The sequence below is a fragment of the Lampetra planeri genome, chromosome 36 (assembly GCF_965212315.1).
Source record: "Lampetra planeri chromosome 36, kcLamPlan1.2.h2, whole genome shotgun sequence".
Lineage (NCBI taxonomy): Eukaryota > Metazoa > Chordata > Hyperoartia > Petromyzontiformes > Petromyzontidae > Lampetra > Lampetra planeri.
In genome coordinates, this window is record NC_136142.1 from 10,541,988 (window position 1) to 10,686,166 (window position 144,179).

General features: G+C 51.8%; 1 protein-coding gene across 4 annotated transcripts; it reads right to left on the reverse strand.

Moving 5' to 3' along the window:
* Positions 1-39,132: 39,132 nt before the first annotated feature.
* LOC144730802 (E3 ubiquitin-protein ligase MIB2-like) lies at positions 39,133-97,008 on the reverse strand. 4 transcript variants are annotated; one of them, XR_013587852.1, is made up of 20 exons: positions 96,739-97,007; positions 92,626-92,947; positions 84,978-85,149; positions 76,430-76,536; positions 73,776-73,970; positions 72,398-72,540; positions 71,757-71,867; positions 69,846-69,950; positions 68,913-69,072; positions 62,117-62,262; positions 58,651-58,799; positions 56,552-56,708; positions 56,072-56,226; positions 54,619-54,745; positions 52,865-53,167; positions 51,915-52,087; positions 45,572-45,903; positions 45,075-45,140; positions 41,435-44,121; positions 39,133-41,315 (listed from the first exon to the last, which is right to left on the reverse strand). XR_013587852.1 is itself a non-coding variant. In XM_078611564.1 (19 exons), exons 2-19 carry the CDS (start codon positions 92,846-92,848, stop codon positions 43,748-43,750), a joined length of 3,126 nt encoding a protein of 1,041 aa, XP_078467690.1. In that variant the 5' UTR covers positions 92,849-92,947; positions 96,739-97,008; the 3' UTR covers positions 39,133-43,747. The 4 variants fall into 4 exon arrangements, 3 of the variants coding, with proteins under 3 accessions (XP_078467690.1, XP_078467688.1, XP_078467689.1); XM_078611564.1 differs by having other exon boundaries at positions 39,133-44,121; positions 68,913-69,000; positions 96,739-97,008; XM_078611562.1 differs by having other exon boundaries at positions 39,133-44,121.
* Between the last annotated feature and the right edge of the window lie 47,171 nt (positions 97,009-144,179).

Below are 144,179 nucleotides of genomic sequence, written 5' to 3' on the forward strand. Positions count from 1 at the left end.
CATCATACTTCAAGGCGTCCAGCAAGGTCTTGATGATGGTGTAATCCTCTTTGACGTGCACCGAGTGAGCCAGGGGAAGAGACGGGTACTTGTTACCATTATGGAGCAGCACGGCTTTGAGGCTCCTGGATGAGCTGTCAATGAAGAGGTGCCACTCATTCTGGTTACAGGCGATTTCGATTGCCTCGAACAGACTGGTCACATTGTGGCAGAAGCAGAGCCCATCTTGACGAGTGAAGTTGCAAAAGGTTGGTGACGCTTCCTCTGATCTGCGACTTGCACCCTTTTATCCAATAAGTTCCACTGCTTGAGCCTAGACGTCAAAAGCTCGGCATTGGACTTGGTGAGACCAATATCTCTGATCAAGTCGTTGAGGTCTTTTTGGTTTGGATAGTATGGGTTTCTCTCCTCAGCTCCACCTCTGAAATTGTCATCTGGATCTACATCTTCCTCGCTCTCTGACTTGCTGCTCTCTTCTAAAGACGGCTGCTCTTTCTCCGGAGGAGTGGGTATGGGGAGCAGTGTGGAACCGGGGCGATGGGTGAAGGTCCGGATATGTGATAGCAGGTGCATTCTTGCCAATCCGACGTTTGGAAGGGTCCACCATGCAGAGGTAGCGGTTGCTTGAGTGGTCAGTGGGTTCCCGCCAAATTCTTGGAATAGTGAACTTCATGGCTCTCTTTTCCACTCTGTACCATCCTACAAAAATACATTTATTTCACCGATGATTAATGTGTAAGAGATTCTCGCAACATTTTTCATATTTGATATTTTTTCTTAAATCACATTGAAAATTGTTAAACATTAAAAAATTTAAAACTTTTACAATTTTTACATTTTTAACAAATTTTATAACATAAAATTTCAGAGTTTTTTTGCATTGCTCGCAGGTGAAATGAGGTGCCTAGGGTTTGTCTTGATCCCCGACAGGCATGCCGAAATATGCCTTGTTGGCCTCATACATCTTAGCAGATGCTTCCACAGAGTACTTTTTCACTCTTGTCTTGATAAATTGGCCGCAGATATAGCAAAATGCGTCTGCCGGATGCTGGCAGACTCTTGATGCCATCTCAGAAAAATGCAGATATGTATCCACTTAGGCTTAGGGCCCCTGTATTTATACTACTATTTATATTACTGGAAAGTTCTAGAATGTTCTAGAAGTTACTCCAAGTTTACTCTGTTATATAGGTCAATTTCAAAATATCAATGTCCTGGTTACAAAAGCAAAGTTTGTGGCGAATAATATCCATTTTCTGTACTTATGAGGCATAAGCAATTACGAAATAACACTACCCATGAACAAAAAATAAATTACACAGTGTATTTATCGAGCACCTTCGCTCAAGGCACATGACGTGAGCTCACATAACGGGGACAGTGTGAGTCTATGGGCAGTGTTGAATCTATTGGCAGTGTGAGTCTATGGGTAGTGAGTGGTGAGTCTATGGGCAATGTGAGTCTATGTGCAATCTTCTTGGTTCTTTCGGTAAAGTCACGTAGAAGGGAAGTAATAAAATAATAAAAATAAAACATAATAAAATTATTCTCACGACGTTTCGGCCACAACGCAAGCAGCCGTCCTCAGGTGAAAACCAGGTCCGTCGAGGCGACAGAGTCTGTCGCCGCGACAGACAGAGTCTGTCGCCTCGACGGACCTGGTTTTCACCTGAGGACGGCTGCTTGCGTTGTGGCCGAAACGTCGTGAGCATAATTTTATTATGTTTTATTGTTATTATTTTATTACTTCCCTTCTACGTGACTTTACCAAAAGAACCAAGAAGATGAATCCCTGCAGTCACGAAAGCTTTAAATCAAAATCTATGTGCAATGTTGAGTCTACGGGCAGTGTTGAGTCTACGGGAAGTGTTGAGTCTATGGACAGTGTTGAGTCTATTGTGCGGTGTTGAGTCTATGGGCAGTGTTGAGTCTATAGGCAGTGTTGAGTCTATGGGCAGTGTTGAGTCTATGGGCAGTGTTGAGTCTATGAGCAGTGTTGAGTCTATAGGCAGTGTTGAGTCTATCGGCAGTGTTGAGTCTGCTCATTGTACAGGGGGGAGTTGATTCCAGTGCATTGCTCACGGTGGATGTTAAAGATGCCCTGATGTCATCGACAAGAGTAGGCCATCGTGTGCCAGCTTCCGCGTCCCAATTTGCAAAATGACATTGTAAATGACTCACAGCTGCCGCACCATCGCGTCTTCCTGGCAGACTGACGCTCAATGTCACGTACGCACGTACGTTTGTATATACAGAGACTCCTCTACTTACAAACACTGGACTTACGAACTTTCAGAGATACGAAAAAACCTGTCCATACCTCCATTTTCTTGTTTGGACCGAGAGTCGTAAGTTCAACCAGATGGCAGTGGTGGTATCTACATCTGCAGAACGTGAAGATCCAGTGGCATCTACAGGAGATTATACAACTTTTAAAGCCATTCCCCATGTTTAGTGTACAAGCAGCACAACACGTTTGGAATCGGCAGGAGTAAAGTTGGACTTACGAACAAATCGACTTATGAACAGTACCTCTTGAATCTAACTCGTTCGTAAGTAAAGGAGTCCCTGTATGTTGAACTCCGTTTGCACCGTACGCAGCCAACCGTGCTAATCACGGTCACAAACGAGGCGCGAATTCTGGCCACTTGAGTTATCTCTCTGTCCCTCACCTGGATACTAAACTACAAACAAAAATCAACTTGAGAACGAGGAAGATCAGAACAGTTGGAGCAAAACGTCGGCCGCACGTTGGTATTGAATGCAGAGGCAAGAAGTCTCGAGCCACCGGTGAGCAGCAGGAGATCAATCGATCAGAATTTCATCCACGCATTGGGCCATGGAAAATAATACTGTTTGTGTAAACGTTGACATTTTTGTCGGGTTTATTTATTATTAAAACATGCATCATCGTCGTCGTCGTCACAATCTTCATCCCTATCATCATCACTATCATCATCACCAAGATCACCATCGTCAGCACCACTACCATTTGCCTGGGTATCATCATCATAATCATCGTCTCTACCATTGTCATACTCATCATCACCACCATCACCACCTTCATGACGCTTGGATCCTAGCTCAGAGACCTAGACACTCTGCTCGTGCCCCAGCAATCATCTCGAGGCTTTCCATGCACGCGGTCAATGGCGCATCCTTGGGATCAGGTGGTCTGACTTCATCACAAAGGTTTACTGTGACATCCCGCGCTGGTCTCCCCTTCCGTAGAGGACCTCGTCATCGTCGTCATCATCGTCATCATCATCGTCATCATCATCGTCATCATAGTCATCATCGTCATCATCATCGTCATCATCATCGTCATCATAGTCATCATCGTCATCATCATCGTCATCATCATCATCGTTATCGTCATCATCTTCATCATCATCATCGTCATCATCATCATTATCGTCATCATCAGTATCATTGTCGTCACCACCGTCACCATCATCTTCATCATCTGACACCGCCGTCTGGCCCGAATCAGGCCCAGACGGCGGTGTCAACAAGCAGTCGTTTCGGCGTCATCTCGGCCTGCGCTTGAGCGTCGAGGTCAGATGTGGAACCAAAGCCGAGCCGACGCCGACTCGCCCATCCAAGGGAGAGGGCCACGCTCACCCCCGGTGATCATTATGGGCCATCGTCGTTGCGCTTGATGATGCGGACGTGAAGCCTGACCAGGGGGAGGCCTGGCGACACGTGGAGTTGACGGCGGTCCCATTGGTTGGCGAAGCGACTCCGATCACCACCTTCATTGCTCTGCCTCTCGGCAGGTGTGGGGGTGTGTACACAGGAATTTCCTGTTTTGATGCTGCGGTTAGTCACGTGACCAGGAAGTTACGATTTAAGATTCCCTCTCAGCCACGCGGCAGGGTGTCAGCCATTACACAGAGTACAAAATGGTGGCACAAAGAGCGTCCCCGTGAAGACATATACAACTGTTCATTGTGGGACTTTAAGAAGCATTGTCTGGAAGTTCGTGTATGTTCTTATAATACTGGGAATGCTGTTATGATATTAGAATGGCCGTTATAATGCTGTAAATGCATTTATAATGCTGTTAAATTGTTATGATAAATATGAGGCCTAGTTAACAACGAAGCCTGCCACTTGCCTTATTGTGAATGTTACTTGTAATTGAATAAGTCGAGTCAGACTTGTACCCATGTAACCTTATTGCGATCTTGAGAGCAAGGATGACGAAATATCTCATCCACAGTTCAGTGTTATGTGTAGTGCTGTACATTTAGGCTGCAGTATGATGATTACACGATGTGCCCTTACTTAACATAGTAGTTTATTCTCTTGTATAGCTATTCAGTACTAATTTAGGTGCCTGGTCCATCCAGGATCTATTGTTGAGTTTCATGTTATCTAAAATAATGTTATGATGCTGTTGTGTTCATTCATTGTATTGATATTTCCAAGTATTAACATATGCTGTATTTGTGCTGTTTTTCCATCAGTTTTACCTCGTTCAATTCATTAAATACGTTTGGAGTCGGATGTTCACCCTGGCTTTGAAGGTTTATTGAATGCGAGGTTATTTACTCGGATAGTGGTGTAACGCAGCGCACAGCGAGGCCGAGACATTCATCATCATCGCCATCACTGCCCTCTCCCTTCCTGCCTCTCTCCGTGATCCCTCCTCGCCCACCACCTCCTCCTCGCTTTGAAGTCTCTTCTTCCAATAATTAGGATCTCGTGCGCACAGCTGTATCCACGCGATGTCGTGTGGGACACGGGGATGTGGACGAGGTGACAGACCGAGACACAGATAGACACAGAGAGAGACAGAGGGGTAGAGACCTGTGGAGACGGGAGACAGGGAGGGAGACAGGCGGGACCAGGCAGAGACACGGAGAGGGACACGAGGACACAGACACGCGTACGCAGGGACACGGGAAAACAAAGGAGGGAGGGAAAGAGAGACACACACGAGAGGGAGCGAGAAATAAAATGAGACGGGGAGACAAGGAGGGGAGGTGGAGAGAGGGAGAGAGACCGGGACGAGGGAGGGAAGCTGAAATTCCGGGGGGGGGGGGGCGGGGGAGTGATGCAGAGACAGAATAGCTTTGGAGATGCGGACGTAGAGTGAGCGAGAGACAGGGAGACACAGGGAGACCGGGAGAGACACGGAGGGAAGGAGCCACAGGGACACAGACAGGGGGGAGAGACAAGAGACACGGAGACAGAGGGAAGTCGACAGGGAGGCTGAGAGACACGGGGAGCTGCACGTGGAGAGGGTGGAGTTAGGGAGGGAGCGGTGGCGGGGGCGCCTGGGAACAGGTGGTGGTGGGACCGAGTTGAGTGGCCGGGGATGAGACGGGCGGTAGAAGTCTCATTTCCTGGGATAATTGAAGGGGGAGGGGGGGTAAGGCTGGATAAGGAGGTGAAGGAAGATACAAATAAGAGAGGTGGCCCAGCGGGTTCACAATGGTCGTCTCGGGAGACGCTGAGACACTGGGACACTGAGACACTGAGACATTGAGACACTGGGACACTGAGACAGTGAGACACTGAGACACTGAGACACTGGGACGCTGGGACGCTGAGACGCTGAGACACTGGGACACTGAGACACTGAGACACTGGGATACTGGGACACTGAGACGCTGAGACACTGGGACACTGGGACACTGAGACACTGGGACACTGGGACACTGAGACACGGGGACACTGAGACCCCGAGACACTGAGACACTGAGACACGGAGACACTGAGACACGGAGACACGGGGACACTGGGACACTGAGACACTGGGACACTGGGACACTGAGACACGGGGACACTGAGGCCCCGAGACACTGAGACACTGAGACACGGAGACACTGAGACACGGGGACACGGGGACACGGGGACACTGAGACACTGAGACATCGAGCCACTGAGACAGTGAGTCACAGAGACAATGAGCCACTGGGACACTGGGACACTGAGACACTGAGACACGGGGACACTGAGACAGTGAGCCACTGAGACACTGAGACACTGGGACACTGAGCCACTGAGACATTGAGACTCTGACACACTGAGACACTGGGACACTGAGACAGGGAGACACTGAGACACTGCACCGCTGAGCCGCAGAGACACGACTCGATGTTCCATTCGCCCGAGTTGTGACCAAAAAAGACGGCGGTGAAACGAAGGACTGCGCTTCACCGTCGGTTGTTTATCCGCTGAGTCTCAAGACTTCATTTTTGAGAAGGGGCCTGCGAGCTGAGACGCGTGACATAGCCGTCTCTCTAACTCCACTGCTGGATGAGGGCCCTCCCTACGCCGCGCGAGTTGCGGGGGGTTATTTCTTGACCAGACTTCCCCACGCAGGTTGCTGAAGGCGAGGAGCATAGACTTGGACCTTGAACTTCTTTCGCACCGTACGTAGCCAACCATACGATGCGGAGGTGGATGGATATTTGGTGCATTGCCCTCCGCCGTCTCGGAGTACAGCACGAACCTCGACACCACCGCTGCCCCAACTGGATGCCAAACACAAACACACGAACATCCATCTCTAGGTGATCCATCAACCCCACCCTCATATCGCCTGGGTGGCTCAGAGGTCTGAGACACTGAGCTGGTACCACGCAGATCGATGGGTTCCAATCAGGGTTCTAGTCGCCAGACTGGAGACCCATAGACTCACATACAGACCCATATACTCACATAGAGACCCATAGACTCACATAGAGACCCATAGACTCACATAGAGACCCATAGACTCACATACAGACCCATATACTCACATAGAGACCCATAGACTCACATAAAGACCCATATACTCACATAGAGACCCATAGACTCACATTGAGACCCATAGACTCACATAGAGACCCATAGACTCACATACAGACCCATATACTCACATAGAGACCCATAGACTCACATAAAGACCCATATACTCACATAGAGACCCATAGACTCACATTGAGACCCATAGACTCACATAGAGACCCATAGACTCACATAGAGACCCATAGACTCACATAGAGACCCATAGACTCACATAGAGACCCATAGACTCACATTGAGACCCATAGACTCACATAGAGATCCATAGACTCACATAGAGACCCATAGACTCACATAGACTGGGTTGTCATTAAACCGGTTTCTCAAAGCACAGACGGTCTCGGCCCGGTCACCAGTGACTGCACAAAAATCACATCACGTAAGATTAGTTTTTTTTATTATATTTCATAAAATTAGTTTATGATTTTTTTTTTCATTTCATTTCCCTACAATCCAACTCTTGGGAATTAAAGATATTGCTTTGACTGTCACATTGGGTTGATGGTTGGTTGATGGTTGTCATGCAGAGTGGCTAGGAGATTGCTGCTCCCCGCTACTGTGTGGTGGGTCAGAGGTCAGGTTAACGAATCTCAGAGGTAGCTCTGTAGCATCGACTTCCACGGGCCATTCTCTAACACTAAGGCCCGTATTCTTAGTCGCGTTTCGGCTCTGGCTCAGTCTCTAGCACTCAGGCTCAGTCTCTAGCACTCAGGCTCAGTATCTAACACTCAGGCTCGGTCTCTAGCACTCAGGCTCAGTCTCTAACACTCAGGCTCAGTCTCTAACACTCAGTCTCAGTCTCTGACACTCAGGCTCAGTCTCTAACACTCAGGCTCAGTCTCTAACACTCAGGCTCAGTCTCTAACACTCAGGCTCGGTCTCTAACACTCAGGCTCGGTCTCTAACACTCAGACTCAGTCTCTAGCTCAGTCTCTAACACTCAGGCTCAGTCTCTAACACTCAGGCTCGGTCTCTAACACTCAGGCTCAGTCTCTGGCTCGGTCTCTAACACTCAGGCTCAGTCTCTAACACTCAGGCTCAGTCTCTAACACTCAGGCTCAGTCTCTGGCTCAGTCTCTAGCACTCAGGCTCAGTCTCTGGCTCAGTCTCTAGCACTCAGGCTCAGTCTCTAACACTCAGGCTCAGTCTCTGGCTCAGGCTCTAACACTCAGGCTCAGTTTCTGGCTCAGTCTCTAGCACTCAGGCTCAGTCTCTAACACTCAGGCTCAGTATCTGGCTCAGTCTATAGCACTCAGGCTCAGTCTCTAACACTCAGGCTCGGTCTCTAACACTCAGGCTCAGTCTCTAACACTCAGGCTCAGTCTCTAACACTCAGGCTCAGGCTCTGGCTCAGTCTCTAACACTCAGGCCCAGTCTCTAATACTCAGGTCCAGTCTCTAACACTCTGGCTCAGTCTCTAGCATTCAGGCTCAGTCTCTAACACTCAGGCTCGGTCTCTAACACTCAGGCTCAGTCTCTAACACTCAGGCTCAGTCTCTGGCTCAGTCTCTAGCACTCAGGCTCAGTCTCTAGCACTCAGGCTCAGTCTCTGGCTCAGTCTCTAGCACTCAGGCTCAGTCTCTAGCACTCAGGCTCAGTCTCTGGCTCAGTCTCTAACACTCAGGCTCAGTCTCTAACACTCAGGCTCAGTCTCTAACACTCAGGCTCAGTCTCTGGCTCAGTCTCTAACACTCAGGCTCAGTCGCTAACACACAGGCTCAGTCTCTAGCACTCAGGCTCAGTCTCTAACACTCAGGCTCAGTCTCTGGCTCAGTCTCTAACACTCAGGCTCAGTCTCTAACACTCAGGCTCAGTCTCTAACACTCAGGCTCAGTCTCTAACACTCAGGCTCAGTCTCTGGCTCAGTCTCTAGCACTCAGGCTCAGTCTCTAGCACTCAGGCTCAGTCTCTGGCTCAGTCTCTAGCACTCAGGCTCAGTCTCTAGCACTCAGGCTCAGTCTCTGGTTCAGTCTCTAACACTCAGGCTCAGTCTCTAACACTCAGGCTCAGTCTCTAACACTCAGGCTCAGTCTCTGGCTCAGTCTCTAACATTCAGGCTCAGTCGCTAACACTCAGGCTCAGTCTCTAGCACTCAGGCTCAGTCTCTAACACTCAGGCTCAGTCTCTGGCTCAGTCTCTAACACTCAGGCCCAGTCTCTAACACTCAGGCTCAGTCTCTAACACTCAGGCTCAGTCTCTGGCTCAGTCTCTAACACTCAGTCTCAGTCTCTAACACTCAGGCTCAGTCTCTAACACTCAGGCTCAGTCTCTAACACTCAGGCTCAGTCTCTGGCTCAGTCTCTAACACTCAGGCTCAGTCTCTAACACTCAGGCTCAGTCTCTAACACTCAGGCTCAGTCTCTGGCTCAGTCTCTAACACTCAGGCTCAATCTCTAACACTCAGGCTCAGTCTCTAACACTCAGGCTCAGGCTCAGTCTCTAACACTCAGGCTCAGTCTCTAATACTCAGGCCCAGTCTCTAACAATCAGGCTCAGGCTCTAACACTCAGGCTCAGTCTCTAACACTCAGGCTCAGTCTCTAACACTCAGGCTCAGGCTCTGGCTCAGTCTCTAACACTCAGGCTCAGTCTCTAACACTCAGGCTCAGTCTCTAACACCCAGGCTCAGTCTCTAACACTCAGGCTCAGTTTCTAACACTCAGGATCAGTCTCTGGCTCAGTCTCTAGCACTCAGGCTCCGCTCTGCTCCGACTTGAGCCGCCCAGTGGCTTCCAAAGACTGCGGTGAGTGAGCGTCTCAGCCGTGGCTTGGGACTCAGGCTCAGTCTCTATTCCTACTTCTATTTTTATGTCACCAGGTATGGCCCCACTGATCTACGTCGCCATCTTTCCGAGGCGACCCCTGGCGATTACAAATGATAGCTCAACGAAGTGGCGAATCATCATCACGTGGACATTTATATCGGCAGCCAAAATACTCTCGAAACGATTCCCTTGTGGCAACCCATGGCTGGGACCATGCTCAGTGAGAGCCAGCTCAAGTTAAGCGCGGCTCATAAGCGGCTCACTTGAACCAGAGCCAAGTGTGAGCCGAGCCCTAGCCAAGAACCACAATGACAGGAGGGCCCGTGAGGGTCGCACTCCTTCTGTGAGATTTCCGAATGGATTCCTCGTCCCATGACCTCTCGCCGAGAGCACAATCGGGACAGAGTTAGGAGGGGAAGGGGGCGGGAGGATAGAAGGGAAGGGGTGAAACAATTAAACAAAGGGATTGGACTTAACACGAATCAGGTTTTCGAAGACAATATTATTATATCTTGATCTGAAGCTTTCGTGACTCCAGGAATCCATACTCTTTTGTTATTTCGGTAAAGTCACGTAGGTATAAAATAAAATAAATCACATCTTCTTGGTTCTTTCGGTAAAGTCACGTAGAAGGGAAGTAATAAAATAATAAAAATAAAACATAATAATTATTATTTATTATTTTATTACTTCCCTTCTACGTGACTTTACCGAAAGAACCAAGAAGATGAATCCCTGCAGTCACGAAAGCTTTAAATCGAAAAATAAATCACGTTTCGGGCGCAACACAAGCGTCCGTAATCAGGTGGGAAAACATGGTCTGCTGCTGAGGCAGACTGTTTTAAAAGGTTTGAAATGGGTGTAGCTCAAGGGTTATAAAGAAGTGGCCGGGGCTAGTGATGTTCATGTGAGAAATGAGCATGTAACTGTAAGCTAGGAGAGCGACCTCCTCGACGAGGGCACGGAAGTGGCTATGTTAATGTGAGAAATCATGTTAATGTAAAATCGAAGAGTGGTGCAATCCAAAGGCATGAGAGCATGAGAGTGCAATGCAAAGGACATGTGAGCATAAGAGATCTAAGAGAGAGGCATAGAGAGACACACACAGTCGGAAATAACAGCTGACGTAGGGCAGGTAGGATGGAAACATCACAGTCAGTTAATACTTTACCTGGTTAATAACGTCCTTCCAATGATTGCTCAGTTTGTACCCATCCTCTCGGTTGAAGGTGTGTCTGTGTTTATATATCTGGATGGCTTCATGAACAAATCTCTGAAGGTAGCCGGTAGGTTTGCAGAGTACCTCCGTCTTGGAAAAATCTATTTTGTGTGAGCCCACAGCATTAAAACGTCGTGATTTATTTTATTTGATACCTACGTGACTTTACCGAAAGAACCAAATATTATTATAATTAATGGTTTTTATTGTTATGAAATGTCTACATGTTTGTCAGAAGTGTTTCCCAACTTACCAGCGAGTGACCTGAAACAGTAGTGGCTCGGTGCGTCGCTAAATGCTCGAACAGCGCGTGGCAATGAAACTGCGATTTGTCTGTGCCTTTGTTTGGTGGTGGAGGGTCTTGCGACATAAATTGGTGGCCATATCATTACGTGCAGGCTTCATGCCCCCCCCCGCCAACTCCACCAAAATTAACCCGTAAATAAATGTATTAATTTAAGGATGATGATGTGAATAACAAAAAAATCGCTGTCTTGCAGATTTAAAAAAACAGATGAAGCCCACTGTGATAAGAGGCTCTTATCCAGAGGCGACCTGGCCACGCGTGATGGTAGCCCACCGTCGGCAGTGGCTGATCTCATCATCGTTGTCATCACCGCACGTGGGAATTAATGGTAGCAGCCAATTTATCTCAACACGCGTTGGTGCTAAATGTGGAGGTGCGCGAAACCGGAGGTGGAATCCCGCAGAACGATCCACGCGACCACTACAGGGAGAGAGAAAGAGAGCACGCGGACTTCAAATATACAACAGCAGGCATCGCCAGGGTCCGGGATCGAACCCACGCTCCTCCTGGCATAGCAGGCAAAGGAGATAAAACCTCCTTGCCACCATGACGCCCCCTGCCTATAGGACTTGGTTCATGATGGTCAACCGCGTGGCTGTCAGGGTCTTCTTATTCCGTTCTGGAGTGGCTGTCCAGCAATGAATTCCCGTCAAGGCGAATTAAAATAATTTCATTTATTCACCTCCTCTTCTGCTTCCTCCCCCGTTCACAGACATCGAAAGACAGCGACGTGCGGTGTAATGTGCATGGCACAGCATGGCAGAAAATAACCCCGCTCATGTATAATAATAATACGAGAGACAATGATCCCCTATATAGCCTTTAACAGACTGTTGGAGCAAGTGCTGTTAACGAGTAGCAGCAGCACACATACACAGTTACGCACATGCATAGATATACACAGTTAAATATACATCCAATTACACGCATACTGCACATACATATGTAAAGGTTCGATAGAGGCGCAAACACTCGTGTGGAGGCAACACTATTTATTTAACACAACTGCAACACAACTACAACACACCCTACACAGAAGGTGGTGACCACCGGCCTACTCTCGCTAACACTCGGGTACTACTTAGCGTGGCCAAGCCAGGAGCGCTTCTGCTTGGCCACAATGAGTAGAGGCTTCTTTCTTCAGAGTCTTCATGAGACGTCTTCATCCCAGGCATCAACAGCCCAGCTCTCTGCGCTGAGCCCGCTTATCAGCCTCTCCGGCGTGGCCGGCCACACCCTGACCACGCCCCCCTTCTCAAACCCACGAGAAGGCTCCACTCCCCGACCACGTGACCCCCAGGGTCCCCCAGGGCCCCTGGCCCCCTCCTGGATCCGGTCACGTGTCCAGCCGGGGTTACTCGGAGTGCCACGGCCTGACACAACCCCCGTGGCCACCCATCAACAGCCTCCATACCGAACAGGCAGTGACGTCACGTGTACAGACCCAACACAGCAGTGACGTCATGTGTGTACAGACCCAACATAGCAGTGACGTCATGTGTACACAGACCCAATACAGTAGTGACGTCATATGTCACTACACATACACTGTAAATACAACACGTGCATAGTAACACATATACATCACTACTACAAGCTATAACCCTGAATCGTCATTCTCACTATATCCCAAGAGTTAACCCGAGTCTACACTCTAAACCGAACCCTAGCGCCAACTCTAACCCCAGCACTACTAAGTCTATCCCCCAACCCTATCAATAGCCCAAACCCCTAAACATAACTCGGGTTCTTTGCGCAGTGTGCTAACCACACGCACCACCACTCCACACGTGTACATATGTAGTGTAGACGAGGTTTGTAGGAGACACGATCTCGCCTGCACACACTCTACAGTCGCTTAGCCTATACACAGCACTAGCCGTCTAACACCGATGGCGCTTATTGAGACAGCCAACAACTATCTAGCAGCACAATATCGCGTGAAGACGGCAGCAACAACGGCGACAAGACGACAGCATCGACGAGATGATCCAATCCCAGAACCGGCAGTCTCGAGCTCCCGCTCTCAGCCCCTTTTATGCTACCAGCGTGGCCTGGCTCTGCCCTGGCCACGCCTCCCTTCTCGAACCCACTGGCAGGTTCCAGGGGCTTCCAAATGGGGTCCTCCACGACCCTTGCCCCAATTCCTCTGCCCTGCGAACACACCCGTGCACACGCTCACCGGCGTGTGTACTGTCAGTCCACCACATTTGCCGCCGTTGGCCACCAGCCGGTGCTATTGCACTACACATATGTACATGCATTCAAAATTCACACATTCGTCAATAATACTGTAGCTTTAAAATAAAAAGTATATACCAGAAGAGGCAATAATATAAGCCACAGAGGTAGGGACATGTGTGTACACAAATAAAGATCCCCCATATAGCCTTAACACACTTTTGGGGCAAGACGTCCGGCACGGCACACGACGGGGTGGGTGACCAGCACCACGTCTGAACGCCTTTATCTCCCCAGTGGCGATGTTTACGCACCGCACCAGGTACTTATTTGAGGCTGAGTCGTTGCACCGACGGCGTCGACCGAGACAGCCAACTACTGTCCGGCCGCGCAATTATTGGGCGAAGGCAGCAGCGACGAAGGCGGCGAAGACGACAGCGACGACGAGATGAGTCCACTCCCAGAACCGGCAGCCCAGAGCTCTTGCTCTCCGCTGCTTTTATTCTACTCAGCGTGGCCTGATTCCGCCCTAGCCGCGCCTCCCTTCTCGAACCCACTAGAGGGTTCCAGGGGCCTCCCTTTTGGGGTCTTCCGTGACCCTTGTCCCAGTTCCTCTGGCCTTCCAGCACACCCGTGTATATGGTCGACGGTGTGTGCGCTAACTGTCCACCGCAGTTGCCGCTGCTGGACAACAGTCAGCGCTGTGTCACTACACTAGTATCAAGATGATGAAAAAAAGGCTTTGCCCTTTCAGGCAATAATACAGGAGGTTTTCAGATGTTCAAATAGTAAATAGACACCTACCTATGGCAAGGCATGAAGTTTGTATCAACCACACATCATGCTTGTGCTAAAACACGTGAACAAACATGCATTGATAAAAATGTACACATTGTCCTTGAAACTGATTGGTTAACACCAGAGACCAGGGGTGAGGGAAGGGAAGAGAAGGGACAACAGAGAAGATGTGAGGCTTTAACAGAGGAATGAAAGGTTAATGAGGACTGATGAATGTACAGGGTTAGTGTTGAGCTATGGTGCAGTGCTGAGTCTATGGGTGGTGTTGAGTCTATGGGCATTGTGAGTCTATAGGCAGTGTTGAGTCTATGGGCAGTACTGAGTCTATGGGCAGTTTGAGTCTATGGGCAGTGTTGAGTTTACGTGCAGTGTGAGTCTACAGGCAGTGTGGGTCTACGGGCAGTGTGAGTTCATGGGCAGTGTTGAGTCTATCGGCAGTTTTGAGTCTGTGGGCAGTGTCGAGTCTATGGGCAGTGTTGAGTTTATGGGCAGTGTGAGTCTATGGGCAGTGTTGAGTATATATTCAGTGTTGAGCCTCTGGGCAATGTTAAGTCTATGGGCAGTATTGAGTCTATGGTGCGGTATTGAGTCTATGGTGCAGCATTGAGTCTATGATGCAGTGTTGAGTCTATGGGCAGTGTTAAGTCTGTGGACAGTGTTGAGTCTACGGGCAGTTTTAGTTTATGGGCAGTGTTGAGTCTATGGACAGTGTTGAGTCTATGGTGCATTGTTGATTCTATGGGCAGTGTGGATTTTAGGATAGTGTTGAGTCTATGGGCAGTTTCGAGTCTGTAGGCAGTTTTGAGTCTGTGGGCAGTGTTGATTCTATGGGCAGTGTTGAGTTTATGGGCAGTGTGAGTCTATGGGCAGTGTTGAGTATATATTCAGTGATAATTGGTTCTTTACCCTTCTATCTGGCAACAAAACTGACACCTTTTTACAAGGAGTCATGTTTGCATAGACCGCAATACCTGCAGTCATAAATACAAACAAAAGACATAACTCTGATAATGTGCACTGTCCTTGAAGTTGATTGGTCCACACCCGAGACAGCTTTCCTTAGAGCCTAGTCTCACATGGGTTGGACCAGAAGACGCCAAAAGGCGCACAACTCAAAGACAATGCACCATCAGAGTATGAGAGCTCGGGGCAAACATCTACACTATGGGGACCTCATTTGCCAGTAAAAATATGATAATTGGTTCTTTACCCTTCTATCTGGCAACAAAACTGACACGTTTTTACAAGGAGTCATGTTTGCATAGACCGCAATACCTGCAGTCATAAATACAAACAAAAGACATAACTCTGATAATGTGCACTGTCCTTGAAGTTGATTGGTCCACACCCGAGACAGCTTCCTTAGAGCCTAGTCTCACATGGGTTGGACCAGAAGACGCCAAAAGGCGTCTTGTTTGTATTTATGACTGCAGGTATTGCGGTCTATGTGTAATGCGGGCGAAAGCGACCTTCCGGATGTGACGTCACGAGGAGGCGGAGCCAGGTGACGTGGGTGAAAGGTAGGGGGTCCTTAAGCGGGTAAACCGGAAGGAGAAGGCAGTCGGGGTGTGAATGGAAAGGTGTGGGGCCACGCGGGCGTACGAGCCGAGGGGGCACCGTCAGAAGCGGGAGCCAACCCTGGGAACAGTAGGGAGCTACTGGGAGGTGTAAAGCTGCAGATAGAGATAGGCAGTAAGGCTGTGTGTGAGGAGCAGCGGGGTGGCTGCCAGGAGTCGCAGGAGCGACGAGAAGGCGAGACAGCACGAGGCCGTCAGAGCTGCAGCAGGAACAGCCAAGGGAGCTGTGTGAGAGTACAGCAGCGGAGCTGCTGTGGGGCTGCAAGAGCGACAAGAACAGCAGCGGGGCTGCTGATGTGGACTGGAGTGACATCGGAACCAGCACAGAGAGAATAAGAGAGACAGCCGTGTGGGGACGCAGTACGGACCGAATAAAGGACACTGAGCCAGATATCGTGGTCAAGTCTTTTATTACACTGGGGTCAGAAGTGAAACGGCATGTCTAAGCAAGTAAGGAAGAAAATTCCCCCGGCGCCAGCATCGGCTTCTTCGTCCGACGACGACGAATTCCCTCCGACCACGGATTTTGCTGGGGTGGTGGAGGAGAGCCCTGCTGAGGCGAGCACGGGGACGGGCGTGGAAGATGTCGGCGCGATGGCGGGTCCGTCAACAACATCGGACGCTGAGCAAAGATGGCAACAGGTGGCAGAACAACTGGAGACACTCAAGGACGTCCTGGCGCATCTGTGTCACCTCGTTACGCCAAGGACGACGATGGAACGAGAAGGTGCTCCACGGGCCGCCACGTTGCCTGCCCTGCCGCCGCCATTGGCCACGCGGCAAGAAGACGCCATCTTGCGCGCTCCGCGGCGCCAAACCGCCATCTTGGCCACGCCGCGGGCCGACGCCATTTTGAATTTACCTCCACAACAACCATCATTGGAAGACGGCGTGAAGAGGAGTCGGAGTCGCCACCTTACTACGGTTAAGGAATTCTCTATCGGGGGCGATTGGAGCGCTTTCGCCTGCCGATTTTTGGCGGCGGTTCGTTCAGCAAGATGGACCGATGCGGAGGCCTTGGAAGTGTTGCCGACTCTACTGGACGACGAATCTGTGCGATTTTTCCGTTCCATAACGGCCGATAAGAAGAAGACGTTATGTGGAGTTTTTGAGGAAATGGCCGACGCCTATGAGCCACCTGACGACGCGCATCGGCGATTCGCTCAACGACAACGAGCACCCGAAGAATCGCCCGTGGCGTTCAGGGGTGCGGTGTTGGAGCTGGCCATGGCAGCATATCCTGACACGCCACAGGATCTGCTCGAGCCCCTCATATTGGGAAAAATGCTGGAGCTGTCTCGGGATCTGGGGATCCCCATGCCTGTGTGTGGGCATGAGAAGCTCACGTCCCGGGCGGCAGCAAAGTGTCTGGACGCGCAGTTTAATCTCCGTCGCTGGAAGCAAGTGGCGGCATGGACGGGTGGGCCCGTCAAGGAAGGAGGCGCGATGGGGTGGGACCCCACAAGGGCGATCTATGTGCCGGATGAGCGGGGTCCACAGGAGCTGACGGCTGCCTCCTCTCCATGGCCGGGACGCGGAAGGCCGGGGCCGCGCGCTACGCCATCGGGACGGGGCCGCCGGGACGCAGGACCTGCGCTTCGGCGCAACGAGGCCGATTGCTTCCGCTGCGGCCGTAGGGGCCATTACGCCAAAGATTGCTGGGCCCGCTTCCCGGGTCCGCCGCAGCAGGAGCCCACAACACCGGACAAGCCGACCAAGGAACCTCCGAAACAGGCATGTCGGCACGCACCAGACACTCGGCAAGGCTTTACACCTCACCCACCACCTGTGTTGCGCGATCCTATTGTTGTTGTTAAAGAAAGGCCATCGACGGGGCCTTGTCATTCAGTTACGCAGTGGCGCAAATTGGCACGGAGAGTTGTTGCGGCCGCTACGGGTTCGTCCACTGTACCGGGGTCCATACAAGGTGTGGACGTGCGCATTTTGGTCGACTCGGGAGCGTCTGCGACTATTATATCGGATGTCATTTTCCATCTGTTGGGCATTCCGCCGGGGGCTGTGCGTCCGGTTTATGGGTCTTGCGTCGCTGCAAACGGGGGTAGTATGGGGATTGTGGGCCAGGTGGATGCTAAGATATCTATAGGGGATGTGTCGGCTTCGGGCGTTGTGTTAATATCGAGATCTTTGGCGGTTCCTTGCTTACTAGGCACCGATTTTTTGGCTAAGATGCCCATTTTGATTAAAATCAATGAGAATTGTATTGAATTGCCGGGGGGGCCGTCGAATCTCGTTTCTGCCGTCGCCCTGGGGGCGACCTGCTTCGGCCGTACAGGTGCAGGCGCTGTCCGTCGCATCTGTGGACATCCCACCTGGTTCACAGATGCTTATACCCTTGCGGTATCGGAAGCCCCTGCCCAATCGGCTAGGAGCATTAGGGGTCTTGTTGTCACCATCCGCCACGATAACAACGGGATTGGCGTTAGTTGGGGCACAGACCATCGTCCGGCCGGATCAATTACCGGTTTTACAGGTGCTTAATGCGGGGGTGGAAAACATCCGTGTTCCGGCCGGTACGGTTGTGGCACATGCCACTACGGCGTTTGCGACGCACGATTGTCCGCATCGCCGAGGAGTGGTCGCTGGTGTTTCCGAGCCAAGGAGTTCGGATAATCGTTGGATCGCTACCTTATGTGACGAAAATTCTTCCCTGTCCGTGGGGCAACGTGATGCGCTGCGTAAATTGTTGCTGACGTATTCGGATGTATTCAGCTCCGACGATTTGGATTTGGGACGCACATCGTTGCTTTCCCATCACATTGAGACGGGCGACGCTGCCCCTATTCGGTTAAATTCGCATCGGATGAGTCCAGCGGAGCGAGAACACGTTCGGGGGGCGGTGGAAGACATGTTGGCTGCGGACATTATATCGCCATCTAACAGCCCATGGGGCGCTCCTGTGGTCTTGGTTAAGAAAAAGGATGGCAACTTGAGATTTTGTGTCGATTTCCGGAAATTGAATAAGATATCGGTGGCAGATGCGTACCCCCTGCCGCGTATGGACGACTCCCTTGACGCATTGTCGGGGGCTAAGTTCTTTTCCACACTGGACCTCTCTTCGGGATTTTGGCAGCTTCCCCTTGACGAGTCCTCACGGGAGAAAACCGCATTCCGTACGCCGCAGGGGTTATTTCAATTCAACTGCCTCCCGATGGGATTGAATGCGGCCCCTGCTACGTTTCAAAGATTGATGGAGCTCGTTTTGACGGGGTTGCAGTGGGAGACGTGTCTTATATATTTGGACGATATTATTGTGTTCAGCCGCACATTTGAGGAACATTTAACGCGGCTGGAGACAGTGTTCACGAGGATGCGCTCTGCCAATTTGAAATTCAAACCAAAGAAATGCCACCTACTGCAACGGTCCGTCCGTTATTTGGGGCACATTGTGAGTGCCGAGGGGGTGTCCACGGATCCGGAAAAGACGGCGTGTGTCCGGGATTGGCCGACTCCGGCCTCTGTGGGGGATGTTCGACGGTTTTTGGGATTTGCCTCGTATTACCGAAGATTTGTGCCGGGGTTTGCGACGATTGCGAGACCCTTGCATCTCCTTACGGGTAAAGGACGGAAATTTGTTTGGGGAGAGCCGGAAGAGGCGGCCTTTCGGAGTCTGCGCGATCTATTGGCTACGGCCCCGACATTGGATTATCTCGATTTTGATCGCCCTTTCATTCTCGATACGGACGCGAGTGACACAGGTATTGGGGCGGTATTATCACAGTCTAAAGGGGGCGTAGAGCGCGTCGTGGCGTATGGTAGCCGAGTCTTGTCGCCTGCGGAAACACGCTACTGTGTCACTCGTAGAGAACTTTTGGCGGTTGTTTTTTTCCTACGGCAATTTCGACCGTACCTTTACGGTCGTTCTTTTATTGTGCGTACGGATCATGCGGCCTTGCAATATGCACTTAAAATGGACCAGCCATCGGGACAGTGGGCACGTTGGTTGGACACGCTGCAGGAGTTTTCCTTCCAAATTCAACATCGGAAGGGAGTGCGCCATGCGAACGCTGACGCACTTTCCAGATTACCAGGGCGCGCCCCTTGTAAATGTGCGTCGGGGACGCATAGGTGTTCGCCGATTCTCAACCCCCCTCAGCCGCTCACGTTGGCCGTCGGGAAGTCGGATACTCCGATGGAACCGGGACCGACTGATGGGGTTTTGAATCTGCCGCGGTCTGTCTGGATTCGGGAACAGATGATGGACGAGTCGTTGTTGTCCATGCGGAAGCGGTCTATGAGGGACAAGGGGAGTCCGAGTTCGGCTGTGGGGCCGCGAACCGCTCTCCGAGATGGTCTGCTTATGTGGCAAGAAAGGTTCCAGGAAAGCTGGCGTGTGGTGGTACCAACGTCCTTGCGATTTGAGTTGATTAGAACTCTCCATTGTGACACACTATTGCATTTAGGGGTGCAGAAGACCTTGTTGACGTTACAACGTCATTATTTTTGGCACGGCATGGCGACAGATGTCGTAGGGCACGTGCGCGCGTGCCCTGAATGCGCCCGGCGTAAGCCGCCTAAACATCCTTACGTGCCGCCTCTCCAGTCGATTCAGGTGTCTCGAGTCAATGAATTGGTGGCACTGGACATATTGGGACCCTTCCCACCATCGGCGAGGGGAAATAAATATTTGCTGGTAGGGGTCGAGTATCTCTCCCGTTGGCCGATGGCCTGGCCGTTGCCCGATCAGTCGGCCGCGGCCATCACCGACGCCTTTTTGTTTGGGTACATTATGGACAAGGGGGCGCCGGAGAGACTCCTCACGGACCAGGGCCGAAATTTCTCTTCTAAATTGTTGGCTGAAGTGTGCGCAGGCCTTGGGACTAAGAAGATACGGACATCTCCATACCATCCGCAGACGGATGGTATGGTTGAGCGGCTGAACAGGACATTGTCTGCCATGCTTTGCCATACTGTGAGTGAACAGCAATCGGATTGGGATCTGCACATCCCCGGAGTGCTTTCGGCGTACAGGATGACGCCCCATGCGGCTACAGGATATTCGCCGTTTTACCTTATGTATGGTCGGGAAAACGTGCCTCCGGTGGATGTGCAATTGGGTACTGGGGTGAAGGGACCTCGTAAACCACTCCCTGAATACATTCAGGACATGGTTCGCCGGGTTACGGAGGCGCGGGAAAACGCCCGCGTGGCTACGGCCAAAGCCCAGGCCCGGAACGAGCGGTATGCTCGGCGGTCTGAGGGGGAGTGCCCCTGGAAGGTGGGAGACCTGGCCTGGCTCCATTGCCCGCAGGTGCGGCCGGGGACCTCTCCTAAATTGCACAAACCTTGGCATGGTCCTGTGCGCCTCATTGAGGTTCCCAATCCACAGTCGGCGCGCGTTCAGTTTGGTTCTCGCCGTTGGTTTGTTCATACGTCGCGGTTGAAACCATATGTTGCTCCCCTACGTGATGCGTCATCTCCCAATGTTGCCTTGCCGGGGTCTGTTGCTGCTGACTCTGACTCTTCCCCGCCTGCGTCCATTGATCTTGCTAGAGCGCCTGTCGTACCTGTTCCAGACAGGCCGACCGTGACACCGCGGGGGAGGAGTGGGCCTGCTCGGAGGGCGCCTGCCAAGGCTGCGGGACCTTCAAGCCCGGCGACCCTTCCGACCCCGCTGCAGGCGCATTCGCCGAATATGACCAAGACTGATTCGTCAGGGACACGAGATGTCGGTGGACTTCCAATCGCAGCAGGGGAATTACCCCCTGTCATTTCTCGTGTTCCATCGCGTCCCCGTTCTACAAGTGGGCCGCCGACCGTCCGGGACGGGCCGGCGACCCGCACTCGTTCCAAATCGCTTACGTTTCGTTGATTGTATGTTGTTATTGTTTTTGTTCTTGCCGTCGTATTTATCGCATGCTTTCGTACGTTCGTCGATGTTACTTGTGTGTTGTTCTTGTTATTATATTGCATGCTTAGTGTCCTTTAAGGGGGAAGGTCGGTTCACCGCATTACGCTTTGGTGTTGTTCAGCCGAGGTCGGCTGGGTTTTTTCTATGGGGGAGGGTGGTGTAATGCGGGCGAAAGCGACCTTCCGGATGTGACGTCACGAGGAGGCGGAGCCAGGTGACGTGGGTGAAAGGTAGGGGGTCCTTAAGCGGGTAAACCGGAAGGAGAAGGCAGTCGGGGTGTGAATGGAAAGGTGTGGGGCCACGCGGGCGTACGAGCCGAGGGGGCACCGTCAGAAGCGGGAGCCAACCCTGGGAACAGTAGGGAGCTACTGGGAGGTGTAAAGCTGCAGATAGAGATAGGCAGTAAGGCTGTGTGTGAGGAGCAGCGGGGTGGCTGCCAGGAGTCGCAGGAGCGACGAGAAGGCGAGACAGCACGAGGCCGTCAGAGCTGCAGCAGGAACAGCCAAGGGAGCTGTGTGAGAGTACAGCAGCGGAGCTGCTGTGGGGCTGCAAGAGCGACAAGAACAGCAGCGGGGCTGCTGATGTGGACTGGAGTGACATCGGAACCAGCACAGAGAGAATAAGAGAGACAGCCGTGTGGGGACGCAGTACGGACCGAATAAAGGACACTGAGCCAGATATCGTGGTCAAGTATTTTATTACATATGCAAACATGACTCCTTGTAAAAAGGTGTCAGTTTTGTTGCCAGATAGAAGGGTAAAGAACCAATTATCATATTTTTACTGGCAAATGAGGTCCCCATAGTATATATTCAGTGTTTGAGCCTCTGGGCAATGTTAAGTCTATGGGCAGTATTGAGTCTATGGTGCGGTATTGAGTCTATGGTGCAGCATTGAGTCTATGATGCAGTGTTGAGTCTATGGGCAGTGTTAAGTCTGTGGGCAGTGTTGAGTTTATGAACAGTGTTGAGTCTGTGGACAGTGTTGAGTCTATGGACAGTGTTGAGTCTATGGTGTAGTACTGATTTTATGGAAAATGTGAGTCTATCGGCATTGTGCAGTATATGGGCATTGTGAATCTATGGGCAGTGTTGAGTCTACGGGCAGTTTTAGTTTATGGGCAGTGTTGAGTCTATGGACAGTGTTGAGTCTATGGTGCATTGTTGATTCTATGGGCAGTGTGGATTTTAGGGTAGTGTTGAGTCTATGGGCAGTGTGAGTCTATGGGCAGTATTGAGTCTATGGGTCGTGTTGAGTCTATGGTGAAGTGTTGATTCTATGGGGAGTGTTGATTCTAAGGGCAGTGTTGAGTCTATGGGCAGTGTTGAGTGTTGATTCCATGGTGCAGTGTGTGAGTGTATGGGCAATGTTAGTCAATGGGCAGTGTTGAGTATATGGGCATTGTGAGTCTATGGGCAGTGTTGGGTCTATGGGCAGTGCTGAGTCTACGGACAGTGTGAGTTTACGGGCAGTGTTGAGTCTATGGGCAGTGCTGAGTCTACGGGCAGTTTGAGTCTATGGGGCAGTGTTGAGTCTATGGGCACGTGTGAAAAATAGCTTCATAGCTCATCGGATTCCTCCTGCAGTATAAATATTCTCTCTCTGATTCAGCTGTAATTCCTATACTCGGCTCCATGCAGAGTTCGACTGCCTCCAACCCGATTAACGTGGTGGGCTACATACGGCGCGAAATAAGTTCAACATACATCCAGTACATATGTAATGTACTGTTCACCGCAGTGGCAACTGCGGTGGACAGTTAGCACACACGCCATCGAGCACAGACACGGGTGTGCCGGCAGGGCGGAGGAACTGGGACAAGGGTCACGGAAGACCTCTTCGGGCGTCCCTTGGACCCCTCTGGTGGGTTCAAGAAGGGAGGCGCGGTTAGGGTGGAGCCAGGTCACACCGAGTAGAATAAAAGCAGCGGAGAGCGAGAGCTCCGGGCTGACGGTTCTGGGAGTGGACTCGTCTCGTCATCGCTGTCGTCTTCGCTGCCTTCGTCGCTGCCGCCTTCGCTCAATAATTGCGCGATCGGACAGTAGTTGGCTGTCTCGGTCGATGCCGTCGGTGCAACGCGGTCAGGGTTGTGTCTAGGCCAGGCTGTACAGCAGCGTGGTCGAGAGAAAGGAGGCCTGAGTTGGTGGCATGAACTTAATAAAAGAGAGACGGTGCCTCCTGCGACGACCTCGTCTCTGACTGAGTTTGTGTGCGCCGCACGCCACCCGCACACAAATACACGCAGAAGTTGGGGACGATGTCAACCCCAGTCACAAGTGATGATGAAATTCTCGCTTGCAACTTTCATCAGCAAGCTAAGACCAGGCCACTATGAATTTGAATGAGTCCTGGGTGTACACCCACCAACGGAGTGGAAGAATGGCAGGTGCATCTTACAGATGACAAGTCGATGGTCAGTGGGCAGATCAGCTCCGAGGTAGGTCCTGCTGTTAAGGACATGGGCCCACATCTGCTATTCCATCACTATCCATGATGTTGTTTGGATGTTGTGTGGATGCGCCGATGCCGGAACGGCATGTTGGTAATTACAAGCCCATGGGCTGCATCAAAATTTAGCAGCCTCCTACCGTTGTTATTGAGCTGATCTGGCCCATGCCTTCCAATCACTCCAGACCAGGTGCCAGCATCATGACCAACTCGGGCATTAAAGTCACCCAACAAGATGACTTTATCCCGAGGGACCATTTTAGCTATCACCTATGACAGGAGGTCATAGAAGGTACCGGACTCATCAGCCTTGCCTGTGTAGTGGGTAATAAACTGGAGGGAACTTTAACTTGGAGGTCACATGTTTATTACAGCTCACAAGTTACAATACAAGGGGTAATGGCCCATTTCGCCCGATACTCTCTGTAGCCAGCTAGCTCGCCTCTCTGGCGATCTTTAGAGCTACCCTGCTGGGGCTGGTGTCTTCTCTGACGTCTTCACTGGTTATAAGCTCGGAGCTTCACTGGTACAGCTCCAGCCTCACCCTCGCCAGCGGTGTGGCTTTGCCCAGAGGGCTCTTCTTTTCAGGGCTCCAGGTCTTCAGTCTTCAGCCGGACAATACTGACTCGAGCCGTTCAGGACCTTCGCTTATATACAGGGGCCCGGCTCCCTACTAGAAGCTTCTCGAAGGCCCTGGAGAATGACCTCATCTCCCAGCCCCCTCCCGGGGGCCTGGGGTCCCAACCGTTGGTCCCGATGCTTCCCCCCAAGGATTACCTAGGGCCAATTGCCCATCATCACTCTTGAGCAGGTCCAGCCTCACCTTCTGCTCTCTACTGGCCTGCTCTAGTACTGCCGGCGATGAGTAGTGGCGATCGTGGCCAACCATGCCACTACACCTGCATCCCTCCACGGATGTTCGTCTTCGGTGGGGGCATAAGTAACCACGACCACCACTCCTCGCCTCTGTTTGATGGGATAGGCGAGCCCAAAGTAGCCTGGGGCTTACAGCTTCCCACACCTCACCGCCAACCTACCACGTCCCCTTCATCTTTTTGTTCAGAAGAACAGCCACTCCCTGTTGTTTGGCAGTCTCCTTCCCCGAGTAGAGGACTATCCACCCATCATGGTGGCAGGAGCCAGAGCCGGTCCACCGGACCTCCTGAATACCACAGAGATCTAGGCGGTACCGGTCTAGCTCCCGACAGAGGAGTGGCAGCCTCTCCTCCGCAGTGAGCATTCAAACATTCCACGTGGCCACCCGCAGTGGTTTTTTGCTGTTTCTGGAGGAGCCTTGAGGGTAAGGATTCAATCTCCTGGCTCCGGGGTTGCCAGTCCCTCGCACCCGTCCAGAGCCCCTTTTGGCCGCTGTGGTGGCTACAAACGCCATGAGGAGAATGGCGAATGGCAATTTGCCCTCCCCCCCATGGCACTGCTCACCACAGCGTTACCGTCCGGCACCAACGAGGAGGTAGTGGATTGTTTTGCCGGACCCACACACACAGACACGCAGACCCATACCCACACACACAGACACACACCCACATACATACCCACACACACAGACACACAGACACATACCCACACAGACACACACACACACAGACACACAGACCCATACCCACACATACCCACACACACATACCCACACACATATCCACAAATATCCACAGACCCATACCCACACACACATACCAACGCACACATACCAAAGCACACACATACCCACACACACATACCCACACAAAGACAAAGATCCCCCGTATAGCCTTAACATACTGTAGGGGCAAGTGCTGTTAGCGAGCACCTATGAAGGCCGGAACGGTACACGAGGGGGTTGGTGGCCAGCAACCACGCCCGACCGCCTTTGTCTCCCCAGTGGCGATGTTTACACACCGCACCAGGTACTCATTTGAGGCTGACTCGACCTAGGGGAGGCCCAGGACCGGTTCAGATAATCGTCACTGGTGTTGACCGCGAGTGTAAATCGAACCTGGGTCGCCAGTTTCATAGCGCAGCTCCCTCACCGCTTACACTACCGCTCCCACTACAAACCCAACCACACACACATTCCCACACACAGACACATACCCACACACAAACATACCCACAGACATACCCACACACATCCACACGTCGAACCCTGGCAACCCACCACGCAAGGCTCGCACGCGAGACACCTCGCCCCGACGGCGGCCCCTACCCACGCTGTCCTTTAGCGCGCATAATCGCTGCCAACCGACATAAAGGCGGCGTAGAGCAGGCGAATTAGCGGCGTAATTAGCAAGAGAATGGATGGATAGGGCAGCTCGGGATTAGGCGCGGAGATAGGGGACTTGGGTATGTCAGTGCGGTAGATAATGTCAGGATGTGTATGCGAGAGGGGGGGGGGGGGGAATAAGTGATGGCCGGAGTGATGGATCTCACCCGGGTGGATACACGTGCGCCCTGTCCTGTACACCGATACACGTGTGCCCCTGTACACTGATACACGTGTGCCCCTGCACACCGATACACGTGTGCCCCTGTACACGGATACACGTGTGCCCCTGCACACCGATACACGTGCGCCCCTGCACACGGATACACGTGTGCCCCTGTACACGGATACACGTGTGCCCCTGCACACCGATACACGTGTGTCCCTGCACACCGATACACGTGTGCCCCTGCACACCAATACACGTGTGCCCCTGTACACCGATACACGTGTGCCCCTGTACACCGATACACGTGTGCCCCTGCACACCGATACACGTGCGCCCCTGCACACGGATACACGTGTGCCCCTGTACACCGATACACGTGTGCCCCTGCACACCGATACACGTGTGCCCCTGTACACCGATACACGTGCGCCCCTGCACACTGATACACGTGCGCCCCTGCACACTGATACACGTGTGCCCCTGTACACCGATACACGTGTGCCCCTGCACACTGATACACGTGTGCCCCTGTACACCGATACACGTGCGCCCCTGCACACTGATACACGTGTGCCCCTGTACACCGATACACGTGCGCCCCTGCACACTGATACACGTGTGCCCCTGTACACCGATACACGTGTGCCCCTGCACACTGATACACGTGTGCCCCTGTACACCGATACACGTGCGCCCCTGCACACTGATACACGTGTGCCCCTGTACACCGATACACGTGCGCCCCTGCACACTGATACATGTGCGCCCCTGTACACCGATACACGTGTGCCCCTGCACACGGATACACGTGTGCCCCTGTACACCGATACACGTGTGCCCCTGCACACGGATACACGTGTGCCCCTGCACACGGATACACGTGTGCCCCTGTACACCGATACACGTGTGCCCCTGCACACTGATACACGTGTGCCCCTGTACACCGATACATGTGCGCCCCTGTACACCGATACACGTGTGCCCCTGTACACCGATACACGTGTGCCCCTGCACAACGATACACGTGTGCCCCTGTACAACGATACACGTGTGCCCCTGTACACCGATACACGTGTGCCCCTGCACAACGATACACGTGTATCCGTATAGTTCTAGAAGTTATATGCGGCTGTATATCAGTGGAGTTTCCATCCAGTGCCAATACAGTTCGTGGCACGGTGATAAGCAACAGTGCACCATGAACTTCACCACCCTGAGATTAACCCCCCCTCCTCCCCCAACCACTGCTAACATCAATGTCAATTAATATCACAGCTGGTGCTGGTACTCCAGCCAGAAAGTGAATGTGGTGTGTACCACTGCGGGAGACAAAGGTGGCCGGGCGTGGTGCTGGCCACCCACCCCCTCGTGTGCCGTGCCGGCCTCCATGGGTGCTGCTCCTCGCTACTCCCACGTGTATCCGCAGACACGACGGACAAAGACCTCCGCCACGTGCCCCACCCGCCCAGTTCGTGTGCCCTTTAACAGCGACACAAAGAAAACCTCACGTTCCGTCAATCACGCGCTGAGAAAGAAAGCACAGCCCATTGCTCGGAATGGAGGGCAAGTACTGTATGAAACAACGCGTATGTGATAGGCGACGTTTCGGGCAACGCCTTCCTCACAGCCGCGTGAAGAATGTGAAAGATTGTGCGGTGAAGAATAAGGGCCATCGACCGAAACGTCGTTAACGTTTTCCTAATAGGGCCACACAACTCGGTGTTCGTTAAGTACGTGGTTTGAACATCTTTCGCGCACCATATGTAGCCAACCATGCTTATCAGAGCTGCGGTTACTGACGAAGGTTTCACGAGTGCTTTGTTTGTTGTTTGCTGCACCACTGCCAATGCAGTGTCACCATATGAACCTTATGGTGGGACCCCGGGGTCCCGAATAAACGGAAATCAAAATCGTAATTATAATAATAATAGTTCAATTTATAGCGCGCGCAAATTTGCGGACGTAATGGCCGCAACTCAGAGGCGCGGAGCCAAGCTCAGAGTAGCTCGAAAGCGCGGTTATAGAGGTGAGTTTTGAAGTGTCTCTTGAAGGAGGCGATTGAGGTGATGCTGCGAATGTGCAGAGGGTTGATGGCGTTCCAGACTGTTGGGCCTGCCACCGAGAAGCGGCGCATAGACATGGCCATCCTGGATCTTGGTATCAAGAGGAGGTCGTGAGTCGCAGTGCGCAGGCATCTGCCGTGTGTTGAGCTGCAAGTTGTCAATAATGAAGAAAGGTACGGCGGGCAGGCAGATGTGAAGGCATGGTGGCAGAGGCAGGCGATCTTGTATGTGACCCTACTGGCGATGGGTAGCCAGTTGAGGGCACGGAGACAGGCGAGTGAGTCGAGACGGGGATGGGTGTGGTTAATGATGACGCATGCTAGGTTGTTTTGTAGTCTTTGAAGTTTCTTTAGGTTGCCAGCGGAGGTCCGGACTAGGACGGAGTTGCAATAGTCAAGGCGAGACCCAACTATGCAACATGCCAATGTGTTGGCAATTTCAGTGGAGATGAGAAGACGTAGGTGTCTGAGAGCCTTCAGGTGAAAGTTACATGAACTGATATGGTTGGTTTGACGGTCGAAGGATAAAGTTGAATCTAGGATGACACCGAGGTAGCTGAAGTGGTCGGTGAACCTGATGCTGTGACCGAAGATGTGTATGTGTGTTGGGAGTGCTGATGAGTTGAGACGTTGCTTGGTACCTAACACGATGGCCACTGACTTTTTCGGATTAAGGGCTAGGTTGTGTTCAGTGAACCACCGTTGCAAGGTGGTGGTACATTCCGAGAGCCTCTCGAATCCAGATGCATTGCTAGAATCGATGGCGGTGAATGGAATAGTGTCATCCGCGTATGAGTGATGCTTAACACTGAAGCTTGCGATGAGCCGGCCGATGGAGGAAGTGTAGGCTGTGAAGAGCAGGGGACCTAGTACAGAGCCCTGGGGAACCCCGCATAATGCTATTGTTTCAGGCGATGTGGACATGCCCACCCTGACTGAAGATTGCCGGTCAGAAAGGTACAAAACTATCCACTTGAGTGCTGAGCCACATATACCAAAGTCGGATTTCAGGAGGGAAGTAAGGAGCGAGTGGTTGATGTTGTCGAAGGCTGACGAAATGTCCAGACTTACAAGTGCAACAGCGGAGCCGGAATCAATGATCGTTAAAATGTCATCGAGCACTCTAGTGAGTGCTGTTTCTGTGGAGTAGTTTTGACGGTAAGCTGATTGGAAGCAGCAGTAGTTTGCGGAGGAGGTGATGTGTGGTTTTAGCTGGGCAAGGGCTAGTCGTTCAAGGAGTTTAGAGAGGTTCGAGAGATTAGTGATGGGACGATAACTAGATGGGTTATCCGGGTCGAGACTGGGTTTCTTTAACAAGGGAGAAACCAGGCCAGATTTGAGGTTGGACGGAAAACACCCCATAGAGAATGAGGCATTTGCAATGTTCCTGATCATGATGGCGAGTTCCGGAGCACATTGCTTGAACAAGGAACCTGGGAGCACGTCGAGTGGAGATAACTTCAATTGAAGTGATTCAATTAAAGAGAAAACGTATTTTGTAGACACCGGCTTTAGTGTAGTTAGAAGAGTGCCTGGGCGAGTGCTTACAATTTTAGGTACCATGAGCGGGGTACAATGGTGCGATGTGCGAGTAGACGTTCACGAGTTTGCGATGGTGATTAGCTTGTTGGTGAAGTAAGTATTAAAAGAGGTGGCAAGTTTCAGTGAGGCAAGGAGATCGCTAAGGTGAGGCCATGGTGCTACCAGGATGTAGAAGATCTTTGAGGGTTTTCCATAGAATGCGTGGTTTTCCGGTTGCTTTTTTGATGCGTTCCTCAATGTAGGAGGAACGTGAGACTAGAATCAGTTTGTTAGTTTTCCTGCAGACGACTCTGTAAGCAAGTCGATCAGCAGGTGTCTACCCGCGGGATGCAATACTTTCAAGGCGCTTCTTGGTTCGCTTAGTAATGATGGCGTCTCTTGAGAGCCAGTGAGTGTCGTGGGAAGAATCCCTAGCGGTTCGTGATTTTAATGGTGCCAATTTGTCCAGCGCCGCCCTCATGTCAGCTTCTAGTTGGAGAGCGCAGACGGTTGGATCCGATGATGGGGATAACATTGAAGGCGAATTTGCAAGGTGGCGTAAAGCAGAAAACTCGATACCCTTGAAATTACGCGAGTTGCGAGTGAATTTGATGGCGATTGGCTTGGGAATTTGGAGGGAAAAAAGTATGAGGCGGTGGTCGGAGTAACCAGTTTGGAAAACTCCCTGTGCAGTGATGCGTCGATGCTGGTCAGGTTCCAGAACCAGGTCGAGCATGCTCTCAACATTTGTCGAGGAAGCTTTGGTGGGGCCTGATTTTGTGATGACCAGGTTATGGCAGGCCAAAGTTGACTCAAGGCGACTATCGACGGAGGCTGGGGTATTGCCGGGGCAATTAAAGTCACCTGTAAGCACGAGCCTGTGAGATGGGTTAGGAATCAGATATAGGAATTCCGAAAGCTCGTTTAAGAAGGTATTGATGCTGCCATCTGGAGGGCGATAGATGGAAATGATGGAAAAGCACTCGTTAGTAGTGAGGGATGCGGACTGGACTTCGAAGGTGGCAGGAGCCATCGGTAGATAGAGCTCTTCAATTTTCAAGTGTGCATTGTAAACGACCGCTAAGCCACCACCCCGCTGGTTAGTTGCGCGAGGTTAATGAAGAACCTTAATTACTTTTTGGCGACTCCATCCCACCGCGAACACAAGCGCTGCAACCCACCTGGCGCGGATCATTCTGTCGTCACGTCGTGTCCAAGCGCAGCAGCGAAGACGAACGCGCACAAGAGCTGAACAAGCGAATGCACTCCACGCTCGAGTCTGGGCAGGATCATAAGTCTTATCCAAAGCTGCTAAAACTGCCTACACGACTTAAATCCTTCATTTGTCTTAACGGTATGCATAATACAGTGAAACTGCTCTTATCTTCATTATTATTTGTGACCTACCAATGTCTGCAGCCAGGATCAATCGATGACAATCCTATCACCTGCAGATATTTAACAGATGAGATGCGTTGCATCGTTAATTCCTCCTGTTTGATACTTCTCTTGTCCGTATGCATCTGTGCAGATCGTTTTTTTGCTGTTAAGCCATAGTCCCCACATACCGATCGTATCAATGCTGATAAGAGGAGCGGCGACCCACTACTCTGTAGAGTAACATTGGTATAAACGCTTGTTGCAATATGAACAGCGCATTGACAACGTATTCTATTGTATGCACTGTTGACAAAATCCACACTGAGAAACACGATAGTGTATTTCAATAGAGGTACTGCAGGTAAGTAGTTTTCAGTTTTAAAGGCATAGCTTAACAAGACAACACTTGCCACCATCCTTCAAACTCATTGGTGAAAAAGAGCAAAGTTTTTGTTTAAATTATAATATAATGTTCGTGCGAGAGCTGGGGGCTTATGGGACCCCGGGGTCCCGCCATAAAGTTCATATAAATTACCCCATTAAGTGCTGTTTACACCACGCACGACCGCCTTTGTCTCCCGAGTGGTGATGTTTACAAATCGCAGCAGGTACTCATTTGAGGCCGAATCGACTTAGGGGAGGCCCATGACCGTTTCAGATAATCATCACTGGCGTTGGCCATGAGCGGGAATCGAACTCGGGTCACTGGGTACGTAGTGCAGCGTGCTATCCATGACTTACCACTCGCACACATATACACTGGCACACACCACATTCACACGCTTGGGGGAAGACCAGCACTAACTATGGTACCAATGGACATTGATGTTAGCAGTGGTTGGGGGATCAAACTCAGGTGGTTATGGTCATGGTACAGTGTGCTAACCCCTGTGCCACGACCGTATCAGCACCGGATGGAAATTCCACTGATACAGCCATAAAGAACTTCTAGAACTACGTGGTCAAAACGATGTTAAATAATGTGGGAGCCAGAGGGCATCCCTGTTGCACCCAAAGGTGAACAGGAAATGGCTCGGACGCCCAGCCAAGCAACTTTACCCGGGCCTGCCCACCGTCATGAAGGTCCTTAGTGACTCTGAGCAGAGGGTCAAATGATTCCAAAAGCACGAAGAATATTTCAAAGCCCTGGCCCCTTGATGGTATCGTAGGTCTCGACCAGGTCAATCAAGCAGAGCTGAAGGTACGATTGAAATTCCCTACACCTGTATGTTGAACGTCTTTCGCACCGTACGCAGCCAACCTCTGCTGTAGCAGACATGGTATATCTGTGCAGGACTGCCCCGGTTTGAAACCATATCGGGGCTCCGCAAGCCTCTCAAAGCATGCTGCCTAGCAAGGCGATGTCGCATTATCCTTGCCAGCACTTTTCCTGGCACGCCTAGGATGAAGATGCCCTGATAGTTGTTGCAATAAATGTGATCTACCATCCACCTCACCCCCATCCCCCCAAGGGCATCCTTCCAATCCTGCAGAATCCATCCCGTGGTCCAAAAGTCGTCACCACCCTCTTCCTCGCTTGAGAGGTCATCTCTCTCGCTTTCAGCAGTCTCTGGGGATGTTTATTCTTAGGTTTTTTCGGTAAAGTCACGTAGGTAAAAAATTTAAATAAAAAATAAAAGATAAAAAATCACGACGTTTCGGAGGAAACACAAGCTTCCGTCTTCAGGTGGAACCGTCACAGCCACGATAGCTGTATCAAGTAAATGAGATTACAAGAGCTACAAGAGCTACCACTCCGTATATATAATGGTTGAGGGGGGAAGGCACACTTTTTATTATTATGGTAATAATAATTATAATGGTAATAATAATAAGTGTGCCTTTCCGGGCCCTTCCCCCCTCAATCATTATATATACGGAGTGGTAGCTCTTGTAATCTCTCATTTACTTGATACAGCTGTCGTGGCTGTGACGGTTCCACCTGAAGACGGAAGCTTGTGTTGCCTCCGAAACGTCGTGATTTTTAATTTTTTATTTTACTTTTATTAATTTAAATTTTTTACCTACGTGACTTTACCGAAAAAAACCTAAGAATATGAATCCTTGCAGTCACAAAAGCTTCAAATCTAGAATCTGGGGATGTTGTTTGGTGGCTGCTTTGATGATGGCGGTGACGAAAAATGCGCTAAGTTATGCGGCACCGGATCGATGGTTTGCAGCGCGATTTCTGTTTCGGCCTGGGGGACCAACCGGTTCACCTTCCAGACGTTCCAGCGAGTAGCTGGCTTGGATGTGATCATCAGAATTTGAAGCCCGATGCGGACGATTGCTGGTCGTCGTTGGCTTCTGGGGAATGGTTGCGAGGATTTTCCTCGTTGCGGACAGCGGGAGGCCATGGTGGTCTTTGAACACAAAGCAGAGGTCTGGATTGTACACTCCTGCCCTGCCCCCGTTTCCATTCAGCAGAGTGGAAGCTGCCTTCCCTGTTCAGGGTAGAGCGAAATATTGTACATCATGCCAAACACACGGGTAACAACCCGAAAACACGAATCTGCGGAGCTGCACTCAGTTGCTCTCTCTCTATCTTTCATTTACGATGAAGCGCAGCCATTAGACCGAATCGTTGACCCACGTGCACGATGGAGGAGGGCAGGCGACCTCGACGAGCGTGAGAGCGGCACCCAGAGGTTGGTGACACAAGGAAGAGCCTCCTAAAAGGACAGGCATCGGCTTTACAACAACAATAACAGGGTATCGCGGGCAGAGGCCACGATAACCTCTTAACCTTGACAAGAAGCTCAGACAACCTGAGGGTCACAAGATGACAAAGGTATTGTGTAGTATTGTTTTAATCAGACTGAAAGGTGCGACGGTCACACGCCACCCCACCCCACCCCCTCTCGTATCAACAGCCACGACCTCCACCCCCGACCCCTACCCCCAAACCAAGGAATGGTACAATATGCATGTTCAAGTCCTTACTATAATAATTAATATTCATAAGGGTATTCACAGTTCGGTCAGGTGGCGTGTTCAATGCGTTTCACTCCCAAAGTAAAGGTCGTGGGTTCAATTCCCAACATTATTCGGGGGGCGGCAGGTGGTGATGAACTTCATCCAGCAGTGGATTGCCAAACAGCAGAAAATTTGAATTAGCGCAGCATTAATGAATACAAGTGTCACCATTTTGTCGGAAGGAAATTATTTGTTGTCACTGCGGATACATTTCTACTGCTCATCACCATGGGAATGTGGAATTTCTACCACTGGCTCAGGGATGCAAGCACAGGTTAGCGCTGGGTCAACGTGGGTAGAGGAAATGGGTCATTCGGTCAAACTACAGGCTGTTAAAGGTCATCAGCCTCCAAAAAATAAACAAGTAAACAATGCGATTCGGGCCGTACCATTCCACTTGCATAGCGGTGGGGGTCGGGCTAATGGGTAAAGATGCTGTACCCCTTCAACCGTTTCAGGCCTCTCGCCTTAAAAGACGCAAACAAAAGTACACTCTGCTCTCCGATGGTAACTTCACACCGAGGCCGTCCTTGGCTGCCCCACACACGAGTTTAAAGTCATTCCTTAACAACAAAAGAAGCCAAATAGAACGGTCCATATTTGTCTTTGGGTCCGGCCCACCTTTGCGGTTCGGAGCTTTTCCGCCAAACCTCCTCGTCATAGACGCTCCACGACCCGACGACGACTGTCACGCTCTTATAGGGACATTTATCTACGGCGTGCCATTCGTGTCGATCGAAATTTTCTCCCGATTACGGAACCACATCTCCTCCACCGTGGCTCAAGACCTTTCACGACCGAATTCAAACATCAACAACATCAATCAACGCGGCGCCAACAACCTCCGTTGAGCATGGCAATCTTGTCGGGTGGTCAGAGGGGTTTACGGGAACGTTTGGCATTATTCACCGAGCATCAGCACGTGGCCAAACCACAAATATTTTACAAAGACCTTAAACAGACTTTTGCGCGTCACCGAAACGCCCCATGGCAGCGGCGTCACCAGAGGGTCAATTTAAAGTATTTTTCTTATTACGATGATTATTCTCCTTACCAATGAGTATTCATATCGGCATCGGGACAGACAAGTTACAGACTATATACGATTTGATGAGATAATACCTGTTAGGGATGTGTCTTCATTGCATTAGGACACGACAATGACGGTTTATATATATATAAGTATACTTTCTTTTTTTATTCAACAATCCCAATGTGTTCTAAGCACTACGTAATCTCATTCGTTTCAAACAATGAACACTGTGCAACATTTAACACGAGTAAGCTGTTTTGTGTGTGTGGCGGCTGCCGAGAGAAAAATCCAGCAAAAAAAATAGATATTTGAAAATGTACAATGCACATCTTACACGACGAATCTGGAAAAATACTTGCGCCCTCTTCCATTACACGCGTTCCTTTGTAAGCGCAATGCGACCGTTTCATTCAGAACCGATTCCTCGTGTTGGCACAAACTGCTTGGCTTGTATGTACCGTACGACTGCATTGCAGGTTGACTGTGGGACGTCAAAAGGGGGTGTGAAAACCAGTGAAACAATAGTGGCCATTTGGTGGGGGGGGAAAGGTAGAAATGGTAGCCATTTTGTGGCAATAGGGAAAGAAGGCCATTTTGTGGCAATAGAGAAAAAATGGCCATTTTGTGGGAATAGAGAAACAAGAGCACCCATTTTGTGGAAAGCAGGAGACAATTGCAGCTGTTAAGTGGGGGGGGGGGGGGGGAAAGTCCGCTTTGGTGAGAGTGGGGGAAAAGTAATATTCGGAGGTGATTTGATGGAGACGGATAGAAACGGCCGGCCATATTTTGACGGTAAAGAGCAGGGAAACGATGGTGACGTTTGCAAAAAAAAATGGGTAGACGACAGCCGTGATTTGTATGAAAGTAATTGGGAAAATGGCAAGCGTTTGGTAAATACGAGAAATGAAGGACGGACGGCTGCCATGAAATTTGTGCCAACACGGGAGCGGCGTGCCCTGCATCGGGGGGCGAGTCGAGGATAAAAGCCATCAATGGACAATGGGTACCTGCCAATGGTTAAGTACAGCAAGTAGGTCTTCATAACATGCTTTGATCGCGTGGTGGTAAGCATTGTAGTGGGTGTTCTCTCGCATGTGTGGGCTTTTCTCCGCGCACTCCAAAATAGAACAAAAACAATCCGAAATAATTATCTAAACCTCCGAGGCAAAAGTATCGAGACAGATTTTCTGGGTAAATAAAACATCTCATCCTTTATTTAACCATGAAGTGAAAGCCCTCGGAAATGCACTCTGCTGATTACTATTCACCTTATCTTTTGTGACTAGCGTTTGTAATTAAACCACATAATGGACCACTGATATCCATTACTTATTACATGTTTTAAAGTAATTTCAAGAACCAGGTGAAAACTCATTCTAATTGATACTTGTTTTTATTTAACTGACATAGCCGACTTAACCAGGTGAGAGCCATCGAAATTCAGGAAGACATTCAGATGGACACACACACACGTGCACATATCTATACCAAGATAAAGACAGAGCCTGGCGTACATTGAACAGCGGTGGGTGTGACCAGCACCATGCTCAGATGTAAATATCTATGGGACCTTTTTGCCAGTATCCAAAATAATGAAAAATATTTGTTTTTACCCATATGTCTTTGTCTCCCCCATTGTAAACTTCACGCAGCACACACACTCATTTTGCATTCACAAATCTGCTCCGACAGACACACACACACTTTAACACGTAGACTTTCGCGGCCAATATTATTAATAAAGGTTTTTGGGTTAGATCGCGTTATTTATAAGACACACACTATATATACACACAAACCAAATGCAAGAAACACCCCCATTGTTTAGCCATATAGATAATAGCGGCCAATGCGTAGAGAGCACTTATTAAGGTCCAGGGCCACATCACACGAGGGGGTGGTGTGGCCAGGGAAGACAAAAGACAAAGGTCCCCCGTATAGCCTGTAACAGACTGTTGGTGCAAGTGCTGTTAAGCGAGCACCGACGAAGGCCAACATGGCACATGGGGGGGTGGGTGGTCAACACCGAGTGGTGATGTTTACACACCAGGTACTCATTTGAAGCTGAGTTAACCTAGGGGAGGCCCAGGACTGGTTCAGATAATCTTCACTGATGTTGGTGGCCGTCAGCGGGAACCGAACCTGGGTCTCGAGGTTCGTAGCGCAGCGCAATAACCGCTACACTACCGCTCCCCACACACACACACACTCGTAACCTCAAAGGAACGAGTACACATACACACACACGGTCTGTTGTGTCTCTTATAATCACCTGCATCTCACTAAGTGAGAGTTGTGACCTGGACAATCTGAGGGATGACATCCCCTGCACTCAGTGCATTGGAACCTTGATGAGCCACCATCCATTACACCGGCATTGACACTTTGACTGCTTTGACACACACACGAGCGCACGCGTGCGTGCGTGTGCGTGCGCTCGTGTAAGTGCGCACCTACAAACATAAAGATTCTGCCAAGTACCACCCACCGCACCGCGTAGAGCACTAACAGATTGCTGAGGCAGCTGCCATTAGCGAGCACCTATGAAGGCCATGCACAGCAAATAACGTTTAAATGTGATTCGGTTCACGGCACTCGGCAAAATGTGTTCGAGGGTTGCCAGTGGCCCCGTGGGTGCAGAGGCCGGAAACCTCGTCTAGCCAACAACCTCCAAGCAGCCTGCACCACTCTCCGAAACCTTGTGTCTCCCCAGTGCACGGATTCTTTCACACCGCACCAGGTGCGCATTTCAAATTTGAGACTGAGTCGACCTATGAGAAGCCCCAGGACTGGTTCAGATATTTTGTAACTGATGTTGACCCGTCAGCAGAAACAGAACGAGTGCACTAACCCCTGCACCGTTCATCCACACCGTTCATCTACACCACACACACACTCACATATATACATACATAGACCGCCCCCCCCCCCCCCCCGTATAGCCTTAACAGACTGTTGGGGCAAGTGCTGTTAGTGAGCAACTACGAAGGCCGAGGCGGTGGGTGGCCAGCACCATGCCCAGCCGCCTTTGTCTCCCCAGTGGCAATGTTTTTACGCACCGCACCAGGTACTCATTTGAGGCGGAATCGACCTAGAGGAGGCCCAGGACCGATTCAGATAATCATTACTGGTGTTGACCGTGAGCGAGAATCGTACTTGGGCCGCCGGATTTATAGCGTGGTGTGCTAAACGTTGCACGAACGCGTCCCATAAAATATATACACATACAAAGACCCCCCTCCGTATAGCCTTAACAGACTGTAGGGGCAAGTGCTATTAGCGAGCAGCACCTATGAAGGCCGACACGGCACACGAGGGGCTGGGTGCCCAGCACCACGCGCGGCCGCCTTTGTCTCCCCAGTGGCGATGTTTACACACCGTACCAGGTACTCATTTGAGGTTGAGCCGACACACGTACACACACACAAACTCGCACACGCATATCCACTCGGACACCTGCACACGAATATGACGGTAGTTTCACTGTTGTTTTTGTTGTTGTTGCAATGTTATTTGGTTCACGGCGTTCCGCAAAATGTGCGCGAGGGATGTCTGTAGCCCGCAGGTTGCAGAGAAGCCGGGAACCCCTTCCCCTCTCGCCTACACCCCTCCAAGCTAGCAAAGGGACACGGCCACACACGGCCACATCATTCACACTGAGCAACCAGTCGAACCCGGCTCGGTTGTAACCCAGAGATCACAGTTCGTCTCGGCTGCCCACTCCCCCCCCTCGCCCCCCCACAACCCCCCCCCCGTCCCCCCCTCCGTCCCCTCAACCCACCCGGCGCCGTGTGATTTATTCGGTAATCTCCGAGACGTATCGGTGCCTCTGCAGCCAGTTTTTCCATCTCGTTACTGCCCGAGCGTCACCATCGGTTCTCAATTCTCGATTAGTTTTTTTTTGTTTTCGTCCGAGACGACGGACAGCGAGCCTGAGACTAAGATGATGGGAAGTAGGGAAGATGGATCTTGAACAGAGAACTTCTAGAATGAAGAGGTGTGGGGGGGAGGAAGAATATAGGGAGCAATTGGGACAAAATTAGGAAAGACAGATGGATATGGTGTCGCCAAAACATATCCCGGAACGGCGTTCAGGATTGTTCTGACTGAAATTAACGACTGATTATCATAACACATCCTCTCCCTCCTGTCTCTGCCCGCGTGCCGCCCCGTGTCTCATCTCCCACATGGCCACCGCACGGCCGTGTAAAACTTCCATCAATAAAGCCGCCGCCGCTGCCACGGGCACCGTGAATGATTCAGCGGAGCAAGGCGAAGCGCTTCAGACAATGACTGCAGTCACAACCTCCACACGTCACAGTGATTTTACTCGCTCGCGCCATTGCTCGCTCGTTCACTCATTCAACGGAACACAGTCTGTGTCGCACACTTTTGGACACCTATTGTCTCTTTACATTATTAGTACACTAGCCACCCTATATCTAGTCGATGTTTCTGTAGCTTAATTTTGCAATTGTGCTGCGATCAGTCGAATATATTCTGTAATTTTTGCCAAAAATAACGATAGTTATATAAAAGTAAACATCAAATAAATACAGCAATGAAAAGGACAACAATGCTTCATGGCTATACGGTTATTTGAATATTCTTAGGTTTTTTCGGTAAAGTCACGTAGGTAAAAACATTAAAAAGTAAAATAAAATAAAAATCACGACGTTTCGGAGGCAACACAAGCTTCCGTCTTCAGGTGGTACCGTCACAGCCACGACAGCTGTATCAAGTAAATGAGAGATTGCAGGAGTTACCACTGCGTGTGTGATACAGCTGTCGTGGCTGTGACGGTACCACCTGAAGACGGATGCTTGTGTTGCCTCCGAAACGTCGTGATTTTTTTATTTTTTTATTTTACTTTTTAATGTTTTTACCTACGTGACTTTACCGAAAAAACCTAAGAATATGAATCATTGCAGTCACGAAAGCTTCAAATCTAGGTTATTTGAATAATTATTTTAGTGACCCGGGTCACTCTCACACACGAGTCTCATCCTGGCCTCGCGAAATCTCACCCGATTAGACAAACTTCACTTTCCTGTCGGTTTGCCTGCCCATCTGTCTGTAACATGGGGTCTAGATAACTTTGGGAAAGATGATTAAAGACAAACTAACCTCGAGTATAAAGTTACGTTACTCTCAAACGTTGTACCTGTGCCACAATGCAAGAAGGGGAGTAGAGTAACGGACGGTATCAAGAGAAAGAATGGGAAGGGGATGCCGGGATGGAAGTCCTCAGGATGGACAAAGGGGAGGGCACGGCTCAAGATATGAACCAGAGAAAAAGGAGCGCTGGGCAGGAAGGGGAGGAGGTTGAGGTAATGACCAGACCAAGATGCGAGACCGAAGTGAGCTGCACGGAGCAGTGTCCGTTGTCGTAATGGGCGGGGAAAGGGGAAAGATTCAAAGTGGGATGGGCACACACAAATCATATGATTTGTGAGAGGCTTGAGGCGATTGAGATATATACGGTATAGATGATTGAAAACAGGACACACATATCCTTGGTTCTTTCGGTAAAGTCACGTAGAAGGGAAATAATAATATATATATAATCATCATCAGGTGTGAAATCCACAGCAAGAAAATTTTCTTGCTGTGGATTTTACACCTGCGGATGATTGCTTGTGTTGCAATCGAAACGTCGTGATAATTTTATTGTTTTATATTTTTATTATTTCCCTTCTATGTGACTTTACCGAAAGAACCAAGAATATGAATCCCTGCAGTCACGAAAGCTTTAAATCAAAACAGGACACACGTTCATCAAATGCGAGCCCAAACCCCAGAGACACAACGTGCCAGGGGTTTGCATCACCCATAGGCTGTGCTGCTCCCAGATAAAGGGGCAAGCACGCTTCTCCTTCAGTGCTGCATTCAAGGGGGGAGATTTAAGTGCCTTGTATACCGGGCCACAGATCTCCCCATGGGCTCTCACCTGGCGAAGTAAAGGTATGTCTGTTAAACTTCTCTTGCACCACAAGTAGTCAACTGCGCTAATCGAAGGTGATGTGCTGAGGAGGCAGGTTGTACCCAGGTCTCCCCATGGGCTCTCACCTGGCGAAGTAAAGGTGGTGTGTGCTCGCTAGGCATGTTGTGACACATCGATCCACCATCCAAAATAGACTCTGACCGTTCACAACACACGATTACAACTACGACGAATTGGCACGTTCTGTTCACGTGACAACCCTTACTAGATAGCTGTGTCGGGTGGTGGCGGGTTTTAACGACACATTCATACATTTACGCGATCTAACCCAAAAACCTCTATTATGGCCACACATCTTGGAAGAGCTGGGAGTTACCTACACTTCACCCTACCACACGCGACCTGCTGATCGAACGCCTGCCGTGGACTCATCTACACACTGCTGGGTGGACAGAGCGTGGAGGGATTTGATCAACTAGGCCCCCAGTTGTTTCAACTGCCGCGCTCGAACCTGCAAAGCACCGGATTATTATGCTAACCATTACACCACCGCCGCGGTAGGTTTCCCTGTAACTGTGTAGGTATTAAACCGGGGTGGTAAACCTGGCCCAGCGGTAACACGTTTTCCGCTTGTCGCCGAGGTTTGCGGTTCGAGTGCGGCAGGCCGCCCTGGTTAACACCGTGTGGGGTATTATAGGCGTAGAAATAAAACTGCGTGCCGGCCGCTTCCCAGTGGACATCTAGAGGTCCCGCGGCGTCATTGGGAATGGGTGGGGCCACTTGTGTGCCGGCATCGCGGTCCCAAGCTTGCCGAATTTGGAAGATTACACCGCAGATTACTCCGCTGGGATCGCACGTGCGCACACACATCCACATGAGCAGCTGAAGCAACATCGCACCCCCCCTACCCTCGCGAAACTACGGCAGGCCGTGTCCACGAAACATAGCGATGGCGCCTTCCTCCGCGACAACCGCCCTGCGCTATTAAGAAAGACAGCGCCAATGCCAAAAATGAACCAAATATATTAAATTGTCAACAAGACCAAATCAAATAAAAAACGGTAATTTCCCGAACGGAAGCACGACCTGGAGTCGTGAGCTGTGATCGGACACCGCGTCTCGATCGTCACCACATGCCCAGCCACCTCCCTCCCGCACGCGCACGGCAATTGTCTTGAGTGCATTCCGGGGGCTCCTGGGTTTTCAAATAAAATTCAATCAAACGTAATAAATAAATAAATATTCCCTTCACCCACACTGGCGATCATCAGTACCACGTGGCGCAGCTACCCTACTCCGGCACACTATTGCTGAGGTTTTTTTAAACTCCCACAGATGCTGTGCAGCCTAAATATATATTTGTATGTATTTATATGTTATAATATTTCGGTTTTTCCCTGCCTCAGATGGCATGGCGTACGGAGAGGCGCATTCATCCGACACACGGGGGACACGGAGAAATTGGGACACGTGGACGATGTGAGACATGGGGACATGTGACAATGTGGGACACGGGGACATGTGACAATGTGACACATGGGGACATGTGACAATGTGGGACACGCGAACACGTGACCATCCTGGAACACACGACCTGAGACACGGGGGATACCGGGTCACGTGACGTGGGCACACAAGACATCTGACCACAAGGACACACACAGAGTTCGGTGGGACACGGGACGACACATGGGAAGAAACAGCAATCGGGACATTGCAGTGGGGAAGAAACACACTGGAAGCACACACGGTGAAGACACGGTTCATACAGAACACTCAGTGAAGGCACTGAACACACTGGCAATGCAGACACTGAGCACACAGCACCACCTTTTCACCAGCACAACTGAGCCGGGGCCGTCGCGTGCCGAGACGAGCCAGCCTGGCAACGGCTCAGGAAGCACCGGGTTTGTTTTTTTCCACTGCAGGAGCCGAGCCGTGCTGCTGAGGTCACGCGAAATGAACGCGCAACGCTCGAGCGTAATGACTGACGCAAAGTTATGACGACAAATAAAAACCTCGCTCCTTGGCCCTGCTGAGCCCCCCCGAGTCAGATTCAGAGGTCTTGCAAAGCCAGAGTTTCACGGTCGGGCTTTGCGGCAGGGCAAATGGCCAGTGGGAAACCACCCAGTACTGAGGGCCCTGGGCTGGCTTGGATCAGATGTTCCGGTAGAAAAGGTGTATTGGTGAATACACTTTACATAGGACACTTAGTGACAAAGTCACTGTCATGTACACAGGAGACTCATTGAAGACACTTACAGTGAAGACACTGTCATAGTCACAAGGGGACTCTGTAAACACAACACTTACATGTACAGAACACTCCGTGAAGAAACTCCTTACACACACTTCACACACCGCACACTCACACATTTCACACCACACCAAACCACACGTGCACGCCTCCACACCCATTACCACCTCCCCCCACCTCCTCACACGTACATGTGAATGCGCTTTTGTATGACCTGCCGGCACAGCGGGCACTGTGCCAGGCCCGGTGCGCAGGCCCCGCACGCACCGTGCCCGCACAGGAAGACGATGTCGCGGATCTGGTCCATGCACACGGGGCACGTGAGCCGGCTCTCCATGTCGCGACACCGCCGCACCAGCTCCGCCACCTCCTCCGCGCCTGCGCCGCTGCCGGCGCCGGGGTCGCCCACCACCGGCAATGCCGCCGACGGGGTGGGGGTGGAAGTGCCATCCCCGCCCCCCACCATCAGCGGTAGCCCCGACGAGGACGGCGAGAGCGACGATGACGGCGTCGGCGTCGTCTGAAGAGACGCGATGTCGAGCTCCGTGCCGTCTGCTTGGAACAGAGGACAAACGGACGGATGGACAGACGGATGGATTGGACAGTCAGACAAACGGATGGATGGGCAGATGGACGATGGGATGGATGAACCGACAAGTTACATGGACAAATGGATGGATGGGTGGATAGTCGGAAAAATGGAAACATGGACAGACAAATGGACGGATGGATAAATGGATAAACGTACGGATGGATGACCGGACGGACAGACAGTTGCATGGACAAATGGATAGAGGGACAGTGAAACAAACGAACAGATGTTCAAGATAGGCCATACCCATTCGAAAAAAAAGCTTTCCAGGACAAATGAATGCTGGATAGCATTACATAAGGTTTAGGTGTTTAAAAAACAAGTTGTATATGGCGTCGTTCGTGCCACCTGCATCTCACAAGGAACTACATTCGAGCAGGAAGGCAGCAGCCAGGCGGTGAGCCGACTATAGCAGCGGTTGCCCAAGCTCTGCAGTCCCCTATGCATCAAGATGTTCTCAAGCAATTAAGGCACATTCATACATGTGGGAGGAAACTGTAGCCATGTGAGCAAGGGGGCAACACTCTATCCCACACAGAAGGGTCACATGATGATAAGTCCGCACTTTGCCACACTGCCTTCTACTGGTATGGATACTCCTCGACGCCCACCCACGGGAAGGGAGTTGTTGTGACATTGAGCGATCCGCCAACCCTCGCTGCTTCCATAATGCCGGGTTACACGTGCACACCAGCGCGTGCGCCAATGCCGCCAACGCATACGCACGACTTTTTCCTTGCTCGTTTGAAACAAATAAACCAAACATTCTCTTTCTCGCACATTCTATTCCATTCGTGCTGCTGTCGGGCGTCGTGATCAGAGAGACGCGATGGGGAAGCTCCCACTGGGATCTCGAGCAGCGAGCAGTGCACCACCCTAAGCGGTGGAGGAGGAGCGTAGAGATGTCACCACTGACCTGATCGCAACTTCTTGACGATGGTCACTTGGCACGAAATGCATTTCTTCATCTTCACTGTGCACTCTGTAAGGGTGAGTGCGGTGGGGGGGGGAGAGCGGGAGTCAGGTTAATGTGGTAAGAACAAAGATCCCCCGTGTAGCCTTAACAGACTGGTGGAGCAAGTGCTGTTAGCGAGCACACACCCACACACAGGTGAACGAATGAGTGAGCGAGTGAGTAAACAAACAAGTGAACGAGCGAGCAAGTGAGTGAACAAATGAGAGAACACTTAATAGAGCGAGTGAATGACCGAGCGAATATGTGACTGATAACGAAGTGAGCAACCTAATTAATTCATGAAGGAGCAAGCAAGCGAGCAGGGAAGTGAAGCAGCAGGCAACAGGGAAACATCGTGAACAGACGAGTGAACAAATAAGCGAGCATATGAACAAACGAGCGGGCAAGCGAGCCAGGGGAGCAGCACGGCCTCAACCGCGATGTTGCTGCTGCCGCACCTTCGCACGCGACGCTGTGCTCGCACGGCAAGAAGCGCACCAGCGGCGCCACCTCGTTGCACACCAGGCACTCGGCGTGCTCCACCACCGCCATCGCCGCCATCGCCGCCGCCACCACAACCGTCGCCGGGGGCTGCTGGGGCGACGGCGCCACCATGGCCAGGTTGGTGACGGTGTTGATCGGGTTGGGAGGGGGCGCGCGGCGTGGGCTGGGCGCGTGGGTCCCGGCGAGACACTGCAGCGGCGGCCCCGCCGACGGCCCCGCCGAGGGCCCCACCGACGGCCCCGCACCGCCACCGGCGAGCGTGGCCTCTCGCCGAGCCTGCTGGGCCCTGTGGGAGAGAGACGAGCCGCGTAACCGTGCCAGTCGTGGTCTTTGTGTGTCTGTGTGTGTCTGTGTCTGTGTGTGCGTGTATCTGTGTGTGCGTGTGTCTGTGTGTGTGTGTGTGTCTGTGTGTGTGTGTGTCTGTGTGTGCGTGTGTCTGTGAGTCTGTGTGTGCGTGTGTATCTGTGTGTCTGTGTGTGCACGTGTGTGCGTGTGTGTCTGTGTGTCTGGGTGTGCGTGTGTCTGTATGTCTGTGTGTCTGTGTGTGTCTGTGTGTCTGTGTGTGCCTGTGTCTGTATGTCTGTGTGTCTGTGTGTGCGTGTGTCTGTATGTCTGTGTGTCTGTGTGTGCGTGTGTCTGTATGTCTGTGTGTCTGTGTCTGTGTGTGTCTGTGTGTGTCTGTGTGTGCGTGTGTCTGTGTGTCTGTGTGTGTCTGTGTGTGCGTGTGTCTGTGTGTGCGTGTGTCTGTGGGTCTGTGTGTCTGTGGGTCTGTGTGTGCGTGTGTCTGTGTGTGCGTGTGTCTGTATGTCTGTGTGTCTGTGTGCGTGTGTGCGTGTGTCTGTGTGTGCATGTGTGCGTGTGTCTGTGTGTGCGTGTATCTGTGTGTGCGTGTGTCTGTGTGTGCGTGTGTCTGTGTGTGCGTGTGTCTGTGTGTCTTTTGTGTGTGTGCCTTTTTCTTTGTGCTTAAGGCGGCCGGGCGTGGCGCTGGCCACCCACCCCCTTTGTGTGCCACAGTGCCGATCTTCATCGGTGCTGCTCGCTAACAGCACTTGCCCCTACAGCCTGTTGTCTTTGTGTGTTTCCGTGTGTCTTTGTGCTTAAAGCATCTGGGCGTGGTGCTGGCCGCCTACTTGCCCCAAAAGTATGTAAAGGCTATCTTCTTGGTTGTTTCGGTAAAGTCACGTAGAAGGGAAGTAATAAAATAATAAAAATAAAACATAATAAAATTAAACAATTCTCACGACGTTTCGGCCACAACGCAAGCAGCCGTCCTCAGGTGAAGAATGAGACACTTCAAGCTAGGAACTTACATATAAGCTGGGTTGGGGGTGGTAGAAGAGCGCCTTAACAAAAAGAATGTGCATATCAAGATGAGTTTAGCATATACATGGGAAATGCGCAGGGGGCGGGGGGGCTTCAAAGTCATACCATGCCCACGCACTATGCAGGATCAAGAGCACCAAGGGGGGGTGCAGGGATTAGCATTAACAAAGGAAAGGAATGCCAATGATATGTAGCTGCAGTAACTAAACAACACCGTAGAAAACTAAGGTATAAACTACATACAAAGACTAAAATATAAACTGCATAGCACCATCAGTATACTTACTATACTCTACAATAAGCTGAGTTACTAACAGCAAGTAATACATTACAATACTACGTCGTAAAAGTTATATAATATGCTTCCATCTAAACTTTATTCTCTTACATCAACCGAGCATATACCGTACTATATACTGCCATAGATAAACCCAACATTAAATTATATACTGTATTGCAATAAACCACATTTCAACATAACACTATGTATTATTCTACCTACCCTAATGTGTATCAAAATGGTTTATTACGTCCATCCAATGATTGCTAAGCCAGAATCCATCTTCTCGATTAAAATTGTCTCTGTGTTTGTATATGTGGATCGCCTCATGAACGAATCTCTCATGATAGCCAGGTGGCTTGCAGAGAACCTCTGTCTTGGAGAAGTCAATGTCATGTGAGCCCACTGAGTTGTAACAGTGATCTGCCACGGCTGAGGTGTTTGTCCTACCGTGTTTCAGGTCAGCTTTATGTTCACGGATGCGGTCCGAGACATGTCGTTTGGTTTGTCCAATGTAACTGCTACCACAGAGGCAACTTAGTTTGTAGACACCAGGGTGCTGTATGTCTGGAACCACATCTTTTACAGACGGTACCAGATCACGGATTTTATGTACTGTGTTGAATCGGACCTGGATCTTGTGTTTAATCAGGATTTTGGAGATCTTTTTTGTGACCCCAGCAATGTAAGGTAAGGTGATGGTCTTGAAAGGCTCCTCAACAGGATCCTTCTTGATGGTTGGAGAGATGGCTTTGCGGATTGTGTAGTCGGAGTAACCATTAGCCTTAAGAGCTTGGCGTATGTGTTTGAGTTCACTGGAAATGTGTTCATGGTCGGATATGCATTGGGCTCTATGATATAGAGTCTTGATGAGGGAATTCTTCTGGGATGGATGGTGGTGGGAATCCGGTTTTAGATAAGCGTCCGTATGGGTGGATTTCCTGTAGACAGAGTGGCTCATTGAACCATCAGGTCTCCTTTTGATTAGGACATCCAAAAATGGTAGCTTGCCATCTTTTTCGACTTCCATGGTGAATCTGATGGCTGGGTGTATGGAATTGATGTGGTCAAGAAATTGGTCTAGAGCAGGCCGGCCATGTGGCCAGATGACAAAAGTGTCGTCTACGTACCTCTTCCATAAGGTCGGGCGTAGAGTGGCAGTCTGGATGGCGTCCGTCTCAAATTTCTCCATGAAGATGTTAGCTACAACCGGAGATAGGGGGGAGCCCATTGGGGTGCCTTCAATTTGCTTGTAGAAAGTTTTATTCCAGGTGAAGTATGTATTGGTTAAGCAGTGTCTCACCAGGGGGGGTACCCCAGCATTCAGTCCCTGATGAACCAAGTCTTCAATGATTGCGATGGTGTCAGGTACAGGAACCTTGGTGAATAAGGAAACCACATCAAAACTGACAAGCAGATCGTCTGGGGACAGGGCAATCCCCTTGATTGTCGATACCAGGTCAGTAGAGTTTAGTACCGCAGAGGTGGTTTTTCCAGTGAAAGGCCGTAGGATTTCAGACAGAAAACGAGCCAATTTATAGGTGGGGGAGTTGATAGTAGAGACAATGGGACGAAGAGGTGTATCTTCTTTATGTATCTTTGGTAAGCCGTATAATCTTGGTGGCCTGGCTGCAGAAGGTTTCAACGAGAACTGTTTGGTCTGATCAAATAAAGCGGTTGAATCAGAAATGATATTGTTGGTTTTAGTGACAAGGCTGTTGGTGGGGTCTCTTTTTATTTTTGTATAGCTACCATCGTTGAGTAGTTCTTGAATTTTGTTGTTGTATTCTATTTTGTCCATGATGACAGTGGCATTGCCTTTGTCAGCTGAGAGGATGACAATGTCATCCCTCTTTTTTAATTGAGCTAATTCAAAACGCTCATCTTTGCTGATGTTGCTAGCTGGCATCTTGGCGTTTTTGAGGGTTGCAGAGATTTCGGATCTAGCTACGTCTGCAGCGATGTGACTCAAGCCCTTGAGAGCTACATCTACTCGAGCAATTATATCATTAACTCGTATGTGTCTAGGTGTGACTGCAAAGTTTAGTCCTTTAGCTAAAACGGATTTCAAACCTTCAGAAATAGGTTGCTCGAGTAGATGTAGCTCTCAAGGGCTTGAGTCACATCGCTGCAGACGTAGCTAGATCCGAAATCTCTGCAACCCTCAAAAACGCCAAGATGCCAGTTAGCAACATCAGCAAAGATGAGCGTTTTGAATTAGCTCAATTAAAAAAGAGGGATGACATTGTCATCCTCTCAGCTGACAAAGTCAATGCCACTGTCATCATGGACAAAATAGAATACAACAACAAAATTCAAGAACTACTCAACGATGGTAGCTATACAAAAATAAAAAGAGACCCCACCAACAGCCTTGTCACTAAAACCAACAATATCATTTCTGATTCAACCGCTTTATTTGATCAGACCAAACAGTTCTCGTTGAAACCTTCTGCAGCCAGGCCACCAAGATTATACGGCTTACCAAAGATACATAAAGAAGATACACCTCTTCGTCCCATTGTCTCTACTATCAACTCCCCCACCTATAAATTGGCTCGTTTTCTGTCTGAAATCCTACGACCTTTCACTGGAAAAACCACCTCTGCGGTACTAAACTCTACTGACCTGGTATCGACAATCAAGGGGATTGCCCTGTCCCCAGACGATCTGCTTGTCAGTTTTGATGTGGTTTCCTTATTCACCAAGGTTCCTGTACCTGACACCATCGCAATCATTGAAGACTTGGTTCATCAGGGACTGAATGCTGGGGTACCCCCCCTGGTGAGACACTGCTTAACCAATACATACTTCACCTGGAATAAAACTTTCTACAAGCAAATTGAAGGCACCCCAATGGGCTCCCCCCTATCTCCGGTTGTAGCTAACATCTTCATGGAGAAATTTGAGACGGACGCCATCCAGACTGCCACTCTACGCCCGACCTTATGGAAGAGGTACGTAGACGACACTTTTGTCATCTGGCCACATGGCCGGCCTGCTCTAGACCAATTTCTTGACCACATCAATTCCATACACCCAGCCATCAGATTCACCATGGAAGTCGAAAAAGATGGCAAGCTACCCTTTTTGGATGTCCTAATCAAAAGGAGACCTGATGGTTCAATGAGCCACTCTGTCTATAGGAAATCCACCCATACGGACGCTTATCTAAAACCGGATTCCCACCACCATCCATCCCAGAAGAATTCCCTCATCAAGACTCTATATCATAGAGCCCAATGCATATCCGACCATGAACACATTTCCAGTGAACTCAAACACATACGCCAAGCTCTTAAGGCTAATGGTTACTCCGACTACACAATCCGCAAAGCCATCTCTCCAACCATCAAGAAGGATCCTGTTGAGGAGCCTTTCAAGACCATCACCTTACCTTACATTGCTGGGGTCACAAAAAAGATCTCCAAAATCCTGATTAAACACAAGATCCAGGTCCGATTCAACACAGTACATAAAATCCGTGATCTGGTACCGTCTGTAAAAGATGTGGTTCCAGACATACAGCACCCTGGTGTCTACAAACTAAGTTGCCTCTGTGGTAGCAGTTACATTGGACAAACCAAACGACATGTCTCGGACCGCATCCGTGAACATAAAGCTGACCTGAAACACGGTAGGACAAACACCTCAGCCGTGGCAGATCACTGTTACAACTCAGTGGGCTCACATGACATTGACTTCTCCAAGACAGAGGTTCTCTGCAAGCCACCTGGCTATCATGAGAGATTCGTTCATGAGGCGATCCACATATACAAACACAGAGACAATTTTAATCGAGAAGATGGATTCTGGCTTAGCAATCATTGGATGGACGTAATAAACCATTTTGATACACATTAGGGTAGGTAGAATAATACATAGTGTTATGTTGAAATGTGGTTTATTGCAATACAGTATATAATTTAATGTTGGGTTTATCTATGGCAGTATATAGTACGGTATATGCTCGGTTGATGTAAGAGAATAAAGTTTAGATGGAAGCATATTATATAACTTTTACGACGTAGTATTGTAATGTATTACTTGCTGTTAGTAACTCAGCTTATTGTAGAGTATAGTAAGTATACTGATGGTGCTATGCAGTTTATATTTTAGTCTTTGTATGTAGTTTATACCTTAGTTTTCTACGGTGTTGTTTAGTTACTGCAGCTACATATCATTGGCATTCCTTTCCTTTGTTAATGCTAATCCCTGCACCCCCCCTTGGTGCTCTTGATCCTGCATAGTGCGTGGGCATGGTATGACTTTGAAGCCCCCCCGCCCCCTGCGCATTTCCCATGTATATGCTAAACTCATCTTGATATGCACATTCTTTTTGTTAAGGCGCTCTTCTACCACCCCCAACCCAGCTTATATGTAAGTTCCTAGCTTGAAGTGTCTCATTCTTCACCTGAGGACGGCTGCTTGCGTTGTGGCCTAAACGTCGTGAGAATTGTTTAATTTTATTATGTTTTATTTTTATTATTTTATTACTTCCCTTCTACGTGACTTTACCGAAAAAACCAAGAAGATGAATCCCTGCAGTCACGAAAGCTTTAAATCGAAAAATATGTAAAGGCTACACACGGGGATATTTGTTTTTGTGTGTGTCTGTGTGTGTCTGTGTATCTTTGTATTTAAAGGCTACACGGGGGGGGGGCGGGGGGGGGGGACACCTTCTCCCATCGCACCAGTCAGCGAAGTCCTTGAGCAGCTGCGCCAGGCGGGGGTCGTGCACGAGGTCGAGCGGCGCCTTCCCGCGCACGTTGGGCAGCGCGATGTCGGCGCCCTCCTGCGCCAGGAAGCAGGCGATGGCAGCGCCCGTCGTCGGGTCCGTGGGGCCCAGCAGCCCTGTGCTCTTCAGCTGCACACAGGGACGGGAGATCCCCCACAACGCTGTAGCCGGGCATTTTTAGCGAACGCCTGTTAAGGCTGGCGCTGCGCACGGACGTGGCGATGCGGTTGAACGCCACGCTCGGCCACCTTTGTCTTCCCACTGCTGGAGGTTACACACGGCACCGAGCACTCATTTGTTGAACTGCTTTCCCTCCGTATGTAGCCAAGCGGGCGAATCGGAGGTGCGGGCTAGGGGAGAGGGTGGCCCCAGGACCGGTCCAGACATTCGTCACTGATGTTGGCCGAGAGCAAGACTCGAACTCGGGCCGCGCCGGGTTCGCAGCGTGGTGCGCTATCCCTGCCCATGCCCCGCACCTCCACCGAACACGGCTGGGCTACGTACGGTGCGATAGAGGTTCAACGTACAACAACAAAAACAAAGATTCCCCGTATCGCCTCAACAGACTGTTGGGGCAAGTGCTGTTAGCGAGCACCTATGAAGGCCGGCATGGCACACGAGGGAGGGGGTGGCGATGTTTACATACCAAACTAGGTACTTATTTGAGGCTGAGTCTACCTAGGGGAAGCTCAGGACCGGTTTAGTTATTCGTCACTGATGTTGGCCATGAGCGGGAATTGAACTTGGGTCGCCAGGTTTGTAGCGCAGCACGCTAACTGCTACGCTACCGCTCCCGACAACAACAAACACGTGCGCACACACGCACACGTACATTGCACAAGCACTAGCGTATGCGCGAGGAAACTCCACGGATCCCCGCAAGTCACCGTCTCCCCAGCGGCTCACCCGGTTGACGAGCGAGTCGTTGGCGGCGCGAGTCGAAGACTGGGCGCACTGCCCAGCGCCGGCCGCACCGGCGGCACCGCCGCTGCCCGACCCTCCAGCGACTCCGACGACCCCTGCGGGCACCACGGCCACATGCGTGCGGCCCAGCGCGAGGTGCAGCGCCGTGTCGCCGTCCTCGTCACGCGCGTTCACGTCGCAGCGCTCCGCCACCAGCAGCTGCACCAGCTCGACGTGGCCCTGCAGCACGGCGAGCAGCAGCGGCGTCTGCGCCCGGTTCGTCCGCACGTCCACGTCGCACTGGCCCTGGGCGCGCCGCGGCGGGGGAGGGAACGGGGTGGGGATCGAGACGGTGTGGGCGCGGGCGGAGCCGTTGGTGCCACCGCCGCCACCACCGTGGAACCTCGTCGCAACATAACGCGTTCTACGCACCCCCCCCACCCCCGCCAGATCCCCCAGCTCCTGTGCAGGAGACAAGCGGCGACCTCCAAGATCTGCCCTGACCGTATCCATCCTGACCTTAGATAGACTCAGAGACCCACAGACTCGCACAGAGACCCACAGACTCACACAAAGACCCATAGACTCACGTGAAGACCCACATAGAGACCCACAGACTCACACAAAGACCCACAGACACACACAAAGAAACCCACAGACTCACATAGAGACCCACAAACGTACATTGAGCCCCACAGACTTATATAGAGATCACAGACTCACATAGAGAACCACAAACTCACATATAGAGCCACAGACTCACAGACACCCACAGACTTACAGAGACCCACATACTCACACAGAGGCCCACAGACTCACATAGAGACTCACCGACTCATATAGAGACCCACAGGCTCACAGAGACCTACAAACTCACATATAGACACACAAACTTACACAGAGACCCACAGACTCACACAGAAACCCACAGACTTACAAAGAGGCCCACAGACTCACATAGAGACCCACAGACTCACACAGAGACCCACTGACTCACAGAGACCCAATAGGTCTGTCCTAACAGCATCCCCACAATCTGGTCTTCGGTATTTTCTTTCCCTCGGTCGCCAGACTCGTGGAGGCCGATTGAATGTCCAATCTCGGTAAATCGGCTCTCACCCATCCTGCACGCACGTCTCACGCAGCGCTGCCGCGATTGTGCACACGCACGTAAGGACGTTGAACTTCTTTCGCACCGTACGTAGCCAACCGTGCTAAATGCAAGTGAGGTTGCCAAGCCTTATCTCCAACACTTACCACCCCTGCCCCATTCTCTGCTGCACGTCTGCACTGCTCATCCTATCTTGCCAAGATATTCTTCACATCTGTCTCAGACACCTGCGGTCAAAGGCTTGCTCTTCTTTTTTCTACAGTAATAATAATTTAAAGTTATAAAGCGCCCTTAAACAATCGTTCTCAGACCGCTAATCCAGAGTCGTACAGATGGAGGAAGTGGAAGGTTCACAGTGGCCGTGTCGGAGACACCAAGCCGGCACAAACTGCCACTAGAGTCCTGCATCACGGCCAGGAATCGAACCCGCATGACACTTTGGCAATAGGCCACGCCAAGGGATCGTGGGGGTTGTCCACCCACCCCATGATGCCTGGGGCTGGGTGTCTCTCTTTCTCGCCGAATGATTCACAATGGCCGTGTCGGCTGACACTCGGCCGGCACCAAGCCCACACCCGTCGAGGTCGTGTGACGGCCAGAATATCGAGGCTGCGTCATTGAGGAGGCACGCGGAGGGGCAGCCCACCTCTGCAACGAGGATGCGGGCGACCTCTTGATGGTTGTTGAGGGCGGCGAGGTGTATGGGGGCGAAGCCGTCATCCTTCTTGACGTCCACCAGCTGCCGCGCGCGACCCAGGATCTTGTGCGTGGCTCTGTGGTGCGCGGAGGGTCGGAAGGTCTCAAGTTGATTTTGTTTAACCAGGGGAGAACTCAAGAGACCAGGTTGTACGAGTGGCATGGCTCGAACGTCAGGGTCAGCAGTCAGGGTCACAAGACGTGCATGCCACCTACGTGCAGACGCTCACCCAATCACACCCGCTAACACACAAAGACCAAGATCCCCCGTATAACCTGTTGGGGCAAGCGGAGTTAGGGTGCACCTATGAAGGCCGGAAAGGCACATGAGGGGGTGGGTGGCCAGCACCGCATCCAGCCACCTTTGTCTCCCCAGTGCTGGTGTTGACACACCGCACCAAGTGCTCATTTAAGGCTTAGTCGACCTAGGAGAGACCCAGAACTGGTTCAGATATTCGTCAATTGTGTTGACCGTGAGCGGGGATCGAATCGGGTTGCCGGGTTCGTAGCACAGCATGCTAACCGCTGCACTACCGCTCCCTACAAAGACAAAGATCCCTGTAAAGCCTTAAAATACTGTTGGAGCAGATGCTGTGAGCAAGCAGCTATGAAGGCCGGAACGGCACAAGAGGGGATGGGTGGCCAGCACCACGCCCGGCCGCCTTTGTTTCCCTAGTGGCGATGTTTACTATACACCGCACCAGGTCCTCATTTGAGGTTGAGTCGACCGAGGGAAAGCCCAGGACCGGTTAAAATGATCTTCACTGGTGTTGGCCGCGAGCGGGAATTGAACTCGGTTCGCTGGGTTCACAGCGCAGCGCGCTTATCGCTACACTACTGCTCCCCACACACACACTCACACACGCATGCACGCACACAACCGCCATTCGCCACTCAGTGCCAGTGACGTCACATCACTTGTGCCAGAATACGTGCACGTTAAGGCCTGCTGGTAGGAGGTCACGGGACAGACCCAGATGCCATGGGTTGACTGACTGAAATGACTGGCCGATGTACCACCTGTGCCCCCGACTGTGTCAATTTGCTGCGTTGTAGCCGCCTGGCGCTCGTTGTGAGCGCCGTTCCTATGCTCTCCGTTGTTGCTGGAGGGCGACTACCCAAACTGCCCAGTAGCGTCATTCATGGGAATGCGGGCTACATGACCCAGCCAACGCAGCCCTGCCTGCCGGAAGAACTCACTTCTTGTGGAGCGACAGACCACGTAGCGTCCACACAGCAGCGTTACATAGGCAATGAAAAGGTAATGCTGCTTGACTGATTCGGAATGAGACCTTTGCTGCCCAGGTATGGACAGTGTGCTCATAACATTCGCACGCACAAATACACGCACGCACACAAACGCACTCATGTTCACACACGCACTCCCTCACTCGTCAACTCACATGGCACTGCCCTTAAGTGCCGCCTGGTGGAGCAAATTGAAGCCGCGGCGGTTGCGCAGAGAGAAGTCAGCGATGGGCACGGCGCTCAGCTGCTCCACCACGTCACGGTGGTCGCGCGAGATCGCCTCGTGCAGCGGTGTGTCGCCGTCCACGTCCTGGCCGCACCACCGCCGGCGGGTGACAGAGGGGGGGGGGGGGGCGCATGGGATCACGAAAGCAGTGAGGGGAAGGGGCGTGGGTGGCACAGTGTAGGGACATAAGGGGCACGGGTGAGAATTTGGACAAGGGGCCAAACCCATAGCTCCATTCACGTTTGCGTCCGTTTGTCTTTCCATTCGCTCGTGTTTCCTGTTCATCTCTCCACCTGTCTGTCTCCATTCATCCACCTGTGTATCTGTCCATCTTTATTCATTCGTCTGTTCACTAACCGGTCCGTCCGTGTGCGTCTGTCTGTCAGGTCTGGGGGTCCTTGCCGCTCACCTGCGCGTTGACGTCGGCTCGGTGAGCCAGCAGGGCCATCACCACGTCCGTGTGCCCGATGCTCGCCGCCACGTGCAGCGCGGTGGTGCTCGCTTTGTTGGCCGCATCCACGTTCGCACCGGCGCCCAGCAGCGCCGTCGCCGCCGCCGCGCGGTTGCTGCGTGGGGGTGAAGGGGAAGGTCATTAACAAGCGCCCACTGAGGCCGGCACCACATGACATGTCACGACACGAGTGTTGTCCTGGCAAGGCCAAACCCAAGCCACGTCGCCACTGCGTGGCGGTCGGCATAGTATCGGACTCAACTGGGACATGCAGTGAACCGTCAGCTCCTTCCCTGATCTGTCCTGCCCACTTTAACGTAGCCCTGCCCACGCGGTCGCCAGAACCGCCCACTTTGACGTAGCCCTGCCCACTCGGTCGCCAGCACCGCCCACTTTGATGTAGCCCTGCCCACTCGATTGCCAGCACCACCCACTTTGACGTAGCCCTGCCCACTCGGTCGCCAGCACCACCCACTTTGACGTAGCCATGCCCACTCGGTCGCCAGCACCGCCCACTTTGACGTAGCCCTGCCCACTCGGTCGCCAGCACCGCCCACTTTAATGTAGCCCTGCCCACTCGGTCACCAGCACCGCCCACTTTGACGTAGCCCTGCCCACTCGGTCGCCAGCACCGCCCACTTTGACGTAGCCCTGCCCACTCGGTCGCCAGCACCGCCCACTTTGACGTAGCCCTGCCCACTCGGTCGCCAGCACCGCCTACTTTGACGTAGTCCTGCCCACTCGATCGCCAGCACCGCCCACTTTGACGTATCCCTGCCCACTCGATTGCCAGCACCGCCCACTTTAACGTAGCCCTGCCCACTCGGTCGCCAGCACCGCCCACTTTGACGTAGCCCTGCCCACTCGGTCACCATTACCGCCCACTTTAACGTAGCCCTGCCCACTCGGTCGCCAGCACCGCCCACTTTGACGTAGCCCTGCCCACTCGGTCGCCAGCACCGCCCACTTTGACGTAGCCCTGCCCACTCGGTCGCCAGCACCACCCACTGCTCAGGTAGCCCTGCCCACCGCTCAGTCAGCTCCGCCCTTTTCCCAAGTCGTCACGAGTTGAGCATGAGGCCAGAACATTTTAAACCGCCAATGAAGGCAGATTTTCACAGGAGCTTCAGGACACCGGAAGAGGTTTACTGAATCCACTGGGACTGTCTCAGCCAAAACGGGCCATTTGGTAATTTTCAATTAACCAGGCCCCATCAATCCTAACTTTCCTAATCAGACAGAGTCAGTGGCCCATGTATTACTAGTTATCTTAACTTGGTCTAGTTGAAACCCAAGACAGTCCAAATTTAGAGTATTTGGCTGCTATAAATGTCCACGTGAGGATAAGCCACTTTGATGAGTTATCATTTCTGATAAACAAGGTCGCTTCTGAAAAAGAGCTACATTGCTCAGTGGTCCTTATCTGGATAAAAAAATTGTTTAAGTTTAGTTTATTCTCAGTAAAGTCAGGTTTCTTTTTCAAATCAGCCCCTGTCAGTCTCCAGGTGTTCCTAAGCAACTGCGAAGCAGTTCTAGTCTCGGCCTCTAACACTCTGGCTCAGCTATGGTTCAGCCTCTATCACTCAGGCTCAGCTCTGGCTCGGCCTCTAACACTCAGGCTCAGCTTTGACTCGCCCTCTAATACTCAGGGCTCAACTGTGGCTCAGCTTCGGCTCAGCTTCTAATACTCAGGGCTCAACTGTGGCTCAGATTCTCACACTCAGGCTCAGCTATGGTTCAGCCTCTAATACTCAGCTCTGGCGTGAACTGCTCGGTGGTTCCCAAAGACTGCGTGAGTGAGCGCCTCAGCTGTGGCTCGGGGCTCATGCTCGTAAGAATCCTGAGCACGGCTGGGACCGTGCTCAAAGCTATCTCAAGTGAAGCGTGGTGGCTCTGAGCCGACTCACTGCAGCCAGAGCCAATCCTGAGCCGAGCCGCGACTAATAATATCGGGGCCGTCCTTCGTCTTCCCGGCGGTGCCCCCATTGCCATCTCCCCCGCCTGCCGGCCCGCCCACACGTGCCAGTGGGGGTCAGAGCTGGCGGAGCGGCACTCACCCGAAGGCAGCGTAGTGCAGCGCAGCATCACCCTCGTCGTCGCGCACGTCTGTGCGGGCCCCCGCGCGGAGCAGGGCATCCAGCAGGGCCCCGTGGCCCGCGAAGGACGCCACCTGCAGTGCAGTCTTACCCTGGCTCCGTCCGTCCACCTGCAGGAAGACAAAGACCCCCCGAGTAGCCTTAACAGACTGCTGAGGCAAGTGCTGTTAGCGAATAGCATCCGTGAAGGCCGGCGCTATGGCAGACGAGGGGGTAGGTGGCGATGTTTAGGCCCAGGACCAGTTTAAATAATGTTGTATTTGGTTTACTCTCTAACACACGACCGGTGTGCTGAACTAGTAACGGCATTGGCACACTTTGTTTACGTGACAAACTCCTTACTGAATAGCTGTGGCAGGTGGTGGTGGGTTTAACAACAATAATATTTACACAATCTTCAAACACCTATTGGAATAGTGAGTGGGAGAAGAGGGAGGAAAGAGAGGAGAGAGAGTAGTAGGAGGGTTCGTAGCGCAGTGCGCTAACCGCTGCACTCCCGTTCCTAACATACACACATAAAAGACAAAGATCCCCTGTATAGCCTTAACAGACTGTAGGGGCAAGTGCTGTTAGTGATCACCGTTGAAGGCCGGAAGGGTACACGAGGGGGTGGGTCGCCAGCACACATATACACACACGCACACACATACGTACACACAAACAGACACACGTGTACTAATTCTAGATTTGAAGCTTTCGTGACTGCAAGGATTCATATTCTTAGGTTTTTTCGGTAAAGTCACGTAGGTAAAACATTAAAATTAATGAAAGTAAAATAAAATAAAAATCACGACGTTTCGGAGGCAACACAAGTCTCCGTCATCAGGTGGGACCGTCACAGCCAGATTTGCTGCATCAAGTGAGGCAATGATTCAAGATGTAATCCCTTAAAAGCAAGTTGAGGGGGGAGGAGAGGGGGGCGGAGCTCATCAGAATGTGGTAGCCAATGAATGGAACGCATCGGGAGGGAGGGGGGCGCGGCTCAAAGACGGCACGACGTGGATTGAATTCTGATGTACCTGCGCTGGTTAGGCATTGCCTCACCAACACCTATTTTACCTGGAATGGCACCTTCTACAAACAGAATGAGGGTACCCCTATGGGTTCCCCCTTGTCATCAGTTATAGCCAACATGTTCATGGAAAAGTTTGAATCAGACGCCATCCAGACATCCACCCTGCGTCCTTCCCTGTGGAAGAGGTATGTGGATGACACTTTCGTCATCTGGCCACATGGCCTCCCAGCATTGAACCACTTCTTGAACCACATCAATTCTAAACACCCATCCATCAGATTCACCATGGAAGTGGAGAAAGACGGTAAACTACCATTCTTGGATATTCTGTTTGAGAGGAGGACTGACGGATCCTTGGGACATTCTGTCTACAGGAAAGCCACCCACACAGATTCCTACTTGAAACCGGATTCCCACCACCACCCATCTCAAAATAATTATCTCATCAAAACGCTATACCACAGAGCCCATGGCATTTCTGACAAACACCACCTGACCGGTGAATTAAGACATGTACATCGGGCCCTCAGGATGAACGGATACTCTGACCGTACTATCCGCCAAGCTGTCTCTCCCACCACACAGAAACAGCCACATGAAACTCCGACCAAAACCATCACGTTACCATACATAGCAGGCGTGACCAAAAAGATCTCCAAAATTCTAAACAAACATAAGATCCAAGTCCGATTCAGTACAGTGCATAAAATCCGTGATCTGATTCCATCTGTGAAGGATGTCGTTCCTGACTTACAGTATCCTGGAGTCTACAAATTGAGTTGCATTTGTGGTGATTGCTACATTGGAGAAACGAAACGTCATGTTTCTGATCGTGTCCGCGAGCACAAGTCAGATCTGAAACACGGCAGAACTGATTCTTCTGCCGTTGCCGATCATTGCTACAACTCGGTGGGCTCTCATGAAATTGTCTTTTCCGAGACCAAGGTTCTCTGCAAACCTCCCGGCTACCATCAAAGGTTTGTACACGAAGCCATACAAATATACAAACACAGACATAATTTCAACCGTGATGATGGGTACAAACTTAGTAATCATTGGAAAGATGTTATGAACCACGCAAAAAAGACTTAATTACACATTTTTGGACCATCTTATCTGACAGGCACTATTTTACTTTACTTTACCGAGTGTTAACATCTCCAGTGTTCAACAGTACTCTCTTCATTGTTCAGCCAGCACTGGTATAAACATGGGCATTTTCGTTCTTTTCTATCATGTGTATCAACAGGTGCTTGTACACACACGTCCACGTACACTTGCACCACACTCTCGTTTGGCCTCCCCTCCCCCTCTCTGTCCAATGCGTTGGCGTGTGCAGCAGTAGTTGCTTGCGCACAACCACGTCCACGCCGTCGACGTGTACCACGTCGTGCATTCTTTTGGCCCCGCCCCCCCTCCCCCTCCCGAGGCGTTCTACGTGGCACGTCGTGCCGTCTTTGAGCCCCGCCCCCCTCCCTCCCGATACGTTCCATTCATTGGCTACCACATTCTGATGAGCTCCGCCCCCCTCTCCTCCCCCCTCAACTTGCTTTTAAAGGATTACATCTTGAATCATTGCCTCACTTGATGCAGCAAATCTGGCTGTGACGGTCCCACCTGATGACGGAGACTTGTGTTGCCTCCGAAACGTCGTGATTTTTATTTTATTTTACTTTCATTAATTTTAATGTTTTACCTACGTGACTTTACCGAAAAAACCTAAGAACACGTGTACTACTAAAACAACAACAGCCACCGTTCGTTACCGAGTGGCGGCAATGTCGCCACGGTGCTTGTGCCAGGCTAGGTACACTCTCAGGCCGTTGCGTGATGTGCAGAAGCCTCGTTGGCAGGATGTCACGGGGATGTGACCGAGTGAGATGGCTGGCAAATGCATCACCTCTGCCCTCCACTGTACAAGCTTGCTGTGTTATGGCCGCATGGCGCTCCGCTAAAATGGCGCGGCATGGGCTAGAGAATAGATGGAGTGATGTGGTACAGGAAGATGTGGAGCTGAGTGAACTTGCCGTTTACTGGTACCAGCGGTGTCAAGATTAGCCTCTGTTGAGGAGGCTTGTGAAGGACGCTACTGGGCAGTTGGAGGCAGTCGCCCTCCAACAGCAACGGAGGCCGGAGAAGCAACGCTCACAACAATGAGTGGAGCACCGGGTGGCTAAAGCACAGCCAGTCATCTCAGTTAGTCGAGCCGTGGCACCTGGGTCTGCCCCGTGACCTCCTGCCAGCGGGCATTCGACACTTCACGTGGCCTCAACGTGCACATAGCCTGGCACAGGCGTCATGGTGACGTCACTGCCACTTAGTGGTGAATGGTGGTTGTTGTGTTTACTTGTGCATTTATTTGTGTGTGTATATGTGAGCGTGTGTGTGCGTGTGTATGTTTGTGTGGCTCACCTTGTCTGGAAATCGCTGCAGAATCTCCACGACCCTGCCCAAGTTGCCGAGCGACGCCTCGCTCACCAGCTCCGACACGCCGCTGCTGTCCTCTGTGGCCACTCCGTGCACCGCCATGCCGTCCTTCTGGCACACCATGGCTGCCCCTGCGCCACCACCACCACGGCGCACATGCACGCCGCTCCTGGTTCGACTCCTTGCCGTGGCTCAAAGCTAGACGGTCAAACGATTGACCGATTCCTCTACACTGAATGTCAGTGCGGGTGTAGGCATGCGTGTAGGCATACTTGTGTGTCTGTTTATATGTATGTGTAATAAACGACTTCCACGACGATCTTTGCCAGAGTGCTTCTTTATTAACTGTGGTACTGTACAGCTCCGCTCCCCCGGTCTCGCCGTTGGCTGGCGGCACGCCGGAGAGAAGAGACGAGCTCCGCTGGGGAACCCGCCATGTCGTCGGTGGCGCAGAGAGGAGTTGACGAGCAGCGACACAGTCCGGACCCAAGGCTCCCCACACCGACCACGAGTCCTCCCCTGCCTCTGCTTATATTCACCCCGGCAGAGCTAGGCTCCGCCTCTAGCCACGCCCCCTCAAGGAACCTTGCCGATGGTTCCTGAAGCATCCTTCCCGACTCCGCCCGTCACCTTTGGCCCAGATGTTATTCCCTCTTAGGATTGGATGCCGATTACATAATAGTGCCTGTACCCAGTTACCCTCTGGCACCCCACCCTCTCATTACATCACCCCCCCCCCCCCCTTAATAAAAAGACTAGCCATCCCGGCTAGAGATAAAACCCATATAAGTGTAGTGGCTAATAAAACTGGAGGAAGCTTTCTCTGAGGCAAAACGTTTATTACTACACCAACAGACTACAATACAAAGGGGTAATGGTCCCTTCCACCTGATACTCTATGTAGGGCGTCCCCCGGACTAGCTCGCCTCTTACTGGCAATCACTACACCTACACTGCTGTGGCTTGAGTCTTCTCTTGAGTCTTCACTGGTTATAAGCTGGAGCTCTCACTGGTACGAGCTCGAGCCGACCCTAGCCAGGGGTTCGGCTCTGCCCATTGGGCTCTTCTCTTCAGGGCTCCAGGTGAGGCTCTTCAGTCTTCGGCCGGACGATGACGGAGCTGGACACTCGGGGACCTGGCTTTTATACAGGATCCCGGGTCACTCCACCCCTGGCCACGCCTCTCTTCCAAAACCTTCTCCAAGGGCCTGGAGAATGACCTCATCCCCCAGCCCCCTGCCTGGGGTCTGGGGTCCCGACCGTTGGTCACGATGCTCCCCCCTAGGGATTGCCTAGGGCCAATAGCCCATCATCACTATTAAGCCGGTCCGGCCTCTCTGCTGCTCCCTACTGGCACGAGCTAGTACTGCCCGCATCGGCCGGCAAAACAGATTCCTTCGGGCGTTAATTCCGTAACCGCATCTCCCCCGGTCCGTCGGACACGTCAGACCCAGGCAGTCCAATTTTTCGAGGTGAAGGCACAATACGCGGAGGGATAAACGGTTTCAACCAAGAGGGGTGGACGAACCAATGCCGGTGGCCTGCCCGGATACGCACACACTGCGGACGTTTGATCTCGACCACCTCCACTGGGCCATGCCAGGGCTTATGTAACTTAGGGGAGGTGCCAACAGGCACCTGAGGGCAATGTAGCCAAGCCTTGTCACCAATGGACCATGACATGTCACGGTCAGACCTGCGTGCATAACGTTCATTGTGCACCTGCGTCTTGGCGGTGTTCATCCTAGCCGCCTCCCGGACCTCGGAAACACGACGCAAGGAATCGCGAACATGTTCTGGCAGTTTAGATTTAACGTTATCAATCAGTGCTCCCAATTGGGTATTGAGAGGGGGAACTTTTTCCCACCCATACATAAGGAAGAATGGCGAGAATCCCATTGAAGCGTGCAGGGCCACCTATACGCAGCAAGCACGCTCGACACATGTAAATCCCAATCAGCTTGCTTGGCATCCACCGTCTGACAAAGCATGGCGGACAAAGTCCTGTTCAGACGTTTGACCATCCCATCTATCTGAGGGTGGTACGGCAACGTCCTGATTTTCTTAGTGCCCAATGCGTCGCAGACCTCGCGCAACAACTTAGAGGAGAAGTTCCGACCTTGGTCCGTAAGCAGCTGTTCGGGAGCACCTTTGTCCATTACATACCCGTAGAAAAACATGTCGGCTATGGAAGCCGCTGACTGATCCGGCAGCGGCCAAACCATCGGCCATCGAGAAAAATATTCCACACCCACCAAAAGGAATGTGTTACCCCTGGAAGTGACCGGAAAGGGCCCAAGGAAATCGAGTGCCACCAGTTCGTTAATACGCGAAACCCGAAATAGATTGCAGCGGCGGATGACATTCTGCTGCGGCGGTTTCCTCTGAGCACATTCCGTACAAAATTTAATCAATTTGGAAACATCGGCTGTCATCCCCGGCCAATAATAATCACGCTGAAACATAAACAAGGATTTATGGACCCCAAGGTGCTACAACTTCTCCTCGTACAAAGCCGTTACGGAGGGCAACGGGAACAACTCGCCAGCGATCCAGCATTTCCTCCCTCCACATCAAAAGGCCGTCGTGAAGAATCAACCAGCCCCCTTCACTCGAAGCGGGTCCGGCCTAACGCCGCAAACTCCCTAAGTAGTCATCCAGGAGCTGCTAGAGCACCCACACGGAGCGCGGAAGCTGCAACATGCTGTCAACCGACGCATCTGCATCCAGAGGTGTCGAACCGGCTACGGCAGACATGACAGTACGCGGTCGTGACACAACGGGTCCACGACGGCTCGTCCCAGACAAACACGGGCAATGAGGCGACTGCGGCAATCGCGACAAGGCATCCGCGTTGCAATGTCGAGAACCCTTACGATACACCACGCTGAAAGAGAACTCCTGTAAAATCTCGAGCTAACGAGAGAGTTGGCCAGCTGGCTGCTCGACTTTCAAGGAATATTGGAGGGCCGCATGATCAGTGCAGACCACAAATTCCCTGCCATAGAGGTAAGGCCTGTATTGCCGGACAAAATAAACAACGGCCAAAAGTTTTCTCCGGGTGACACAATAACGACGTTTCGCCGGGGAAAGGACACGGCTGCCGTACGCGACCACCTTCTCAACACCGTTTTAACTTGAAATAGAACGGCGCCGATACCCGTGTCGCTAGCGTCGGTGTCTAGGATAAATGGCAGAGAAAAATCTGGATACTCGAGCGTGGACGCGTCCGACAATCGTTCGCGGAGGGCCAAAAACACCCCATTTAAATCTCAGATTTTTAGCAGTTAACGCATGCAAGAGTTTAGCGACCGTAGCAAAATGTGGCACAAACCTATGGTAATAACGCAAATCCGACGAAACTGCGCACATCACCCACACACGTGGGGGTCGGCCAAGCGCGAACACAGGCCGTTTTTTCCAGGTCCGTGGCGATGCCCTCAGAGCTGACAATGTGACCCAAATAACACAAGGAATTTTGCAGCAAGTGACATTTAGCCGGTTAAAATTTCAAGTTAGCAGAGCGCATTCTATCGAAAACGGAGTGCAACCGGCGAAGATGTTCATCAAAAGTGCGGCTAAAAACAATAACATCGTCTAAGTAAATGAGATCAGTGTCCCACTGTAGGCCGGTCAAGACGAGCTCCATCAGCCGCTGAAAGGTAGCCAGAGCCGAATTCAAGCCCATCGGAAGGCAATTGAATTGAAAGAGTCCCCAAGGCATGCGAACGCGGTTTTCGGCTTCGACGAGTCGTCCAGGGGCAGTTGCCAAAACCCCAAAGACAAATCGAGAGTGGAGAAATATCGCGCCCTGGACAAGGAGTCTAGACAGTCGTCCATGCACGGGAGCGGATATGCGTCGGCTAGCGAAACTTTGTTCAACTTGCGGAAATCAACGCTGAGGTTACCAACCTTCTTCATGACAACCACAATGGGCGCACCCCAAGGGCTGTTAGACGGGAAAATAATATCGGTGGTCAGCATGTCGTTGACCGCTCGTTGCACACATTCCTTCTCCACCGGGCTCAACCGGTGACGAATAGGACTGGCCTCACCCATATCAATGTGGTGAGACGACAGGGATGTACGACCTAGATCGAATTCATTCTTACTAAATACGTCTGAAAACTCGCATAGAAGTGAACGCAATCTGTTCCGTTGCTCGGAAGACAAGGAGTTTTCCCCGCACAACGCAGCAGCCCATCGATCATCCGCAATGTGACAAGGGTGAGCCGCTCCCACCAATTGCCGCGGCTCAACCTCGTCGTGGTCCGAAAACGCAGTGGTGGCGTAAGTCAATACTGTACCAGCGGGAACTACAACAGCGTCTGGGCCCCCGTTAAGAACCTGCAAGAACGGGGCTTGCCCGGAGCGAAGGATGGTCTGTGCACCGACTAGAGCCAGACCCCGGGTCGCAGTATTAGATGGGGTCAGAAGGACCCCAGCCGTCGAATCAACACATCGGATTCCCTTACGATAACGCAACGGCACAAGCATTTGGTATCCCGGCGGAATCTCGACCCTGACATTAACGAGGGCTTGTACAGCTGCGCTCGGTGAAGAACTCAACAACGGCAATGGCAAAAAAAAACAACTTGCGACCCGAGGGCATTTCCAAGCAACCCTGATCTACCAGGATCTTAACAGGCATCCTTCTAAGTAAAGCAGTACCAAGAAAGCAGGGCACAGCCAACGACCTAGAAATCAGAACCGGTCCCGATACGGCCACATCACCGATGACAACGCGGGCTTCCACCTGCCCAATGATGAATTAGGCCAACCCCAAGTAACCGAACCCGATTGCATAGTGTCAGCAAACGAATCGTGCTGTGAACGAACGAACCCCGTGTCATGAGATGCATTAGGTTGCGAAATGGGCCGGGTGTCCAACGTGTACCGACTCGCCTGTGGAGGTTGAGCCGTCGGAGGAACAGCAGGAGCTGAAGCAGCAGCCAAAGTCGGAGATCGAGGGTGACTCCGGCATTCCCTCGCGAAGTGTCCCAGCCGGCCGCATCGGTAGCAGGCTACGGACGGCCTTTGAGCCCCCCAGACCTCACGCTGACGTGGTCCCTCGAACCATTGACGACGTGCAGTGTCGCCCCATCTTCGATTCCAGCGCTGCCAGCTCTCGTGAGCGTGAAGACATCTGGCTGCCCAACGGGATGATTGTACATCGTGGCCACACGCAGGCAAAACCACCCCCATGACCCTCGCCAGAGCCAGCAAACGGTCCATAACAAGCGGCATACGCCCCTTGTAAAGTTGCCTTCTTCTCCTGAGGGATCGACCTGAACACCGCCAGGGCGTCGTCATCTAACACAGTCGGTAGAGCGACGAGCGCCTCCTCCTCCGACCAGCGCACCGAACGGAATGCCGCCTCAAACCTCCAAGTGAAGGCGCTCCAGTCGCCGCCGGCCGCGACGAATTCTTTAACACCAGGGAGTCGTCGTGTGCGATCGGCACCGCCTCGTCCCACCTCGCACCTCGCACACCACGCGGCCCATCCAAAATGGCAGGCTCCGACCGCGTCTTCGCGGCTCCGTCCAAAATGGCGGCGTCTTGCACGTGGCGTCCTCGGCGCGTGTAATTGCGGACGTCTCTTCAGCGCCAGTAATGGTGGACGTCGCCTCTGCAGGAGAACCTGCCGAGACTCCAGCCTCGGACCTCCGATTGCCATCCCCTGGCGATGCTTCAGGTGGACGCCCCACCACCGTAGATGTCGCAACGAGCGACACCAACTGAAGGAGAACCGTCCGCAGCGACTCTAGCTGCTCCTCCACCCTCCTCCAGCCGTCTTCGGCTCGCTGGGGCGGAGATGCCGCGGCCGTGCCGACCGCCTCCGGTGCAGCGATCTCACCAGCCGTGGTTTCTGTGACCGGGACCACAGATCCCCGCCTCATTGTCGTCGGAAGACGCTACAAGTGGGTTCTTCTTCTATTGAAGGACCACTTCTGACTCCAATGTAATAAACGACTCCCACGAAGATCTTTGTCAGAGTGCTTCTTTATTAACTGTGGTACTGTATAGCTCCGCTCCCCCGGTTTCGCCGTTGGCTGGCGGCACGCCGGAGAGAAGAGACGAGCTTCGCTGGGGAACCCGCCACGTGGTCGGTGGCGCAGAGAGGAGTTGACGAGCAGCGACGCAGTCCGGACCCAAGGCTCCCCACACCGACCACGAGTTCTCCCCTGCCTCTGCTTATATTCACCCCGGCTGAGCTAGGTTCCGCCTCTAGCCACGCCCCCTCGAGGAACCTTCCCGATGGTTCCTGAAGCATCCTTCCCGACTCTGCCCGTCACTTTTGGCCCAGATGTTATTCCCTCTTAGGATGGGATGCCGATTACATAATAGTGCCTGTACCCAGTTACCCTCTAGCACCCACTGGATGGCGCTCTCTCATTACATATGAATGCGGAGTGGTAGTGTAGCAGTTAGCACCGAGTTCGATTCACGCTCATGGCCAACACCAGTAACGATTATCTGCACTGGTCCTGCACCTCCCCATGGTCGACTCAGCCTCAGATGAGCACCTGGTGCGCTGTGTAAACATCGCCACTAGGGAGACAAAGGTGGCCAGGCATGGTGCTGGCTGGCCACCCACCGCCTTGTGTGCCGTTCTGGCGTTTATAAGTGCTCAGTAACAGCACTTGCCCCAACAGTCTGTTCAGGCCATATGAGGAATCTTTGTGTTTGTTGTTGTGCGTGCGCATGCGTGCGTGTACGTGTATGCGTGTGCGTATGTGGGCGTGTGTGTGCGCGCGTGCGAGTGTGCCCGTGCCACCCACCCTCCCTATGCTCCGTGGACATGAGGTTGTTGGCGTCGACGTCTCCGAGTCTCACAGCGCTCGCGCACAGCGCATTGAACGTCCACACCTTGTCCCGCACACACACACGCAGGTCCCCATCCGTGTACACCTTCACCACCTGTCCCACCTGCCCCACCGCCTGTCGACACACACACACCAACAAAATAACTAACCCCAAATAGCTTTCAATAGCTGTGGCGGGTGGTGGTGGTGGGTTTAACGACAAATATATTTACACAATCTTCAAACACCTATTGGAATAGCTAGTGGGAGAAGAGGGAGGAAAGAGAGGAGAGGGAGTAGTAGGAGGGTTCGTAGCGCAGTGCGCTAACCGCTGCACTCCCGTTCCCAACATACACACATAAAAGACAAAGATCCCCCGTATAACCTTAACTGTTGAGGCAAGTGCTGTTAGCGAGCACCTATGAAGGATGGAACGGCACACGAGGGGGTGGGTGCCGAGCACCACGGTCGGCCGCCTTCGTCTCCACCGTGGCGATGTTCACACATTGCACCAGGTACTCATTTGAGGCACGCACACACTAGTCACACACACACGTACAGATCCCCCCTGTCGCCTTTAGTACACTACAGAGTTACTGAGTTGTTACGGTGATACTACTACGGTGATAGGATGTATCGTAATATCGCTTTGTTACGGTGATATTACGATACATTGTACAACATAAAAATCCACAATGGTACTGTCCATTTAGCAAAGCAATCATGCTTACACAATTCTGACAAAATACAAACAGGCGATAACTCCTGGAGCGATGAACGGGGTTCGCGATGGCGATTACAACGTCCTAACCTCACAACCGCCCGCCAAGTGTGGGGCGGCACTCATTTCCAAAGCCCGTTGGTGGAAATTCCACGTTGCCATGACAGGGGCTGTTGGGAGGAACTGACCGTTCGCATGGCCTCGTTCCACTCGCCGTGGCCGACCTGGAGCTGCTTCACGCGATCCTCGTCGTCCAGCACGCGCACAAGGTCACCAACGCTGAACGTGTCCACCTGACGGCACGCACGGTGAGGAGACATTGTGCACACACGTATGTGTGTGTGTCTGTGCAAGTGTGTGCACGTGTGTGTGCACGTGTGTGTGCAAGTGTGTGTACGTGTGTGTGTACGTGTTGACACAGTAGGGGGCACAGGTGGTGCACCAGCCAGTCATCTAAGTCGACCCGTGGCACCTGGGTCTGCCCCGTAACCTCCTGCCAGCGGGCGTTCGACACTTCACGTGGCCTCAAGGTGCACATAGCCTGGCACAAGCGTCGTGGTGACGGAACCGCCACTTAGTGGCAAATGGCGGTTGTTGTTGTTGTGAACTTGTGGATGCGCAAGTGTGTGTTTGCACGTGTGGGGAGCGGTAGTGTAAGCGGATAGCGCGCTTTGCTACGAACCCGATGACCCAGGTTTGATTCCCGCTCACGACCAACACCAGTGACGATTATCTGAACCGGTCTTGGGTCTTCCCTCGGTCGACTCACCATTCGGGAGACCAATGTGGTTGGGCGTGGTGCTGGCCACTCACCCTCCTGTGTGCCATGCCGGTCTTCATCACGTGAACTCTGGTCATCAATGCAGCGGTTTTTAGCTAGCCATTGAACAAAGACGGTCACTGCATCGTGCAATTTCAGATGCGCTTCTGCAACCATCTCAAACGCCAATTTAGCTACGCGCTTTTAAATTTTGATTGAAAACTCCGATTAGCATGTTTGGTTATGTACGGTGAGAAAGAAGTTCAACATACATACATATGTAGTGACATAGAATGGGTTACTAGGGTGCGTAGCGCTGGTTACTGATAGAGAGCGGGATTGTGGGTGTATTAGCCCGGTCCACCAGCAGGGCAGGTGAAATGTGCCACTGGAGCGCGTAGCGCCGGTTGCTGGCAGAGATGGGGGATCTGAAGACACAGCAGCCGGTCTGCCAGCAGGGCACGTGATAAGCCGGGGTTAGGGATGTAGGGTAAAGGTGACAGAGGGGACACGTGGGGCGAAGCCCAGAGCCTTCTGGTAGGTTTCAGAAGGGGGCGTGGCCGTGGGCGGAGCCAGGCCACGCTCGGGAGGATAAAAGGGAGGTCCCGACGCTGGGTTGGAGCTGTCGTTTGGAATGGAACCCGTCGCCTATGCAAGTCTTCGTCCCCGACTTCACCTCCTCGGCGTTGTGGGTCAGGTAGTGTGCCGGCTGTCCTGACCCGTGTGTAGTTATCCCCTGTACTGTGGAAGTGTAGAATGAACGTGTGTGCCTCCTACTATTAGTGTCTCTGAAGTGACTACTACACATACATAGGTGGTCGCTAACAGCAATCGCCCCAACAGTCTGTTAAAGCTAAACGGGGGATCTTTGTCTTTGTGTTGAGCGGTAGTGTAGCGGGTTAGCGTGCTGAGCTAACGAACCCGTCAACCCGAGTTCAACAGCAGTTACTAATATCAGAACCGTTCCCGGTACGATGTGTAAATATATAAATATCGCCATTCATGGTGTTGGCCAACCCACCATCAGTGTGGGGAGTGGTAGTGTAGCGGTTAGCATGCTGTGCTCCCAACCCGGTGACCCGAGTTTGATTCCCGCTCACGGTCAACATGAGTGACAAATATCTGAACTAGTCCTGGGCCTCCCCTAGGTCTACTCAGCCTCAAATGAGTACCTAGGGCGGTGTGTACACATCGCCACTGGGGAGACAAAGGTGACCGAGTGTGGTGCTGACCACCCACCCCCTAGTGCGCAGTGGAGGCCAGAATAGGTGCTCGCTAACAGTCTGTTAAAGGCGACACGGGGGATCTTTGTCGTTTGTGTGCACCCGCTGGCTCTCACCTTGGTGAGCGCCCCCGAGTGGTAGGTCCACCTCATCTTGGTTCCCCCGTACTCTACCCGCACGTCTCCTCGCTCCGTGATGCGGTGCACCGTGCCGACCTTCCCGATGAACTAGCGCGGAGATGCAGGGACACGCGGGGACACGGGGTAACGGGGCAGGGGGCGACAGTCAACGGGACATATGCGGACAACTTGGAAACACCCAGGGGGACACAGCAGGAGACACACGGGGGCAGGGGGACAAGTCGTACGGCACGGGGATATACGCAGGGACAGTTGGAGACACACACGAACAAAGACAAAGATCCCCGTATAGCCTTAACAGATTGTTGGGGCAGGTGCTGTCAACGAGACACACACACACAGGATGGCAGTCACACCATGAGAAACACAGAGGCGTCCAAAATCACATCGCACACAGTGGAGACAGAATATTTATTATTAAGTCCGTGCAGTGGACCAGACCATCAGAGACACACATACAAACAAACCATCAGTGACACACGGAGAGATACGAAGATCCACGAAGACATCCAGACCATCAGGGACACACAGAGACACACGAAAATACGCAGAGACACAGAAAAGAGATGCGGGAGCCAACCACTGGCCTCACGGCTTTGTCCACATGAATCACCCACCTCAGCCATCTTGGGGTTCCAGCCACCGTGTCCGTCCTGCATCTGTCTCAGAATGTCCTCCTCCAGGAGGCACTTCACCTTGTCGCCCACCTGGAAGGCGCGCTCCTCCTGCATCTCCTGGCCCCTCACCTCGGCCGGCTCCCCTGGGCACCGCCACACGCGACAATATGCGTGACAATACACGCGCGACAATATGCGTGACGTGCGCGGCACTTGTGTCAGTCATGCTGTCCCCCCGTGCGTCTCCATGCTGCTGTCCCCACTTCACGCACCATACGCAGCAAGTGTCACCTAAGAAGGCGACGTACTGTAAGCTGCAGGAGATTTGTGGTGGGAGGGGTGGTGGTGGTGAGGCGATGCTGCTGCTGTGCATAATCACAGCGATTTGTGGTGTCGTTTTTCAAAGTTGCCAAGTGTGGACCATGATGCCGGCACACGATGACCCCGTTTCGAACGACGCTGACGCAGGCGGCGTGTCGTAGTGCCGTCATCACGGTTAACATGCAGCCGTAGTGTTAACCAGGGCGGCCCGCCGGATTCGAACCGCGAACCTCTGCAACAAGTGCCGACCACGCCACCGCCTGGCCATGTAAACCGCCCCTATTTAATACTGATATTGTTCATGTAACAATTATTATTAATCGATATATTAATGCAGGAGAGCCCCACAGAGTGGGTTGCACTCTATGTAACTTGCTGACCCGTCCCTGCTGGACATCTGTGACCCCCTACTGGACATCTCTGAAAAAGAGCTTCACAGCACATCGGCACTCCAGGCTAAATAAAGATTCTGATCTTGATTTCAGGAGTTTCCTGCTGCTACATTGGGGATTTTCAGCCAATGAACGATGTTGATTATTACTGTAGTATTATTACTGTACCTGCGAGGAGGAACCCGAATAAAACCCTTACGTAGTAAAACAATACGAATATATAAAATTTGTATTATTATTTTGAACCCAACGTGCCGAAGGCACGACCACTGGGCCGCATCACTGGGCCCAGGGCCCCCCATCTCCGCCTCATCGGTGGCGAGATGTCAACTACCTCACCTGGTACACAGGAAGTCGTGGGTTCGATCCTGACCCTGACGCCTGCTGCTGTATATTTGGAGTTTGCGGCGTCTCTCTCCCAATGGTCGCGTGGATTTTTCTCCGGGCCCTCCGGTTTTTCCCCTCCACATTTAGAATCAATGTCACACGTGCAGAGCGTCTGGCTGCTTCTATCCATTTCCACGTGATGACGACGAGCCAACTTCGTTGACCTATACACTTGTGACAGGCAGGTCTCTTCTGAAAAAGAGCTACGTGGCTCAGTGGCGCGCCTTACCCTGGGGTCAAATAAATAGCAGCAAATAAATGGTGAGGTGTCGCCATACCCAGCAGGGGCAGGTGCTCGGCGAAGTAGTATCCCCCGTGGGAGTCGGCGATGCACTTGAGGTCGACCTTGCCCTTGTGCCCGACGCGGTACACGTTGGTGGAGCCGTTGGCCCAGGTGACACAGGCAACGCTGCGCCACGACTCGGCGTCCCAGCCCCGGATTTCGTTCACCTTGCCGTGCTTCCCATCGCCGCCTACAGACAAACACAAAGGTCCCGTGCCACCATCACCCCACCCCCCAAATGGCATAGAGCGTGAATAGACAGCTGGTGCAATTGTTGTCAAACGAGTAGCAGCACCTACGAAGGCCGACATGGCACACGAAGGGGTGGGTGGCCAGCACCATGCCCGATTGCCTTTGTTTCCCCAAGTGCTGATGTTTACACACCATACCAAGTACTAATTTGACGGCTGAATCGCCCCAGGGAAGGCCCAGGACAGGTTCAGATAATCGTCACTGGTGTTGGCCGTGAGCGGGAATCGAACTCGGGTGGCCGGGATTATAGTGCAATCCGCATACCTACACTAAACCTCCCGATGATGACAACAGCCGCCATTCACCACGAAGTGGCAGTGACATCACCGCTTGAGAAAAACATAAGTGCCCTTTGAGGCGAAGTGAAGCGTCGAAGACTCGCTGACAGGTTATGGGACAGGCTGAGGTGCCTTGGGTTGACAGACCTGGATGACTGGCAGATGCACCACCTGTCCTCCCTACCATGCCACCTCACTGCGTTTCAGCCGCCTGGAGCTTCGCTCGTTGTTGTGAGCGTCATTCCTCTGCCCTCTGTTGTTGCTAGAGGGCGACTGCCTCCAACTGCCCAGTAGCGTCCTTCATGAGCCTCCTCCATGACAGACAAAGTTAAAAGACTTGGGGTAAGTGCTGTTAGAGAATAGCACCTATGAAGGACAGCATGGCACACGAGGCGGTGGGTCACCAGCACCACACACGGCAGCCTTTGTCTCCCCAGTGGTAATGTTTACACACCACGTACTCACTTTGAGGCTAAGTCTACCTAGGGAAGGGCCCATCACCATACTCTTTGGTTCTTTCGGTAAAGTCACGTAGGTATATTATTTATTTTCTATCTACGTGACTTTACCGAAAGAACCAAAGAGCATGGATTCCTGCAGTCACGAAAGCTTAAAATCTAGATTGGCCCATCACCAGTTCAGATAATCGTCACTGGTGTTGGCCGTGGAATCGAACCCGGCTCGCCAGGTTCATAGCGCAGCGCGCTAACCGGTACACTACCGCTCCCAACACATGTGTGTACACGTGTCCGCAACACGGATAGCTTGCATCGTGTAACTTGTCGAGGTGGTAAAGGTGTAGATCCCCCTTGGGGGAGCGGATGAGGGGGGGTGCGGAAGCAGTGACTTCAAAGTCCTCTTTCTCATCAAGCATGCTTTAGACTGGCGTCAGACAGCCCGGGGACGCACGGGCCTGGGCGTGTACATGCACGCACACACGGACACACACGCACACACGGACACACACGCACGCACACACGGACACACACGCACGTCTGTTCCTCTAACATGCCTCTTTCTTTCACATTAATTTACGGGGCAGCAGGGAGGGAGCGGGAGGAGATGGTTGCCAACATAAATTAGCTCTCAATCTCATTGCGCAGTGACGCACGGTGGGGGGGGGGGGGCGGCAGGCAGCCAAGCGTCGTTATCGTTGCCCGCTCGGCTGCAATTTACTAAATTGGCGAGCAGAGTGGGCAAGAGGGGGAGTGGGGGACAGGTAGGGGAGGGGAGGGGAGGGGTTGTGAGGGGGAGTACGTGTGACTTTCCTTGCGCCTGTGCCACTAATTAATTGGCACGGGGAAACGGGAGCCAGCGGAGGGGGTGATGTTCACTGGCGGGCTGACCGAGTGGGTGGTGGGCGAGCGCGCCAGTGAGTGAGTGGGTGAGTAAATGGGTGGGTGAGTGAGTGGGTGAGCATATGGATTGGTGAGAGATCAGCCAAGTAATTGAGTGGTCGAGCGGACGAGAAAGTGAGTGAGAATGTGGGTGAATGCGTGGGTGAATAAGTGGTTCAGTGATAGACAGTGGGGGCGAGAGTAGGATAGTGCACGAGAGAGGAGTGAGTGTAAGAGTGTGGAGCGAGCGAGTGGGCAAGTGAACAAGTGTAAGAGTAAGGGAGGTGGATGCTTTCGGTGAGCAAGCGGGTGGGGCGAGTGAGCAGGGGAGTGGGAAAGGGTTGCGGTGCGTAGAGCAGAGAAAGTTTGGGGAATCAAGAGGGCAGAAAAGGCATCAAAGTAGCGCAAGGGGCAAATGGCAATGAGCAGTAGGCAGCGCAACAGTGGGCAGCGCGGCAGTGGGCAGCGCAACAGTGGGCAGCGCGGCAGTGGGCAGCGCAACAGTGGGCAGCGCAACAGTGGGCAGCGCAACAGTGGACAGCGCAACAGTGGGCAGCGCAACAGTGGGCAGCGCGGCAGTGGGCAGCGCGGCAGTGGGCAGCGCAACAGTGGGCAGCGCGGCAGTGGGCAGCGCAACAGTGGGCAGCGCGGCAGTGGGCAGCGCAACAGTGGGCAGCGCAACAGTGGGCAGCCCGGCAGTGGGCAGCGCAACAGTGGGCAGCGCGGCAGTGGGCAGCGGAACAGTGGGCAGCGCGGCAGTGGGCAGGCCGGGCCGTCCGTACCGTCCTGGTTGCCCCAGTCCCAGTCGGGTCCCCGCACGACCTTCGCCCCCTGGAAGAGGCCCCGCAGCTGCACCCGCTCCAGCCCGGCACGGGAGCTCACGGGGACCCTGCATTACACCGCACCGCGTCATACCACGGTGTACTCTACAGCACCACGTTTATCCACAGTGTTCTCTACAGCACGAAGTGATACCACAGTGTACTCTACAGCACCGCACCACATTATACCATACCACAATCCACTGTAACACACCGCACTACACTACACCTGTTGTAACAGTGGCCCACACTACACCACACCCCTTGAAACACACCGCACCACACGACACCTGCTGTCACACACCGCACCACACTACACCACACACCATGTAACACAGTGCCCCACGAACGCGGGGCGCCCCGGGTCCCCGAATCATCGCTGAGCATGGCCAATGGCGCAGCCGCCGACGCCACACAAACTCTGCATTCACAGTGCTCACACCGACGGCGCACTCCCGCGACTTCCTGCCAAGGGCAAATCGAACATTCATCTTCATCCGCTTCCCTCCCCAATTACATTTCTATTGTTCCGCTCGCGTTCATTGTTGTCATCTAAAGGAGGACATTTTCATTCAGAACCTGTGCGGTGACATCGCCCCCCCCCTGACCCCGCCGTCCTCCACCCCCTGAAGAAGACGACCTCCGGAAGTGGATATCACAGAACTCATTTCGGAAGTCCCTGTCATTGGCCTCTTCATCCACACGGAGGGAGAAGGGGGTGGAACACGCTGCAAGGCGCTGCTCGCCGTATGACAACTGCAGTGGAAGCTGACCGGAATTTAGAAGCCAGCCGGCTTTGGCTATGTTGACGATGTTGCAACATGGACGTGACCGTCCTATCGCTAAACCCGAGAAGTCGGTTTTAATTACAGTTCTTGTTCGGTTGGTTGGGCGGCTGAATCCCAGATTGCAACCCAGGATAGGAGCCACGGTGGCGAGATGTTAACTACCTTGCCTGGTCTGCAGGAGCTCATGGGTTCGGTACCGACCCTGACGCCAGTATTGTTGGCGTTTACGTGTATCTCTCTCCCCGTGGATTTTTCTCCGGGTCCTCCGGTTTGTCCCTTCACATTTCGAAGCATGCATTTAGAGTATTGGGCTGCTATAAATGTCTGCGTGATGATAAGCCACTTTGTTGAGCTATCATTGGTGGCCAGGTCGCTTCTGAAAAAGAGCGACACAGCTCAGTGTGGGCCTGACCTGGTAAAGTAAAATAAAAAAAATCTTCACGGCACCGGCTCGGCAACGTCTCCACGTAAATGAAGCGTACCAGCCAAGTTGGCATGTGCCCTCATGCTAGCAATGAAACGGGGGGTGGGAAGGGGTGGGCGGCAGGCGGGGGGGCTACCTACTCTGTCTCCACTTGGTGTCCCTCCCAGCCCCCCCCCCCAATAACCGGGCCACGGCCCCCCTCCGGACGGTATTCCCCCCCCACCCCACGTCTCCCACCTCCGCCCCCTCGCCCGTCATTCCGCTGACGAGGCGCGAGCGATGGAGACGGGGGGGGGGAATGTGCGCATCTCCTTCTCCGTAAAGCGAATTGAAACGTGATTGATGGGCACACGGGCACGGCCCATGTCCACCCCCTCGCTGCCTTCTTATCCGCCCTCTCCTCCTCCTCTTCCGCCCCCTCCTCCTCCTCCTGCTCGTCGTCTGTCTCTGGCACTGACGGTGATGCCCGTGTGCGCCCCCTCCCCCTCGCGGGGGGTGTGTGATGGAGTGAGTCTGAACTTGCAGGCGTGTGCGCCGAGCGTCTGAATTTATCGGGATGATGGAGCAGTTGCCAGGCCCCCCCCCCCAACCCCTCTCCCCCACAGATGGGGACAACAGGGATGAGTGGCGGCAGGAAAGACAAAGGGGGATGAACGGACGGGCATGACGATGTGGACGTGGAAGCACGCTCACTCGGGATAAACGGACGCAGAATTACTCATGCACACAAATACTCTCACAAATTTAGCTGCAGACACACACTCAAACACACGCTTGGATACCCAGAAATGCTCACACAAACTCAGATGGGCTAACACAAAGATCCCCCGTATAGCCTTTAACAGACTGCTGGGGCAAGTGCTTTTAGCGAGCACCTTTGAAGGCTGGTATGGTTCACGAGGGGGTGGGTGGCCAGCACCACGCCCGGCCGCCTTTGTGTCCCTAGTGATGATGTTTACAGATCGCACCAGGTCCTTATTTCAGGCTGAGTCGACCTAGCGGAGGCCCAGAATTGGTTCAGATAATGGTCACCGATGTTAGCCGTGAGCAGGAATCAAACTCAGGTGGCCGGGCTCGTAGCGCAGTGCGCTAACTGTGATGCTACAACTCCCCACACAGGCTAACATACGTACAAAGATCCCCATGTTGGTCGTGAATGGGAATCGACCCCAGGTCACCGGGTACTCACTCACATATGTACCCACTCAAACAGACCTATTCCAATACACACAACTCACACTCACAGACTCACACATGCAAAGCCATCTACTAAAGAAAAGGCTTTCCCCATCTAGCAAATGCACACACACAATGTTCTAACAAAAAAGGTCTCTGTCACACTCACACACACCGATCTCTGTGCAATCCACCAACCCCCCCCACCCCACGGCATCCCAAGTTCCACACCGCAGGGGCGCAATTCATGAACACCGGGGCGTCACCAAGACCGGCAGGGTGAGCATCACCAGGGTCTCACCGCGTCCGAACGCTCCGCAGACACCACGTCGGCAGTGACGGCCGTTTCGTCAAATCAATTACGGGCGGGGAAATCGCGCCGCACCAAGGCGTGGCGTGATTTAAAATTGTCGGCATTCGAAAACCGCTTTCGCGTACGGGGGAGGCGAGTGACACGGGCGCTGGAGCAGAGACACAAACGAAATTCCACTGCTGGATGATGTCCTCCCTCCACAAGCCGTGTTGGGTCATTGGGGTCGCTGTAACGACTCACTTCACCACCCCGGGCCACACGGGTTGGTCCAGGATCAGGTAATCACCGATGGGGCGCCATGGTGGCGAGATGTTAACTACCTCGCCTGGTACACAGGAGGTCGTTGGGTTCGATCCCGACGTTGACGCCTGCTGTATATTTGGAGTTTGCGGTGTTTCTCTCCCCGTGGTAGCGTGGATTTTTCTCCGGGTCAACGTCACGCGTTTTTAGAGTATTAGGCTGCTATAAATGTCCATGTGATGATGTCAGCCACTTCGTTGGGCTACCTGTGGCCAAGTCGCTGAAAGAGAAGCTAATAGCTCAGTGGGGCTTTACCTGGCAAAAAATTATTTTTCTTCGTAATTTACTTTCCTTACTTAAACTTTGCACTCCTATCGTATATAGCTCAGTGGGACTGAGTTGGTAAAATGAACATAGTTAAAAAATAGGATTTAGATGCGTGCCGTGGCCACGAACCAACCTGCATAGACCACGGGGGCCATTTGACCATACTTCACCGTGCCGGCTCAGTGCGGGTTGGTGAAGCGGAGGGAGCGGGGGATGGGGGGGAAGCCCGACGATCGAGTCGCATATCGATATTGCTCGCGACCGGTGCGGTGGCGGCCGTGGCTGGGAATGGAACTCGGGTCAACGGTCTCGGAGCGCGACGCGCTGACCACCGCGCCACAAGACGTCCCTGACCACGACACCTGGGTAAGAGTGATACCAAATAGAAATGGGTTCTAACACGTCGAGGGATGGCCACACTGTGCTTTCACCTGAGTGCCAGTGTCTGACCGGGTCAGGTTTGATCCCCCCTCCTCTCATTCCCCCCCCCCCCCTTCAACCCTAACTGAACAAACAAAGAAAAATTACCGAGTCTGGCCCAACGAGAAAAACAAAAGAAGGCGAGTGGCCGCTTTGGCCGCGATTTGCCATCGATCTGAGTCCTGCCAAGCCAGTGGGTGATGTTTGAGTGAATGACCGCCGTGGTGTGCGTGAGTGTGTGCGTGAGTGTGTGCGGATGAGTGCGTGCGGGTTAGTGCGTGCGGGTGAGTAGGTGCGGGTGAGTATGTGCCGGTGAACGCGTGTGGGCGAGTAGGTGTGCGTGAGTGTGTGCGGATGAGTGCGTGCAGGTGAACGCGTGTGGATGAGTGAGTGCGGGTGAGTGCGGGCAGGTGAATGCATGCGGGTGAGTAGGTGGGGGTGAGTAGGTGCGGGTGAGTAGGTGCGGGCGAGTGCGTGCGGGCGAGTACGTGCGGGCAAGGGAGTGCTGGTGAGTATATGTTGTGCAGCGGTAACGTAGCGGTTATCCGCGCTGCGCTGCGAACCCGGCCACCTGAGTTCGATTCCCGCCTATGGCTATCAACACCGTTGACGATTATCTGAACTGGTGCTGGGCTTCCCCTAGGTCGACTCAGAGCTCAACTGAGTACCTGGAGTGGTGTGTTAACATTGCCACTGGGGAGACAAAGGTGGCCAAGCGTGGTGCTGGCCACCCACCCCTCATGTCGGCCTTCATAGATGCTCGCTAACAACACTTGCCCCAAGTCTGTTCAAGGCTACACATTGGGAACTTTGTTGTTAGTGTGAGTAAACGAGTGAGCACGAGAGCGAGTGTGTCAATGAGTGAGAGAGGCCAATGAGGGAGCGAGCGAGGATGCGATGGGAGCGGGTGCCACCCACCGCTGGGGTGACTCACAAAGAACCCCCTGGCCCACTCAGCCACCCACTCACTCAGGCGCCCACTCACTCAGCCGCCCACCCACTCAGCCGCCCACTCAGCCACTCACTCACTCAGCCACCCAGTCTGCTTCATCCCTCGCACCGCTCAACTTCGGAAATTCCCTCCCGTCATCTCTTTTCTCTCCCAAGATCTTACAATAACAACATCACTCAACTCAAAAAACATCGCACGCTCTCACCGTCATCTACCTACGGATGTTGAACTTCCTTCGCGCCGTACGTACACAGCCAACCGTGCTAATCGGAGGTGCGGTACAATGGTGCTGGTCGTTGCTGGCCATTCATCACTAACTTTGCGATGCACGCATCGAACATGCACCACAAACATATATTATCAGAGCATGTTTGTTTGCATGTTCACCACAAGGACGTGTGGTTAATGCAGACTTGATGCCTTGCAAAATGTACCTATTTGGTATTTGAACATCTTAACACCTGTTTTATTATTGACTGTTTTATTGCCAGAAAGCGTAAAATAGAATTGAAAATATTGTGGTTTTAATCTTCAACACACCGGTTTGCTGAAGTAGTAACTAATTGGCACGTGTACAAACAGGCTACGTTGGGTGGTGGCAGATTGAAGACACATTTATATTTACGTGACCTAACCCAAATAAATATCTACTGTCGAAATTGGTCGCGAAAGCGTGCTGCGCATTAAACTGAGGTGCCACACGCTGGCTCGCCAGAAGACAGTGCTGCATAATAATGTAGACCAACAACATCTGCCCCTTCTGTATAGGGAATGTAAACACTCATTCATTGGCTGAAAACATTAATATTTTAGAGGACCGCAGAGCTTTGGCAACTGTTGACAGCACCGGCTCACCACCGCTCGTCTGTGGTTCCTCCCAGCTCCCCGTGAGTCGTTCTCTCTCTACGGGAGCGAGCGAGCGAGCACAGTTTGGCTGTGCTTTGCAAGACGACGTTGTTATCATTATTACATTTGGGCCTAACCCAAAAATATATTTACAAATCATAATCACTGGCTTGCGAAAAACCCTACGTGTTAAGTAATCCCTTCCTCTTCCTCCGACAATCCTCGTCCTCCTCCTCCGACAATCTTTGGAGTTTCAAGGACAGGAGCTGCCATGGGAGAGCACGCTGGCTAAGGGGGGGGGGGGGGGGGTCACCGAAGCACCCCGCCGGAGCCGTTACGTCCATCCCAAATGCATCACCACGAACAACAACTATGATCCATCACAAACCCCATTACAGCACGCGCACCCCTCTCTCGCCACAATCCCCCGGCCACACAAATTAATGTTCCCGGCGTGTGCCGGCCGAGATTTGCCGGGATGATCGATGGTGAATGAAGAGGAATAAGCTTTGATCCGTCAGACTTCCGTTGCTGCCACTGCTGATGCTGCCGGTGATGGTGATACCCTCCGAGTTTTTTTGTTTTTTTAAAGATGCCCTCCGAATTGGGTGCACCGGTGGCGAGACGTTAACTACCTCACCTGGTGTGCAGGAGGTCGGGGGTTTGATCCCGATCCTAACGCCTGATATGGAGTTTGCGGTTTCTCTCTCCCTCCCCGTGGTCACGTGGATGTTTCACCGGGTCCTCCGGCTTTTCCCTCCACATTTAGAATCGTTTAGAGTATTTGTCTGCAATACATTTCCACGTGATAAGCCACTTTGTTGTACTATCATGTGGCAAGGTCGCTTCTGAAAAAGAGCTACACAGCTCAGTGGGCCTTACTGGGTAAAATAGAAATAGTTGTTTTTTTTAATCACGGTTTTCCAAGTCATTAATTTAAAGGCCCAAAACGTCCTGTGGCCAGCAAACAAAAAGCACTATTGGAGGAGTGATGCATTGCGTGCATTCAGATGCGCTTTCTGCAGCCGTCTGGAATGCTCTTCCTTCCGATATTATTTATTTAGAATTGCTTTTGTGTTTAGTGTGTTGTCCTTCCCCCTCCGTACCTCCGATTAGCACGGTTGGCTACGTACGGTGCGAAAGACGTTCAACATACTTACGTACACAACAGAAAAGAGGTGATACGGTTTGTAATACGTGGGTTTCAATGCTCCCCCCCTCCCCTGGGGGACTGCGACCCACGGGTTGAGAACCACCGCTCTATGCCGAAGTGTCTCTAGGACGTCAGCTCGTACGCTGTGCCATGCACTCTGTGCTGTGAATGCCGTGGCAGGGAAAGTTTTTGTTTAATCTGCATGAGGCAGCGCGAGCGTCACTTTGCGGCGATGCACAACGTGAACACAAAACACGCTCATACACAATACCAACACAAATGCCTTCCGAACACAAAACTTGCTCATATACAGCACGAACACAAATGCCTTACTAAAAGTGTGTTGACTAGAGACGTGGACTCTCTGTGGACTGTGGCCTCAAAAGTCACCTGATGGGCGTGGGGACCCAGTTGCCTTGATTGGGGGGGTTGCCGGGGTACAAAGAGGCTTTGAATGGTCATGTTGCTTTCTCTCGGGAGAGAGTCATTCCTTCCTGAGGGATGGTGGCCGCAGCAGTGTACGGACGGATTAGCAGCTGCACTCGACCTGCAACGCTGAACGCCACCAGTTCGACCCCATGCACCTGGTGTGGTGCAGCAGTTGAAACAACGGGAGCCGAGTTTCTTTAATCACACCCCACCCACCCCCCCTGCCACCGCCCTCGCCAACCGCCTGTGTCCACCCAGCAGTGTGAATGGGTACAACCGCAGTGAGTCGATTGGCAGGTCGCGTGCGGTGGGGAAAGGTGTGGGTACTTTCGCCGCTTCAAAAAACATCTGGCCAATGCAAAAGAGTAGGCCAAAGTCTTGACGGGACTCTCTTTCGAGCGCCCTCTCTCACGGAGGGTGCTTCCGCCAGCAGGACTGTGAGCAAGCAAATCCTGCGCTGCGCCTTTAGCTATAATGTTACAGGGTTAGGCTGAGCTATAAATGGATCGCTTCGTATATATAATTTTTTGTGTGCGTGTCTGTGAGATGGGAAAAAAGCGAAATGCAATTACGCGGGATGAATTGCCCCTGCGTGTGCGCGAGCGTGCGTGTGTGCGCGTGGGTGTGTGCGTGTGTGTGACCCCTGCGCACTCACAAAGACACAGAGACGGTCTCAGGTCGCCAAATCCCAAGGGTGGGGTACAGCGGGGAGCTATCCACGGGGAGGAGCGGTGGGGGGGGGGAGGCCACCGAGAGAGTGGGGCAGTGAGCGTGGAGACAAAGGTAGAGGGGGAAGCCAGAAATCCTACCGACCCCACATGACCTACCGCACAGGAAACCACATGGCAACGCACAGCCACCGAGGAGCAGAATCTAGGTTAGGATCCGGGGTCAGGGTGAGAGTCAGGGTAAGGGAAATGATTTAGACTCAGCGTTAGAATTAAGACTATGGGTTAGAATCAAGATTAGGGTCAGGGCTATGGTTCTGACAAGGGTTACAGTCAGTTGGCTTCAGTATGAAGAATACGGACACCGCACCTCCTGTATAGGGTGTGGCGATACAGACAGCTACGTAGCCTCATGCAACTGTCGTGTTAAGCAATGGTCGCAGGGGCCTGGGTTCAATTTCGGACTCGGGCGCATCCCTGCGTGGAGTGCGCACGTTCTCCTAGCCCGGTGCTGTACCGGCGTCCTCCGGTTTCTCCGGTTTCCTCCCATAGCAAAATAATAATAATTAAATAATCATTCTACGTAACTGGTGTCGGCCAAAACAATCCCAATGCTGAATAGAAAAAAAATCACCTGCAAATCACTCAATTTGGACTTCACACATCAGCAGCGTCATTGACGCCCAGTGGAAGCAGTGCGGGGCAGTTACAGAAATTACGGTTGGGCAACCAGGGGGGCAGAGGGGTGGGCGGAGGGGCGGGGGGTTACTCACGGGCGGGAGAGCGCCGTCTCGTGCCTCTCGAAGGCGTGGCCCAGATCGTGCTTGTTGCCCATGTAGCACTGCGTGCACAGGTCGAAGTCGTAGCACACGCTGCAGCGCCAGCGCATGCCCACGATGCCGTGCTTCTTGCACGAGTCGCAGATGATGTTGGGGTGACGCACGCCTGCACGCGCGGGCAGCGGGAGGGGGCACGTGCAAGGAGTCGAGCACGGAGACGCGTTGAGCTCCACGCGTGGCGGGGTACGAGGATGAGCGCGTTTGCGAGTCACCCCCTGCGGTGGGAGTATTCAGCTCAGTTGCCACATGCGAGCGAAGATGCGAGCGAGCACGTAAGCAGTAGCACACAGGCATTCGTGGAAACATGCAAGTGGACATGCGGAGACACACGGAGACACACGGAGACACAGGTGAACGGTGATGATAAGGCAGACACACACCCCGCACTTTGATGATGATAATAAAAATGCAAACACCCCGCCCCCATCATTGTCCATGGCCTATGCACTGCTGGCTGAAGGCCCTCCATCTCCGTGGCGGGTGTGCCATCTTGAGTGTATTCCTTCTTTTAGCCGCTACTCCGGCATTCATCTCTACCACAGGTCATCATCCCTCCTGGTGACGTGTCTTGCCCAAACCCCATGTAAATACAGGAGAACCCCTCTTGACGACCACCCCTGTTAACGACGAATCGCCTAACGAGGGACCTCCAGGGAGCCAAATGTGTAGTGCATAGTGTAGTGTATAATAGTCTATAGTAGTGTAGTGGATAGTAGTGTAGTGTGTCGCATGCAATACCTTGGAGTCTACAAACTGAGTTGTACCTGCGGTAGCAGTTACTTTGGGGAAACGAAACGACATGTCTCGGACCGTGTTCGCGAACACAAGGCAGATCTGAAACACGGCAGAACCAATACCTCTGCCGTAGCTGACCATTGTTATAACGCTATGGGCTCGCATGATATTGTTTTTTTCTGAGACCAAGGTACTCTGCAAACCTTTGGGCAACTTTCAAAAGTTTGTTCATGAAGCCATCCAGATATATAAACATAACTTCAACCGAGAAAATTGAGCAATCATTGAAAGGATGTTATTAACCAGGTAAAGCCTTAACTGGTTGTGGTTGTTTCCACCCTACGTGCCGTTTACTAGTACATTTTTCCTATTTACTCCCCCCCCCGTATCCCACACTCAGCTTCCCACTTCTAGCCCCGCCCACTTCCCCCCCCCCCAGCCTCACTTCCTCTCCCCCGAACGCTCACCCCCCCTTCCCCACCCCCCTCTCTCTCCCCCCTTACCGCCCCCCTTTCTTACCTATATAACCTCTTGCCACGGCAGCTCTCTCGCCTACTTCAGCATTTTCTTGCTGTGGTTGTTCCACCTGGTGAAGATTGCTTGTGTTGCGATCCAAACGTCGTGATTTGTTTTATTTCTACCTACGTGACTTTACCGAAAGAACCAGAGTGTGTAGTGTATAGTAGTGTAGTGCCTCCATAGAGCCCAATGTGTTCCCTTACCAACCATTCCCCTGTTAATGACGGGCTGTTGTAGGTACAGTAAATATGAATTAATGCCTTGATTATCCACGTTATTTTTAATATTATGTATTTATAATGGTGTTAGTATCTTTACGTATTATATCCATTGTTTAAATACTATAAAGTACAATTTTTGGGTGAAAAATAGTAACTTTCGAAGCTATCGGAATGAATTATGTCTTTGACATGTATTTTTGATACTCGTTTAATGACCAAATCACTTAACGACCGGTTTTGCAGAACCAATTACCTTCGTTCTAAAAATATATATATATCCACGTGATAAGCCACTTCGTTAAGCTATCATTTGTGGCCAGGTTACTTCTTAAAAATAACTCTATAGCTCAGTGGGCCTTACCTGGTAAAATAAAAAATAGTTTTTAAGTGATTTGTTTACCTTTCCTATACTTTGCACTCCTATCATGTGTTTGCATTCTTTGTTTCTAAATGTCTGACCAGCCCTTACTGGACATCTGTGACAAAGAGCTTTGTAGCTCATAACATTCCTCCTGCAGTCTAAATAAATATTTACATATTTTTATTCAATGATTATGATGATAGTAACGACGACGCTTATGATGCGCTGAGTAAACCCTCGACCCGAATGATGGGAGGTCGACAACTTTGACCACAGCGCCACTGTGGTCACGAGAGGCAAAGAAAACACGACTGAGGAATGACAAAAACATACAAGACAACAATTTGTCATGCGCTCAGCAGTTTTCGTTCACTCTCAAAGAGTGATTCAGAGGCACGGGAACTAGAACTGCCGCCACCAACAATTTCCCCAAGCTCCGCAGCCCAATCATTGAGACGTTTGTCAAACTCCATTGATGAGCGTTTAGACATAATACACAATGTGACGTAGGCCACCGCGTGAACGAAACGACAGAGAGAATATTCAACTGCTACCTAACAAAGACAAAGACTACGCCCCCCCAAAAAGCCTTAACAGACTATAGGGACAAGTGCTGTTAGCAAGCACCTATGAAGGCCGGCACGGCACACGAGGGGGTTGGTGGCCAGGACCACGCCCGGCCGCCTTCGTCTCCCCAGTGGCGGTTTACTCCACACGGCACCAGGTACTCATTTGAGGCTGAGTCGACATAGGGGAGGCCCAGGACCGCTTCAGATCATCATAACATTCTACTGCAGCCAAATGGACAAACGCAACAACACATTACTACTGTGCACGTACGGCTACGCACGCGTGCGTGTGTAGTGACGTGGGGAGCGGTAGTGTAGCGGTTAGCGCGCTGCGCTAAGAACCAGGCGATTCGAGTTCGATTCCCGCTCACGGCCAACACCAGTGACAATTATCTGAACTGGTCCTGGGCCTCTTTCCCTAGGTCGACTCAGCCTCAAATTATTACCCGGTGTGGTGTATAAAAATCGCCACTGGGGAGATAAAGGCAGACCGGGCGTGGTGCTGGCCACCCACCTCCTCGTGAACCGTGCCGGCCTTCATAGGTGCTCGCTAACAGCACTTGCCCCAACAGTCTGGTAAGGCTATACGGGGGATCGTTGTTTAAAGTGACGTCACCGCAGCGTTGCCACCCTGGTTTATACTCTGTGACCCTCGACACTCCAAGTCACTTATTTTGTCATTCGCCAAGCTCGGGAATTCACGCAGGACAGCACAGGGCATACGGAACACCGCGTGACGAGGCTACGAGAGACGAGGCTACGAGAGACGAGGCTGTGCGCTGGGGATCTTTCGGCACACGATGTCTGATGTTTCGCTCCAGGAGCTTACTCAAGAAACTGAACTCCGGAACAACATTCAGCAAGCGAGCTGCTGCATTCTGATGCAGCAGCATAGGATGACTGAGAGAACGAGGCCGTCTGAGGCAGAGCGTGCTGCAGTCGTCCAGTCTGGATGAATTTATGGATTGATGAATCTCGCAAGGTCCTTGCGGACTGGCCTTGGCTCAGGAAATGATTAAGTTTCCTGCGTGACGCGGGTCGTGCCGCACGTCCTTCGGCACGATGTCAGACGTTTCGCAAAACGCAGTGGGAGATTCCTCTTCAGAAACTGATCCGAGATTTGACGAGATCAGAAACAGTTCCAGAAGAAGCTCCCAGGGCGTGTAGGTATGTATAATGTTGAACTTCTTTCGCAGCATACGTAGCTGACCGTGGTCATCGGAGGTGCGGGGGAAGGACGTGGAGTGAAACGTCGGACACTGTGCCGAAGCACATGTGGTACAACATGAGAAAGCTACGCAGTAGTACAACACATTATTCTACTGCCACCTAACAGTCAACGCAATCAAACGACATGCAGAGCGCAGGAATGGACATCGGAGACACACGCCAAACACGCGGTGCTGGTGCTGGCATTGTATATCATGGCCGCAAATTGAACCCCGACAGCTGGGATTGTGGCACAGAAATTCACACGCACACATCCACATATTGTTCATGCCCATCCGTACACTCGGCGTGTAGATGTTCGCTCCCTGCACAACGTCAATGCGTTTGAAACCGGTGCTCATGAAACTGGAACCGAAAGTCGGGGAGTTAATTTCTACACGTACAACCCGATTGTCAATCCACTGCTACATGGAGAGGGGGGGGGGTCTCCCCATGTGTGGATAATGGGGGTTATTTGATACTTCACCACACTCGTCACTGCAGGGTGGTGAAGGGGGGCGGCATAGGAGAGGGAGTAAAGAAGTACAAAACAGCGGATGTTGCTGCACTGCCCTCTGCTGCCCACGACATGGCCCGGCAAGCCACGTAGCTTGCTTTGCGTGGTGGGCACCCACGTACAGCAACTATCCACACTCGACGCGGCTCATCTCCCGAGATCCGACGAGGTCGAGCGCCTTGCCAGTGAATTGGGTCACCAAGGAAGTGCTTAATTTGTAAGGACTAAAATGACTCGGGAACTCCCCGAGCAAAGGTCGCCTGGTACCCCGTTGTTCCTGTGTGGGAATGCAGGACCCTCTGAATCGGCATCAGTAATGAGACACAGTCTCAAAAGAACTGGGGGGTTCCAGAGTTGAAAGTCTTGGAAGAGTCAAGACTCCGTAACTCACTACTGGATGAGACGTCTCTTAATGATTTAGGATTGTTAGCATGCACAGCTTTCATTCACTCTGAGACAGAGGATGATTCAGCAGTGTGGGGAAACAACAGACAAGCAGACATAACTGGTGCCAGATATTTAATTGAGGTCTGTGGTCCTATACTGGAATGTTTTGGCCAATTACATTCAGAAGTGTTTATTACATGTGGGAGAAAACCGGAATACCCAGGGAAAAGCTGTGCGTGCAAGGAGAGTAACACTCTATCCCCATATAGATGGAATGCAGATGGAAATGAATCCTCTTACTGGAATGCCATCATACCCTGGCATGACAGAAGATGTCGACTCCACGAATGTGTACGATCTACCAACCCAGGCCACATGAAGCATTGTCATCAGCGCCTGTCTTGCTTCAATGCGAAGCATCACGTGCTTCGTGGTTAACCACATTTCTGATTAAGGTCGTGTGCTTTGGGAATCAAAGGTGTGTTGCGAGTATTAAACAACTTGTGTAAAATGGTGTCTGGCCCATGAGGGTGAAGGTTGAATGTAAAAACAATAGTAATAAAAATACACACATCAAACACACACACACTACACACGTATACAAACACAAAGACCCCTCTTGTAGTCTCAACAGACTATTGGGGCAAGTGCTGTTAGCGAGTAGCACCGATGAAGGCCGGCACGGCACACGAGGGGATAGATGGCCAGCACAACGCCAGGTGTCCTTTGTCTCCCCCAGTGGCGATGTTTACACACCGCTACACTACCGCTCCCCATACACACTCACCTACACATTCACACAGACATGTTACACAAACGCATAATCGTGAGTCATATAAAAACTAAAGTTTCTCACGGTAGGTTCTCCTAACCCCTAAACCTAAACACACGCACACCTACGCACACTTGTGTGTGTCTCTCTCTGCATGTTTGTCTGCCTATGCTGTTCCCGTTGTCTCTGTTTTATCATTCATTCTTATCTGATGATGGTGCTTGTGTTGCAACCGAAACGTCATACTCTATTATTATTTGATTTTATTTTCTACGTGACTTTACCGAAAGAACCAAAGAGTAATTCCTGCAGTCACGAAAGCTTCGAATCTAGTTTGAAGGTCCTTAATGATTGTGAGCAGAGAGTCAGGGACTCCGAAAGCATGAAGATCAACCTAGAGCCCAGGTCTACTGATGGTATCACAGGCCTTCACCAGGTCTTGTTGGAATTTCCTACACCTCTGGTGCAGCAGCCGGACAGAAAATATGGCATCTGTGCAGGACCGCCCATTCCTGAAACCATATTGGGGCTCCGCAAGCCTTTCCTCAGCGTGCCTGGCAAGGTGATGTTGAATACGTTGCCAGGACCTTTCCCGGCACATTGAGAAGGGAGATGTCCCTATAATTGTCACAGCCTGTACGGTCCCCCTTCTTAAATAGGCAGACCACTTGGGCACCACACGCACACAACAACAACAACCACCATTCGCCACTAAGTGGCGGACCCAGGTGCCATGGGTCAACTGAGATGAGTGGCTGATGCACCACCTGTGCCCCCTACTGTGCAAACTTGCTGTGCTTTAGCCACCTGACGCTCCGCTCGTTGTTGTGAGCGTCGCTCCTCTGCCCTCCGTTGTTGTTGGAGGGCGACTGCCTCCAACTGCCCAGTAGCGTCCTTCACGAGCCTCCTCCACAGAGGCCGATCTTGACAGCGCTGGTACCAGTCATCGGCAAGTCCACTCAGCTCCACATCCTCCTGTACCACATCACTCAATCTCTTCTCAAGCCCGTGCCACGCCCGTTTAGCCCCCTAAATCCGGCCGAACAAAAGCTACATGGCCCAGCCAACGCAGCCTTGCCTGCCGGAGAAGCTCACCGATGAGACTTTGTCCAGATCTTTCAAGGATTTGGGAGCTCCTCACACAATCCAGCCTGGTTAAACCCAGGATGGATCGTACACAGGCCAGCCTAAATGTTTCTAACCGGCAAAGATGTTCCATTAGGGGGGTTCACATTTCGCAAGCGTAGAGAAGGGAGGGAATGACCATAGCCGAGAAGACCTGAAGCTTCGTATGGAGCGACAGACCAGGTAGCTTCCACACAGCGTTACGCAATCGATGAAAAGATAATACCGCTCGACTGATTCGTAGCGAGACTTCTGCTGTTAAACCAGAGCCGGTCATAAGCACACTGCCCAGATATGGGAAACTCTCCACTCTCTCCACAACTGCCCCATCACCAATTGGGAGTTGTGGAGGAGGAGTGTCCGATGGTACAAAATACCCTGGCAGGTGCCTAGTTTTGGTGGGGCTGATGGTAAGGCCCCACCTCTAAGCTCCAGGTTTAGCAGCAGCGCCTCCAACTCTTCCTCTGAGTGAGCAGCGATTACCAGATCACCGGCATACGTAACATGGTTGAGCAATAAGGAGCCATCCCTTGACCGCACCCGGGCATCGATCAGCCTCCCATTATATCTGTACCAGATGGAAATTCCTCCAGTACAGCTATTGAAGGCCTTACAAACTACGTGGTCAAAATAAATGTTAAATGTGGGAGCCAGAGGACATCCCTGTCGCACCCCAAGGTGTACAGCGAATGGCTCCGACTCCCGGCCACGTAGTTTTACCCGGGCCCGCTCACCATCATGAAGGTCCTTAATGATCGTGAGCAGAGGGTCAGGGACTCCGAAAGCACGAAGAACAACCCAGAGCTCAGGCCTACTGATGGTATCACAGGCCTTCACCAGGTCAATAAAGCAGAGATGTAGGTCTTGTAGGAATTCCTTATACCTCTGCTGTAGCAGACAGACAGAAAATATGGCATCCGTGCAGGACCGCCCTTTCCTGAAACCACATTAAGGCTCCGCAAGCCTCTCCTCAGCGTGCCTAGCAAGGCAATGTTCAATAATCCTTGCCAGGACCTTTCCCAGCACACTGAGGAGTGAGATGCCCCTGTAGTTGTTACAGTCTGTGCGGTACCCCTTCTTAAAAAGGGGGACCACACGCACACACACGTATTCACACATACGTACGCACAAGCACGCACACACGTACGCACACGTACACACACGCACCGATCTGTGCGTTGTCATAGAGCCGCAGGTCGTACGCGCCCTGGTAGCCGGCGCGGTAGTTGGTACGCACGCCGCCGTCCCACTGCACGACGGCGGTCCGGTCGGGCGTGCAGGCGCTGCCCTGGCGGCCGACCTCCACCACGGTGCCCGCGTGGCCCTCACCCTCGTCCTGCGCGGCCCACTTCCAGTCGGGCCCGCGCACCACGCGCATGCCCACCTCCATGGCCGCCGCCACCGCCACCGCTTCGACCGGCGAGGGGGGGTGCCGAGACGGTGCACGTCGTGCGTGGAGGGCACAGGCGGGCAGGGGGATGCTCGCGTCCTAAGGCACAGGTAAAGACGCAGCACAAACGGGAGGGGGGAGGCGTCGGGGTGGTAGGTGATCGGTTGTTGGAATGGTCACACGTTATGAAGGTTAGGTAGGTCAACTGTTAGAGTGTGCAGTTTGGGTCATTTTATGCAATGGCTTCTCTCTTGAACATGGCGTATGGGAAAGTTCGTAATTCTATGGGTCTCTGTACAAGTGTCTGGGTCAGTCTATATGGGTCTTCATAGGAAGTCTGTGTGCGGGTCCATGGGCCTCCATGTGAGTCTCTACGGGTCTCTGTGTGAGTGTATGCGTCTAACTTGGATTCATGTAGAGTCTTAATGTGCCAGCATCTCAAGATGCTGTACAGAAAGTGAGTACACAGGATTTATTTTATTGAGGCAGTTAGTCACAGGCAGAAGAGAAGGGGAAAGGAAGACCTTGATCGTGGACTTGAACCGTAGCAGGGAGTCAACTGCACGGATTGCTGGGGGAAGGAAGTTTCAGACAATGGGGGCAGCAGAGGAGCATGAGCAGCCTCCCACTGAGAAAACATTACCTTGAAGCTAATGGAACAAATTAGAAATTAACTTGAAAGATGTAACGATATTATACAATAACACGATTTGTATAATGCAAAATACCACTAATAGCTGTTGAATTAGAATTATCCAGAAAAGTGTCAGTTAACTACCACGACCCCTACGAGTGTAAAAAAGAAGTTGTCTGTGAATTATAATTAAATTTTGTTAACAAGAGTGGGTGGTGTTTGGGCAGGACGCATCATGGCTATAGACAGGATGATGGCCTGTGGTCTTAATCCAGCAGTGGAGTGATCATGGCTGATGAGGATTACAATTCATTTTCTTCACCTATTATGGATATCAAAAACAACATCATTGAACAGAGTGCTTGAAATACTTGGGTTTACTGACGGATTCAACCTCCAGTGACCCGGTTGCTGCTGCGGGGTCTACTTTCTGCCCCCCCCTTCCCTCACCCCCCCCCTACTGCCGAGGCCTACTATATAACCTCGTTCCACGGCAGATCTCTCGCCTACTTCAGCAGTTTTTTCTTGCTGTGGTTGTCCCACCTGATGACGATTGCTTGTGTTGCGATCGAAACGTCGTGATCTATTATTTTTCTATCTACGTGACTTTAACCAAATAACCAAAGAGTAAGAATGCATGTATTAAACTTGATATGGAGCTTTCGTGACTGCAGGAATTACTCTTTGGTTATTTCACGTAGAAAGAAAATAAATTAAATAATAGCATACGACGTTTCATTTGCAACACAAGCAATCATCATCAGGTACAAATGAAAGAGAAAACAAACCTCGTAAACTTAGAAATATAATGCAACACAACACAGAGAGTCGGCTAACATAAGTCAACACCCCACCTGGTTGATTACGTTCTTCCAAAGATTGCTACATTTTAGACAGACAAACACAGACACGGAGACACATACGAAGAAAGAGATAACAGAGACACACAGAGACACACACACACATAGGCACACAGAGAAACATTTCTTAACTTCTAATTTAGCAATCTTTGGAAGAACGTAATCAACCAGGCTATGCGTTGTGTGTTGACCGACTTTCTGTGTTGCATTGCATTACATTTCCAAATTTTGCTAAGTTTGTTTAAGTGTGTTTTCTCTCTCTCTCTGTGTCCTCGTGTTGTAGTATTTCCTGCAGTCACGAAAGCTCCAAATCTCTCATTGACATGCTGATTTCTCTACCCCCCCTCTCTCTGCCCCCCTCTCTATTTCAGGCCTCGACACCTGAGCATTGTTTCTCTGTGTGCCTATGTGTGTGTCCCTCTCTGTGTCTCTGTGTGAGTCTCTCACTGCTTGTGTGTCTGCCTATGTGCCTCCGTGTCTGTGTTTTGTCTCTCTCTCAAATTTAGCAATCTTTGGAAGAACGTAATCAACCAGGTAGGGTGTTGACTGTTATGTTAGCCGACTCTCTGTGTTGTATTGCATTATATTTCTAAGTTTACTAGGTTTGTTTCCTTTCATTTGTACCTGATGATTGATTGTGTTGCAATTGAAACGTCGTATGCTATTATTTAATTTATTTTCTTTCTACGTGACTTTACCGAAAGAACAAAAGAGTAATGCATATATTACCAGAGTATGTTTTTTGTTTGCATTCTGACCACAGGTATTGTGGTTAATGCAGACATGATTCCTTGTAAAAGGTTTCAGTTTGGTGTTTTAACAACTTATCACCTGTTTTGTTGCCAGAAAAAAGGTGAAAACCTATTATCATATATTATTGTGTTTCTCCCTTGTGATGGGCCTTTATAGGATGAACGTTGAGAATTATGAGGGCACGGGGTGACCAATAAGGTCTGACTTGGTCTGTAGTAAGGTGGGCACTAATACAGGGTTGACAGGTAAGAAACACCATTAATAATTAGTATAATTTAATTAACACCACGGTTATTATATAGTAAAATTGAGTTTAAAACACGAATAGGACCACGATGGGCTGCACCTGGACTCGGTTCTTTAAATGAAATCGTGAATTGTCACGCGAGGCGACGAGGCTGTGTAGAAAAGTTAAACTTCGTTAAGCCTTGAAGATTCAAAGACATTAAGCCTCAAATATTCCAAAGAATATAAACAAGACAACACGGCAAGTTCATTGAAAGTGTGTAGTAATATTAATAAAAGTGTATCATAAGAAGTGGCAAAGCCTTTGTCGTTGCAGCACCGACGTTTTGGAACAAGCTTGTTTCCTCCCTTAACATCATAAATCTTCCTTTGAAAATATATTTTGAAGTAGATGACTAGTGCTGGATACAGCCACATTTGCAAGTGTGATTTGTAGATTTGATTCTTAGAAATGTATCGTGCAATTTGTATGAACAATTTGTGTTGTCTTGGTGGTCTGGGACTGTTCTTACTGCTGTTCCACTGCCTTTCCCAAGCTTGGGAATTGATGTACTCACGCAAATTTAACTTTGTATGGTTGAGATGTTAGCTACCTCGCCTGGTGTGCAGGAGGTCGTGGGTTCGACCCCAACCCTGACGCCTGCTGCTGCTGTAAATTTGGAGTTTGCAGTGTCTCCCCGTGGTCGAGTGGATTTTGCTGAGATTATTTTGCTGCAATACATTTCCACATAAGCCACTTTGATGATCTATGTGGCCAGATCGCTTCTGTGGGACTTACCTGGTAAGAAGAGATTTGTTTACCTTTCCTATGCAGTATTTTGCACTATTGTGTTTCTGTAGTTTGTTGTTGTAAACGCCTGACCCGCCACTACTGGACATCTGTGAAAAAGAGCTGTATAGCTCATTGGGTTTCTCCTGCAGTATAAATAGATTCTGAGTGTTGTTTATTTAAATCAAAACAGCAGCACCGCGGCCTAGCAGCACGAGGCCTGCGGCAAGCACGCCCTCGCCTGGAAGCGCTGCCGCCTCCCACACCTATAGCTCCGGCCGCGCTCATTAGGCCCCCCCCCCACTCCCGCCCCTCTCAAACACATCAAAATAAATCACAGTAACACATATAACAGGAACAAAACTGCGCAACTTTGCACTTCTCATTAGCTCCGGGTAACGGTTGTTATATATATACACTTCAGTATATGACTGTACTGTCAATAGACTGGAGCGCTTTCGAGAGGACGACCACATGGGGTGAGCGGGGAGGAGATGGAGTGACATCGCGGGAACCGGGAGGGCTTCAATCCAGCAGTGGAACGACCGTGGCTGTGGCACCGAACCCCAGGAGGAGGAGGAGGCGGCGGTGGCCGTGATGATAAACACGAGAATTGCGCGTCACTCACCACACAAGACGGAACGGCAACCCGGCCTCTGCAGCAGCAGCTGCTACGGCTATCGCTGTTTATTAAACCCTCCTCCTCTCGCGCCCTCTCTCTCTTGGCTGTCGCTGACGAAATTAAGTTGTAGTTTATTAATTTGCAGGAATCCCGAACGCGATTTGCAGATCCGTAAATTAAAACGCGCGAGGCACGCGCGGCCCCAACGGACGCCGCGGCCTCCGTAGCGACGTCACGCGGGAGTGGAGTCACTTCCGGGATGCGCGGTGACGTCACCCGTAGACGCCACGTGCGAATTGGTCCAAGCATAATGATGATCTATCATTCATATTATCGATCGTTATGAAAATGAAGCATATTTGGTATTCACACACTATTCTTGAAGCGCAAGGCTATCATCACGAAAGGAGGCGCTTGCTGTGTGTTCACTGACGCTGTCATCCCTGAAACATTAATTGGCGCTGTGATTTTCTAATTTGACGCCGGCACACAATGGCCTACTCCTCTGTGACGACCTCGCTAGATCTTTAGCATCCACCGTGAAGCACGCGGCGCGTGTGTGCATGGTATGTGGTTTTGTAAGCAAGAACAGTGTTAACTCGGGCGGCCGGTCGGAATCGAGCCGCGCACGTCTGCAACAAGCGGCGAACTTCCCTAACTCGACCGGGCAAAGCCAGCTGACCATAAAAAAAAACATTTGCAAATAATATGGGAGTAACTGACGTAACACCAAGCACTGCAATATAATTGCATTAAAATAACTCCATGTAAAGATGTAACAATAAAAAAAATCAATAAATCACCGTGCTGATCACACTTCAGACCGAATTTGACTCGAGGCCCACGGCTTCATATCAGTCGCAACTGATAACTAACCACGCAATGATTCCCCAATCGAACGGCTCAAGTAAAACAAAAGCCCGTTGCTTCAAATTAAGATTGAATCCCTTTGCATTCAACGATGCCTGTCTTTGGTTTTATAAATGCGGCCCGTCAGAGACAGACCTACTCGACAAATAATAAAAAGCTTATAACCAGTAATGAGTGCGTGCCGCGCAGAGCTTATATAGGAAACCCAACGACCTTTACGCCATGGGGCCTGCTTAAAGTAATATTTTTATATATTATTAATTAAATGGCAAATCAATAAAAAATGTTAAACAATATTAAACAAAACAATTCAGGGTTTTATTATATGAACAAAAAACGTGGACTTGCTTTCATTTTAAATCGTAACGTTTCTAAGCTCGTCTTTCAGCATATGATAATGTAACTCGAAAGCGCAATTCCCATTGGTCGAAACTGTAAAGGGGCGGGGTTTCTCACGTCACGTGCTTGATATTGTAATGAGAGACGAGAGAGATTTAAACTCTCGAGTCGAGAATCGGCGCTGAGTCTTTGGAAGTCTCCGCGTCGTTTGCAATGCAGAGTTACTACAAGTTGGCAATTCACGACGTCTAACCAACAAAAAAACAATCTGGTAATCGGAAATGCTCCCTACGGGGGAACCAATCAACGAGCGTACGTTCAACAATTCGATTCAGAATGATAATCTGTATTTATACTGCAGGAGGAATCCGATGAGCTATAAAGCTCTATTTTCACAGATGTCCGGTAGGGGCACGGGGTAAGAACGTTACAATAACAAACAGTTACAACAAAAAACACGACAGGATTGCAAAGTACAAGAAAGGTAAACAAATCACCAAAAACACATACAAATGATAATAACCATCGGGGCCATCCATAAATGACATCACGCACCTGGGGGGGGGGTCAGACATTTGTGACGATGTGACGAGGGGAGGGGGTTGAGAAACGTGACGTCACATCAAAATGCGCAACTTTAAATAAATATAGACAACACATTCTAGTTCTAGTTAATGAAATATACTTTTTAATAAATGTTTCTCCTACAACATCAGAGTGCAGCGGCACATTGAATACGCACTACAATGACAATAGTTCAAAACGATTTGAAGCATGTTTTATTTTAGGGGGGGGGCAGAGCTTTGTGACGTCATATTTGAGGGGGGGTCTGACTTTTTGTGACGCCGTGTAACGACGGAGGGGGGGGGGGTCAAAAAACGTCCAAAATCGCGTGACGTAATTTATGGACGGCCCCATACGTGTGACCAAACAAAAGTGAATAAATAACACAAATGCATAACACATTATAGAGACGTTGATCCAAAAATGAAAAATTATTGCTGAGCAGTTGAGATGGCGCGGTTAGTAATTCGCGTGCCGTGTACTTATGTAATAAAGGACTCTTCCACACTGTCTGTCTCCGTTGTCCTTTATTTGGGTTCTTACAACTTGTCCCACACGGCCCTCGCTCAGAGCCTCCCCGCTTGGCAGCTCGACAGCTGCCGTCGCTCCCGTAGCCTTTCTCCACTCCGATGCAGCTCCGCTGCAGGCTTTCTTGTGCAGTCTTTCAGCTGCCCTCGCGGCAGCTCCACCGCTGCTCTCCGTTCCACCGGTGCCCAGTCACCGCTGGCCGACGGTGCCGAGTCTCACCGCGTGGCGATCTCGCCACTCTCCACCCTCTGCCCTGCGTGGCCTCACCCTGTCTTTATTCCCACACTCTCTTCCTGTCTCTTCCGGTTCTCTCCCTTAAGAGCTTACCCCTCTCTCTCCCACGTAACCTAACCCCTCCCCCCGTGACGTCATATCCGCGAGGCTGTTTACGCCCGCATTACACCACCCTCCCCCGTAGAGAAAATTCCAGCCGTCCTCGGCTGAACAACAACAACAACAAGTAATGCGAGCGAACACAACCATCATACATGCGAGGACAACGAAGCATACAATAAATATAACAATAACAACAAGAACACGAAAAGTATAAATCAACAAAACGTAAGGGACTTAGACCGCGTGCGGGTCGCCGGCCCGTCCCGGACGGGCGGCGGCCCCCCTGCAGACCGGGAACGCGACGGGGTTTTAAGAGCGACAGGATCAAGTCTTCCTGTCGCTATTGGAGGCCCGCCAACGTCCCGGTGCCGTATCCCTGAAGGCCCAGAGTCCGGGGTGTCCCGCAATCATGTCTGCGGCGGGGTCGGAAGGGCGGCAGGGCTCGGTGTCCCCGCAGCCGTGGTGGGCACACCCCGAGCAGAGTCCCCTGTCTCCTGCAGTGTCACGGCCGGCTTGTCTGTAAAAGGCAAGACAGGCGCTCTTGCAGGGTCAATAGGCACAGGCAAGGGTGCGTCGGCAGCAACAGACCCCGGCAAGGCAAAATCAGGAGATGATGCATCCGTTCGAGGGGCCACATATGGTTTCAAGCAAGACGTGTGTAAACGTAACAACGCCGAGATCCAAACCGAACGCGTGCAGACTGTGGGTTGGGAACCTCGATGAGGCGAACAGGCCCTTGCCATGGTTTATGTAATTTAGGAGAAGTCCCTGGCCGCACCTGTGGGCAATGCAGCCAGGCCATGTCCCCCACCTTCCAGGGGCACTCCCCCTTACAGCGTCGAGCGCACCGTTCGTTCCGGGCCTGGGCTTTGGCCGTAGCCATGCGGGCCCCTTCCCGCGCCTCAGTGACACGGCGAACGGTGTCCTGAATGTAATCAGGAAGAGGCTTAGTAGGTCCCCTCACTCCTGTTCCCAACTGCACATCCATCGGCGGCACGTTTTCGCGACCGTACATAAGGAAAAACGGTGAATATCCTGTAGCCGCATGCGGCGTCATCCGGTATGCCGAGAGTACCCCAGGGATATGCAAATCCCAATCTGATTGTTTTTCACTCACCGTGTGACACAGCTTGGCGGACAAAGTCCGATTTAGCCGTTCGACCATACCATCCGTCTGTGGGTGGTAGGGAGATGTCCGTATCTTTTTAGTTCCTAGAGCCGCGCACACTTCCCCCAACAATTTAGAAGAAAAATTTCGGCCTTGATCTGTGAGGAGCCTCTCCGGCGCCCCCTTGTCCATAACGTACCCAAATAGAAAGGCGTCTGTAATGGACGCCGCCGACTGGTCGGGCAAGGGCCAGGCCATCGGCCAGCGGGAGAGGTACTCCACCCCAACTAGCAAGTATTTATTACCTTTAGCGGATGGCGGGAAGGGTCCCAAAATATCTAACGCCACCAGTTCATTAACTCGAGACACCTGAATAGACTGTATCGGTGGCACATATGGGTGTTTAGGCGGCTTCCGCCGGGCACAATCGGGACACGCGCGAACGTTTTCGACGACATCTGTTGTCATGCCGTGCCAAAAGTAATCTCGCTGCAACGTCAATAGGGTCTTCTGCACCCCCAGATGTAAGAGCGTGTCGCAATGCAGAGTCCTAATCAATTCGTACCGCAAGGATGCCGGTACAACAAGACGCCAGCGTTCCTGTAACCTTCCCTCCACATCAGCAGACCATTGCGGAGAGCGGTTTCCGGCGTACCCCCCGAACCCGGTCCCCCACTCTCCTTCGCAGCCCGATTCCGTAAGGTCACCAATGAATCGTCCAGCATTTGTTCCCGAATCCACACAGCCCTTGGAAGATTCAAAACCCCATCAGCCGGTCCCGGCCCCATTGGAGCCTCAGGCACCTCGACCGCCAACGCAACAGGCTGAGGGGGATGCTGGATCGGCGCACACCTATGCGTCCCGGACGCGCACGCGCAAGGGGATCGCTGCGGCAACCTAGAGAGTGCGTCCGCATTCGCGTGACGCACCCCCTTCCGATGGTGAATTTGAAAGGAAAATTATTGCAGCGTGTCCAACCACCGCGCCAGCTGGCCGGATGGTTGGTCCACCTTGAGAGCATACTGCAAGGCCGCATGATCCGTGCACACAATAAACGAACGGCCGTAGAGATACGGTCGAAATTGGCGGAGAAAGTAAACAATAGCCAAAAGTTCTCGGCGAGTGACGCAGTAGCGGGTTTCTGCGGGAGACAAAACCCGGCTACCGTACGCCACCACGCGCTCCACACCGCCTTTGGACTGAGACAACACGGCCCCAATGCCCGTGTCACTCGCGTCCGTATCCAGAATGAAGGGGTGATCAAAATCTGGATAATCCAACGTCGGCGCCGTAGCCAACCAATCGCGCAGGCCTTGAAACGCCGCCTCTTCTGGCGGTCCCCAAGCAAATTTCCGTCCTTTACCCGTAAGGAGGTGCAAAGGCCTCGCGATCGTCGCAAAATTCGGAACAAACCTACGATAATATGAGGCAAACCCCAAAAACTGACGCACATCCACCACTGTGGCCGGGGTTGGCCAGTCACGGACGCACGCTGTCTTGTCCGGATCCGTGGCAACCCCATCCGCACTAACGATATGTCCCAAATAGCGCACGGACCGTTGCTGTAGGTGACATTTCTTAGGTTTAAATTTCAAATTAGCGGAACGCATCCTGGCGAACACCGCCTCCAACCTCAGTAAATGTTCGTCAAATGTGCGGCTGAAGACGATAATATCGTCTAAATATATCAGACATGTCTCCCACTGCAACCCCGTTAATACCAGTTCCATCAACCTCTGAAATGTGGTGGGGGCAGTATTCAACCCCATCGGAAGACAATTAAATTTAAATAACCCCTGCGGCGTATGGAAAGCAGTCTTTTCCCACGAGGACTCGTCGAGGGGAAGCTGCCAGAATCCCGAAGAGAGATCCAGCGTCGAAAAGAACTTCGCCCCCGACAAGGCATCAACGGAGTCGTCCATACGCGGCAGGGGGTACGCATCTGCCATGGACACTTTATTCAATTTCCGAAAATCCACACAAAATCGCAATTTCCCGTCTTTCTTTTTAACCAAGACAACAGGCGCGCCCCATGGGCTGTTAGATGGAGATATTATGTCCGCAGCCAACATGTCATCCACTGCCCCTCGAACATGATCTCGCTCCGCCGGACTCATCCGATGCGAGTTCAACCGAATAGGGGCAGCGTCCCCTATGTCAATATGATGGGAAAGCAATGAGGTGCGTCCCAAGTCCAAATCGTCTGAGCTAAACACGTCAGAATAACTCAACAATAACTTACGAAGCGCGCAACGTTGGTCCCCGGAAAGGGAAGGATTTTCCCCGCACAATTCGGCGATCCAGCGATTATCTGCGGCCCCAGGGCCCGAAACACCGGCAACCATGACCTGGCTGCCCAGATAATCCTGGGCCGTAAACGCCGTAGTGGCATGTGCCACAACCGTACCAGCTGGCACACACACGTTTTCGGTACTCCCATTAACCACATGCAAAAATAGCTGCTGGTCCGGCCGGACAATAGTTTGCGCCCCGACGAGCGCTGATCTGCCCGTTATGGTGGCGGACGGCGACAACAAAACCCCAAATGCTCCTTCACGACCAGGCACAGGTTTCTGATATCGCAACGGGATAAGCATCTGTGAGCCAGGTGGAATGTCAACAGATACCTCGGACAGCGCCTGCACCTGGCCGACCGGAGCAGGTCGCCCCCAGGGCGACGGCAGAAATGTAATTTTACGACCCCCCAGTAATTCAATACAGTTTTCATTAATTCTAATTAGAATGGGCATTTTGGCCAGAAAATAATTTCCCAACAAACAAGGAACCGCAAGGGACCTCGAAATTAACACAATTCCCGAGGCCGACACTCCCCCGATAGATATATTGGCGTCCACCTGGCCCACAATGCCCATACTACCCCCGTTCGCCGTGACGCAGGAATCGTAAACCGGACGCACGGCCTCTGGTGGGATGCCCAACAGATGGAAAATTACATCCGATATAATGGTCGCGGACGCCCCGGAGTCCACTAAAATACACACGTCAACACCCTGTATAGAACCAGGTACAGTGGACGAACCAGTAGCGGCCGCGACGACCCGCCGTGCCAATTTACGCCACTGCGTTACCGAGCGACATGGCCCAGTCGATGGTCTCCCGTTATTAACAACACCCGGATCGCGCGACAATGGTGATGAATGAGGTGTAAAGCCTTGCCGGGTGTCTGGTGCGCACCGACTTGCCTGTCCTGGAGGATCCTTCCTCGGCGCGTCCGCTGTTGAGGCCTCCTGCTGGGGCGGACCTGGGATACGGGCCCAGCAGTCCCTGGCGTAATGGCCCTTACGACCACAGCGGAAGCAGTCGATGTCATTGCGCCGCGCCGCAGGCCCCCCGTCCCGACGCTCCCGCGTCGGCGGCGCAGATCGTGGCCCAGGTCTATTGCGTGCCGACCACTGAGCAGAGGCGGCTGTCAGCTCCTGCGGACCCCCCCCGTCAGGAACGTACACCGCCTTCTTGGGATCCCAACCCACGGCACCTCCCTCGATGATGGGCCCACCCATCCACGCCGTGACTTGCTTCCAGCGGCGTAGATTGAACTGGGCATCCAGACATTTAGCGGCCGCCCGGGATGTCAGCTTTTCATGGCCACACACCGGCATAGGGATCCCCAAATCCCGGGACAGCTCGAGCATTTTTCCCAAAATGAGGGGCTCGAGTAGGTCAGGCTCCGTCTCCGGGTATGCGGCCATGGCTAACTCCAAGACAGCACCCCTGTATGCCACAGGCGACTCCTCGGGTGCTCGCTGGCGTTGAACAAACCGGCGATGAGCATCATCCGGTGGCTCGTATGCATCTGCCATCTCGTCGAAAACTCCTCTCAACGTTTTCTTCTTCTCGGCCTTTATAGAACGGAAGAATCGCACCGACTCGTCGTCGAGAAGAGTTGGTAGAACCTCCAATGCCTAAGCGTCAGTCCACCTGGCGGAGCGCACCGCCGCCAAAAATCTGCAGGCGAAAGCACTCCAATCGCCACCGATGGGGAATTCTTTAACGGTTGTCAGATGACGACTGCGACTCCTTGTTGCGCCGTCCTCAGCAGATGACTCATCACGCGGCATATTCAAAATGGCGTCGCATCGCAACGTGTCCAAGATGGCGGCTCCCCGCCGCGGAGAGCGCAAGATGGCGGCTTCCCGCCGTTCTTCCCCTGCCACGCCTAAGATGGCGTCTTCGTGCCGCGTGGCAGATGTCGCTGACAGCGTGGCAAGGCGGCGGCCTGCAGATCACCATCGGCCCTCCCCGACGCCGTCCTCGGCGTGACGAGCTAGCACAATTGCGCCAGCACGATTTTCAAGGTCTCCAGCTGCGCCGCCATCTGTCTCCATCGTAAGTCCGCGTCCTCCGGCGCGGACGGGTCCACCGACGCGGCGACATCTTGTACTCCCGGACCCGTACTCGTTCCCGCACGGATCTCCTCCTCCATCGCAGGCAGGTCCACCGCCTGAGGAAGGTCGTCATCGTCGGATGATGTAGCAGATGATGGCGCAGGAATATTCTTTCTTCTGAGCTGTTTTGACATGCCGTTTCACTTCTGACACCAGTGTAATAAAGGACTCTTCCACTGTGTCTGTCTCCGTTGTCCTTTATTTGGGCGTCCCACACGGCCCTCGCTCAGAGCCTCCCCGCTTGGCAGCTCGACAGCTGCCGTCGCTCCCGTAGCCTTTCTCCACTCCGATGCAGCTCCGCTGCAGGCTTTCTTGTGCAGTCTTTCAGCTGCCCTCGCGGCAGCTCCACCGCTGCTCTCTGTTCCACCCGTGCCCGGTCACCGCTGGCCGACGGTGCCGAGTCTCACCGCGTGGTGATCTCGCCACTCTCCACCCTCTGCCCTGCGTGGCCTCACCCTGTCTTTATTCCCACACTCTCTTCCCGTCTCTTCCGGTTCTCTCCCTTAAGAGCTTACCCCTCTCTCTCCCACGTGACCTAACCCCTCCCCCCGTGACGTCATATCCGCGAGGCTGTTTACGCCCGCATTACACTTATACAAACCTGAGGACCCGAGTTCGACATCATTGACAACTGCATTCAAGGAGGTGTAATAAAAGACTTGACCACGATGTCTGGCTCAGTGTCCTTTATTTGGTTCGTACTGTATTCCCACACGGCTGTCTCTACTCGTTCAGTTTCCACGGTGCTGACTCCGCTGTCGCTCCAGTCCACAACAGCAGCCCCGCTGCTGTTACTCTCACACAGCCCCTTTTGGCTGTACTCGCTGCAGCTCCTCTCTCCTTCGTCCACTCCGCAGCTCTGACAGCCTCGTGCTGTCTCTCTCTCTTCGTCGCTCCTGCCACTCCTGGCAGCCACACCGCTGCCTCTAACACACAGCCCTTCTGGCTGTCTTCTCTGTAGCTCCACACCATCCTGTAGCTTCCTCCTGTCCTCGGGGTTGGCTCCCGCTGGCCGACGGTGCCCCCTCTTCTCACTCACCCGCGTGGCCTTACTCTTTTCCATTCACACCCCGACTGACTTCCCCTTCCGGTTTACCCGCTTAAGGAGCCGAACCTTCCACCCACGTCACGTGACTCCACCCCCCGTGACGTCACATCCGGAAGGTCGCTTACGCCCGCATTACAGAGGTAAAAAAACTTCTGCCTTTGGGTTAAGTGAATGCAGTCCACAAATAATAATAAAAAGTTATAACCAGTAATAAGTGAGTTCTGCACAGAGCTTAGATAGTACTCGCTACTACCTCTACGCCCGGGGTGTCCAAACTTTTTGCAAAGAGGGCCAAATTTCATAAAGTGAAGATGCCCGGGGGCCAATAGTTCCTTCTGACATTTTTTTCACCACAAAAGTTACATGAAAATACACACTGTTATAAAACAATTTTCATTGTCACAATTACCTTTATTTTTCAAATGACAATGTAACCAAATGTAAGCCACTCAGGCAGACGTGAACAACTCTAAAAACGCAATTCTGCCTTTCATTCAGTCAGATAACATTGAACAAACTGTATAGAATACCTTAAATTTCCATGAGTTAAATATCTTTGCCTCATGAACATTTTAAACAGGAGTTATAAGTAATGCAAAGTGGTCTGTTTACATTAAACTTTAAAACAAGTGAATTTTGCCCTTGTTTTTTACAAGATCTTTCAGAAAGCAATAGTTTGTGTCACATCTACAGGTACATGACATCACCAGTTATAACCAAATATTATTCAAGAGTTTAATAAAACAAGTGCCATAAGTCCAAGTGCATTATTGTGCTTTAGGCTTTTCACTGTTAATAGTGACAGATGTTACCGTTCAAAACACAATTTCAGATTGATCAAGGAACAGCCACCTCACATTACGTCACCGTAGAAATGATTCGAGAGGGGTTCGCGGCACGGATGCAGAGCCAGATAGCATTAGAATGGTGCTGCAACCGTGTGGTGAAAGGAGGAATTACATCTTTAAAGTGTTATGATGTATTTATTCTGACAGAGCTAGCGAGCCATAAATAATACATTATAAGACCGGAGCTGCGGGCCGTATGAAATCTAGAGCAGGCATGTCGAAAGTCCAGCCCGCGGGCCAATTACGGCCCGCGGGCCGGAATTTGAACATGCCTGCTCAACGCTAAGGGGCCGGGTTATCTTCTTTGATTGAGGGCAAAATCACTTTAAATGTCAACATTTCACATTGTCCCTATGGAACGATTAAAAAATAAAAGGAAATGTTCGATCATTTATTTCATACACATTACGAAATAAAAGTGGTGGAAAATATCAATTATACATGAAATAGCATTACTATATATACATATTGCTAAGCTGTTGACATGGCACTGTGATTTGCCTCTCGTACTTATGTAGTGTCTTCTTGGTTCTTTCGGTAAAGTCAAGTAGAAGGAAAATAATAAAATAATAAAAATAAAACATAATAAAATAATTGTCACAACGTTTCGGCCACAACGCAAGCAGCCGTCTTCAGGTGGAGAACAGGTCTGTCGAGAAGGCAGAGTCTGAATGGCACGCCCCAGGCTTGGAGCGACTATTTATGCTGGGATGGAGGGGCGAATAGCGTCTTGACAAAATAATTTGCATATCAAGAGGAATTTAGCATATTTATGGGAAATGCAGATATGTGATTAGTACTACTTGTGAAATGCGTAGGAGGTTTGGCGAGGGGTTTAAAGTCATTATGCCCATGCATTATGCAGGATTAGCAGTATCAAAGGGAGGGAGTAAGGTTAGAATTAATAAAGGGAAGGAATGTTAATAATATGGCGCCGCAGCAACTAATATGCTTATAAACTATACATTGTAATATAACAATATGTATTATTCTACCCACCCAACTGTATACCACACTGCGATATATTCACTATAAAATTACGATACTATATATTACCTTATACATTGTATTAAACATTACACTTTAATACTATTTATTATTATACAATATGCTATACACTATACCATTGACCGTCGCGTGAAAGGTACTAAGAGGAAGCAACGAAATATGTCAATGGGAGAGTGGTGGTAGGAAGCTTGCAGCGGAGCAAAGAATCCATTCCCTGCGGAGTGGTTATCAAGAGGAATTTAGCATATTTATGGGAAATGCAGATATGCGATTAGTACTACTTGTGAAATGCGTAGAAGGTTTGGCGAGGGGGTTAAAGTCATTATGCCCATGCATTATGCAGGATTAGCAGTATCAAAGGGAGGGAGTAAGGTTAAAATTAATAAAGGGAAGGAATATTAATAATATGGCGCCGCAGCAACTAATATGCTTATAGACTATACATTGTAATATTACACTATGTATTATTCTACCCACCCAACTGTATACCACACTGCTGTATATTCACTATACAATTACGATACTATATATTACCTTATACATTGTATTAACCATTACATTTTAATACTATTTATTATTATACAATATGCTATACACTATACCATTGACCGTCGCGTGAAAGGTACTAAGAGGAAGCAACGAAATATGTCCTCTTAGTACCTTTCACGCGACGGTCAATGGTATAGTGTATAGCATATTGTATAATAATAAATAGTATTAAAATGTAATGGTTAATACAATGTATAAGGTGTGGTGTCTTGGTGTGGTCTGGAACTGTTTTTGCTGCCTTGCTCAAGCTTCGGAATTTGTGTAATTATGCAATTTGAAATTAAATACTGTTTATCTATTTTATGTATTCATGTTTAATGATGTTGTTACTTTTCCTGTACTTTGCACTCCTATCGGTGTTTTTCTATTGTTTGTTGTAGCTTTCTGACCCGCCCCCACTGGACATCTGTGGGAAAGACAATCTCATCGGATTTCTCCAGGATAAATACATATTCTGATTCGGAAGTGGTATCTGGGCCTGTCAATAACCTCCCTACGTGCTTGGTAATTAAAAAATAAATTGCATTACAACTTGCCATTTACTTACATTGGTTTTGTTTTTACGATTGTGTCAAACATTGACCAAGTAAAATAAAATTGGGCGGAGCCAAGCCGCGCCTTCCTTCTCGAACCCACCAGCGTGTTCCAGGGGCCTCCCTATGAGGTCTCCCGTGATCCTTGCCCCAGTTCCTCCGCCCTGCCGGCAAACCCGTGTATATGCGTTAAGTGTCCACTTGCAGTTGCAGCTGCTGTACAGCAGGTAGTGCTGTGTCACTACAGAAGTATTAAAATCTTCTGAAACTATGGTGACTAAGACAAATGTAATGAGCGCCTTCCGCGACACGTCGTGGAGAGGGTACTCTTCTTTATTCCACGTACGGGCACAGCACAGGCCAACGTTATCGGCTTCCTCTCCAAGTACACACTTAGATATTGGATATTAACGTTCTACAGACTACACACACGGTTGATCACACGGCGGGATCCGCCCGTCTGCTCCCGTCCTCTCCCGGTCTCGCCGCTGGCTGACGGTGAAACTCCACAGGAGATCTGCCACGTGGCCAAACGACGGAGAGAGATGACGGCAAGCAGCAACGCAGTCTGGACCCAAGACTACACACCGACCCTGAGTCCTCCTCCGCTTATATTGCCGCAGGCGCGGCTAAGCTCCACCTCCAGCCATGCCCTGTCGTGGAACTTTCCAGTTGGTTCTCAGAGTTTCTCAGCCGGCCCTGCCCTTCACCTTTGGCCTAGATACCTCTACCTTTGGGCGATTGGATAATGTTTATAATGGTGCCTGTACCCATGCTTCCCTTTTGCAACCAGTAGATGTCACTATCCCATTACAAAAGTAAATGTTCGATCATTAATTTCATACACATTACAAAATGAAAGTGGTGGACTCTAACAATTACAGTGAGTGAAAAAAGTATTTAATCCCCTGCTGATTTTGTACGTTTGCCCACTGACGAAGAAATGATCAGTCTGTTCAAATAAACCAGGGGTGTCCAAACTTTTTGCAAAGAGGGCCACATTTGATAAAGTGAAAATGCCCGGGGGCCAATAGTTCCTTTTGCGATTGTTTTAACCACAAAAGTTACGTGGAAATACACACCGTTGTAAAACAATTTTCATTGTCACAATTACCTTTATTTTTCAAATGACAATGTAACCAAATATAAGCCACTCAGGCAGACGGGAACAACTCTAAAAACGCAATTCTGCCTTTCATTCAGTCAGATAACATTGAACAAACTGTATAGAATACCTTAAATTTCCATGAGTTTTATGATATATTTATTCTGACAGAGCTAGCGAGCCATAAATAACACGTTATAAGACCAAAGCTGCGGGCCGAATGAAATCTGCCGCGGGCCGTGATTGGCCCGCGGGCCGGACTTTGGACATGCCTGAAATAAACCTACCATTAAAATTATAGACTGATCATTTCTTTGTCAGTGGGCAAACGTACAAAATCAACAGGGGATCAAATACTGTTTTCCCTCACTCTGTACATGAAATAAGAGTACTATATATAATTATTGGTAAGCTGTTGATATGGCACAGTGATTCGCATCCCGTACTTATATACACGTGGCAAACAGGTAAGAGTACTTTACATAGGGCAGAAGGAGCAGAATATTAGCGCTGGACACAACTGCATTTGCAAATGTGATTTGTAAATGTCATCCTCACCCACGTCGTATCGAAAATGTTAATGTGCAATTTTATTGAGGGGCTGTGTGGTGTCTTGGTATGGTCTGGAACTGTTTTTGCTGCCTTGCTCAAGCTTAGGAATTTGTGTAATTATGCAATTTGAACTTGAATACTGTTTATTTATTTTATGTATTCATATTTAATTATTTTGTTACTTTTCCTATACTTTTCACTCCTATCCGTGTTTTATATTGTTTGTTGTAGCTTTCTGACCCGCCCTTTTTGGACATCTGTGAGAAAGAAATTAATAGCTCATCGGATTTCTCCAGGATAAATAACTATTCTGATTCTATCTTGACTTGACGCTTTCGTGACTGCAGGAATCCATACTCTTTGGTTCTTTCGGTAAAGTCACGTAGGTATAAAATAAAATAAATCACAACGTTTTGGGCGCAACACAAGCGTCCGTCATCAGGTGGGTAAGCATGGTCTGTTGCTGAGGCAGACTGTTTTAAAGGGTTTGAAATGGGTGTAGCCCAAGGGTTATAAAGAAGTGGCCGGGGATTTAGTGATGTTAATGTGAGAAATTAGCATGTAACTGGAAGATAGGAGAACGTGTGTTGCGCCCGAAACGTCGTGATTTAATACCTACGTGACTTTTCCGAAAGAACCAAAGAGTACAGTAGAACCTCGGAGATCGAACGCACCAGAACTCGAACAAATTGGTGTTCGAACGATATTTCCGAACATTTTTTGCCCCGGAAACCGACGAAATTCGGAGGTCGAATGGGCAATCCCGACTTGAAAGAACCTGTACGGCTGAGACGCGTATGGCCAGCGTGTGCATGACGCTTGTCCAGACACAGGTTTTACCGTTTGATAACCTCTTTAGATATGTTTTTAGTCAGAAAGAGCTCAAGTGACTCACAGTTAGTGGCAGAAGAGAGGCACAAAAGAGAAAGAACCCCAGAAGGGCAGTTAACCGACGTTATTATGAAAGGGGACTCCCCTTCCAAACAATAACACCACCACCTCCTCCTTACCACCACCTTCCACTCAAGCTATCAACTCTCCTTACTACAAGTAAAGTGAAGTTCAATGTTCATTTATTTCATTTATTCCATATATTTATTCATTTATTCCATATATTTATTGTGTTTTTTTGTTTGATTTTATGCATGTAATTACTTTAAAATTCGTGTAAAAATGCATTATAATGAGATATTTATTGTGTCTGGAACCAACTAATGTAATTTACATTAATTCTTATGCGGAAAATTAATTCGTTGTTCGAACAAATCGGTGTTCGAATGGCCTTCTGTAACGAATTAAGTTCGATCTCCGGGGTACCACTGTATTCTGATTCTGAAGTGGTGTCTGGACCTGTCAATACCCTCCCTATTGTGCTGGTTAAGCTGGGTCGAACATCTCCACATCCATTAAATTAAAAGAATGCTTTACAAATTGGCATTTACTTACATTGGTTTTGTTTTTACAATTGTGTCAAACATTAAATAAAAAGCCAGAGCACTTCCGTGGAGAACGTATCCATAATCATATATATGTAGTGACATAAGAAGGGAGGGGCTGCTGGGGGCTCTGGGACCCTGGGAGAGCCAGGCGCTTAAGCCTATTGGCACCAGGCGCTGGGTTCCCAGGCGGGTCCAGACGCTTAAGCCTCTTGGCGCCAGGCGTTGGGTTCCCAGGCGCTTAAGCCTCTTGGCGCCGCCAACGGGGGGGGGGGGGGGGGGGGTTGTGTGTGCTCTGTGGGATGTCTGGTGGCGCACACGGCCCCACCCCTCGTTGGACTAGGCATGAAAGGGGAGCTCCCTGGACGATCAGGGCGAGTTGTAACTCAAGACCCAAGACCCACGACCAGCCATCTGAAGACCCTGGGATGTTGTGAGAAAGAGTGGTGGGACTCTGGAACTCCCGACTCTACGATCTTGTGAGGGCGAGTTCCAGAGCGTAGCCAGAGTAGAGTATCTAGGCTGTGTACCTAGGCTGTGTACCTAGGCTGTAACAGAGTATCAGGAGTGTTGGAGAGTTGGAGAGTTGGAGAGTTGGAGTGTTGGATTGTAATAAAGAAGTTACCTCTACAAGTGTCTCCGGAACCCGTTACACATATGACATTCACGGTATGGGTATGCGTTGAAGTCGTTACATATATTCAATTATCATATCAAAATAAAAAAAATGGTATCAGTGAGACCATCACCTATATTAACACTAATAACAAGCAATGTTTTGTAAGCATAAAATCGTGCAATTTGTTGACTTTTAACAATGTAAATGTGTATATTTGTAGTGGTGATACGCGCTGGGTGTATATGTCGTGTGCCAGCGCGTATGTACGGGTGTGTGTGTGGTGACGCGCGCTGACGGGGAGGAGCAGGCGTCAGTGCGCGGGTGGGGGTAGTGCTGCTGATTGGCTGTGTGCCGGTGACGCGCCCAGAGGGAGTGATCGGGTAGCAGCGCGGTGTGATTGGTCGGGGAGTGGAAACACGCGCTGAGCGGAACCGGATCGTAGGGATAGCGCGTGGGGATTGGGTAACTGAGGAGCGGTGCCGACGTTGAGGTCCGCATCCGCTCCGTCTCCCGGGAAGAAGGGGTATATAAGGTGATGCACAGAGGAGCAGGGGAGAAGTGGAACCATCTAAGAATGAAGACAAAGGTGCAGAGATAGAGCCCGGAGAGGAGAGTAATGGAGAGTAGAGGAGAGTAAGGTATAAGTGTGTAGCCAGCGAGAGAGAACGGTCTACACGAGCTGAGTAATGTATAGTGTGTAGCCAGCGAGAGAGAACGGTCTACACGAGCTGAGTAATGTATAGTGTGTAGCCAGCGAGAGAGAACGGTCTACACGAGCTGAGTAATGTATAGTGTGTAGCCAGCGAGAGAGAACGGTCTACACGAGCTGAGTAATGTATAGTGTGTAGCCAGCGAGAGAGAACGGTCTACACGAGCTGAGTAATGTATAGTGTGTAGCCAGCGAGAGAGAACGGTCTACACGAGCCGAGTATGCATACGGTGTAGCCAGCGAGAGAGGAAGGTCTACACGAGCCGAGTATGCATACGGTGTAGCCAGAGAGAGAGATGCAAAGTCTACACGAGGCGAGTGGAGAGTGTAGCAGAGGCGCAGAGTCTACACGAGGCGAGAGAGGAGTGTAGCCGAGGCGCGGAGTCTACACGAGGCACAGAGAGCCGGCAGCACAGAATCCAGAGTCAAGAGAAGCGCATTGTGAAGAAGAGAGGCCACGCGTTGTATTGTTACAAGTCAAGATTTAATAAAAGAAGTGTGTTCCCGTCAAGGAGTTTCCTGCCGTCATTTTCCAATACTTCATCTGGCGTCAGAAGTGAAACGGGCTTCCAAGTATGGAGACGAGGAAGACCCGTAGGACCCACGGGATTGACCGCGAGGAAGACCTGGACGACTCGGGGCCGCTGGTGGCGGGGGGTGAGGAAGAGGACTTGCCCACGCTGCAGGGTCCGTCGACGGCGCCGGCCGAGCGACCGGGGACAGACGCCGGGCTTCGTGAGGCGCACTCCCGACTGGCGGAGCTGCTGCTCGCCGCCGCGTCCATCTTGGCGGAGATCAGCTCGTCGGGAGGAGCGGGGACGGTGGGGGACATTTTACAAGGTCGCCCCGCAGTTTCCCGCCAAAACGAATGGGGGATTCCCGCCATTGCGCCTGGGCCTACTTTTGGCGGGAACGGCGAGCGCCACGTGGTGGTGGGTTCCCAAGCGCGCGCATCGACGTCATCAGCGCGCGAGGGGGTCCGCCATCTTACGTCTGCTGCTGGAGCCGCCATCTTAGACACCGACGGACAGGCGGAGAGGAACCACGAGGCGGATGACTTCATTTTTCAGCAGCGCCTGCCCACGTTGTCAGCCTTCAAGGTGGAAGGCGGAGACTGGGGCCAATTTCAGCGAAGGTTTTTGGCGCATCAAGAGATGTCAGCGTGGTCCGATGCTACGGCGCTGCGGGCATTGCCCGCCATGCTGGACGACGATGCGCTCGCGGCCTTCAGGGCTGCACGGAAGTCGGACCGCTCCACGCTGAAGGATGCGCTGGGTTTGTTGGCCAGGGTCTACGGGCCTCCCTCTACGTGCCGCCATCAGTTCTACGCAAGACGGAAAGCGGCCACGGAGACCGCGCTGGCCTATCGCACGGCGTTGCTGGCTCTTGCTGATGCTGCGTTCCCTCGGATGGACGAGGAGGGCCAAGACGCGATGGTTTTGGAGCAGCTGCTCAAGTTGGCGCAGGACCTGGGGGTCCCTATCAACACAGCTGACGAGATTGATATTTCTTCTTTGAGAGTCGCCACGAGTATTCAAGCGCACGAGGCCCTGCAACGGAAGCAAGGCGTTGGTTGCAACGCTGCTGTCGTCGCAGCCCCGGGTTTGGTGGTCGCCGAACCCCAAGTCGTCAGCCCACGAGAGGAGGCGTTCGCCACGGGACGACCAGGGGACTGGAGGCCGGGGGCCCGGTCGCCTCTGCGATCGGGCCGAAAGTCGGAGCAACCAAGATCTACTCCGACCCTCGTCACGTGCTATATCTGCGGCCTCCAGGGCCACGTGGCGTCCGGGTGCCGCGCTCCGCGGCAGCGCGCCATGGGAGCTCGGCTGGACGACGACCGAGAGCCCAAGTCATCTCTACAATCCCCGGCAAGTCGCGGCACCTCACACGCTCGGCCTGTTTATTCGGCACACATGGGACGCCGCGTTGCGGCGGAGGAGGGCCGGTTAAGGTTCGGGGATTCGGTTCGGCGAGGGGGGTTCGGCCGGGACCAGGGAGACATTGAATGGGCGGAATTGGGGCATAGAATTGTGGCTGCTTCGGCGGGTTCGTCCGTTGTTACGGGATCTATTGATGCGGTTGAGATTAGGGTGTTAGTGGACACGGGGGCATCGGCAACTATTATATCGGACCTCATTTATAATATTCTTCCGGTCCAATGTCGTCCGCTGCTTCCAGTGGATGTGCCATTTTACGCCGCTAATGGGGGATCGTTGGGCATTATCGGTCAGGTTAGGGCGTCCATTTGCATTGGAGATATCAAATTGTCGGGACCCGTTTTCGTTTCGTCTTCTTTGGCAGTTCCGTGTCTTTTGGGCACTGACTTTTTGGCTAAAATGCCCATTAAAATTCTTATCGATCAACGATGCATTGAACTGCCATCGGGTCGCCGGATTTCATTTTGACGGGCCCTACTGACATTCGGACGGCGTGCGCTACGATACAAGCGGTGGCGACGCAGACAGTGCAAGTGCCCCCGGGTTCACAGATGTTGATTCCCCTCCGGTTGCGGAAACCATGGGTGAAGGAGGCTTCGGGACAGAGTATGCTTTTGGGTCCTTCTAACAAGGCTGTCGGGGGTCTTGATTTATCGGTGGCTCACACTTTGGTGCGGGCTGACAGGGATCCGTTTGTGATGGTTTTGAACGCGGGGACGCGACCAGCTGTCATTCCGCAGGGCACCGTGCTGGCTCACGCGGCGCAGGTCCCTGGGGATGATGGGTTGGTTGCGCAGGTGGGCTCGAGCCCCGCGCGGAACGTTGAGCCAAGGGAAGACCTTGAGTGGGTCCATTCGTTATGTGCCGCCTCGGACGATTTGTCGGCGGCGCAGTTGGGTGCGCTGCGCGAGTTGCTCATTGAATTCTCTGATGTATTCAGTAAACATAAGTATGACATTGGGTGCACGGATTTGTTGCACCATCACATTGAAACGGGCGATGCGGCGCCGGTCAGGCTAAATCCCTTCCGACTGAGTCCCGTGGAGAAGGAACATGTTCAGTCGGCTGTTAACGATATGCTAGAAGCCGATATTATTTCGCCCTCCTCTAGCCCGTGGGGAGCGCCTATTGTGCTGGTTAAGAAGCAGGACGGGTCCCTGCGATTCTGCGTTGATTTCCGTCGCCTGAATAAGATCTCTGTGGCTGACGCGTATCCGCTCCCCAGGATGGATGAGTCCCTCGATGCATTGTCTGGTGCGCGATATTTTTCGACTCTTGATTTGTTATCGGGGTTTTGGCAGTTGCCGCTCGACGAAGAGTCGAAACCTAAGACAGCATTTCGGACTCCAGGGGGGCTGTTCCAGTTTAACCGGTTACCCATGGGACTTCACTCCTCTCCAGCGACGTTTCAGCGACTTATGGAGCTGGTTTTGTCGGGCTTGCAGTGGGATACATGCTTGATTTATATGGACGATGTCATTGTTTTCAGTAAAACGTTTGAGGAACACCTCCGGCGATTGAGAGGGGTGTTCTTGCGAATGCGATCGGCTAAGTTGAAATTTAAACCGGCCAAATGTCACCTCCTTCGTAGGTCCGTTAGATACTTGGGTCACATTGTCGATTCTTCGGGGATCTCCACCGATCCCGCGAAGACGGATTGTGTCGGTTCGTGGCCGACACCTACGTCCGTTTCCGACGTGCGTAGTTTCATCGGGTTTGCTTCTTATTATCGGCGGTTCGTTGAGCACTCCGCCACTATTGCAAAACCCTTGCACGCTCTAACGGCGAAGGGAGTGAAGTTCAAATGGGGACCGGAGGAGGAGGCCGCATTTCGCTCCCTCCGGGACGCCTTGGTGGGTGCCCCACCCTTGTGTTATCCCGATTTTGCCAGTCCCTTTTTGCTGGACACGGATGCTAGCAACACGGGCATTGGGGGGGTGCTATCCCAAGTCGTTGGGGGTGTCGAAAGAGTTGTCGCCTACGGTAGTAGGGTGTTGTCTCCGGCGGAGCAGCGCTACTGTGTCACCCGTCGCGAGCTGCTTGCCATTGTTTTTTTTGTGCAGCAGTTTAGGCCATATCTTTATGGTCGTCACTTTACAGTCAGAACGGACCACGCGGCGCTACAGTATTCATTGAGGGTCGCCCAGCCCTCGGGCCAGTTGTCGCGTTGGTTGGAAGTCCTCCAGGACTATCAGTTTACGACTACGTACCGTAAGGGGTTGCGACACACGAATGCCGATTGCTTGTCGCGGTTGTTGCCTTGTGATGAATGCGCGTGTTTGTCGGGATCGGCGCGCTGTAAACCGACGCTTGCGGGGGAGATGGGGGCACTGGCTGCGACAGCGGGCGCACCGATCGGGGATGATTCCACTGCCTCTCAGGGTCGGGACTCGCTGCTCTCGCTGTCGCTCAGCGAATGGGGCCGCCTCCAGATGGCGGACAGCTCGCTGCTAGCATTGCGCCGCAAGGTTGGGGGTCCCGAGGGGGACCAGGAGCGTACCGGCTCCTATGTACTTGAGCGGGGCGTGTTATTGAAATGGGACAGTTTGTCCCGGCGGAACGCACTCGTGGTGCCTTCCGCTGTGAGGGGGAGGGTTGTCTTGGCGGCACACGAACGCCTCTTGCACTTGGGAGTTAACAAGACGCTTGCCCTGCTTCAGCGTGACTATTACTGGCCGGGAATGGGAAGTGATGTGGTGCATATTCTGAAGGGGTGCGTTGAGTGCGCCAGGCGTAAACCACCGGCCGTGGCAGCTAATCCACCGCTGCAATCTATTCAGGTCTCGCGTACCAACGAGCTCGTTGCACTCGATATTTTGGGGCCCTTCCCAGTCACGCCGAGAGGGAATAAATATTTGTTAGTGGGGGTCGAATACTTTACCCGATGGCCTATGGCGTGGCCTCTCGCTAACCAGTCGGCAGCGGCTGTGACGGATGCCTTCGTCCAGGGCTATGTCCTGGACAAGGGGGCTCCCGAACGCCTGCTGACCGACCAAGGTAAAAATTTTTCGAGTAAATTGTTGCAAGAGGTGTGCGATCTGTTGGGTACCAAGAAGGTGCGTACCTCCCCGTACCACCCGCAGACTGACGGGATGGTGGAGAGACTCCACAAAACCTTGACTTCCATGCTGTGCCAGCAGGTGTGCGAGGCACATGTAGATTGGGACCTGCAGGTCCCGGGAGTCCTTGCCGCGTATAGAATGGCCCCCCATGCAGCTACGGGGTTTTCCCCATTCTATTTGATGTACGGTCGGGAAGCTGACCCGCCAATAGAAACGCAACTTGGCCTGTCCGCTCCACGAACTAATTCTAATTTGGCAGAACATATTAAGTTTAATATTCACAAGCTGACAGAGGCGAGGGAGGCCGCGCGGCTTAATTCGCGGGCTCGCCAAATTGCTAATGAACGGTTGCGGGCACGGAAGGTGTCCATGCACGAATGGAAACCAGGTGACAGGGCCTGGCTGCATTGCCCTCAGGCACCCTTGGCTACGTCGCCTAAATTGTTGAGACCGTGGAGGGGACCCGTGGAGGTCGTGCGCGTTGCACGGCCCCAGTGCGTTCAGATAAAGTGGGGAAAGCGCCGGTGGTACGTTCACCCCTCCCGACTGAAACCGTTCTCGCCTCCATATGGCCTCCCCTTGTGTCGTGATGGCCGGGCGTGTGACGTGACCGGCGACCCAGAGGGGGAAATGTCTCTGCCTGATCCACACGTATTTTCGCCTGATCTGCTCCCAGGTGTCTCGGAACTGACAGCTGCCGATCACCGGCGGCCGGATCTCCGCGGCGGGGCCGGCCCTTTCAGGCCCGTTCCGCGCCGTCTGGAGCAGCCGGAACCGCCGGACGGTCGTCAGTGTCCCGCCCCATACGATGGACCAGCCAGACGGACTCGCGCCAGGTCGTGCTACTTTGCATGACCTGCCTCGTGAGGAGTCGGGGCAGTTGGAGCGCCTCGTCACTGCGTGTAGTCGCAGGGACGTGGGGCGCGTTCGTTTCGAATTTGCTCGTATCGTGTTATTGTTGACTTTTCGGGTTCATTGTCAATCTGTACATAGTTATTCTTGTTGTTGTTGTTGTTGTGTTATGTTACGGGGCACACTCGGGGGGTTACGGGGTTTTTTTTTGTTGGTTGTCGTTTTATCGTCGCGGTTGGTTGTTGTTAGCAGCCGGGCCGGCTGCGAGCTATGTGGGAGGGGGTGATGTAGTGGTGATACGCGCTGGGTGTATATGTCGTGTGCCAGCGCGTATGTACGGGTGTGTGTGTGGTGACGCGCGCTGACGGGGAGGAGCAGGCGTCAGTGCGCGGGTGGGGGTAGTGCTGCTGATTGGCTGTGTGCCGGTGACGCGCCCAGAGGGAGTGATCGGGTAGCAGCGCGGTGTGATTGGTCGGGGAGTGGAAACACGCGCTGAGCGGAACCGGATCGTAGGGATAGCGCGTGGGGATTGGGTAACTGAGGAGCGGTGCCGACGTTGAGGTCCGCATCCGCTCCGTCTCCCGGGAAGAAGGGGTATATAAGGTGATGCACAGAGGAGCAGGGGAGAAGTGGAACCATCTAAGAATGAAGACGAAGGTGCAGAGATAGAGCCCGGAGAGGAGAGTAATGGAGAGTAGAGGAGAGTAAGGTATAAGTGTGTAGCCAGCGAGAGAGAACGGTCTACACGAGCTGAGTAATGTATAGTGTGTAGCCAGCGAGAGAGAACGGTCTACACGAGCTGAGTAATGTATAGTGTGTAGCCAGCGAGAGAGAACGGTCTACACGAGCTGAGTAATGTATAGTGTGTAGCCAGCGAGAGAGAACGGTCTACACGAGCTGAGTAATGTATAGTGTGTAGCCAGCGAGAGAGAACGGTCTACACGAGCTGAGTAATGTATAGTGTGTAGCCAGCGAGAGAGAACGGTCTACACGAGCCGAGTATGCATACGGTGTAGCCAGCGAGAGAGGAAGGTCTACACGAGCCGAGTATGCATACGGTGTAGCCAGAGAGAGAGATGCAAAGTCTACACGAGGCGAGTGGAGAGTGTAGCAGAGGCGCAGAGTCTACACGAGGCGAGAGAGGAGTGTAGCCGAGGCGCGGAGTCTACACGAGGCACAGAGAGCCGGCAGCACAGAATCCAGAGTCAAGAGAAGCGCATTGTGAAGAAGAGAGGCCACGCGTTGTATTGTTACAAGTCAAGATTTAATAAAAGAAGTGTGTTCCCGTCAAGGAGTTTCCTGCCGTCATTTTCCAATACTTCATATTTACTGTTCTCTTCGCAGCTCGCAGTGTAACCTCTACTGTATAACAAATGCTGGCACGAAAACACAAAAACTTAGTTTGATTTAAACTTGGTCGACCATTTAATTATGTTATCCATTTCTGTCTTTGGTTTAATGGATGCGGTCCTCAGAGACAGACCTACTAGACAAATAATAAAAAGCTTATAACTAGTAGCGAGTGAGTGCCGCGCAGATCTTATGTAGGACTCGCTACTACCTCTAAGCTATGGGCCCGGGTTAAAGTCGTTCTTGATATCTTCTTGGTTGAAGGCCAAATCACTTTAAAGGTAATTATTTCACATTGTCCCCACGGAAGTGTAATTAACGACTCTGTCAGGCGCTCTTGGTCTCCGTTGTCGTTTATTTAGGTTCTTCGTATCGCACCCCGCTGGTCCTGGGCCGGACCCGAGCTGCCTCCGCCGCGCGCCCCGTGCACGCTCCGTGTGGCCCGCACTCGCTGGTGGCCGCTCTGCTCTATCCGTGTGCCCCGCACACGCCGCCAGCCACACCGCTCGCTCCGTGTGCCCCGCACACTCCGCTAGTTACTCACTAGCCACGTGTGCCCCGCACACTCTGCTAGCCCCTCACACACCGCTAGCCCCGTTTACCCGACGCACACCGCTGGGCGACGGTGTGCGTCGGTCTTCGACCACGTGGCAGATGGCGCAGCTCCTCCTGCATTGCCCAGCGTGGCTTCCCCTATTCTCGCTCCGTTCCGACTCCCCGATCTCTTCCGGCTCTCTCCCTATATCCTTCCCATCACGTGACCCTGACTCCTCCTTCCCGTACTGCCCCCGTCTCTGCCCCCCATTCACCTCATCTCCCATTGGAGCCGAGGTGAGCAGTGCGTATAGATTGGCGCGGAGGCCAGCAACCACCCCATTTATGCTCGCATTACAATTATATAAATAATACTAAAAATGGTATCAGTGAGCCCATTAACCATATTAACACGACTGAAATCTTCTTACGAGGATTCATGTCTGCATTAACCACAATACTTGCAGTCTAAATGCAAACAAAAAACACACTCTGCTAATATATGCATTTTCTTAGGTTTTTTCGGTAAAGTCACGTTGGTAAAACATCAAAATTAATGAAAATAAAATAAAATAAAACAAAAAATCACGACGTTTCGGAGGCAACACAAGTCTCCGTCATCAGGTGGGACCGTCACAGCCGAATTAGCTGCATCAAGTGAGGCAATGATTCAAGATGTAATCCCTTATAAGCAAGTTGAAGGGGGGAGGAGAGGGGGGGGGGGGAGCTCATCAGAATGTTAGTACAACTCATCGGGAGGGGGAGGGGGGGGGGCGGGGCCAAAAAATTGAAAGACGGCTTGGACGCGGTTGCTGCTGCACACGCCAACACAATGGACAGAGAGGGGGAGGGGAGGTCTGATACACATGATAGACAAAATAACGAAAATGCCCATGTTTATACCAATGCTGGCTGAACAATGAAGAGGGTACTGTTAAAAAACAACTGGGGATGTTAACACTCGGTAAAGTAAAGTAAAATAGTGCCTGTCAGATAAGATGGTCCAAAAAAGTGTAATTAAGTCTTTTTTGCGTGGTTGATAACATCTTTCCAATGATTACTAAGTTTGTACCCATCATCACGGTTGAAATTATGTCTGTGTTTGTATATTTGTATGGCTTCGTGTACAAACCTTTGATGGTAGCCGGGAGGTTTGCAGAGAACCTTGGTCTCGGAAAAGACAATTTCATGAGAGCCCACCGAGTTGTAGCAATGATCGGCAACGGCAGAAGAATCAGTTCTGCCGTGTTTCAGATCTGACTTGTGCTCGCGGACACGATCAGAAACATGACGTTTCGTTTCTCCAATGTAGCAATCACCACAAATGCAACTCAATTTGTAGACTCCAGGATACTGTAAGTCAGGAACGACATCCTTCACAGATGGAATCAGATCACGGATTTTATGCACTGTACTGAATCGGACTTGGATCTTATGTTTGTTTAGAATTTTGGAGATCTTTTTGGTCACGCCTGCTATGTATGGTAACGTGATGGTTTTGGTCGGAGTTTCATGTGGCTGTTTCTGTGTGGTGGGAGAGACAGCTTGGCGGATAGTACGGTCAGAGTATCCGTTCATCCTGAGGGCCCGATGTACATGTCTTAATTCACCGGTCAGGTGGTGTTTGTCAGAAATGCCATGGGCTCTGTGGTATAGCGTTTTGATGAGATAATTATTTTGAGATGGGTGGTGGTGGGAATCCGGTTTCAAGTAGGAATCTGTGTGGGTGGCTTTCCTGTAGACAGAATGTCCCAAGGATCCGTCAGGCCTCCTCTCAAACAAAATATCCAAGAATGGTAGTTTACCGTCTTTCTCCACTTCCATGGTGAATCTGATGGATGGGTGTCTAGAATTGATGTGGTCCAAGAAGTGGTTCAATGCTGGGAGGCCATGTGGCCAGATGACGAAAGTGTCATCCACATACCTCTTCCACAGGGAAGGACGCAGGGTGGATGTCTGGATGGCGTCTGATTCAAACTTTTCCATGAACATGTTGGCTATAACTGGTGACAAAGGGGAGCCCATAGGGGTACCCTCATTCTGTTTGTAGAAGGTGCCATTCCAGGTAAAATAGGTGTTGGTGAGGCAATGCCTAACCAGCGCAGGTGCATCAGAATTCAATCCATGTTGGACTAAGTCCTCAATTATTGTTAGGGTGTCCGGTACTGGGACTTTGGTAAACAAAGATACTATATCAAAGCTGACGAGGATGTCATCAGGAGATAGTACCATGTCCTTAACCATAGAAACTAATTGGGTTGAGTTGAGTACTGCCAAAGAGGTCTTGCCTGTGAAAGGGAGCAGAGTATCTGATAGAAAACGGGCTAGTTTGTACGTAGGAGAGTTTATCGTCGACACAATGGGTCGTAGCGGGGTGCCTTCCTTATGGATTTTGGGAAGACCATAGAGTCTGGGAGGTCTTGCCGCCGATGGTTTTAGAGAGGGACGTTTGCTTTGTTCGATTAGGGAAGTCGAACTCGTGATGATACTGTTGGTTTTCGTCGTTAGGCTTTTAGTGGGATCGTTTTTAATTTTGGAGTAACTCCCATCATTAAGAAGGTCCAGGATTTTGTTGTTGTATGTATCTTTATCCATGATGACCGTGGCATTGCCCTTGTCTGCCGAGAGGATGACTATATCATCTCTCTTTTTTAGGTCCGCGAGTTCAGAGCGTTCGTTTTTGCTGATGTTACTAGTGGGTTTCTTAGCATTCTTAAGAATAGTAGCTATTTCAGCTCTTGCTACATCCGCATGGATGTGTCCTATGCCTCTGAGGGCTACATCAATCTGAGAAATCATATCCTCTACTGGTATATATTTAGGGGGGGGGGGGGTGACTTCTCAGATTGATGTAGCCCTCAGAGGCATAGGACACATCCATGCGGATGTAGCAAGAGCTGAAATAGCTACTATTCTTAAGAATGCTAAGAAACCCACTAGTAACATCAGCAAAAACGAACGCTCTGAACTCGCGGACCTAAAAAAGAGAGATGATATAGCCATCCTCTCGGCAGACAAGGGCAATGCCACGGTCATCATGGATAAAGATTCATACAACAACAAAATCCTGGACCTTCTTAATGATGGGAGTTACTCCAAAATTAAAAACGATCCCACTAAAAGCCTAACGACGAAAACCAACAGTATCATCACGAGTTCGACTTCCCTAATCGAACAAAGCAAACGTCCCTCTCTAAAACCATCGGCGGCAAGACCTCCCAGACTCTATGGTCTTCCCAAAATCCATAAGGAAGGCACCCCGCTACGACCCATTGTGTCGACGATAAACTCTCCTACGTACAAACTAGCCCGTTTTCTATCAGATACTCTGCTCCCTTTCACAGGCAAGACCTCTTCGGCAGTACTCAACTCAACCCAATTACTCTCTATGGTTAATGACATGGTACTATCTCCTGATGACATCCTCATCAGCTTTGATATAGTATCTTTGTTTACAAAAGTCCCAGTACCGGACACCCTAACAATAATTGAGGACTTAGTCCAACATGGATTGAATTCTGATGCACCTGCGCTGGTTAGGCATTGCCTCACCAACACCTATTTTACCTGGAATGGCACCTTCTACAAACAGAATGAGGGTACCCCTATGGGCTCCCCTTTGTCACCAGTTATAGCCAACATGTTCATGGAAAAGTTTGAATCAGACGCCATCCAGACATCCACCCTGCGTCCTTCCCTGTGGAAGAGGTATGTGGATGACACTTTCGTCATCTGGCCACATGGCCTCCCAGCATTGAACCACTTCTTGGACCACATCAATTCTAGACACCCATCCATCAGATTCACCATGGAAGTGGAGAAAGACGGTAAACTACCATTCTTGGATATTTTGTTTGAGAGGAGGCCTGACGGATCCTTGGGACATTCTGTCTACAGGAAAGCCACCCACACAGATTCCTACTTGAAACCGGATTCCCACCACCACCCATCTCAAAAGAATTCTCTCATCAAAACGCTATACCACAGAGCCCATGGCATTTCTGACAAACACCACCTGACCGGTGAATTAAGACATGTACATCGGGCCCTCAGGATGAACGGATACTCTGACCGTACTATCCGCCAAGCTGTCTCTCCCACCACACAGAAACAGCCACATGAAACTCCGACCAAAACCATCACGTTACCATACATAGCAGGCGTGACCAAAAAGATCTCCAAAATTCTAAACAAACATAAGATCCAAGTCCGATTCAGTACAGTGCATAAAATCCGTGATCTGATTCAATCTGTGAAGGATGTCGTTCCTGACTTACAGTATCCTGGAGTCTACAAATTGAGTTGCATTTGTGGCGATTGCTACATTGGAGAAACGAAACGTCATGTTTCTGATCGTGTCCGCGAGCACAAGTCAGATCTGAAACACGGCAGAACTGATTCTTCTGCCGTTGCCGATCATTGCTACAACTCGGTGGGCTCTCATGAAATTGTCTTTTCCGAGACCAAGGTTCTCTGCAAACCTCCCGGCTACCATCAAAGGTTTGTACACGAAGCCATACAAATATACAAACACAGACATAATTTCAACCGTGATGATGGGTACAAACTTAGTAATCATTGGAAAGATGTTATCAACCACGCAAAAAAGACTTAATTACACTTTTTTGGACCATCTTATCTGACAGGCACTATTTTACTTTACTTTACCGAGTGTTAACATCCCCAGTTGTTTATTAACAGTACCCTCTTCATTGTTCAGCCAGCATTGGTATAAACATGGGCATTTTCGTTCTTTTGTCTATCATGTGTATCAGACCTCCCCTCCCCCTCTCTGTCCATTGTGTTGGCGTGTGCAGCAGCAACCGCGTACAAGCCGTCTTTCAATTTTTTGGCCCTCCCCCTCCCGATGAGTTGTACTAACATTCTGATGAGCTCCCCCCCCCTCTCCTCCCCCCTTCAACTTGCTTATAAGGGATTACATCTTGAATCATTGCCTCACTTGATGCAGCTAATTCGGCTGTGACGGTCCCACCTGATGACGGAGACTTGTGTTGCCTCTGAAACGTCGTGATTTTTTGTTTTATTTTATTTTATTTTCATTAATTTTGATGTTTTACCTACGTGACTTTACCGAAAAAACCTAAGAATATGATTCCTTGCAGTCACGAATATATGCATTGTCCTTGAATATGATTGGTCCACACCAGAGACAGCTTTCTTTTGAGCCTCGTCTCAATTGGTACTCGACCAGATGATGCCAAAAGGCGTACAGTTCAAAGACAATACACTATCAAAGTACTGAGGGCTCGGGGTAAGCATCTACATTATTAGACGTCCTTTGCCAGTGTAGGGTTGTTACGGGAGGGCTGTAGGTGCATGGGATCCAACGGGGAATAAACACAGTGGGCGGAGCTCCGGGAGTACACGGGGGGGGGTGCCCGCAGCGACGTCCGCATCAGGCAGCCTGGGGGGTTGTGATCCTGACGGGGGGTATAAAGGGGGAGGACAGAGAGAGCTCGTGGCTGAGTCTGGGAACGAAGGAGGAAGAAGGAAGATCTGCTAGTTAGAAGCCCTGGACTCCCCTCGACGCCGCCCTTGTAAGGGCTGCGGAGGATCGAGCCAGAGGCGTGGTTCCGTGAACCAGGGTCAGTACCCTGGGACTCCGGAGACCGTAGCCCGACTCACCAGTGTCGGGCCAGTTAGCCTCCCCTAGCCCGTTAGTGGAGGACTTGGGGTTAGGTCAGGATTAGCTAGGGTGTATCCCCAGTTATCCGGGTGAGGGGGCCGCTACCCCCTCTAGTGCTGTCCTGTACCGACAACTTGTAATAAAGATACGTGTGCCTCAACCTGGGTGTCCAGCGTACTTACCGGTACTTCATCTGGTGTCAGAAGTATTACGAACATGGAAACACGTCAGACAGCTCGAGCCAGAGTGCCGGACGAGGACACTGCTGAAATCGTTGAGCCCGAGACGGCTCACCAAGACATGGTACAGCCGGGGCCTGACGCGTTCCTGCCGGGGCATCGGCATGAAGAGGGGCCGCAGCCAGACGCGCTACGGCTGGCTCACGAGAGGCTGGCGGAGCTGCTGTATGCCGCTGCCGCCACGCTGGAAAACATCACGCGCCTGGGGGCTGGTGGTCCACCACGGGGCGAGGGGAGTCGACGACCGGAGCGCCTTCCCGCCATTTCGGAAGACTCCAACTTTGAATTTCCCGCCATCGCCACGGCAGCTGCAGAGGGCGTGGCCGGGCTAAACCTTGGGTCCGACACCGCTCTCGCTGGGACAGCCGCATCATCGCCAGCGGCGGGAACGTCATCACGGCTGCGACAGGCGATTCCATCTGCCATTCGCGCCGACGCACAACCGAGTCCTGGGGATAGCAGCCTGCAGACTTCCAAGGCGAACGCTGCGCTGCAACAACGGCTACCTCCGCTGAAGGAATTTGTTGGCGCGGAGGGCGACTGGGGCGGCTTCCAGCGTCGCTTCATCGCCCACCAAGAAATGGCTAGGTGGTCGGACGACGAAGCCCTCTGCGCGCTGCCGGCGCTCCTCGACGCCGACGCGCTCGCCGCCCTCACATCGGCGCCAAGAGAGAAGCGTTCTACTCTGCCGAGGGCGCTACAACTGCTGGCTGGGGTCTATGGACCATCTGCAGAATGCAGACAGCAGTTCTACGACCGCAAGCGGGGTGAAAAAGAGTCGCCCCTGGCATACAGGACGAGCCTCCTGGCGCTGGCCAAAACGGCTTTTCCCCGTATGGACGACGACGGCGTGGACGCGATGGTCACGGAGAAAATCCTCCTCCTGGCAGACGACCTGGACATCGCTGTCGTCGCACAGGAGGACGCCGAGATGACCTCTCTTCAGGCGGCGCGCCTCCTTCACGCCAACCTTCTGTCCCTGCGGCGGAAAGCCAGCAGGGCATCGGCCGGGCGTGCGGTGGCTGCAGCCACCCTTCAGACGGAGGAGCTCTACGCCGTCGACCACCGACGGCAACAGGCGCAAGGAGCACGGGCGGGCCGGGACGGCTCAAGCCGGTTCGACCGTCCATCGTCTCCACCGGGGGGTCCGCGGTGTTTCAACTGCGGCGTTCGGGGCCACGTCGCCTTGGGGTGCCGCTCGCCTCGACAGCGCGGGACGACGCCTCGACGGGACGCCGGGCCTCCTCCTCCCAAGCTCCAGCAACATGATCCGGCGAGTCGCGGCACCACACATGTTTGGCCAAAGCACCCACCCGTTGCACACTCTCGCACCACAACGAACGGGGGGCCGATGTTGCGTTGCGACGGCCCAACGCGGATCACTGCGGGGACTCGAATCGAGCCCAAACAGTGGTCCGTGTTGGCCCATCGCGTGGTAGCCGCGTCGTCAGGGTCGTCTGCCGTGGTCGGACACATTGACGGGGTAGAGGTACGCCTCCTGGTCGATACGGGGGCATCGGCGACAATCATTTCGGACTTAATTTACAATATTCTGCCTGTACAAAGCCGGCCCTTACTGCCGGTTAACGTCCCATTCTATGCCGCTAACGGGGGCTCTCTGGGCATCATGGGACAGATTCGCGCGCAAATTTGTATCGGGGACATCAAATTGTCGGGGCCGATTTTCGTTTCCTCCTCGCTGGCGGTTCCGTGCCTGCTGGGGACGGATTTCTTAGGCAAAATGCCAATTCGTATTTTGATCGACCAAGGATGCATTGAGCTTCCGTCAGGGCGGCGCATGGCCTTCCTGCCTTCCCCTGCGGCGGCTCGGACGGCGTTCGCGACGGTACCGGCGTTCGTCGTCAGAACAGTTAGTGTGCCGCCGGGAGCTCAAATGCTAGTGCCTCTGAAACTTCGTAAGCCCTTGGCTAAGGGCGTAGGGGATCAGGGTGTTTTGCTGGGACCGTCTAGGGCCGGGGTTAATGCACCTCATTTGATTCCGGCCCAGACCGTCGTAAGAGGGGACGAGGACCCTTTCATCGCGGTCCTCAATGTGGGGTCGCAGACAGTGGTGGTTCCTCAAGGGACGGTGCTCGCTCACGCGACGCCGGTACCCTGCGAGGAACCTGTCGCGAACCATGTTGGCACTGCTTCCCGAATGCTCCCACATTCGGACAGCGATGAAGGGTGGCTCGACGCGCTTTGTGCGGGATCGACGGACCTGACAAATTCAGAGCGCCAACAGCTTAGAACGCTACTGAGGGAATTTTCCGACGTTTTCAGTCGGGATAAATATGATTTGGGTTGCACTCACCTGCTGCGTCACCATATTGACACGGGTGACAGCGCGCCAATTCGCCAAAATCCGTTTCGGTTAAGTCCCGCCGAAAAGGACCATGTCAAATCGGCTGTTGATGACATGTTAGCCGCCGACATCATTTCTCCCTCCACCAGCCCTTGGGGAGCGCCGATCGTCCTGGTTAAAAAGCAGGACGGCTCGTTGCGGTTTTGCGTGGATTTTCGGCGCCTTAATAAAATTTCGGTTGCCGACGCGTACCCGCTCCCACGGATGGACGAATCGCTGGACGCCTTGGCGGGAGCGCGATTCTTCTCCACACTAGATTTACTTTCGGGATTCTGGCAGCTTCCTCTGGACGATGATTCTAAGCCTAAAACTGCTTTCCGTACACCGCACGGCCTGTTCCAATTCAACCGGTTGCCGATGGGCTTACACTCAGCGCCGGCAACTTTCCAGCGATTGATGGAATTGGTTTTGGCTGGATTGCAATGGAAATCGTGCCTGATTTATTTGGATGACGTTATTGTCTCTGGTAAAACTTTTGATGAACATCTCCAGAGGTTGCGGGCGGTTTTCCTAAAGATGCGGGCTGCTAATTTGAAATTTAAGCCCCAGAAATGCCATTTGTTACGCGAGTCGGTGCGTTATTTGGGGCACATCGTAGGGCGCTCGGGTATTGCTACCGATCCCGCCAAAACGCAGTGTGTCAGCTCCTGGCCGACTCCCACCTCGGTGGGAGAGGTCAGGAGTTTTATTGGCTTCGCATCATATTACCGACGCTTCGTCGCTAATTTTGCAACGATTGCCAAACCCCTACACGCGTTAACATCTAAAGGGGTTCGGTTCCACTGGGGTCAGGAGGAGGAAGCTGCTTTCTGCTCCCTTCGGGACGCCCTGGTAAAGGCTCCTCCCCTGATTTACCCAGATTTTTCTAGGCCGTTTTTGCTCGACACCGACGCGAGCAACACGGGTATTGGAGGTGTGCTTTCCCAGGTGGTTGACGGCGTGGAACGGGTGGTTGCGTACGGCAGTCGGGTGTTGTCTCCAGCGGAGCAAAGATATTGTGTCACCCGTAGGGAACTGTTGGCAATTGTCTATTTCATCCAACAGTATCGCCCATATCTGTACGGTCGGCATTTCACCGTCCGCACAGATCATGCGGCACTGCAGTACGCCCTGAAGGTTCAACAGCCATCGGGACAATTGTCCCGATGGTTGGAGGTCCTCCAGGATTTCGATTTCGAAACCACCTACCGTAAGGGCGTTCGCCACACCAACGCTGACGCTCTGTCACGGATGCCAACCGCCTCCGAATGCGCATGCCTCCTGGGGTCTGGGCGTTGCAAGCCGGCAGGGGACATGATGGTTCCGGTCCTGGCGGCCGCCGCCAATGACGAAACATTGGTCACCAATGATATCGCGGAACAGGGGAAAGATTCCCTGCTTGGGTTGCCCGTTAATGAATGGGGGCGCCTCCAAATGGAGGATACCTCCCTCCTCGCGTTGCGTCGTCGCGCCGGGGAGAGGGGGCGGGGGACGGGTGAGGCCGACGCTTGGGGCATGCACGCAGGGTTGCTCATGCATTGGGACAGCAAATCCCACCGTCACCGGCTGGTGGTCCCTTCGGGATTACGGGGTAAGGTGGTGTGGGCTGCGCATGAGCGCCTCCTCCACCTGGGGACCCAGAAAACTCTCGCCTTGCTCCAGCTGAATTTTTTTTGGCCAGGCATGACAAGGGATGTCACAGATCTGTTGGCAGCATGCCCTCGGTGTGCGCAGCGCAAACCACCGGCACGGGAGTCGAACCCGCCCTTGCAGTCCATCCAGGTCTCCCGAGTAAATGAACTGGTCGCACTCGACATTCTGGGGCCATTCCCCGCCACCCCCAGGGGTAACAGATATTTGCTTACTGGGGTCGAATATTTTACGCGCTGGCCTATGGCCTGGCCCCTGCCAAATCAGTCGGCAGCAGCCATCGTCGACGCCTTTGTCTAGGGTTATGTCATGGACAAAGGTGCTCTGGAGCAGTTGCTGACCGACCAGGGTAGAAATTTTTCCGGGAAACTCCTAAAACAAGTCTGTGATCTCATAGGAACGAAAAAAATTCGAACCTCTCCTTATCACCCGCAAACGGACGGGATGGTCGAGCGTCTGCATCGCACCATCTCGTCTATGTTGTCGCAGCAAGTCTCGGACTCACAGACTGATTGGGACTTACAAATTTAAGGGGTTCTAGCGGCATACAGATTGGCTCCCCATGCTGCGACGGGATTTTCACCATTCTTTCTTATGTATGGCCGCGAACCCGACCCACCTGTTCCGGCACAGCTGCAGATCCCCGCGCCGCTGGGTAAAATTAAATTGGATGAACACGTTAAATTTAACCTTGACAAACTGACTGAGGCGCGGGATGCTGCGAGGCTAAATTCTGACAGGCGTCAAAAGGCGAACGAGCGCCTCAGGCTGGCTCGCGCGCACGTGCTGCAGTGGAAGCCGGGGGACAGGGCATGGCTGCACTGTCCCCAGGTACCACTCGCGACCTCCTCTAAACTCGTGCGCCCGTGGCGGGGCCCCGTCGAGGTTGTCGAGGTTTTGAGGCCTCAGTGCGTTCGAATCAAATGGGGCAGGCGCCGGTGGTTTGTACACCCCTCTAGGCTAAAACCGTTTGTTGCGGTGCGAGGGCCCACTCCACACGCGCGGGGCCAAGCATGTGGGGGGTCGACCGACTCGGAGGGTCCGTCGCTGCTCTCGCCTGATGTGTTGCCGGCTGTCCCACCCACAGGTGCACCGGGAATGACGGGCTCATGCCCTACAACCCACACGGGTGATGCCGACGGTCGCGCCACTTCAATCGCGACCTCATCTCGAAAGGGACAGCTGCCACCGGATGGTCTGCCGTCCGGGGTTGCCCCGTGTGACGGGCCTGCGGCAAGAACGCGCGCTAAGATGCGCAGACTCTTATAATATACAAAAAGAAGAAATTTTTTTTATTTTATTTTACGGGTCATGGTTACTGTATGCTGCGTCGGTGGTGCGCTCCTGCCACATTGTGTGTGTTGTGTTGTGTGTGTGGGCGGGGTGTGTGTGTTGTGGGTGCGTTGTGTGTCGTGGGTGTGCTGTGTGTGCTGGGGGAGTTCCTGGCTAGTTGTATATACGCGCTTTTACGGATTTCGTATTTATACGGGGGGGGGGGGGGTGCGTCGGACATTCCCTTCGGGGGTGTGCTTGTTCTTCTTGTTGTTCTTGTTGTTGTTGTTCAATTTGCATTTGTTGAAAAAATGAGGCACACACGGGGTTGATGGGTAAATGTTCCTTTATTGGAATTGTTGCAGCCGGGACGGCTGCGAGCTGTAATGGGGGGAGTGATGTAGGGTTGTTACGGGAGGGCTGTAGGTGCATGGGATCCAACGGGGAATAAACACAGTGGGCGGAGCTCCGGGAGTACACGGGGGGGTGCCCGCAGCGACGTCCGCATCAGGCAGCCTGGGGGGTTGTGATCCTGACGGGGGGTATAAAGGGGGAGGACAGAGAGAGCTCGTGGCTGAGTCTGGGAACGAAGGAGGAAGAAGGAAGATCTGCTAGTTAGAAGCCCTGGACTCCCCTCGACGCCGCCCTTGTAAGGGCTGCGGAGGATCGAGCCAGAGGCGTGGTTCCGTGAACCAGGGTCAGTACCCTGGGACTCCGGAGACCGTAGCCCGACTCACCAGTGTCGGGCCAGTTAGCCTCCCCTAGCCCGTTAGTGGAGGACTTGGGGTTAGGTCAGGATTAGCTAGGGTGTATCCCCAGTTATCCGGGTGAGGGGGCCGCTACCCCCTCTAGTGCTGTCCTGTACCGACAACTTGTAATAAAGATACGTGTGCCTCAACCTGGGTGTCCAGCGTACTTACCGGTACTTCACCAGTACTAAAATATAATAATAGGGTTTTCCCCTTTTTTCTGGCGACAAAACTGAAACCTTTTTACGAGGATTCATGCCTGCATTAACCACAATACTTGCAGTCAAAATGCAAACAAAAACACACTCTGAACACGTTCCTTCGGAGTGGGCAGGTAGGAACTTGGTTGGACAGCGTATTCGTTTGATCCGTGTCACGCGGCGCAAGCTGCCTGGGGCGGCGCGTCACGTGGTGCTGAGCCCAGCCGAAGCGCTCTATGAAATACAAATCGAGGGCGTGGCTATGCACGACAGACATACAAATAATCCCTGGTGGGCAGTGTGGAACTGTTGTTCCTACCTGTATAAAACATGGTATCAGTGAGACCATCACCTATATTAACACTCATAGTAAGCAATGATTTGTAAGCAGAATATCATGCAATTTGTTTACTTTTACCAATGTAAATGTGTAAAATTACTGTTCTCTTCGCAGCACGTAGTGTAACCTCTACTGTATAATAAATGCTGGCGATAAAACGCAAAAACTGAGTTTTATTTAAACTTAGTCGACCATTTAATGATGTTAAACATTTCTGTCTTTGGTTTAATGACTGCGGTCCGCCAAAGACAGACCTACTAGACCAGCAGTCGGGAACCTATGGCTCGCGAGCCATATATGGCTCTTCCGGTGACGGCATATGGCTCCCAGACAATTTTGAGTTGAAAAATTAATAAATAAATAGAAATCAGTTTGGAACTGATTTTAAAATACTTGTGATATTGCTTAATAATACTGTGTCATTTTAAAGTAAACAGAAATTAGTTTTGAAGATAAATTTCACGGGTCACGGGTCCTGTGACCCGTGGGCCGGGTCGGGAACCAATGGCTCGCGAGCATGTCATGGGTCATTGTAAAGGTGAAGAAATTCATTTGATCAGATAGCCAACTAGTTTATCCGCTTCAACCCTTGTAACGGAAAAGATGGCGAAAAGAAAAAAAGACGATGATTACCGTGCATTCCAGGCTGCGTGGACAGAGGAATTTGCATTTGTGGAGAGAGCAGGATCTACGGTATGTCTAATATGCAATGATAAAATTGCATCGATGAAACGGTCAAATATAAAGCGGCACTTTGATACGCACCATGCTTCATTTGCATCGAAATATCCAGCGGGGGACAGCAGGAAAAAGGCATGCGAAGAGCTACAGCGGAGAGTGCAGACGAGTCAGCAGCAACTACGTGTGTGGACCAAGCAAAGTGACGGGAATTCCGCTAGCTTTGTGGGTGCTTTGGCAATAATAAGGAATGGAAAGCCATTCACAGATGGCGAGTATGCCAAAACATTCATGCTTGATGTGGCCAATGAACTGTTTGATGACTTCCCAAATAAAGACAAGATAAACGAATAAAAGACATGCCTCTGCCAGCAAGAACTGTTCACGATCGTAGTATCATGATGGCAAATCAAGTCGAGGAAACACAAATTAAGGACATAAACGCCGGGACATACTTTTCTCTCGCGTTAGATGAGTCAACAGACGTTAGCCATCTATCTCAGTTCAGTGTTATTGCCAGGTATGCTGCAGGTGACACACTGCGTGAGGAAAGCTTGGCTGTTTTGCCAATGAAAGGGACAACAAGAGGAGAGGATTTATTCACGTCTTTCATGGAGTTTGCTAAAGAAAAAAAACTACCGATGGATAAACTTATTTCTGTCTGTACTGATGGTGCACCCTGTATGTTGGGGAGGAACAAAGGATTTGTAGCGCTTCTCCGTGAACATGAAAAGAGAGCCATCCTAAGTTTTCATTGCATCCTGCACCAGAAGGCGCTTTGCGCTCAGACGTGTGGCCAGGAGCTTGGTGAGGTGATGTCGCTGGTCATTCGAGTGGTCAACTTTATTCTTGCCCGAGCTTTAAATGATCGCCAGTTTAAAGCTCTGTTAGAAGAAGTTGGGAATCATTATCCTGGTCTGCTTTTACACAGCAACGTGCGTTGGTTGTCAAGGGGGAAGATGCTCAGCCGTTTTGCAGCTTGCTTGAGTGAAATCCGGACTTTTCTTGAAATGAAAGGCGTCAAGCATCCTGAACTAGACAACACTGACTGGCTCCTGCAATTTCACTATCTCGTGGACATAACTGGCCATCTGAACCAGCTCAATGTGAAAATGCAAGGTATTGGAAATACAATCTCATCCCTTCAACAAGCAGTGTTTGCATTTGAAAGCAAGCTGGAAGTCTTTCTCAGGGACATTGAAACAGGTCGTCTTCTGCACTTTGAAAGACTGCGACAATTTAGAGATGCATGCTTAGCAAGTGACTCCACTCAACATCTGGATCTCCAGCAGCTAGCTGGCTTTACGTCCAATCTCCTGCAGTCATTCAAAGCACGTTTTGGAGAATTTCGTGCGCGCACTGGTCTTTTCAAGTTCATCACTCATCCACATGAGTGTGCAGTGGACAAAGTCGACCTGACATGCATCCCCGGGGTCTCTATCGGAGACTTTGAGCTGGAAGTTGCTGACCTGAAGGCATCAGACATGTGGATGATTAAGTTCAAGTCACTTAATCGAGAGTTGGAAAGTCTTGCACGACAGCGAGCAGAGCTGGCGAGGGAACACAAGTGGACAGAAATGAAAAATCTTCAACCTGAAGACCAGCTGATTCTTAAAACTTGGAACGAGCTTCCTGTGACATACCACACAATGCAGCGTGTGAGTATTGCCGTATTGACCATGTTTGGCTCTACATATGCATGTGGGCAGTCATTCTCGCATATGAGGAACATTAAGACTACGCTCACGTTTAACTGATGGAAGCCTCAACGCCTGCATGAAGCTCAACCTCACCACGTATGAACCAGACTACAAGGCCATCATCAAACCAATGCAGCACCAGAAGTCGCATTAAAAGTAAGACATATTTAATTTATTATACGTTAAAAATACTATATGGCTCTCAATGAAATATATTTAGAAATATTTGGCTTTTATGGCTCTCCCAGTCAAAAAGGTTCCCGACCCCTGTACTAGACAAATAATAAAAAGCTTATAACCAGTAGCGAGTGAGTTCCGCGCAGATCTTATGTAGGACTCGCCACGACCTCTAAGCTATGGGGCCGGGTTAAAGTCGTTCCTGATATCTTCTTGGTTGAAGGCCAAATCACTTTAAATGTAATTATTTCACATTATCCCCACGGAAGTATTAAAGTCTTCTAAAATTTTAACTATGGGGACCAATAAAAGTAAATGTTAGATCATTTATTTCATACAATCTAGATTTTAAGCTTTCGTGACTGCAGGAATCCATACTCTTTGGTTCTTTCGGTAAAGTCACGTAGGTATAAAATTAAATAAATCACGACGTTTTGGGCGCAACACAAGCGTCTGTCATCAGGTGGGAAAGCATGGTCTGCTGCTGAGGCAGACTGTTTAAAGGGTTTGAAATGGGTGTAGCCCAAGGGTCATAAAGAAGTGGCCGGGGATTTAGTGATGTTAATGGGAGAAATTAGCATGTAACTGGAAGATAGGAGAGCGTGTGTTGCGCCCGAAACGTCGTTATTTAATACCTACGTGACTTTACCGAAATAATCAAAGAGTACAGTAGAACCTCAGAGATCGAACGCACCAGAACTCGAACAAATCGGTGTTCGAACGATATTTCCGAACATTTTTTGCCCCGGAAACCGACGAAATTCGGAGGTCGAACGGGCAATCGCGACTTGAAAGAACCTGTACGGCTGAGATGCGTATGGCCAGCGTGCATGATGCTTGCTCAGACACAGGTTTTACCGTATGATAACCTCTTTAGATACGTTTTTAGTCAAAAATAGCTCAAGTGACTCACAGTTAGTGGCAGAAAAGAGGCACAAAAGAGAAAGAACACCAGAAGGGCAGTTACCCGACGTTATTATGGAAGGGGACTCCCCTTCCAAACAATAACACCACCACCTCCTCCTCCTCACCACCTTCCACTTACTATAGGTAAAGTGAAGTTCAATGTTCATTTATTTCATTTATTCCATTTATTTATTGTGTTTCTTGTTTTATTTAATGCATGTAATTACTGTAAACTTCGTGTAAAAATGATTTATAATGAGATATTTTTTTGTGTCTGGAACCAATTAATGTAATTTACATTAAATTCTTATAGAGAAAATGTATTCGGTGTTCGATCAAATCGGTGTTCGAATGGCCTTCTGTAACGAATTAAGTTCGATCTCCGGGGTACCACTGTATTCTGATTCTGAAGTGGTATCTGTACCTGTCAATACCCTCCCTATGGGCTGGTTCAGCTGGGTCGAACATCTCCTCATCCATTAAATAACAAATGCTTTACAACTTGGCATTTACTTACATTGGTTTTGTTTTCACGATTGTGTCAAACATTAACCAAGTAAAATAAAAAAAAACACAGCCAGAGCACTTCCGTGGAGAACGTATGCATAATCATGCACATGCCATTTACGCTATGGGTATGCGTTGAAGTCGTTCCGTATATTCAATTATCATATAAAATAATACAAAATGGTATCAGTGAGCCCATTAACCATATTAACACGGCTGAAACCTTCTTACAAGTGTAATAAAAGACTTGACCACGATATCTGGCTCAGTGTCCTTTATTCGGTCCGTACTGCGTCCCCACACGGCTGTCTCTCTTATTCTCTCTGTGCTGGTTCCGATGTCACTCCAGTCCACATCAGCAGCCCCGCTGCTGTTCTTGTCGCTCTTGCAGCCCCACAGCAGCTCCGCTGCTGTACTCTCACACAGCTCCCTTGGCTGTTCCTGCTGCAGCTCCGACGGCCTCGTGCTGTCTCGCCTTCTCGTCGCTCCTGCGACTCCTGGCAGCCACCCCGCTGCTCCTCACACACAGCCTTACTGCCTATCTCTATCTGCAGCTTTACACCTCCCAGTAGCTCCCTACTGTTCCCAGGGTTGGCTCCCGCTTCTGACGGTGCCCCCTCGGCTCGTACGCCCGCGTGGCCCCACACCTTTCCATTCACACCCCGACTGCCTTCTCCTTCCGGTTTACCCGCTTAAGGATCCCCTACCTTTCACCCACGTCACCTGGCTCCGCCTCCTCGTGACGTCACATCCGGAAGGTCGCTTTCGCCCGCATTACACCACCCTCCCCCATAGAAAAAACCCAGCCGACCTCGGCTGAACAACACCAAAGCGTAATGCGGTGAACCGACCTTCCCCCTTAAAGGACACTAAGCATGCAATATAACAACAAGAACAACACACAAGTAACATCGACGAACGTACGAAAGCATGCGATAAATACGACGGCAAGAACAAGAACAATAACAACATACAATCAACGAAACGTAAGTGATTTGGAACGAGTGCGGGTCGCCGGCCCGTCCCGGACGGTCGGCGGCCCACTTGTAGAACGGGGACGCGATGGAACACGAGAAATGACAGGGGGTAGTTCCCCTGCTGCGATTGGAAGTCCACCGACATCTCGTGTCCCTGACGAATCAGTCTTGGTCATATTCGGCGAATGCGCCTGCAGCGGGGTCGGAAGGGTCGCCGGGCTTGAAGGTCCCGCAGCCTTGGCAGGCGCCCTCCGAGCAGGCCCACTCCTCCCCCGCGGTGTCACGGTCGGCCTGTCTGGAACAGGTACGACAGGCGCTCTAGCAAGATCAATGGACGCAGGCGGGGAAGAGTCAGAGTCAGCAGCAACAGACCCCGGCAAGGCAACATTGGGAGATGACGCATCACGTAGGGGAGCAACATATGGTTTCAACCGCGACGTATGAACAAACCAACGGCGAGAACCAAACTGAACGCGCGCCGACTGTGGATTGGGAACCTCAATGAGGCGCACAGGACCATGCCAAGGTTTGTGCAATTTAGGAGAGGTCCCCGGCCGCACCTGCGGGCAATGGAGCCAGGCCAGGTCTCCCACCTTCCAGGGGCACTCCCCCTCAGACCGCCGAGCATACCGCTCGTTCCGGGCCTGGGCTTTGGCCGTAGCCACGCGGGCGTTTTCCCGCGCCTCCGTAACCCAGCGAACCGTGTCCTGAATGTATTCAGGGAGTGGTTTACGAGGTCCCTTCACCCCAGTACCCAATTGCACATCCACCGGAGGCACGTTTTCCCGACCATACATAAGGTAAAACGGCGAATACCCTGTAGCCGCATGGGGCGTCATCCTGTACGCCGAAAGCACTCCGGGGATGTGCAGATCCCAATCCGATTGCTGTTCACTCACAGTATGGCAAAGCATGGCAGACAATGTCCTGTTCAGCCGCTCAACCATACCATCCGTCTGCGGATGGTATGGAGATGTCCGTATCTTCTTAGTCCCAAGGCCTGCGCACACTTCAGCCAATAATTTAGAAGAGAAATTTCGGCCCTGGTCCGTGAGGAGTCTCTCCGGCGCCCCCTTGTCCATAATGTACCCAAACAAAAAGGCGTCGGTGATGGCCGCGGCCGACTGATCGGGCAACGGCCAGGCCATCGGCCAACGGGAGAGATACTCGACCCCTACCAGCAAATATTTATTTCCCCTCGCCGATGGTGGGAAGGGTCCCAATATGTCCAGTGCCACCAATTCATTGACTCGAGACACCTGAATCGACTGGAGAGGCGGCACGTAAGGATGTTTAGGCGGCTTACGCCGGGCGCATTCAGGGCACGCGCGCACGTGCCCTACGACATCTGTCGCCATGCCGTGCCAAAAATAATGACGTTGTAACGTCAACAAGGTCTTCTGCACCCCTAAATGCAATAGTGTGTCACAATGGAGAGTTTTAATCAACTCAAATCGCAAGGACGTTGGTACCACCACACGCCAGCTTTCCTGGAACCTTTCTTGCCACATAAGCAGACCATCTCGGAGAGCGGTTCGCGGCCCCACAGCCGAACTCGGACTCCCCTTGTCCCTCATAGACCGCTTCCGCATGGACAACAACGACTCGTCCATCATCTGTTCCCGAATCCAGACAGACCGCGGCAGATTCAAAACCCCATCAGTCGGTCCCGGTTCCATCGGAGTATCCGACTTCCCGACGGCCAACGTGAGCGGCTGAGGGGGGTTGAGAATCGGCGAACACCTATGCGTCCCCGACGCACATTTATAAGGGGCGCGCCCTGGTAATCTGGAAAGTGCGTCAGCGTTCGCATGGCGCACTCCCTTCCGATGTTGAATTTGGAAGGAAAACTCCTGCAGCGTGTCCAACCAACGTGCCCACTGTCCCGATGGCTGGTCCATTTTAAGTGCATATTGCAAGGCCGCATGATCCGTACGCACAATAAAAGAACGACCGTAAAGGTACGGTCGAAATTGCCGTAGGAAAAAAACAACCGCCAAAAGTTCTCTACGAGTGACACAGTAGCGTGTTTCCGCAGGCGACAAGACTCGGCTACCATACGCCACGACGCGCTCTACGCCCCCTTTAGACTGTGATAATACCGCCCCAATACCTGTGTCACTCGCGTCCGTATCGAGAATGAAAGGGCGATCAAAATCGGGATAATCCAATGTCGGGGCCGTAGCCAATAGATCGCGCAGACTCCGAAAGGCCGCCTCTTCCGGCTCTCCCCAAACAAATTTCCGTCCTTTACCCGTAAGGAGATGCAAGGGCCTCGCAATCGTCACAAACCCCGGCACAAATCTTCGGTAATACGAGGCAAATCCCAAAAACCGTCGAACATCCCCCACATAGGCCGGAGTCGGCCAATCCCGGACACACGCCGTCTTTTCCGGATCCGTGGACACCCCCTCGGCACTCACAATGTGCCCCAAATAACGGACGGACCGTTGCAGTAGGTGGCATTTCTTTGGTTTGAATTTCAAATTGGCAGAGCGCATCCTCGTGAACACTGTCTCCAGCCGCGTTAAATGTTCCTCAAATGTGCGGCTGAACACAATAATATCGTCCAAATATATAAGACACGTCTCCCACTGCAACCCCGTCAAAACGAGCTCCATCAATCTTTGAAACGTAGCAGGGGCCGCATTCAATCCCATCGGGAGGCAGTTGAATTGAAATAACCCCTGCGGCGTACGGAATGCGGTTTTCTCCCGTGAGGACTCGTCAAGGGGAAGCTGCCAAAATCCCGAAGAGAGGTCCAGTGTAGAAAAGAACTTAGCCCCCGACAATGCGTCAAGGGAGTCGTCCATACGCGGCAGGGGGTACGCATCTGCCACCGATATCTTATTCAATTTCCGGAAATCGACACAAAATCTCAAGTTGCCATCCTTTTTCTTAACCAAGACCACAGGAGCGCCCCATGGGCTGTTAGATGGCGATATAATGTCCGCAGCCAACATGGCTTCCACCGCCCCCCGAACGTGTTCTCGCTCCGCTGGACTCATCCGATGCGAATTTAACCGAATAGGGGCAGCGTCGCCCGTCTCAATGTGATGGGAAAGCAACGATGTGCGTCCCAAATCCAAATCGTCGGAGCTGAATACATCCGAATACGTCAGCAACAATTTACGCAGCGCATCACGTTGCCCCACGGACAGGGAAGAATTTTCGTCACATAAGGTAGCGATCCAACGATTATCCGAACCCCTTGGCTCGGAAACACCAGCGACTACTCCTCGGCGATGCGGACAATCGTGCGTCGCAAACGCCGTAGTGGCATGTGCCACAACCGTACCGGCCGGAACACGGATGTTTTCCACCCCCGCATTAAGCACCTGTAAAACCGGTAATTGATCCGGCCGGACGATGGTCTGTGCCCCAACTAACGCCAATCCCGTTGTTATCGTGGCGGATGGTGACAACAAGACCCCTAATGCTCCTAGCCGATTGGGCAGGGGCTTCCGATACCGCAAGGGTATAAGCATCTGTGAACCAGGTGGGATGTCCACAGATGCGACGGACAGCGCCTGCACCTGTACGGCCGAAGCAGGTCGCCCCCAGGGCGACGGCAGAAACGAGATTCGACGGCCCCCCGGCAATTCAATACAATTCTCATTGATTTTAATCAAAATGGGCATCTTAGCCAAAAAATCCGTGCCTAGTAAGCAAGGAACCGCCAAAGATCTCGATATTAACACAACGCCCGAAGCCGACACATCCCCTATAGATATCTTAGCATCCACCTGGCCCACAATCCCCATACTACCCCCGTTTGCAGCGACGCAAGACCCATAAACCGGACGCACAGCCCCCGGCGGAATGCCCAACAGATGGAAAATGACATCCGATATAATAGTCGCAGACGCTCCCGAGTCGACCAAAATGCGCACGTCCACACCTTGTATGGACCCCGGTACAGTGGACGAACCCGTAGCGGCCGCGACAACTCTCCGTGCCAATTTGCGCCACTGCGTAACTGAATGACAAGGCCCCGTCGATGGCCTTTCTTTAACAACAACAATAGGATCGCGCAACACAGGTGGTGGGTGAGGTGTAAAGCCTTGCCGAGTGTCTGGTGCGTGCCGACATGCCTGTTTCGGAGGTTCCTTGGTCGGCTTGTCCGGTGTTGTGGGCTCCTGCTGCGGCGGACCCGGGAAGCGGGCCCAGCAATCTTTGGCGTAATGGCCCCTACGGCCGCAGCGGAAGCAATCGGCCTCGTTGCGCCGAAGCGCAGGTCCTGCGTCCCGGCGGCCCCGTCCCGATGGCGTAGCGCGCGGCCCCGGCCTTCCGCGTCCCGGCCATGGAGAGGAGGCAGCCGTCAGCTCCTGTGGACCCCGCTCATCCGGCACATAGATCGCCCTTGTGGGGTCCCACCCCATCGCGCCTCCTTCCTTGACGGGCCCACCCGTCCATGCCGCCACTTGCTTCCAGCGACGGAGATTAAACTGCGCGTCCAGACACTTTGCTGCCGCCCGGGACGTGAGCTTCTCATGCCCACACACAGGCATGGGGATCCCCAGATCCCGAGACAGCTCCAGCATTTTTCCCAATATGAGGGGCTCGAGCAGATCCTGTGGCGTGTCAGGATATGCTGCCATGGCCAGCTCTAACACCGCACCCCTGAACGCCACGGGCGATTCTTCGGGTGCTCGTTGTCGTTGAGCGAATCGCCGATGCGCGTCGTCAGGTGGCTCATAGGCGTCGGCCATTTCCTCAAAAACTCCACATAACGTCTTCTTCTTATCGGCCGTTATGGAACGGAAAAATCGCACAGATTCGTCGTCCAGTAGAGTCGGCAACACTTCCAAGGCCTCCGCATCGGTCCATCTTGCTGAACGAACCGCCGCCAAAAATCGGCAGGCGAAAGCGCTCCAATCGCCCCCGATAGAGAATTCCTTAACCGTAGTAAGGTGGCGACTCCGACTCCTCTTCATGCCGTCCTCCAATGATGGTTGTTGTGGAGGTAAATTCAAAATGGCGTCGGCCCGCGGCGTGGCCAAGATGGCGGTTTGGCGCCGCGGAGCGCGCAAGATGGCGTCTTCTTGCCGCGTGGCCAATGGCGGCGGCAGGGCAGGCAACGTGGCGGCCCGTGGAGCACCTTCTCGTTCCATCGTCGTCCTTGGCGTAACGAGGTGACACAGATGCGCCAGGACGTCCTTGAGTGTCTCCAGTTGTTCTGCCACCTGTTGCCATCTTTGCTCAGCGTCCGATGTTGTTGACGGACCCGCCATCGCGCCGACATCTTCCACGCCCGTCCCCGTGCTCGCCTCAGCAGGGCTCTCCTCCACCACCCCAGCAAAATCCGTGGTCGGAGGGAATTCGTCGTCGTCGGACGAAGAAGCCGATGCTGGCGCCGGGGGAATTTTCTTCCTTACTTGCTTAGACATGCCGTTTCACTTCTGACCCCAGTGTAATAAAAGACTTGACCACGATATCTGGCTCAGTGTCCTTTATTCGGTCCGTACTGCGTCCCCACACGGCTGTCTCTCTTATTCTCTCTGTGCTGGTTCCGATGTCACTCCAGTCCACATCAGCAGCCCCGCTGCTGTTCTTGTCGCTCTTGCAGCCCCACAGCAGCTCCGCTGCTGTACTCTCACACAGCTCCCTTGGCTGTTCCTGCTGCAGCTCCGACGGCCTCGTGCTGTCTCGCCTTCTCGTCGCTCCTGCGACTCCTGGCAGCCACCCCGCTGCTCCTCACACACAGCCTTACTGCCTATCTCTATCTGCAGCTTTACACCTCCCAGTAGCTCCCTACTGTTCCCAGG

Bases quoted from the DNA above. Each gene is read 5' to 3' on its own strand.
- LOC144730802 (XM_078611562.1), bottom strand. From the start codon at position 92,848: ATGGAGGTGGGCATGCGCGTGGTGCGCGGGCCCGACTGGAAGTGGGCC. The intron at 73,971-76,429 runs GTACGGACGGCC...GTTTGTCTGTAG, and splicing joins GGACTGGGGCAACCAGGACG to GCGGCGATGGGAAGCACGGC. The intron at 58,800-62,116 runs GTGAGCCACACA...GTCTTCCTGCAG, and splicing joins TGCAGCGATTTCCAGACAAG to GTGGACGGACGGAGCCAGGG.